This window comes from Periophthalmus magnuspinnatus, chromosome 9 (assembly GCF_009829125.3).
Source record: "Periophthalmus magnuspinnatus isolate fPerMag1 chromosome 9, fPerMag1.2.pri, whole genome shotgun sequence".
Lineage (NCBI taxonomy): Eukaryota > Metazoa > Chordata > Actinopteri > Gobiiformes > Gobiidae > Periophthalmus > Periophthalmus magnuspinnatus.
Genome location: NC_047134.1, coordinates 13,322,233 through 13,427,368, shown reverse-complemented (window position 1 = coordinate 13,427,368; position 105,136 = coordinate 13,322,233). Strand labels below are relative to the sequence as shown.

Sequence of the window (105,136 nt, the reverse complement as noted above, 5' to 3'; positions counted from 1 at the left end):
TGCAAAACGATATGTGAAATAAAGTCAAGTGGAAATATTAATGTAATTAATAATTAATAATATTAATTCATGCTCTGTTTCTCAACTCATGAGCAGTGAAGTTCAATTTTGTATTCCCATACCTGGAATGAGGCTGGGCGGCTCATTATTGTCCCATTGTGGTTTGGGCTGAGTGGACCCTCTGTTTTGGGTCTGGAGGAAGTGCTGAATGGTCCCGGGACCTTCTGCACTCAACGGCTCCGTCTCACACACCTTGGGCCAGCCACAACCCGCATGTGTGTGTGGCATTACAGGGCAAGGTCAACCCATTTCTCTGCAAACAATCACATCACACAGGGCCAAATACATTCCAACCCCCCTGCGTGCGTGCCGTGCGTAAGGTGGCCTGATGTGGGAACCTTTCTGGGAGGGGTGTTGGCACCATTCCAAACGGGGCCCCCAGGTCCTTATGAAAGAAAATCTGCTGTTAATGTGAGTTCATATTCGAAAATTATCTCTATCCGATTTTGAATGGTCAAAATCTGAATCAAAGAGCAACATCATTATGTTGGAGTAGATAGGTCAAATGTTATTCCACAGCTCAATCCACACAGTTACAAATTTGCCGAAGTATTGTACTGTTTTTCATTGATACAAATCTGTGCGGCAATACCAAAAGGAAATTGTCAAGAGTTTAGTCTAAGAATTTAACAGCTGTTTTAGTGCTGCAGCTCCCTCTAGTGGATGCTTGATGTAAACAAGAACAAAAAAAATGTCAAGTTTATTAATTATGACTGGGTAATACTTTTTTTGGTTGATAGAAATTTTCTGTTCAAACCAAATAAAAACATTCAACTTTATGGGTGAGAAACAGATCTGGAGGTCAGACGCAGTCTGCAGTCAGTCATGTGGACAGATTAACATTTAGGGAAGTGTCTGTCTGCCCTCACAGACTTTGTCACTCACAGGCGTCAAACTGAAGTGTTAAGTGACCTTTTTGTCTCTTCAAACAATAAATGTAACACTGGAGGCTTTTTATAACTGATTTTGAATGGAAGGTCACATCGAAAGAGCATAGAAACTGTCCACAAGGCCTATTCATTCAGTTCATCACCTAATGCTTGACCTGAAACCAGAAACTACCATGCAGTGGTGAAAGATATGATGAAAATGTATAATATTGCAATTGTTTTGGATATATGCAAATATCAAGTACAAGTACGTCTATTAAAAATAAGGGGAGCTACAAAAAGTTTGTAAAATTAAAAATAAAAAAACAAAAACTTTGCTCAATTATTGGGGTATAAAGTGATATTTGTGCTCCCTAAAAATATATTTTTCTGTCCGTTTATGTTTGTGGGATACTTCAACCTCAACAATAACAGTCATGTTTTAGCACAATGCTGATGGATTGCCATAATATCATCTGTAATAGTCATCAGAATAAAAAAAAAAAAAAAAATTAGACCTACATTTTCTGAACATCATCTGCCCCTAATCCAGATACAACTGTCATATGCTCACAGGGGCTTTGTACCTCCTCACATGTTATAAATGAAGACATTTTCTGCTTTGACACAAACAAAAGCACAGTGCCCTCCAGCAGCAGTGAGAGGTCATCACTTTAGGAGGCACTGCACCTAATGGACCTTTGCACTAGTTGTGTGAAACATTTTACTATAGCCGTGAGGTCTGAACTCTTATGTTTGAAAGTGTGGTGACCGCAGGTGCTTTAAGGTGACAGCGTAAAGGTCGAATGTGTCGACCTCAACTCTTTATTTGTCAAACCATAGAAACTAAAGAACTTGAAATGTCTTCTCATTTAGGACACTCAAGTACTTGCTACCACATCTTTCCACTATATAACATTAATATTTAAGTAAATATAATACAGAATAAAATAATCATAACACATCAATAATTACTAGAACAGACTGTATCATAAGGGAAAATTAGATGTTTTTATGGTCCTCTATAAAAAGGGATTTACAGTTTAGGAACAAAAACACATTAAAATAATAGCAAAGTGCACAATTCAATTTCATAACAGTGGCACAATTCCCGAATATGCTTCAACTTCAAATCACATTCTCTATTTCCAGCTGTACTTATATAAAATGTACATTCTCAAAAGTACCATTTATTGCCATTGCATTTATTAATATCACTTCAATAAAGTCTTCTATGTATTGATTATTATTTGAGTTAAAAAATATGCCTTTCAAGATATCAGTGTTTAAGCAATAAAAACTATTTCTGATAATATTAAGGCATCTGTGCCAGGGTTTTCCAACTATTGTTACAGGAAGTGGGTGTAACAAATGTATTTCTTATATAAATATATAGTAGGCCTTCAAGCACTGATCTAAAATACATGTTTTTCAACTTTTAAGTAAATTGATAGCATAAAAGCCAAGTGCAAAAGAGGAGTAAGTAAACGCATGTGCCTTCATTTCTAATTTGCAAGCAACATTTATAAAACAAGTATTCAAGTTTTGAAGAATATTGGTAAAACACTAAATCCAAGTTTCACATTTAACTAACACTGTTCATATTTTTGTCTTTAACAAAAGCCAGCAACACCAGCAGTACCCGAAACCTCCAGCAGGAGGCCATACGCCAAAGAACTGGGACTTTCTCTCAGTATTACTTTCTGAGCAGAGGACGCTTTGTCACATTCAAAGTGCCAAGCTGTTGTCTGGATCTAAACGTCTGTGGTACGAATGCTGTCGTCGTCCAGACTAAAGGGGTAACAGCTGCTGTGCGGCTGTGGATGAGAGCGGTGCCTCCGCCTCTCACTGGCCACATCTCCAGAAGCGGCCACCATCCCCAAACCTGCTGAAGATCCTGCAGCTGCACTGGGGCATATGGGTGGGACTGACAGCGAGTTAGAGGAGGAAGAGGTGGAGGAGGATGTTGATGAAGATGAGAGAGAAGGTAAAATTGGTAAAGAGCTGAAGGCACTATCATCCTCTTCTCCATCCAGGATGGAGGGTTCCCCAGGGGGCACAGGGGTCCACGGCTGCCAGCCTGGAGCCACGGAGCGGGACTTCTGCAGCACCGGTCTGCGGTCCTCTGCCTGAGCACTGGAGTCTGATGAGACTTTGTGACAACGATACAGAGAGGAGGACCGCTGGAAGAAACATCTTCAATTAGACAAACAGATCTAGAAAGACAAAACGGTAAAATGCTAAAATTCTAATGAATACCTTAGATGGGCCTCTAAAATCTTGGATTTTCATGTCAATATCTCTGATCCACCCATGCATTTCATCAGGAGAATCTGTCTAATTATACAAACAAATAAAAATTCATTTAATTTTGAAATTTACAAAGCATTGAACATGTCCACTTTGACAATTTACTCATGTCAAATGTATTTTTTTTTGTTGTATTTGTTTTAGTTAGTCATCATATGTCAATCAACCCTCTCCCCTCTATGTAAAAAGTTAGCTGCTGTCCCATGGGAAGACACCGGATGTTATTGTTGGTATAGAAACAGATGGTTTGTGTCAGTTACACAAAAACAAACATTTCACACCCTTTAGAAAAGGTTTTATGCCAAAAAAAACTCAAGCAGACGATTATAGACAAGTAACATAAAGAAAGACAGTTATTTAATATAATTTATAAAGTACTATCTACCTGAATGTAGAAAGTGCGGGAACTAGTGATGATCTCAAACAGGTTATCTCTGAGTAACAAATCCCTGCCAGACACAGACCAGTTTTACATAATGCATCACTGAAATAAGTCAATGCTAAGCACATGGGGATATTATAAAAAACTGGCCCCATTGTGACTGCAGTCAGTCTCAAATGACTCACCCTGACTTGACAAGACATTCATGGACTTTCTGAATGTCTCTCAGAGGAACAGACCGAAGAGGCTCCTTCTCCTGCACACACATTCAACTTCATAAAACAGCACAATAGAACTGAGTCAAATAGAATTTGTCCATCTCCTCACCGTCTCAGATTTGTAGTAACTAATGGCATTATCATCCAACGTGAAAAATCGTCTTTTCCAGTTTTTTCTCTATAAATATACTGAAGTGTGAATACAAACTTTGATGACAGAATGACATATATAACAGTGCTTACCACATTTCCCTGTTTCACACAGTATCCACACCTCAGAACACCAGGCCTGCTCTTCTCTCTCTGCTCTACATCTTCACCCTCGTTCTGAAACCATAACCACAACCATCAATGAAAAGCTAAATCTAGCAGTAACCAGCAATAGTCTGCAAACATTACAAGTACCACTATAGGAGTGTGAACCACGACTCCACCAATGATCTCGGTTTTGTAAGCCTGCTGTTTTCGCCCTGTATGTTTTGGCAGAGGATCAGTAATAATTGCTGTACCATCAGGTCTAGTGGGTGCTGATCCAGGCTTTGGGACCTGTAATAAAGTATATTATATAACATTAAATACACTTGCAATATTAATAATTTGTCTAAAGATAACAGGATTCATTCATGTTTAAAGATGCACGATGAAACTTTTCATGGTAGAGGGCTGCTTGTCTGCATAGAGATTGTATACCTTTGCCTGGAATGTTACACAGTATGGCATTATTCTTATCCATTTCTATGCAAACAAGCAGGTGATGCCACAAGGGCAAGTTACAGACAGGTCAGATCTGTGGAGAGGTGACTCTGCTCACAGATTCAACATATTTTTGAGCAGTAATAGTAGTAGAGCGTTCAATGCAATAATATACCCACAGTGACAGATCCCCCACAGGACAAGTGACATAATGACTTTATTATTTAAAGGCACATTAAGAAATAAAATGGGTAAAAGGCGACAAGGCCCCTCTTGTACAATGGGGAAGTGAAACCACCAGTGAGCAGCAGTGCTTCCTGTGTCACGCTGCAGGTGAAAGAAAGACAAACACTGTCTTAAACATCTGCCACAAAGAGACATCTGGCCTCACTGATGGGTGGCCTCATCAACAAAGTACTGCTGTCATGAACACACAAATTTAATGCAAATGTAACTTATAATATTTTATCTACCACACAAAGCAGACTTTTTAATTTACTGGGAAATAATTTGTTTGAGTTACATCACCCAAAAACTTTCCATCAAGTGTGAGCTCATGCGCACTTCAGGCACAAAGGGTTAAGGAAACCACAAACTGCAGCTTCCCCCATCAAGGTAGAAAGAAATCCTTTGCCATTAACCGCTTGCTAGTTCGCCAATACTTTAACTGTACCTAACTTCCTCTTAAAGCAAACCATTTTACACAGTGATCTGTGTGTGTGTGTGTGTGATGTGCTCACAGTGATCTTGCTGGCCTTATTCAGAGCAGCCACCCAGTCTCTCATGTCTGTTTCATCATTGGCTTGAAGGAAATAGCGCCTGGAAACTGCATTTATAACTGCAGAAACAGAAATGATTTCATAAATACCACAAACTCACCATATTATGTAATACATAACATGTGCAAATACTATTACTATTGTGTGCCGCTGATTTGATGTTTCTTACCAAAGCAAAACTCAGTCTTGGGTTTCTGCTTGGCTGTGGCTTCATTCACCTACAAATAAAAATGACAGTAATTTATTTTACAATGAACAGTGTTAAGGTAGTAGACAGATGTTATCTATGGTCAGATAGGAGTGTTATAACATCTGGATCCTCAGAAAGTCTTAATAGTCTCTGGGTTTCTTCTGATGCCACATGTGACTTGAGGTGTTGGCTACAGATACCCCCAGCATGTTTAAATTATTTCTTACTGTGAGTGAACTCTCCTGAGATCTGACCTGTAACTTGGCCTGGTGACCATCGAAGATTTTACATAACAGTGCATGTTAAATTGAAAAACGTTTTATATCCATAACACACAAAACTTGTATAAAGCTCATATGAAGTAGTATGACTTTAGTGCTGTAACAATTGGGGGCCAAGTGAGACTTGAAAATGTTAAATAATAGTTGAAATGTATTCACTCTTAAAAACCTTTGTCAGATTGAAAATTCAATTTTCTTAAGCTGATTTTTAAGTGCAGTAGCTATATTTCTAGCGAGCCGCATAGACACCATGCATTACATTAAATTACTGTATGCTACTATTAAAAAGCAGTGTTTACCTTGGAGATGTAGGTTAGTTTTAGGCTGCCCACAACGCTGGCTCCACGGGCTAGATTCTGCAGGCAAACACACACTAGTATTGGTCTAAAGTCCAAGGTTACTCTACACCAAAATGGACATTTCTACTTCCTGTTATTTTGTACTAGGCACCTGAGGGTTGTCCATGTACCAGAGAAGAGCATTTTCTTGTGTGTCCAAGATGAAGTATCTCCTCTGGAAGCGCCCACTGTTCTCCTTCTCCTCTATGTCCAGGAAACCACACACACGGTTGAGTCGATCCAGATACGGCATGCCTGCTGCTTCACATATCACTAAGTCAAAAATGACAATGAAGACACAAACGAGTCATTTTAATCTAGTAACTGCTGCTTGATTTAGTATGCAAATCGATCCAAACACACACATACAGTAAGATAACCAGAGCAACTCGCACTCAGCTGTTTTTCATGTGACGTGATTGAGGCTTTGCAGCAGAAAACCCTGCAGCCTGGAGCCCTTCACCACAGCCAAAAATTATAGAGTGCAGTCCATATCTGCACACACACATTTCCACTGGCCAGGCAAGGAGAAGCAGAAGGAAGGGAGCGAATAGGGTGGGAAGGTAGGACACATTCAACACGATGTTACTGCCTGTGAATCACTGTCCTGCTTATTGACTGAATGATTTGTCAGCAGCAAAACTTAGATGTCACCACATTGGCATTCTCTGGAGAATTACAGTAACAAGAGAAAATAAGGATTCTTTATTTTTGGATTCTGGTTAAGGATCCAAACCACAAACAATCATTGAGCTTTGTTTAAAACTTAACCATTTTTTTTTTTTTTTTTTTTTTTTTTTTTTCATTAGGCTACAGTTTATTGCATGGCTGTTGAGTATGAGATACGGCAATAGCTTTTTAGAGTTGGAAAACCAAGTAATAATGGTCAAATAGAACAATGTCATTACAAAGTTAATAGTGCACGTGACAGTACTAAATAAATAGACTACTTTCTCTCTCATCACCAACACACTAACTGAACAGGACCAGCAGACATGCCACACCTTCTTAAGTCTACCATCAGAGAGAGAGAGAGAGAGAGAGAGAGAGAGTTAGAGAGACAAAAAGTTTATGCATTATTGTGGACATACCCGCGGTGGAGAGTCAGCGCGCACCACTGCAGCCAGCGCCCCGCGAGCTACAAAGCTGACAGGATAGTCCCGCCTGCGGTTAAACCCATGGAACTCATCAACTGTCCCCAAAAGAGTATTGATTTGTCCATCACACAACTTCTCACTGCCTCCTGGTTGCTTGTGTGGTTGGGATAGAGTCAGTTGGCTTTTTCCGGGTTGCTGGTTTGGTTATTAGAATAAACCAGCCCCGGATGTGATCTATAAGCGCCTCTGTCAGCTCAGCACGGCCCTCCTCCTGCTCAATGTTCCTGTTGGCTGCATTGTGGAGGATGCCCGCACACTAGTGTAGGCTTATTCACCTTTGCATTTTAGGTTTCATATTTTTAAAGCTTTGGTGTCTCTTCATCATTAATTCAAACAAAAAAGTAAATTTACATGTAAAGGTGTTTGTTTTTTATGGCTCTTGCCCAACTAGGCTCTCTTTTCATGCATGTAAATAAAATAGACAAAGTTCAAACTGAAAAACTGCAGATTTAGATAGTTATGAATTTTCAAATACAAATGATTTGGTTAAAGAATAAATTGCCTTCTACTAGGCTTATTGGCCTAATGTCATGGAGAATGTTTCTTTGATGAGAGACTGTAGACCTACATCACTGGTTTGACAGATTCTACTTTTGGTTTTCTACATTTAGCCCACCACAAACTTTCCAAAAGGTCCTGAGATCGACTACTGTATCTGTAGGTGCATTTGACATTTACAACAGTTGCTTCAAATGAATCAAATTAATAAAAAATCAACACAAAATTATAAGAATTTTATTGAAATAACAACTAGGCTTAATGAAATATTTGATAACATTGTCTCTTGTGCAAAACCAAAAAAGTGTCACTCGAAGTTCCTTCTCTAATCTCAGCTATGTCATTGTAGGTCAGTAGTAGCCCCATGTTGTGAAGCGTAGGTGGTGCAACCATTCATACAGCTACACCACAATGAGGTCTTAAGCACAACCAATGCGACTAAACTTTGCACTAGTTACATCTCAGACACTTTCAATTTTACAGGTGGCTTTACGTCATTAATTCATTATTTCTTCAGTTTAAAGTACAGGACACATGACAATACAGCTACACATAACAGCTCTAATATGTTAAACTATTTAAATATGCAATACTATGCCAAACTTAAAATTTTGTTTTATTTATTTATTTATTTATTTCCAATTTTTTTTTACTAATTTCAATCCCAGGTCTGAACAATCTTTACCATTCTGAGATAGTGTAATTGCATTAGTAGTCTATCCACTTATAGAGTTCAAATTTTAATATTTGATTTAATCTGAATAAAATGTGAATGCACTTTTTAAAGGTTCAGAGGTGGGAGAAGGTGGTACATAGCAGTGCAGTGGTGATAAGCAGGGGGCTGAAGACTGTAGCCCCTGCACTGTTTCGATGGGCTCCGTGGCTGTGGCCTTTGTGGGGGCCATTACAGTTGTCTCCAAAACAGCACTCCATTTTGGCTCCAGAGCTGCTACTTTGGCCCTTGTCACAAAAGGCCTTATAAGTGCATGACTTCATCACTGTGTCTAAGGAAAGAGATGACAAGATTTAGACCAGGCTCCATTCAGTATAACATGTAGCATAAAGACAGACTTATATTATGATGAGTGACAGTTTGGAACCCTCACTTCAGTATTAAACCACTAAAATAGGCTGCATTTCTTAACCAAAGCAGATGGTAGGTTTCCCAATATAAGGCCTTTAAATATAACCCAAATAGAGCATTTTGTAAAGTTATAGTGGTTGATGTTGGAGATTTTCTTTCTAGTCTACGCTTACCCCCAAGGTCAATTTGTAAACCTGTTTCCCCCAAATATTAACATGGCATAGAGTCGAGAAACCAAATAAACACATGTTTTAGTGATTAAGTTTCTTCTAACCAAAGTAATAGGATACAAGCAGCTAGCCTATTTGCCCTGAATGCAGCTAGTATTCAGTTAAACATGTAGGCATTTGAATGCCCCATTATTGGTTTCTGGGAAGACATCCAGTAACTTTAAATAATGACAGCCTTTACTGTCACACGACTATTATTTGCTATGTTATTATCGCAAATAAACATCTTTCCAAGAAAGAATCAAACACATCTGTCAATGGAAACTGCCATGTCCCCTAATGTGACAATGCTGCCCCCTCGCGGTGACTCACTGGTGCCAGAGATGGTGAGGCAGGCATCAGCGTACTGCGGACAGGAGGAGGAGCCCAGCTTGTTGCACTCGTCTTCATTGGAGGCCACGCACGTGTGACACTTGAGGGCGTAACCTTGACAAACAGAGCAAGACAGAGCGCCTAAATTATGACTAAGCGTGTATTGGTAATAAGCCACTCATAACACAGTTATTATTATTATTATTTTTTTGTGTTAATGTGTTAATTTTCCAGTGTAATAATTTTATACAGCGATTTACATACAGCTTTTGAAAAATCATTATGGTCCTGGGCTACTTAAAATGATCATGAGAGACATCATGGCAGTAACCTAAAATTATAGGTTAATGTATTTCCATGTGTTACTTTTGGTTAAAGTTTGAAAGGAAACCTAAAGAAAATCCTAAAAACAACAAATAACAAAATGCAAAGCCACACAAGTCAGCACTAAGCCACAAAGTTACTATACCACATGATATTGGTTTTCAGATATACTCACTGTGGTAAACCAGAGAGATAACAACCATCAAAGAAAGGCCAGTCTTCATGGTAAACTTCATGGCAGCTGATCAATGTGTCGTGGAAACCTGGGACAGTGCAGAAGACAGTAATGCTGAGGTGGGACTGAGTCTTATTATAGACTTATCTCTGTAATCTACATCTATGCTGCGCTGACAAACCCTACAGACAGACAGACAGACAGACAGACAGACAGACAGACAGTTTGGACAGTCAGTCACACTTTAAGATATATAGACTTGAACTACTCAATCCATCACGCTCTATATAATAGCCTAGTCCATGTGTAAAGGAGGTACTGGGAAAGAAACCCAAACTTGTGACACTGGAAAAAGGACTGTATTTAGGACTAGTCTAGTATCCACAATCTCCCCAGGTTGTTCGGCCAGAGCAAAGTGACCAGTTCACACTCTGCCAGTCTTTATGGAAGCTGTTCAGGGTTCATGGGCTCATGTTCATGGTTTCTAAAGGCAGAAATAAATACTACGAATGTAATGAATGATATAGCAAATTAAATATCAAATATATAGTAATAATAAACATAACAACAAGAATGCAAATACAGAATATATAGAAACACAGGAAATATATTAGAAATGCGCGGTATACAATAATACAAAGCAATAATGAACTAAAAGTGAGAGCATGGCACTTTTCTCCGAATTCCGAGTGTCCTTGAATGCACCACGGCCAAAAGCAGTGAAAGGGCAAAGGTCTGCTGGTCCCTGAATGCATCACTGGCGCAAGTTGCGTAACAGCAATGAGCACAAACTAAACAGAACTAATTATTGATGGGATATGAACTACAAATACTAATAATAATACTAATAATTATCGACTTACGTTCTCAAGGACACATGAACAATTGCAGATGAAATGAGAGAAAAAGTTCAAAGTTGGGAAAAGATGGCAGGAGCGACTGTCCCAAAAACACCACTCACTACTAAAAAAAATTGGTGTCTGATGAATCTTGATAAATTGAGGAGTGAAAAGGGGTGATCACTGATTGATTAAAATGGTTGCTGGGCTGGAATGTCCGAATAATGATGAAAAACATAGTGAAAACCTAATGCCTAAACTAGGAACGTCATAAACAGATTAAAACAACCCATATAAGATGAATAAAATCACACTCTTGTTCACACCATGGTTATCATAAATATTGAAAACCAACTGTCCACTGGTAGCTGTGACAAACTTGTGCAGTTTTATTAAATCAAAATATAAAGAATTTTACGCAACATGTCAACAATAGTCAAAATCTGGATAATGTGAAGAAAAAGTGCAGCGAGCAAATTGTTATTAAATCAAGATGGCTATGGGTGTGTACAAATTAGAGTCCATAAGGGTTTGTTAGTTTGACACTCAAGACAAAGTAACACAGGTTGTTCTAACCATGATTAGTGCAATGTTTTAAATACATGTAGAAATGGAAACAAATGGCACAAAATGTAGCTACAATATTATAACCTCACTGGTAATACAACTTACAACTTTGCACGATTCAGGCTCAGACGACACTTGTTTCAGAGTAATATAAACATACTTAGCATCATAAGAAACAACTCTTGCCTAAAGCTCATTCAAACATACAATGAAGTGTTTCCATAAACTCTCCAATAGATGTCATTGTAGATTTTCTAACAGAACATTTTACATACTTTAAAAGCAGCTCACTGACTAACAATAGTGCAATATTAAAATGCATTGTACATTTGCATTACATGATTAACAAAAGAGTCTCTGAAATGCAAGGCTGGCACAGGTTAAAAAGTCTCTCCTTGATTGGCTCTGTCTTACTCAGTCTGTTTTTCCCATTTTGGCAATGAGCTCATCACAAATTTTAGTGAGTTCCTCCATCTCCTGATTCTGTATTTCAACATAATATGAAGAATAGATTAGAAAACATTATTTTAATTTGGAAAACAGATGTTATGTTACTCAAAAGATGACACTGACCTTCTGTTGTAAGGCCTGCTCCAGAGACTCTACCCTCATCTGCTCTTTTCTCAGGCCGGCAGTGAGGGCCACATTTTCCGAGCTCAACTTGGCCCGCACCTGAGCGATCTCTTCATTGGCCCTGGAAAAGAAGTAATAAAGATGCATTTAATTTTTAGGTCAGATTTGTTTTGGGTTTTTTTTGTTTTAGTTTTTATTGTATTTTATTTATTTATTTTATCACTTACTTGTCTAACTTTTCCTCTGCATGAAGTTTCAGAGTCTGATATCTCTGCTCCTCTTGTTTGATTTTGGCCAGATAGTCTTGAGCACACTTCTTCAACACTTCTTCATTCTGTTCAAATAAAATAGTTCTAATTTAATATGGTCACATATTATAGTTTTTTAGGCTTACAGCGAAAATGTGGGACGACGGAGATAATATATTGTTGTGGACAGCAATGAGAAGTGTAAAGCAAATGATTAGAATAAGTCAGGGGAAGGTGTTTGGCCTTTAAAAACAGGCAAAAAAGGAACTATTCTTGGTATATTTTTCAAAACATATATACGAGGTAATTGTTTGCGGTCGTTGTTTACTTAGGGGAAAACTGCTGATCCTCAACCTTCATTATAAAACTCTGAGACCACTGACCTTAATCACAGAATGCCTTATCATCTTATTCTAACCTAATCCTGTTCAAAGCATTTCAAGAGGTTTTACTCATGTTATGAGTCATATATTTCATCAAAATGTACATAGAGTCTTACTTTCTTGAAACCCTCCAGTGTGCTTTTCATGTTTTCATATCGTCGGAACACATCAGAGAGAGAGCGCTCCACAGAGTTCAGGTCAGCCAGAGCTGTGTCCCTTTCCATCGTCATGGCGTGCAAAGACTTCTGGGAAGTCATTTTACTCCGCTGCTCATCCTCTGAGAGATAACACCCATAGTTTAGAAGCAGCATTTGACTTAGGATCAGTGCATAATAACAGTTTTCTTATTTACTTACCTATCATTTGAGCTATTGTCTTTTCATATTCTGCTACTATTTTCCTACAAAAATAAATTAGTTAAAGAAAAGGTCAAACAGCAATATTACAAACTAAATTTACAAGCAATCCAAAGTACCTCATCTCAGAGACTTCTTGTCTGCTCTCTTCAAATTTGTGCTTCCAGCTGCTCACTTCTACCTCTTTAGTAATGATCTAGTGGAAAGTAAACAATTGTATTTTATTGATAAAATTGTGTGCACAAATTTTATTCAAATGTTACTCAATGAAGATTATTTTTTGACTGTATATGATTTTACCTCTTCCCGGATGAGAGTGAGAACAGCTTGCTTCTCCTCTTCACTGATGCAAATGGAGTCAAGCACCTGACTTCCTGTTTTCTGCATGTTACTTCCTGTTTCCCTGTTCTTCGTGTTGTCGGGGTCATCATTCTGAGGACAGAGAAACATAAAATGCAGATCAAAGGGGAATTACTCCCAAAAGGCTACACCCTGGCTCATCCTCTTGTCTGTGTAATGTTTCTACATAAAAAATAAACTGAATTGTTTGTAGTTAAATTGCTCACAAAAGGCATATTATTATTTAGACTTTTCCACCTTTAAACCTTCTTCCTTTGTCCATAGCTTTCATTGTGTCCTTTCTCGGATTATGCCACTTATAATGTAATCCTATAATATTAATCCGTCTGTTACTTGAGAGGAAGAACATGGTGGTTGATTAAGTGACTTGCAGTGTCCAGTAAAATTAGAACATAATTACAATATATAACAGACTGCTTAAAAACTTTGCCACAGAATGAATGGACCAAGGATTTTAAAATAAATTTTAAAATGCTGGGGTGGGGTGGAGGCATATGTATTGCTTTTGGTGTGAACATGACCTCACACCATAAGACTGTGTATACAGACTAACAAGTGCACCATCTAGTGGCCAATGACTAAGCAGCTACTACACACGTGGAGCAGTATGTTATATAAAAAAAAAAATAACAGGTTTTTGGCACAATTAAAAGACAGAAATAAAGAGAAGAAAAAAGCAATTACTTACCAAAGCGCAACAGTCAGACTCTAAAGATTTCACACGGCAATCTTCAACTGGAATAAAGACAATAATGCATTTATTATTGAGGCCCATCATCAGAACAGTGAATAATTTAATAATAATGTGTTTCTATTATATAAATACATGAGTTGTGTATGTATAAGCACTTGGTTAAAAGAACATTTTGTATAGTTTTGAAAATGGTTTTAAATTCTAAAATTCAAGTTGCTGCTGTGAGTTTAGTGAAGCACATGCTCATCACAAAATGTATAATATTCAGGATGAAAAATTAACTACTCACTGATCTGGTCCTGGTCTGGTTTACCACCAACTGTGACGGCCAACTTTTCTTCATCAGTGGCATGTTTCCTGTGAGGCTCCTCCTGGACTTTGAGGTTCGACTTCATTTTACAGGAGTTTCTGAGGTAAGAGATCAGAGGACAGAAGAGTTAGGGCTAAGTATATTATATTAGTGTGTCACTGTCTGGTAGCAACAATGGACTGGCCAGACCAATGTGTGCAGCAGGTACAGTGAGGAGGCCGAGCAGCAAAAGCAATCAGATTTTTGCCATGTGTGAGAAATGAGCTTATAAAAGCACACCAACTTTATATTAAAAAGTAGACGTTTTTTTTCAATCCAATTTGTATCAGTTTGATTATTTTCATTGGATATTTAAACAATAGATGCAATAATGAGAACCCACATTGCTGAAGCATGTTGAACTACTTACAACATAAGACAGAGGAAATGGACTTGCTCAGCAGTCCTGATGCCACATTTAGAGAAGGAAACACAATGACAAGTCTGAGGTGTAGATACGGTATAATAAAAATGAAGAAAATGACAAAAAAAAAAAACCAAAAAAAAATGTAGCAGGACAGCCACCAGAGGGCAGTATGTGTCACAATAAACTCTGAGGTTAAAAGTTTAACCTCTATATACTGCAACAACTACAACTTGAATATACATGTAATAATGTTTACCAAATACTCTGAAAAGAGACGAGTAATCTCAATTTAAGAAGCTTGCCACAGTTCCTCAGAATTCTACAAACCAGTTAGAAAAAGCGGTAATTGCTCAGTGATGAGTCATCCCAACTTGGTTTCAATAAATGTTTGGAAACAAAATGACTGCAGTGGGAGTCATTTAGCACCAGTAAAATCTACTCACGTGATCATTGTGGTTTTAGGTCCTTCCAGGTTACAGCTCAGTTTATCAGAGTTCATGTTGCCGTTAAGTAAGTCACTGTCCAAATAACTGTTATTGGGGGAAATGAGGTTTGAGTCTGGACTTGAATCTGAAGTTATGGGTGCTTCATCATCCACCTCTGCAGGGTCTGGTTTGGAGTGGACAGAGAGGGAGGGAGGGCGTGTGGTTGGGGAGCGAGATGAAGGACAGGGTTTGGAGCCAAGGGTTAAGTTGAGGTTTTGGTCCAACCCAAAGCTGTGCCCCAGGACAGTGCTAGGGGCGGAGCTTGTGAGGTCAGCTGTAGTGTCATCTTCAGGTGATGCTGGAGCAATGTCCTGGTTGGAGTTCTGGTCCAGAAAGTGGTTTGAGGCATCAGATGGGGCTGTGCAGAAAGAAAACACATAATTATGTAACACAAAACTATTTCCAGGACTGAGATCTGTAGTTTTTTCAGTGTGTTGTTATTGCCAGATTAACCAAAAACCCCAACTTTTACCACTACTCCACATTCTCCACCCCCATTTGACACTACTTCATTGTAATGTCAAATAAAACCTGATTGCCAAAGGAAAAAGCTAGTAATGAGCCCAAAAAGTACTAAAACTAGTATCAAAACCAGATACTTACAGGTATTGATATATAAAAAGGACAGAATCTGACCTTTACTCAATAGTTTTATGATGATCTGAAATGGAATTATAGGCCACATGGAAATTTTACAGAAAGTAACATTATTTGTGTTGAAAATGTCATTCTATTGTCTAAAAATATAAATCTGCTCATAAATATTGAAATCATGTTTGCAATGTTAGCACTGTGACCACACTACTATACATCTTATGTGAGTAATGAGTAGTTAACACTATGATTTCCCCTTAGAATACTTCACATATTCACACATCTTGAAAAGTCATGATTACAACAGCTTCCTGTGTTCAGTCTACCACTTCCAAAACAGTAGCCTTTCTGTTAGAGATAAAAATACACTCATGTACCTACACAATAAACTTCATTGGTCCAACACAGCTCTGCTAACACAACACCACTGTTCTATGAATGGTGTTACTGATGTTTTACCTTGGCCAACTACAGCTTCCCACAGACAAAAGACTAAAGTGTTACTTATTAATTCATTCCCCGGTGTAGTTACAGACTCTGAAGGAAACATGGGTACTTTCTTGAGCCCATGTTTCAGACAGAGCACCAGATGTGGAGGAACCACACCCAAAAAGTCCTTCTGATCACACACCACCACCATGCGGCCTAGCAACCAAACCAGCAGCTCAGTTTCACAATACAGTGAGAAAGAGGAAACGGAGATGAAGGGGTAAGTGACAGACAGATACAAACAAACCTTTCTCTACTGCTTTAAAGACACAGTAGACCATGTAGCATGTGGTCGTGCTCATGAACACAGGATGATCCCCGTCAGCTATGTAAGGCTAATTATAGAGGAAAAACTCCACAAAGCTTAGTGTTTATTTATGGATCCCCCAATCGAGTTTTCTACAGACTCTGCATAAATCTTAAAAAAGTACAAAGACTCCTGTTAGATGCAAAGTAGAAAGCTGTAATCATGGGAAAAATAACCCAAGTTGTATAGGCTCTATGTCTAAATTTGTTTTTATTTGTGATTTTAACATCCTTCTTATTCTGTAAAGCACTTTGAATTACTTTGTGTACGAATTGTGCTATACAAATAAACTTGCCTTGCCTTGCCTTAAATATCGATCACGACATGATACCAGTATTTCGATGATGTCACACATAGTAATAAGGCTGCACTGTTGCATAGATGTCAGTTTATTGCAATGTCAATAATGGGTCTGATTATTTGCTTGTAAATCTTTGTTGTGGTTAAACTCAAATTGTGCTTCTTATTTTTCTATTGATCCTATGGCTGTGCACTTCATCAAAACCTGGAGCAAAGCAACTCGTCTAATCTACAATGGTTTGAAGTAATTTATAGGGCTAATCATACTGTTAGTCTGTACTTTCTCTGCAGGTTTATTTTTAACTGTATAATATAGTTTCAAATAATTGCGATTTCAATTGTGACCCAAACACATTTTAATATACATTTTTAAATCCAGTTAAGCAATGCTATTCTTAAAAAGTATGTGCATATAATAAAAGAATATGAAAAGTAAACCAAAAAGTCTACCATTCCCCTTCTGCATTAATAAAACAGAGAATGTTTTTGAACTCTGTCTATTCAGGCTGTGTTGTTCCCATGGTAACAGAGCGAAACCAACGTTGCTGTGAAAGCAACAGTGTTGAAGGAGTGAAGAAAAGAGGCGCTGAGGCTGGCAGTCCTCCACACAGGCAGATTTAGAGGCTACATTCAAAGATAAACACGATCGAGTTATGTAATCACGCCCATGTGCTGACAAATGAATCGTGAAACTGTTTAACTGTCTTGTGAGCTGTATAAGTACACAAAACAAAAATGTTACTGCGGTCTTTTGTACTGTCTTACCTATGTGGTTTGTGTTGTCCAGTTGTCCCAACAGTTTAGCCACTCCTGGGGATTCTGCCTCTGGAGTGTCAAATGCCCCTTCTGAATCTGAACTGTGAAAAGCAAAGAAAATGTATTAAGGAGATAAGCGTATAAGATGTGCGTAATATTCAGGTATAAAGCTAATCTACAACAGCTATTGTTACCCAAGTCAAGTGGGATATGACATAAAACAAATGTGATAAAAAAGGATGAAAGTACTTATTCATGACACATTTTTTTGTTGTGATAATCGTCAAACAAAGATAATTGCCATTACACTACCACATTTTCTGTAACATTCATATATAAATCCTTGCTGTACTCACTCATAACAAAGAACAATTACATAATAGTTGTTTTCATCACAATGTCTTTTAAGTACATCGCAGTGATATTGGGACTGATAATCGTGACACATAATTTCACAATTGTCCCATGCCTATAACAAACGATAATATAGTTCAAAGTGTTCTGAAAATAGACAATGTGCTTTTATTGTAAAGGAAGGAGGGAGAGGAAATGTTGCTAGAGCTCTCTCCACCTGCTTCCTTTGCTGCCTAAAAAGCGCACACACATTGGTTCTGTTTTTAGGACATGGGCCACCCCTAGACCCTTAACCAATGGACAACTATCTTAAACACATTTAGTCACATGATTTAGGGGTCCGGTGTGAAACCCCCTGAAGCAGAACAAGTCTCCACAAGTGACTGTAGAATGGTTTTATGCCCCAATGTCCCACTGCAGTCTTCAGTCTGTCTGCTGCCAAGACACTGGGCTTTGACTTATTTTTTGGGAGGGGGGCCCCCACATACTAACAATAGAGGCAAACAGTCCCCCCTGAGTGAAAGTTGGTAGTCGATGTTTACTTGTTCTCAGATGTCTAAATGCTAATCAAAACATTTACTGGAGATGTAATGGAAAAACACCACACCAAAACAAGCCTTAACCAATTTTAGACAGAAATTCCCATTCACACATCAAGTTAATCCTAATTTACATATCAAGCCTCACACTGAATTGTATCCCAATGACGGCCCCAAGTCGCCTACAATCCTGTGTGGTTACTTAGATACTGGACAGTGGCAGAAAGGATTGGAAAATAAGGCTTCTTCCCTTCCCCAAATATTTCTATTCTTGAATCTCCCCTCTTCCATATTGTCACTCTTTAAAAGAAATCAGCAAAAACAGATTCAGGCCATCACATAATAATAATGTTTTGGTCAAAGAAATGGGGGATGGGGGAGTTATTATGTTTCCATATTATGTCTAAGTAGTTGTTTGCAGCAGTATGACCTTGCAGAAATTCACAGAAGATGGAAAGAATTTAAGATTAAGCCACAACATTGATCACTTTATGTCTAATACACCCCCACCTGTCAGTATGACTCAGGGGAACTACTCTCATCAAACATCACAGCCTGAACACACAGCTACTGCCATACACACAAAAATGCATTGTCCTTACTTGTCCTCTCCTTCATTTTTAGCTTCCTCTTCGCCTGTTCCTCCTGTCACTGCTGACCATGTCCATTTTGCCCACTGGACTGGAGACAACCAGGACATCCCAGCAGCACCAAAATAAAGACTTCACCACAAACGTACAGCAACAAACTTCCTTCAGAAACGATTCAACACAGAGTGCGTCAGTGTTCCTCTTCTTGCAAATGTCAGCTATTCCTATTTTTCGGTACTGCTTGTTTAATCCAATTCCTCTGTGGTTTTTCAATCCTGTTCTGTGTTGTCAAAGGAGAGGAGACGTTTTGCAACTGCTTTGCTTTGACTCTGTGGCAGATTACCAGAGCATCTGTAGTCACTCCCTCTCTCTTTCTCTTTCTCTCTCTCTCTCTCTCTCTCTCCCTGCTGCACTCTTCGTCTGGCTCTGTGATCAGCTGGTACGCAGACACACTCCCACACACACTGTCTCACAAACTGGGTTCAATTTCACAGGCTAGACTATTGCTTATCCAATGTTTATGTATTTTGTTGTAAAAAATAGAAAGGTTTTTCATGTAAACTAGGAAAAGAAACTACAAGACAGTGTCTAGAGAAACAGGAAGGGAGGTTAAAGGAGGAAATGTCAAACAATGTATTTAGAAGAATGTCAGGGGTGTGTAACCAGCACTACAATTTAGAGCTGTGCCTCGGGGTTAGCTACCTTTATCAATCTTGAATAAATATAACCTCACCAAACTGCTTTTAACTGTCTAGATATGTGAAATTGAAATCTGCACTGTAGAAGCAGGAATATGAAAGGCAAATACTGTGTGCACATTATTTGAAAGTAACACGATCCATTTAATCATTTGTTTGTTTTGTCCACTGATGGAATAAAGCTGCAAAGATTACATAGAGGCTATAAATAATAGACAGATACTGAATAGCCTACAAAATCTCTGGATAATGTGTGACAGAAGTAGAGTTGGGTGATATGACAAAAAAATATGATTATTTAAATTTTTGGCTCAAATTGATCTATCACTTTTTTATCTTATTAAAACATGAATAATACAGATTTTTAATAATTGCCATTTAACATAAAAAATAGATTTCTTCCTCCAAAGTCTAAATTCTGCTACAAACCTTTTACCGACAAAAGCCTGACCCAAGATGATCACTGACAGTTAGAAATGACACAATCATCTCCACTGAAATTCGATTAATTGCACAAACCTAGACAAAAGCTGCACAAAATTGATTATTCACCAAAATTTCCAGGTCAAATCAATCCATACAACCTAGATTCAGTGTTGTTAGTGCAGTGGTCTGCCTGACAGAAAATATATTTGTATAAAAGCTCTTGCTATCCCCTCTCCCCAATGCCTCGGAGGCAGTTCATCAGAGCTTATGTAACTCTAAGTCTACGTGTTCACATTTATTCTTCTTTTTATTTTCAGTGGGATACACATGCAGAATCTAGGCCACATGCACGGCAGAAACTATAAACCATGACTAATCCAATATAGAGGAAATATGGTTTTCCACAGTAAAAGGTGAAATGGGAAAAGAGAAGGAGCTGAGATGTTTTTCTCATTATTTGCTCTTGAAGGTTTACTGGTTAAATGTTTAACGATTACACATAAAAGACAAGTCAGAAGCCCTGTGGACATCAGACAGCTGTATCTGTGGGAAAAGTCTTAGTAAATAATGCCACACACTGGTGAACACATAAAGAGGCACAGTCCTGCATAAAACTGGGGCAATTACAACCCTAGCAAACTGAAAACAGCAATTATAATCAGGGGACAAGAAAATACCAGATAATGAGGATGGCACCATGTTGGCTGCAAAGATGAAAAGTAAAGAAGAGATATTTAGCTTTGGGGCTGAACAAGGACCTTCCGAAACCTTTCTGTCATTGCCTGCTTTGTTTGTCTTATCAGTAAAGACAACTAAGAAGTCAAACCTGTCTTCATCTTGGCTTGAGGTTGGAAAAGCCTTATGTAATTTTATGTAAATTATGGCTTGGAGAAACAGTGGCAGACCTCACAGTTGTACATGTACAGTCATGGTCTAATGCACAAATGAGCAGATATATAGATATAGAATTAGAAGTGTAGATGGGGTCCAAAAATAGAATGAATAGCAGGACTAACACGCTCGCAGTGCACACTAATTTGTGTGGTTGCTGTTTAGCCCTGAAAGAATGCCCTCCCATAATCACCAATTACACTCTGACTGATGGCAGCATGTGCATCTATGATCTAAAAATAGATCAGTTATGATAACAGCTGGGATGCATACACTTACATTGAACTGCTTCTCAAATATCATGCTTTATTTTTATTGACACGTAACCCAGACGTTCAGCATCAATGTAAAGTCAGTTCATTGAATGGGTCAATTTGTTATTTTGAAGATGTGAATGGCTTTTTGCATAAATCCATCATTGAGGGAGCTTGGCTAGGGCACTTTGTTGTTGTCTCCTTCCCTAAATAGCTGCTGAGTCACTGAACTGCTTTGTGCTAGTGCCATCTGGTGGCTGTGTCTTAAAACGGTTTAAATAAGCATGATGTTAGGCCAGCTTTACAACACAAAGAAGGAACAAAAATGTTATAAGAGAATGACATAAACTAATCGTGGAATGTGCATTTCTTTGCACATGTTAGTGCACAAAGTATGAATGACTTTGCCGTTTAGACATCAATGTAGGGTTTTGCAATATCGGCTACATTATATTTTTTTTAAATGCTTTTACATGACAATGTTATAAAATCAATGTTTGAGTTGTCCAGTTGTCTAGAAAAACACTAAATAGCCTGCCTGCATTACAGCCATAACTGATTAACAAATTGATACATGACAATGTTATAGAATCAATGCAATCTGATTATTTTCATTAAAATATAAAACTTGGAAAAAATTAGAATTATCTTTGGTTTATAACTCCCTAGCTAATTGTAAAAAGGCTGCCAAAATATGTTAGAAAAAAATACATACATCAAATACATGCATCCTTTTCATCCCCATTGTCCTTTTACTTTAGATTCAGCAGAGCAGTCTTACTTAAGAACCATGTAAGAAGAAGAGAAAGTTGAATGAGAGCTAAAAATGGAGCAGGGAGGATAAAAGCAGCCTTGGAGACTGTGAAAACCTCAGCTCTTAGTTACAAAAGATTAAGAATAAAAGTGATTAGCTACATCACTGCAATGGCAAGAAAGGTTCAATTAGCAATTTATAAAACATTGCAAATGTGCAAGGCAAAAAACATTGTTAAAATATAATATATAAGATATAAAATCAGAGATATAGTCCCTGTTAGAATAAAATTACTTTGCGTCTACAAGTTATAACAAGCACTAAATTCACAGGGTTCCCTCTCTCTGTTTATTTAATGCAAGATGTATGACCTGACCGGCTCACACTCCTTCCATTAGTCCTACTCATTTACGACTTCCACTTCAACCTCTCAAAAGTAGAACAGTAACAAAGCAAGTCTAGACACAAGCACTGGCTATCTAATCTTGTTTCAAATGTCTACCTTTCAAACTTGTCCTGTATTAATTGATGGAGGTGCAAGCTCTATGCATCTGTCTATTTTTCTTCAAGCAAAGTAACTCTGGCAACAAAATGAACATGTAGGTTGTGTTGTTTTAGTCCTTACTTGCTACTGTTCTTCCGAGGAGTGCCTTTCTCTTGCAGACTGCTGTGTGACCCACCCATGGTACACCAGCTGTGTTGAAGCCTCAGATTTATCCCAGATGCTCTTGGATTTGGTTGTTTCCTCTACTCCAAAGTGCACCCTTGTCTCTCTTCGGGAGGTCCACTCTCAGACTTCTAACCTCATTTTGCTGTTCTCCTCATGACAGACATTATCTAACCATTCTTGCATCCACTTCCTTGCCTTTCCAGCAATAGTGTTGACAGTGAGTCTTCTGGAGTACCACACTTGAATAGACTTCTCAATAGTCCCGCCTCTTCTTCTCATCCTCCATCATTTCTCATTTACTCACACAGCAGCTTACAGTCTCTTGTTAGCCCTGCCATCTCCTTCAGAAAAAGAAATAAAGAGCTGTATGCATGCCAAAGGTTTGTAGAAACACTAGGTGGGGGGTTCATTAATGCATCATGTGTGTCACTGGGGTATTGTAACAGGGGTCAGACTATTGTTCCAGAGAAAGAGTCTCTTCTATTGTTATCCACGTGAATAGAAAATCTGACACTGAAAGGGAAGAGTGTAGGGGGCAATGGAGAGGAGGCAGCAGAACACACTGCCACTTGTTGTGCCCAAGTTCCTACCTGCTGTGACCAAAAGCCAACCCCCGTGACCACATGTTTGTACAACAGAAGCGCACAGACTTTGAATGCTTTCATCAACGCATATTTGGTCAGAACATGTGAATTATATCCCATTTTCCTTTTAAAACAATAATAGACACGAGTACATACCTTCTTATTCCTTCTTCCTCTTCATGGATCAAAAATAGCGTGAGGACAGTGACAAATTCGCCTATTAGTAAAATAACTATGAAAATACACAACACATGAACTTTTCAAAACTCAAATAAATAATATACGCTTATCTTATGTTAATCTCTATTTTAATACTCATTTGTTATCCGGTGACGTCGATATTATGTGATTTCCGGAACCTGCAACAGGACAGGGTCAGTAGTCCACTAACACAAAACCCCCATTGATTGTTTTTATGACTCATGAAATTACGCATGCGCAGTCTTTTCAACACATCTGCCAAGTTTCAGTGGTTCCAACTTGCCCTCAGTGATTAATGACCCTAGACATGGATGATGAATCATTGTCATTGCTAACGTCCTTAAGTCAGTCAGTAAATAATGATATGTTGTGTGAGTGTCAAATAAATAGACACACAACGTATTATCGAGTAGATTTATTAGTATATTTTAGTACACTTTTGAAAAGATGTTTACCACTTATGTTTCCTGTAGAAAAGTTAAAAGTAAAATTAATATGATAAAGAAATTACAGACCAAAACAGTACCATTATCAGTGCAAATCCACTTTCATACATGAACGACAATTCTGACAGTAAGGATCACCTTCATTTGTCAGCTGTTCAATGTTTTCAGACTTTGGCATAAGATAAATAAGATCTAGTTTCAACATGTAATTCTTTTGAACAGTCCATGGTAAATGGGTTTTATCGGATTTGAAAATTGCACACCATAAAGATAATCTTTCAGTTAAATAAAAACAGACAATAATATATGATCATGATTTGCACTGAGGCAAGAAATGAGTTCAGTAATGTTCAACTGAAAAAATGCAGCTGCCAAGCATGTTGAAACAGATCAACAATTATTTTTCAGAGGTCAAACATATAACACAGAAACCTGATGTCTGTGGATTAAGAGATATAGTCAAATTACTTTAATTTGTTTTACAATAGTGTTAATATCTTTAAGTAAAAGCATTTTAAACTAAATTAGTTACACATACACAAGGTCTTTGTGGTTGTTACATGTGCCGTCCATGTACTTCCTACTCAACATATATTTAGAATGATAATTAGAAGGATATGTAAATAATGGAGTTAAAGTGCATAGCAAAAAATATGGAAAGTGCTGAAATAAAATTACATTTTCGGTATTCAAGCCCAGTTTTGGATAGTGCCGTATCCATACAAACTACTCCCATTTGGTAAGGCATTAAAGAAGAGCTCTAACTTCAATACTGTTGAGGCTGGTCAAAAGCCACACCAAGTTTGTCATATATTTCCCTTAAAACCAGGAGAGCAGTATCCTCCGACTCCCTAAAAAAGAACAGCAGACCACAGGGTATCAGACATATACACAACAAAACAAGATAGTTAAAAACAAATGACTCACCAGTAACACAGGTGGGACTGGATAGCAAACAGGTATTCATTGAAGCTCTCAATGGGTTTCTCTTGAAGAACATAGTCTATTCTACGCCCTCCATTCAACATGCCCATTTTGATCTGCAGCTGCTCTGGCTGCTCTGTGGAAACTGGGAACTCTGCCTCAACACATTCACCTGCAGGAACAAGAGTTGGAAAAATGAGCCCGAACACACTCCAAATGCCGCAATACAAATCAGAGCAAAGGGCAAAAAATGCCTGGAGTAGAGTATTACATAACACAACCCATTTCAGGAAATAAATTACCCTGTGCATCTTGTAGGTTTCCTTCTACTGAAGATTCTCCTGCTTCAACCGGTGGCAAAGCAGCGACAGGGAGTCGCGCAAAAGACTGCCACGCTGTCCGCAAGGAGCCCAAAACATTGTTTTTTATGTCCATGCCCATACGAGTTAGGCTGTCCTTCAATTCTGTATATATAAAAAATATATAAAAACACAACCCACTTTGCTGTTTACTAATTAAAAAGCAACTGTTTACCAAGATGCATCCTCTTGCGGCCTTTATGGTGAGGTATTAGCATGGGCTCCAAATCCACATCTGACACAATCATGGGCTCTATCCGATAAGCTACAGGATCATACTGCACAGCAAATATTAACTCTATTATTATTATTATTATTTTATTATTATTATTATTTATGAGAGCTTTTCAGACTAATAAAGGATCTTACAGGGTGATAGATGTTGTAAAAACTCTTGCAGGTTGGAAAGGTGTAGTTTGGGTCAATGCGTTTAAGCCCACGCACAGTCAAAAACATCCCAATGGGAGAGCCAAATGCAAAAAATGTCTGTGGATGGAATGCCAACTGTGGATAGTCAATGGAAACCTAAAAATGCAACAAATGTTTTTCTTTAGTTATTTTACAAAAAAACGAAACAAAAATGGATCACATATTGTTTGAGAGACATGAAAACAACACAACACAGGGCAGAATGATGTTTCACCAAAAACATTACTGGTCTCCAATCATGCAAGACGGACATCTAATGATTATGATCTTTGAGTCCTTCCACGTAAGAACTGCTTTAAGAAAGGGTTGAGCTAAAAAGTGTGCGAATTCAGGCCAGACAGACACACCTGTCCCTTCGCTATGCCTCCATTGGTCTGTCCCGGCAAGCAGGGAAGGAGAAAAGCAGTAACGTAATGTTTTTACTGAATATGATACATTTTAACAACGCTCTCCGGACCCCTAATACCTCTGTTTGTTGTAATATGATTTACCTGTCCGATGCCTACATCAAAGTGTTCATAGTCAACAGCACTGGTGACAGACTGGGCTCTGTGCAACTGGGACTGCTGTGTCACCAACCCTGAAGACTGATTATCATTGTGATCACTGGCCGACAAATCCTGAGAGGAACCATGCAATTCTGGTGCCAGAAACAATGAACTCTGCCTGCAATCCTAAGAATAATAAATAAAACAATTGATTATGTAATTTCTATCACAGTACACAGATTTAGATACTCATAACAAACCTTTGGGAATACTTTTCTTCTGGCAGCATTTAAGATCTTTTTACGAGGACCAAGAGGAATCCCTAAATCTTTCAGGTCATTGTCACGACATAGAACCTAAAATAAACAGAAAAAAAAGATCATAATCAGTGAATCGGTTTGTTTTGTTTATCTATTACAATTATTACCAAGATTCAAGATCCAAGTCCTCAGCCTGCAGAAGGGTCAGGTACTGTTGTAGGTCCATTTGGGTCAGAAACTCTTCCAAATGGTCATGTTGTGCTGGCAGTTTGACTCTTCCCTGGGAATCTTCTAAAAAGAAAAAATAGGCAAAAAAATATGTACAACTAACAGGGTTAAGTATATATAGTAAAAAATGGTGATTATAATCATACTTTCTCAGTGTTGGCCTCTGATCCAGTCCTCTGATTTGTTAACCTGTCAATAGTATCAGTGAGCCTACATGGAGAAAATATGTCAGATTTAAATGCTGCATCATTTTTGTTGTTATTATATGTAGAATTTGAAAACCTACCCAGGCTGTGGCCCACAATAGAAACAGCCCCTTTTAAACTCTGGACTGTCGCTCTTTAAATAGTGCATGTAGGCCTGTTGGATCTCTGAAGGCCACACGTGTCTACTATAGTCTGGCAATATGTGGGGCTATTATAGAAAAACAGGTCCAATAGAGTATCATTGGTGAAGTGTCTCAACCGACTAATACTGGGCAAAGTTATTCGCTGGATGTCCCTGATAAAAAAAAGAAAATAGGTTAGAGAAACTGGGTTATTGTTATGTTACCTAGATGTAGCATTTGACACATACTCATCCACCCCAGTTGCATCACCGTGTAGAGCACTGTGCCAGTTCACAGGTAGAAACTCAACTCTCCCTATTTTGTCCTCCTGCTGAGCGCGTTTGTAATGAGAGGACAGGAGGGACAGAGACGCACTCCTGAAATCATTAACTGAAAACACAAAAGTTTAAGTTGAACATATACAATGAGCTCACATGTGTATTAAAATCATATGTACTTGTCATTTGTACAACGCACCACACTGTATGATAGATCTGAAGCGGAGATCACACGCAGGACCAATGCCATGCACCATAAAAACAAGATGGTCAACATTGTCTGGTTCACCTGGAAATATATGTTTGAAATGTAATAAGCCAATTAACAATGAATACTTGTATGAATTCAAGTGAATACTCCATACCATCAGGTATATCTACAATAATGCTGTCTACACCTCTCTTCACTGTTCTGGGTCGAGTGCTCTCTGACGGGGAGGAGACCCACTCATCTTGTGCAAATATTGGCTGATATTGCATTATGAGCTAATTGTGAGAGTAAAATAACATGATTAGAATGATCAACTATTTGACAATACACCATATTAAAATCATATTAAATGAACACACTTTAGGGTTGTGTATTATTACAGTTTCTCCTGTGGGAAACTCCAGCTTTGTTTTCCACTCATCTTTGGTTATTGCTTTCTTATAAGCATCCTTAAAATTAAAAAGGATAAAAATAAATAAAGCATATACATTTAACACCTGGAGTTCATGAATGAATGATGATGTTATTCTACCTCTAAACTCTGGCTAAAGTCTTCAGAGTAGGGCATGAATTTTGTGTCTTTATCTCCTTTGTAGAACCAAGTGCAGCGGCGGACCTCAGTGGGCGCTTGTTCCCAGTACACAGCATAACGCTTTCTCTCATTAATGTGCACATCATACCGCTCTCCATCCACAGCTACTAGTATGTCCCAACTGCTCCCTAATGGAAACAAAATGTAACATTTTACTACCTAATATGTTATAAATGTCTTTGATATTATTATAAACCATATACCATAGCATAACCTTTATATAACTTTTGGGTTACATTTGGGTTGTGACTGCTAATGGCCCTTAAGGAAGGTACACACCTAGTAATATTATAGAGAATGCTGACATATTCCAACTAGAAATGTTTGTATTGATCCACAGGCTCCTTAGTGACTACTTTCTCATTGTAAACTATTGATTACAGCTGGCATGGGCGATAGAGGTGACAAAAATCTAAATGTGATTTCATGCCTGTGACAATCTGCTATTTATCTATAGGATATTTAATGCAGCTGCCTGGTTAAATAGACCCTTTTCCCATCTACCTTTCCCATGGGTTACCTGGATTTAACCAGTTTGAACTTTCAGGAGAAGCAGATGACTTTACCAACCTTGTGATGGCAAGGTTATTAAAACAAAATTGTAATCTGGCTTTAAGAAAATCGTGATTTACATTTTTTGCCATATCACCCATCGCTTCTATTTTAAACACTTATATATAATATGTTGGCACTATACAGTTTTTACTTTAAAAAAAGACTACAATGCCATTACTGGACAGTTGATGGATAAGTTTAGCACATCACTGTTGTATTGTCTAAGCTTTGCATTTGGCACAGAAGAATCTTTGACAATGGTGCTGTCGGTGAGGATTTGTACGACTGTTCTTTGAGCAGAAGGAATCCCAACCGCAGTTAGCAGCAGAATGACAAAAAGCAGAAGTATTTTAACTGGCACCAAACTGACAGCAACAGTATAAACTTTCATAACAGATATTTAAAATGAATGTTTTATTTTCCTTTTCCAGATTAAAATGCAATGTTTTACATACCAGTGCTGTAAACAGACTCTAGTTTCACAGAGTCCACTAAGCTGAAGGGTTGCCAAGATGTGCTGTCATCAGCACGTCTACAGAAGAACCAGTGAGGCTGAACCTCCTGGTAGGGAGCAGGCGCCGCCTCCATGTCGAGCATCTCAAAAGAAGAAGTGGAAGACGGTGAAGCCTCATCTATCACAGGGGTCACCTGAAACAGAGTCAAAATAATTACTTTTATGATTCTTAAAATAAAAGTTCGAAAATAGATAATAATGTATACAATACAAAACTGAAAGTACTGCAAATAATTTGTATAATAGTGTTAAACTCAATGTGTAAAACACATGCATATGCTCTCACAGACCTTGTCTTTTGCTGAAGTTTCGGTGGTCTCTGACTGTGTGTTGTTGCCCAATAAAATGGCTGTGCCTGCTGGGGCAGGTTGCACCAGACCCCCGTCTTCATCGGGACAGTCTGACATTAGCCCCAGTTCCAGGCCACAGCCCCCAGCTCAGGCTCTCAGGGACAAATCTGGCTGTACGAAGGATTGAAGAGACACAAGCAAGTGATATGACGCTGTAAACAGAACTTTGGCTGGATCTGATTTATTCGTGTTATGAGGCCTGTTTAACATAAAACATCATGGCCATTGTTCCATGCATCAATTAGGTTCATACAATTAATGATAGGAGCTTCTACAGTATCTTCATGATAATCTATTGTTGCCAAGTGTATACGTCTCATTGGTTTCGATAACAATATTTTGGTGCACTCGTTACTTAATCGTGGGTTTCTTTATATAAATGTCCTGTCTATAAAGCTACATACATTGGACTGTGCTGTGCGATGACATGACAGGGTCATGTTAGCAAGTTACACAGCTAAGATGGCAACTAAACTGCACAGTGGCCTGACCTAAATACACTTTACTGTGTATAATTAACATTTATGCAATATGCAGTACACGTACCTAGTGCTTCACTATGAACGAGGTTAAATTGTTGAAGTTGACATGGCTGTTTGTGTTTAGCTTGATCCGCGTTAGCTAACAAGGACGGGCTCCTCCCCCTCCTCAGGCCCCTCCCCCTCATCAGGGTCCTCCCCCTCATCAGGCTCCTCCCCCTCCTGTCAGGAACTGGTGCGTTCAAGTGTTACGAAAAGGAGACTATTCAGCGTGATTGACTTAATATCCTAATAAACCACGCGTCTATATTTTAGTGTATTGTACATTTCTATAGAATAATATAAACTGTAATGTTATTTTTTTTAAATGTAAAGATTATTAATAATTTAAGAACTTAACACAACATAGATGCGAGTTGCTTCATTCCGGCCTACTACCTACCTGAAGTAATAAATATGCAATTGTTAGTTTTAACGATTTAAAAATGTTTGACTTACTTTGATGCAGGATGAATTTATTTGCTGACTTGATAGTTTACACCATTACATTGGACGTAAAACTAGCTACAATAGTTTCCTGACATCTTGTGTCATAAAGTAGCATATACAGACTTCAGCTGTTAAACTCAAAATGATGCTTGCTATGGAATAGAAATATGTCAAGTTAAGAGAAATATATATGAAAGTTTAAACCTCTGAACATGGCTATGGCTAGGAAAATGTTTATAAACAAAAATCATGCAAGTAAATCGGATTAAAATGACAGATTAAATGTCCGTTTTAGGGGTGTAGGCCTTTTTAACCTTGCGTACTGTATTCCATTCCATTACAATCGTAGTCTGCATTTCTTTCTAGTGTCTAAGCTCTTGGGGGTGGGGCATGTGCAGGAGTGGAGCTTGCTCAGAGAAGGAAGACTACTGCTTTAGACACACCCAGTCCAACAAAAGTGAGACATCAACACACAGAATAATGAGCTTGTGTGGAGCAATAAGAGGGTGTGGCGTTTTACACACATAGAGCAGATAAGCTAAGTTTGCCTAGCTCAGAGGGGCAGGAGTCACAGTCCTGAGCAGGGAACAGTAACTTTCACTCTGCTAGAGACTTCTGCTCTCTTCACAGATTTCTGGCCTTCTCCGGAAGCCATAACAACTTGTACAGTTCAGGCAGAAAAGGAAACTTGGGAAATTCCAACTCGAAGACATGAAGGACAAAGTGAGGAGAGGGGGAGGCAGAAGTCAGGCCAAGAATGGTAAGAAATGCATTTTCTCTCTATCCCTGACCCTCCTATGTGCTGCAATCCTTTATCTCCTACCTCCCTCACAGCATAGAATGAAGGAGTGGGAGTTTTTACATTACAAAGCCTAGCCTATTTTCTGCTTTTTCCAACTTCATAGCAACTAGGTACTGAGCAATTGCAGTAAATAATTAACAAGTTATATCTCTTTAACTTGAAATAGCTGTTGCTACCAACTGTGCTCTTGCAGGCTAACTTCACTAGAGCCACTTGGGAAAAAAACACATCTAAAACCAACTATCTTGAGTTTCTCAGTATCATAAAAATGCCCCTAAAAGTATTTGCAGCATTGTCAGTGACGTTTGCCATTTGCGTAAAAACATAATTGGCTTAACAATGTACGTCAGGTATTTCCTAGATGCCTTTGCCAAATCAACTACTGGCTGCAGAAAACAATGCTGTATTCTTAGTAGTAGTAACTTGGTCCAATAAATGCACAGAGAATCTGCAGAGAGGAGGGATTTTTCTTTAGCCAATCACAAACATAGAAACTTTTTGGGTGTCTTCCAGAGGTTAACTAGTCCCAGAGTGACAGCAAGAATTAAGAATTTAGATTGCAAACAATACTATACTACAACAACATAGTCATGCAGGTGTCCATGCTTCACTGACAAACTATAGTTTATGCGTTTAAGAGGCTCCACATGCCAGCGCAGGGTGTGGCTGTCCCTTCACCCTGAGATGACATGAAGGCCAGTAGGCAAATTCAACACACAGCTTAAGTCACACTACAGGTTGAGAAACACGCTGAGTCCTGCTCAACCGATGAATCTTCAGAGCTTAAAGGAAGACGCACCCACTTTCACTAAACTCTGCATAATTCATAAGTCACCTTTGGGCACTCTCCCATAGAACCTCATGTCAAGATTTTTTGTGATTAGAATTATAATTAAATCAGATGACAGTATATATCACCTAACTTTTTACCAGCTTTTTAAAGAATTTTATATGTTGAGATGATTCATTGCCTAATAACAAACCAAAACATAAATGTACCACCTTACAAGCTATTGAATGTGAATGTTTGTGTTTGTCCTTGTACCAGATGACACAAGCCCTACCACTGCAAAAAACTCCATTGATCTGAAGAAAGATGAAGACACTTTCTCTGTGAAAATACAGGGGGCAGGAGTGGAGCAGTTTGAACTGCAGGTTTGACTTGTATTTCAGTTTAGGCAGATTGTGACCATGCCATGAACTATGTTGTGTGTATAATTCTTGGTAATACTTTGTAGGTGCATGGATTCTGGCTGGTTCAAGATGCCATAATGACTCTGCTTTCAAGGGACGAAGTGTTTCCACGCTCAAATCTGTCCCTGTCTCTTGCTGGAGCAACTCTTGACCCCCTCTCACAGATGCAAAGTCTTAAAGGATTCAAACCTGGATCTATTCTTCGTCTAACTGAAGGTACAATGCATTTACACATTATAACGGACCTATCTCAATTGCTGTATTGTAAAATATAAACAGAAAAACAAAAAGACAAACAAAAGTTACATAATGTTACATAAGTAGCAACATGGTTGAATGGTCCAAAACAAACTCCTCCATAGCTGAATTACATCCAGTCTCTCTTAACTCTCTCTGGGACTTCATATACAAGTGTTTTCTTACTACAACAAAATAAATATAGTAACAAAAATTTGTTTGGTGGGATTTAAGCCGTTGTATTGTTCTTGGCAAAATATCTGTACAATTTGTAAGATAAATATGAGCCTTTAGGTCCTACATTCCAAAATATGATGTCAACATATATGCAGAGGCCTATATAACTCTATGAAATGTGTACTGTTTTGCCATGAATTAAATCCAAACAGAATATAAATGTTGGACCCGATCATTGTTTGTCAGCTATATTCATAATTCCACCACTTGCCTCAATTAAAAAAAAAAAAAGTTAATATGTGCTGAGAGAGAAAATCATGTAGACATGATATAGGGAATCCCCTATGATTGCTGCGTCAGTCAACTATGTTGAAATTTTAAACTTATACATAAGAAATAATACATCTTTTTCTCTTCAGAGCCGTACACTGCTCACTCAGCTCGACTTCACCTGGCGCGTGTGCTTGAACTACTGAGAACATCAGCACCTCAGGACACACTGCGAGAAGGACGCTCACCAAGTATTTTGGACACCATCACACAAAGCCATGCACAAGGTGGGCACTCATAAACTCATTTGAGTACTGGAGGAAAACTTCACTATCAAAACAAATAATTTGATACATTTCACCTTTCTTGTACAGACACAACTTTACAAAATGGAAAAAACCTGAAACGCTCTTTAAGTAATACAAAAACTGAAGTAACAAATCAAGACAACAGTCCTGAGTATCTACTCCCTGGTTCTCATGAAAGACCTCTGATGGCTCTGCTACCAAATAGCTCACAACCAGAGGTAATTTTATGAGATTTGAATAATTGTGAAGATGCATGTGAGATTAACTTAACATTTGCCACATCAGACTCCTAGCTGTGTGAGGGACCTGAGCCTCAGTTGTTGGAACCCTCCTCCAGGACACCGAAAGATGCAGGGAGACTTCCTCTACATCACCGTGGTAACAACAGAGGGACGGCGCTGTGACATCACCTCCTGTCCAAAAGGCTTTTTCCTCAATAGGTATCAGTTTATTTGAGCATTAATTCAATAGCACTAAGTTGTTATGTGCTTGCCTCATCATATGGTTCTAATTTTTAAATCACAATGCTATTTAATATAGTCTTCAAACAGGTTTCATTTGTCTTAATTTCAGGTCTACAGAAGAAGTGTTTGATCCCCGTCCAGCACAGTCAGCTCCAGTCTCCCATTGTTTCACCGACCTTCTCTGCCACCTCAGTCCAGCATTCAAACAATCATTCATCCTTCTCAAAAACAAGTGAGACATGTTGTTTTACATCAATTGATATGAATCATTTGTGTCTTTATGACCGGTGTAATAAAGTTGCTTTCTGTCCTTCAGGTTTCACTTGCCCCCACTTGAGGCCTTGCCCACCCCTTATCACACACTGAGCTGGTTGGGGCCGCCCTGCTCCTCTCGTGTTCATAAAAACACTTTCAGCAGACTTGGAGTGGATGAACAGCCAGCACAGGTTAGTTTCAACACAAACTGACACATTGTGATAATCAATGTGTCACTGACACATCTTTCATTGTTTATAGGCTCCCGACTGGAATGAAGAGTTACAAGCAGCCAGAGACCTTCCCCAAGGAAGTCTGGAGGAGAGACTGCAAAGAGACAAAGCTCTGCTACAGGTATCCACAAACAATACAGCAAACCTTTGCTTTAGACTTCTGTCATGGCACCGGTAACTCTATTGTAATCTCACATAAGTGACAGACTTCTCTAAAGCTTATTATCTTTTCTGTTCCTTGATTCAGTGACTCAAAATAGTACAAAAAACAGATCTGTATCTAAATAATTCTTTTTACCCCTGTGTAGAACAGGATCATGTGTGCAGTAATGTTAAATAAAATGCATATCCATTCAGATCTTCTACATTTGACAGGTCAATAGTGCATTTGTCAGAGCTGTGACTCAGGGAGCAGAAAATGTCATAGATGGTTTTGTGGAACCTGTCAATGGAAATCCTGAGGACCCAGCGTTCCTGTGGGGCGGTCTGTTTATGAGTCAAGGAGCTGCAAGTGACGTGTTTGGTGGAGAAAGAGGTCGGAGGTAAAAAACAATAAAACAATTCACCTGCATATATACAAAAGTGTTGTTGTGGTGTTTCAACCTGTAGTTTTTGTCCTGTAGAGCAGCTCAGAGGCTGGAGCTGAAGGGGGTCCAGGCCTACAGTGACATAGAGGGGTCACAGGGGCTGCACACTCTGCCCACAGCGGTGGTGGACTACAGAGGGGTCCGTCTCTCCGCTCAGGGCCTGGCTCCAGGAATAGAAGGCTCAGAGCAGGACCAGGAAGCGCCTCCAGCATCAAGGTATAGTTCACCACATTATTATTTATAAGCAGGATGAATACCGTTTTACTGACATGTGTATCTTTACGTCTGGCAGAGGCCTTCTGTATGGAGTGAACGCAGGACCCCAAGAATCCCCCCAGCGCAGATGTCTACTTGAACACTTAGCACAAGCAGCCAAAGCTCTGTCCATTCAAAGACATGTCGTTGTGTCACCCAAAGGAAATGTGGTGCCACTGTTCACATCCATTGATGCACAGGGCCTTGTAGGAGCTGATCGGAGGTTCTATGTGCTCGATGTCTTTAGAAGCTTCCCCGCTGATGCCAACTTTTGTCCAGAGGCACTTAAAGAAATGGAGGGTGTTCCTGTTGAAGATGGAAACCAAGAAAATGGTCAAGATGAAGTCAAAGCTACTTTTTGGCCTGACAATTACTGTTCAGACACTGGATTTCCAAAGTCTTTTCCTCATGGGCTGTGTAGACTAAGACCAGAGTTGCTCCAGGCATTTATTCAGCACAAGTAAGTTTCATTCATGAACTGGCAAGATGATGTGGTAATATGTGTTTTTGGTCTCCCTATATACTTTATAATTCATTTCAATTTTAGACATAATCACTTCAGTCAGATTGTGAGGGAGAAGCTGGATGAAAATGGAGGCTTTGAAGAGTGTGCGACAGCAGGTAAGGGATCCTAAACATTACTGCAGTAACATATTTTGCTTAGAGATAAAAGCTTATAATTTTTTTTTTCTTATGGTAGGTGACTCTCGGTCTACAAGTGCTGTCAGAGAAGCTTGTAAAGAGGTGGGCTCCATCAGCCTTATTATTTTTGAGATGCGCTTCAACCCAAACATTTACTCCCCAGGTACAGCTAATCACAAATACATTCTTGGTTTATCTGTTGTGCTTTGACTCACCTCTTTCAATGTAGGAGTGAAATTCCCTCGTACTGAAAATGAGTCAACAAATCTGCAGAGGAGGTTACTGCAGGAGGCAGCAGCCTTCATAATCACACATCAGATCCCAGCTTTTGTAAGTCTAATATTAAACAGACACAATGATGTATTATGTTGTATTTATTGTATCTTGTTTGTTTAAATAGGTGGACTATTGTTTAGAAAATAATGAAGGTCCAGTTGATGGTGCTTCCTTGAAAAAGGCCCTACACCATAAAGGAATCAACCTCCGCTATTTAGGTCATGTGGTTAAGGCTATCAACCAATCAGAAGACAAGGAGAGACTAAGGCACATACTGGTATGCGTAGATTCTTCATTTTATGTGTGTCAATTTCAGATGTTCAACATTTCAATCAACCATTTCTCTTTTTATTTGTGTTTATCATCAGAGGATAGCAATCGGTGAAATTTTTATGCGCTCAACAAAAAGAATATTCAACAACTTTGTGCAGGTACTTAGTGAGATTTGCTTTTAACCATTTTTACTTTTTCTGTTATTACCTGGAGCAAAGTAATGAGCAGCAGGTGAAGGCTCTTGACTTGAGTTGGAATGTATAAAACCCTGGGGCCGTGTCTGTGCAGGGCGTGGACGTGTCAAGTCTCTCTGCAGCTGTCAGTCATTTCCTCTGCTGCCTATTGGTCCCACACTACATGCCCCCCTCCATTGCGGACGACATGAAAAAGAAATCACGACGAAGGGGCCGCGGGGCTGGGCCCTCTGAGAGCACACCTTGGAGCACACTGACAGCAGCGGAGCTCTGGAACATGGTGTGCCAGGATGCAGCTGAGACATATGGCATCTCTGACACACTAGGGTATGGCATATGTCTTATATGTCTCTTATATATCTATATGTCTTTCTCCAAGAACAGAATCGTTAATTAGGTTAATTTGTTATAGCACTGGCCCAAACCACCTGGTCGAGCAGTATGGCCTTCAGAAACTGTCTCTGCTTAGGGAGTTTTGTTTGAAGACTGGAATACAGGTAATAATAATTGATTTACTGTAAAATCATAAAAAATGTTCTATTGAAAATAACAATGACAATATGCACAATAACTGAATTCATATTTTGAATTCTTCTTGATCAATAGTTGAGACTCAAAGACTATTTCCTAGACAACCAAAACAAAGCTCCACTCAATCCAGAGGACATTCTTAACATCTTCCCTGTTGTAAAGCATCTCCACATGCCAATTGTAGATGCATCAAAAGCTTTTCGCACAGCCCAGATCTCATTACAAAAAGGTACAAATTCAGTTTGTCATTTTATTCCTCTGACAAATTGAATTATCAATTGAATGTTGCTACCAATCATTGCAGGTCTCTTGGATCAAGCTTATGAACAGCTGAAAGAAGCCACCTACTTATATGGTCGGGTATGTGATGACCTGCATCCAGATGCATGTTACTGTCACAGTGTTCTTGCCAGAGTGGCTTTCCTAAAGGGCAAGTCAGCAGAGGTATGTGCTTTAAGCACACAGTTAAAAGTTTTATTTTGAGGAATGGTAAAAAAATGCATTCACTGTTATGCTGCAGGCTCGTAGTATTCAACTAAAAGCAGTAGTTATCGCTGAAAGAGTGCTTGGTTTTGACCATCCAGACACTATCCAGCAATATGTGAGTATTTTTACACATGTTGTAAGATTACATTAGGTTTGTTTAACGTGTACATGCTTGTATTTTATTTGTAGGCACTTTTAGCTGTGTACATGCATGCTGGAGGAGAAACAGCACTGGCTCAGAAATGCCTGCTGAGAGCGCGTCTGCTAATGCTCACAGTCCATGGAGAGGACCACCCTTACACTGCCGCGTTAGATGTGAGTTTACATAATCTCCTGTCACAGTTTGATTAAATATGTTACAGTAAATCTGGCAATAAAACAATAAATTGTGTTACCTTGCAGAGTTGTCTGGGGCTAGTGATGACAGGGAGTCAGTCAGAGCAATACCTGAAGAATGCACTTAAGCTCAACACTTCCTTCTTTGGAGCCACTAATCTGCACACAGCTCTCAGGTATGTTTTCATCTAAATACACCTAAATATAAATATTTTCTTTAACAATATTTTAATTTTCTTTTGTAGCCAGCACCTCTTGGCCCAGCTCATGTGCAGTAAAGGTGACTACAGAAGTGCTATGGCCCATGAAAAAGAAGCTCTTTCAGCATTTAACTCTATGGTCTGTGTGTGATGTTGTATAAAAGGTTTAACGATCTACTTCTGAGCAAAGTATTAATTGTAATCCTCTCCGTGCAGTTTGGAGAAGATCATGCCCAGACTCGCTGCAGCACGGAGTTTCTGAGCACCATAACCAAACAAGCTGTGCGTGTAGAGAGATCTATGAGACAAGCTGGACCTGAATGCATTGAGCAAACAGTAGAGGTACATTTTACTATTATATGCAACTGATACAGTGGAAATTGGGTTGTCGAATTTAACATTTTAAATAAAAAGATTTAAAAGAAGATCGAGAAGATCAAAAGGGTTTAAACACACTATGCATTTAGTACCACCTTGAGTCCAATTTCTTTTTTTTCAAACATTTTGATTAAATTTGAAGGTTGTTGTTTGTTTTTTTTTTAATTTTTATAGCATTTAAGATCATTGTCAACACTGTTGACTGCAAAATATATATATTTAACAATCATGTTTACAATAATTACAAAAATTCACATTATAAGATAAGATATGCCTTTATTAGTCCCACAGTGGGGAAATTCCAGTATTGCACTGCACAGTTTAAGAACAGCAGGAAAAAACAGATCTTCAATTTGTTTCCTCAGTGTCTCACTCCAACAACTGAAACCATTTTGGAGCAGATGGTTCTGGTCACAGGAATCAGGAAGGTTGTGCAGAGGTAAACCTTATTATGCATCATGAATAACAATGGCAAATCTGGCGCAGTGATGAATTTGAAAGCCCTGAGGCAGGGTTTGTTTTTTTGAAATCTATTTATTTTTCAGTGACAGGTTCCAGGAGTATAAGCTGAAACATAAGGAAAGAAAAGCTGCAGTGGCAAAAGAAGTAATTGAAAGTTTACTTTCAAAGGCCAGCGCTTCGGAGAGAGCCAGCAAGGACGACAAACAGACCACAAATCAAGAAAAAGAAAGCACAAAGGAGGCTGCAATGAGTGAACACACAGAAGCTGAAGAAAAAGGGGGTGATAATGAGCCATCTGGGGAGGCAAATGATGTGGTTTCAGTTAGTAGTGATACAGGTGATGCAGGTGGATCCGATTCACCAACAGATGAGGAGACCAAAGATAAACAAGAGTCAGAGGGTTTAAATGGAGAAATCAATGGAGGTACTGAGACGGCAGCAAGTCCGTCGGTTCTCAAGGCTATGACTTGGGCTGATGTTGTCTCAAAGCCAGTTGTAGCAAATGGACCAGCAGGCAATGTCTCAGTGGTTAATGGGGGCTTAGAGACCACCCAAAATGGTGAGCCTGAGGAATAAAAAATGAGACCCCCGAAAGTATGACAGCTGTCCAAGATATCCAATGGTGTTTTGATTCCCAAGAGAATGAAGAAAACAAAACTACAGGTGTTAGAAGACAAGTATTACTGCTCAAAAGATGGTATTCTCATGAAAAATGGCTTTTACTTCAATAAAATTTTTACTTTTTTGAAAAGAGAGCAATTTTTATTTTCCAGCTTCACAGAAGATTCAAAACTTAACATGAATAAATTATTCATTTGTCTATATCAGGGGTGTCCAAACTATGGCCTGGGGGCCAAATGCGGCCTTCAGACCAATTTTTATTGGCCCTCAGGCCTTCAGGTGAACTGGCCCAATTGATCATAATCAGTACTTTTTACAGCAAATTTGAGTAATCCTATCTATATAACCTCAATAACACCACATTGCATTGTCATACAGACTGAACATTAATATTTAATAATAATAATAGCTTACACTTGTAATGCACTTTTTCAAAGCCTCTCAAAGCACTACACTATAGTCATTCATTTCCACACTTGGAGATGGTAAGCTACTATTGTAGCCACAACTGCCCTGGGGCAGACTGACGGAAGCGAGGCTGCCAATCTGCGCCATCAGCCCCTCCGACCACCACCTATCATTCGCACACACCACTTTCATACTAGGCAATGTGGGTGAAGTGTCTTGCCTAAGGACACAATGACAGAACTTATTATTATAGCGCATATGTATACGATGGAAGCCTGGTGTGCTGCCATGTGCACCTACAGTCCCTTCATCCTAGCAACACCCAAATTATATACCTATATGTCATATGCTAAAAATGAGCTAAAAATAAAACAAGATAAAACATATACTCAAAGTTTAAAACAGTATAAAATGTTCCCAAGTGGGGCCAACCCGCTTTTTTCAATGTAAAAATGCACCCTCCAGAACAATGTACGGGCAAAATAAGTGACAACATATTTACAATGAAAAGTAAATTTTGTCCTTGCATACAATCTCTAAATCAACACAATGTTTATATAGTGGTTCTGGTGAGTTTACCCAAGTGGAATCTGAAAGTTTGTCTAAACCACTAGCAGGGAAGGTAATGACTGCAGTGTCACTGAAGACGTCGATCATGTGGGATGGACAAGGAAGCAGGCTCTCCATACATACGGCGGCTATCTGGCTAATGTATCTGTAATCTCGGTTAAATTCTCTATCAATTGTCCTGTAAAAAAAACTACGTTTAAAAATACAATTTTGCTGTTGAATTAATCAACGTATAACAAAATAACATACCTTTCTTTCATACCACAGAAGCTGTTTCCAATAATGATAATTTCAGTCAGACATTGTTTGCTCCAGTTTTTCCACAGAAGGTTGTTGTAAAGGGCTTTCCCACAGTGCATCAAGTAAAAAAATGTTGGTTTATCAACTTGCCGCTTTCCTTCCTGTAAGAAGATTAAGTCATGATTAACTGGCAGTACACTGATTTAAAAAAAATCTATATCTATATTGCTGAAACAAAGAAAAACATCTACCTCATTTTCTGTCAACACACTCAGTCCTATTCTTTTTAATACATCTTTCTCCCCAGAAGAAAACACAGGATCAAACACCCAGCAGTCACTTAGCTCAATCTAGAGAAAATAAAATAAAATAATAATAATATGAACTTTTCAATACATTAAGTACTAATTTTACCTTCAGTGCATCTAAAAGCAGCAGTAACATGGCCAGCTGGTAGCGTGCAGATACACAAGAGGAGAAGGATCCCAGCCCATAACACACACAATGCATTTGTCCAGGTGATGAGCAATTAAGCCCATGGTCAGCTGACACCAAAGAGTCCCTGTTCTTCTCTTGAAAATGTTGAATTCCCGATGCTGCCATTAGCAACTCGTCTATGGGGAAAAAAACAATCATAACATTAATGACTTCAATGACAAATGACAAATGAATACCCATTAAGTGTCTTGGAAACCTCCCATTTTCAAATGTATTTGTCTGTTCAACTGAGACTTTTTTGGTTAAATCATTAATTACCATGACAGGGTGGACATTTATTATATTTTCCTGGTGATTAATAAAATTAGTTGGGAACACAATATGGCAAATTTTTATTGGTAGGACAAGCACAATCCAAATTACCCTACCTTTCCATCTCTCGTAAAAAGCTTCACATTTTAGATCAGAGCTAGAAGATATAAAGAGATTTTCGTGAGATTAAACAAACTTTCCATGCCAAGCATTTGATCGAACTTTTTTTCTTACGCTGTTTGCCTGAGTCGCTTTTCAGTCTTGCCAACATCCAAATGTTCTTGAATGTTTGGCTCGTTTAAAGACACTTGGATCTTTGTCTTTTTGGTTTTACCTCTATGTCGCCGAGCCACCTGCCACTCCTCACTGTCTCCTGACATCTCTACATATTACATAAGCATGAGCAAAATAGAAATCATATACATGTATTTTGGAATTGTGCACATGTGGGGCATCGATGTGGGGCGTTAGGTTCTCGTGGGATTGTTTTGACTGCAACACACAAGATTTTACTTCCGGTGTTAAATAAATTCCAAAAATATATATTACAATTAATGGCAAGGTGAATATTTGTGTAATTTAATTTATATTGTATGCTGTTGAAATATAGAAATAAATATAAAATGTGTTTCAAGCTTATGAGTTTTTTTGAAAATGTTTTTTTTCACCCGGAAACACTTTAGAAAGCGGTGCGCCATTCGGAGATGTTGATAAATGTCCCTGACATTTACAGTAAAAATATTGATATTTCTTGGTCTTTTAGAGAAGATATTCATATTGACTGAAACAGGTTTGTTATTTTTCACAACCCTTAACCCTTAGTAAAATTTTTATAATTTACGGTGACTGCTTTATTATTAATGCGGGACATAGCCACAGCGTTTACTGTACGTAGCGTTTAGTAGTTGAAGATTGCGTCGTTATAACTCATTAATAGCAAACATAAAACAACATAGTTGCGCATGAATATTTTAGTTTTGTGCGATTATTAACTAATCTTATATTTAACGTAAATTGTGTACATAGTGTTACAGATGTCCATGTCACATCTGTATGGACGGATAGGGGACGAGGAGGACGATGGGGTTGAGGTCGAGAGGTTTGAGGTTACAGAATGGGACCTGGCCAACGAATTTAACCCTGACCGCCGCAGAACGAGGCCGACAAAGGAGCAAGCTACCTATGGCATATGGGCTGACAGAGATTCTGATGAGGATGAGAGGCCCAGCTTTGGAGGGAAAAGGTAACAAATAAATAAAAGAAAATACACTTGCAAACATCCAGTATCACAGTGTGCCTATACATGTAATATGCTTTCCCAGGTCCAAAGACTATTCTGCTCCAGTAAACTTTGTGAGTGCTGGTTTGAGAAAAACTGCTGCTGAGGAGAAACAAAAGGAAAAAGAGGAAGATGGATCCGATGACTCTGAGGATGACTCACCTTCAGTCAAGCTCCCTCCTCGTGGGAGTGCACCCAAAAAACTTCAGATGGTAAAGCTTTCACAGGCACCAAATTCATTTGATATCCTACAGATTTGTGTTTAAATAAATTAGGGATGCACCGAAACAATACTGGCATCGGATATCAGTGCCAATATTGAATTTTGATGGATTAGATATTCCAAGATATCAGTTCAGTCAACATCCCATTTTGGTCTATAAACTGGTGTGATAAGACCATTTACTGGATAATGTTTGCTTGAACTACCCCGTAATATTTTCCAAAATTGTTCTATGGCTACAGAATGTTAAATAACACATCTCGATCATTTTGACCATATTCTGTTTCTATTTGAAGGAAGTAAATTATATTTTCAGAGTCTGCCCTAGTGTCTGTTGATATCAGGAATATCACATATACATCAGAATTGGAATAGGAAAAGCTGGATCGGTGCATCCCTAAATTAAGTATTATGCATTTAGGAAAATTTTCGAGGAAACACCAGTTTCCACCGGTTTGCAGGCCAATCTGGACAAGGAATTGGGAGCTGGGAAAAACACACAAAAGGGATTGGCCAAAAACTTTTGCAAAAAATGGGTTACCAACCTGGCAAAGGTCTGGGGAAAAATGCACAAGGTAAGAACACATCGAGAGACATGATGATTTGTTTGATAATAATGTTTTATGTAGGGAAAATAATATTTTTTCCTTATAGGTATTGTAAACCCTATTGAGGCCAAGGTTCGTAAAGGCAAAGGGGCAGTTGGTGCATATGGTACTGAGCGAACCCAACAGAGTCTTCAGGACTTTCCAACTGTGGATTCAGAGGAAGAGGAAGAAAAGGTATAGTATAATATCAAATTTAAACTGATTTGTAGGGAGCCAATTAAATGCCACTGAAAATCTGTGTTTTCAGGAGTTTCAGAAGGAACTGGGGCAGTGGCGCAAAGATGCAAGCAGTGCAACTAAGAAGAAACCCAAGTACTCATACCGAACAGTGGATGAGCTCAAGGCTACAGGCAAACTGGCAGGGCGAAGTACTGGCACGTCAGCGGGAGAGTTAGCACAGGTGAAGGTAAGCCTTGGGTAGTAATTTCATTTTCCTATCAATGTTTAAATCTAAATTGTTGTAAACATATTCCACTTGATCTTTTGTGTTTCTTCATAGGTAATTGATATGACTGGCAGAGAGCAGAAAGTGTATTACAGTTACAGTCAGATGTCCAACAAACACAGTGTCCCTGATGAGGAGCCACCAACTGCAGCCACACGGGATCAGAAAGGCTGTGGATTTGCACTCCCTGAGCTTGAACATAACCTTCAACTGCTCATTGACCTTACTGAACAGAACATATTGCAGGTATGAAAATGTTATTCCTAGTACTCAGTTTATATTGTCTTGGGATTTTAAAACATGTCTCTTTTTCTACAAGTCTGCAAGGCGTCTGCAGCATGAAAAAGATATGGTCACATCCTTGAATCATGAATCAAAAACCCTGCTATCCAGATTGGAAACAGAGCAAAGTGCGATACAGAGAATGGAGGCTGTCCTGACATTAGTGGAGCGTTTTCCGTCAGGAGAGACTGCACCAGGAGAGGGTCCAACTTTGCAGGTATATATATATATATATATATATATATATATATATATATATATATATATATATATATATATATATATATAATCTCAGATAACTCTGTTACTTATGAGACTTTAACAGTAAGTTATGTTTCATTTGTTGGATGTTTAAATTAGGAGTGTGCTCGAATTTTTGATACCTTGCAAAGTGACTTTTTTGAGGAATATAAGACCATGGGACTTGCCGATCTTGCCGTTGCTATTCATCCATTGCTGAAAGAGAAACTTCATTCTTGGGACCCGTTAAAAGTAAATAGTTTAATTTGTCATTTTTAATATGAAATCTGCTTTAATTGAGTTTAGAAATTGCCATGAATTTGTAATAGTCTTATTATTCATTTTAAATTATGTAAAATATGATTATTTCAGGATAGCACTTATTGCCTGGAAGACATTGGACAATGGAGAGCTATTCTTGAAACAAGAAACATTCACTCCAACACCCCAGATTCAAACATGGATCCGTACCACAGGTAAAGCAGCTAGAATTATGTAATAAACAGTCACTGACTCAGAGGACTACCTTTTTACACTGCAATGTTGATTATTTAGGTTGTTATGGGAAGTATGGATTCCTGTGATGAGGACATGTGTGTCAAAATGGCCACCTCGCAATGTTGGCCCAATGGTCGACTGTATTGAAGTATGGGCACCCCTCCTTCCCCAGTGGATCCTTGATTATGTACTAGAACAACTCATTTTACCCCACCTGCAGAGAGAGGTGAAAACTAGTAATTAAAAGCATTAAACTGTACTCATTAATATAGATGTACATTAACAAAAGTGTTAAATAAATAATTTCAGGTTGATAACTGGAATCCACTAACTGACACGGTGCCCATACATTCCTGGATCCATCCGTGGCTACCATTGCTTCAGTCACGTCTAGAGCCACTTTACCCTCCCATCAGAAGCAAACTTTCTAATGCTCTGCAGAGATGGCATCCTAGTGACGCATCGGCTCGTCTCATTCTGCAACCCTGGAAAGATGTTTTCACACCAGGAGCATGGGAGGCCTTCATGGTGAAAAACATCATTCCTAAACTGGGTAAGCAATCCGACATGTAACAATAGATAGTACAGAACATGTACAGATTATAATGATTTCACTTTTTTCAGCCTTGTGTTTAGAGGAGCTTGTCATTAACCCTCATCAACAACAAATGGAGCCATTTAATTGGGTCATAGATTGGGAGGGCATGCTTTCGCCTTCCAGTCTTGTATCTTTACTGGACAAAAACTTCTTCCCAAAGTGGTTGCAGGTCTGTGACAACTCCTCATAATGTCTAATATCTTCTTAATTTTCTCATGTTAAAGCTATTTATTTCTGTTAATAGGTACTATGTTCATGGTTGAGTAACAGCCCCAATTATGAAGAAATCACAAAGTGGTATCTTGGATGGAAAGGCATGTTCAGTGAAGCTTTACTGACACAACCACTTATCAAGGAGAAATTTAACGAAGCTTTGGATATAATGAATCGAGCCGTCTCTTCAGGTGTAGGTTAGTATTCACTCACCTAAATACGATGCAGTTGTTTATTCTACTGAGCTATCTTATCGAGGTATGATTGCATTACTGAGACATTCTAGATATGTCATTGTTCTGTTTATTCGCAGGTGTATACATGCAGCCTGGTGCAAGGGAAAATATTGCATATCTTACTCAGACAGAGAGACGGAAGGACTTTCAATATGAAGCACTGCAAGAGCGCAGAGATGCTGAGAGTGTAGCTACCAGAGGTTTCAACACCAGTGTACCAACAAACTTCAAAGACCTTGTACAGGCCAAAGCAGAGGAGAACAATATAGTGTTTATGCCCCTTGTAGCCAAGCGTCATTTGGGAAAACAATTGTACACTTTTGGACGAATTGTCATATACATAGACAGAGGAGTTGTGTTTGTGCAAGGTGAGAAAACGTGGGTGCCCACATCATTACAGAGTCTTATAGATATGGCCAAGTGATTATCAGCGATAATACAAGATGGGCAAACAGCTGAAATGTACTCAGTATCTTTTCTTTTTATTCTTTTCTTGTGTAAATGTTTTAGCATTCTGTGAACGTGAAAATAAAATTTTGAATAATCTTTATAAATAGTTGGATTGTTGGATCATATATCAAATCACAACATTTTACATTGCAAGGATTTTGTAGAGTGTAGCTTTAATTCCAATTGCAACAATCTTGAATATATGATGCTATATCTATATAGTAATTTTCACATTCCCCCCAAATATGTAAAACGATAGAAAATTAGAAATGTGCCAAACTATTTTGAAAACAAATGTCCAGTAGATGGCGCGCGCTCACGTGACGAGTGAACGAGGCTTTTGACTCTAGAACTTCCGCCCACCACGGTGCACGGCGCTAACTGACTGCTAATCTGTTTGCGATTGTCCCAGAAATGTTTTAATGAGCTTTTAAGGGGTGAGTGTTATACTTGTAGATCTTCGATTAGTAATGATATCCCTCATGTTTTTCAGCTATGGTCATTTTGGCGATAGTTACGAGTGTGTAGATGTATGGATGCTACATAGCTAGCTAGGCAATGAATTGAATTACGCCTGTTTGTATTATTATATATGCATTCCCCGAATCTGTAGAAAGCCAAGATGTCTTCAGACTTAAAGAAGAGAAAATCTAAGGTCGTCCGCAGTGAAGGGGGGACACCAGAAACGAAACGCGGACGTGCAGAAGGGGAGCAGCAGGTTTGTATTTGTAATGCACAAATGTGTCATATTAAGTGTATTTGTGCACTCTCTTACCCAGCAGTTGATCCAAACACATGGACGAAATCCTTTATCGTTGTTTAGGATGTTCGTGTTTATAATGAGGAGGTGGAGCTGGATAGTAGAGATCCTGAACAGGACTACGCTCAGTACAAAGAATCTTGTGAAAGCTTGTCTACACTCATGGCAGAGATCCAAGAGCTGAAAGCCAATGGAGCCAAAGAAGGGGTATGTAAGGCAGATGGTGATAATACTTTTGATTTGTTTCTCTACCTTGATTTTGAGGTCATAATTATAAACTTATTATCTCCTCTTATAGTCTTCTGAGGTTGAACAGAGACGCATGCAAAGCTGTATCCACTTTATGAACCTGAAGAAACTGAATCGACTTGCTCACATGCGACTTAAGCGAGGCAGAGACCAGACTCATGAGGTAATGTTTATAATGCAGCAGTAAAACGTAAACACAGACTTTGTTGTAATTCTAGATTTTGCTATTTTCTTTTTAAATGTTTCTTTCTACAGGCGAAACAGAAAGTAGATGTCCTTCACCTTCAGTTGCAGAATCTCCTTTATGAAGTTATGCATCTTCAGAAGGAGATAAGCAAGTGTTTAGAGTTCAAGTAAGAAAAGAGTTGCCTCAAATTAAAGTGTTTTCATATTTATTTCATGTACAATATATAACAATTGAAATGAATATGTTTGTATAGGTCTAAACATGAGGAGATTGATTTGGTGACTGAGGATGTGTTTTACAAAGAGGCTCCACCAGAAATTTCAAGGCCACACCTCACAAATAATGACCAGCATCAACTCACATTAGCACGCTTAGACTGGGAACTGGAGCAAAGGAAAAGGTATAGAAAAGCAACATGGATTCATACTTTGATACTTCATGGTTGGTGAAGATCTGAAAGATTTTATTTTGTCTAGACTGGCAGAGAAATACAAGGAATCACTAACCACAAAGGAGAAGATTCAAAAGAGCATTGAAGTGAAGAAGGAACATCTGGCAAGCTTACAACCAGGACTCAATGCCATTATGCAGGTCTTTTATAAAGCTATGATGCTATGCTTAACAATTTGATTTGAAAACATCCAAGTCACTATTCTAACTAACACATAATACATTGATTCTTTGATTGTTTTATAGCTTACTAATATATAGACCAATATTTGTTGAGTCCATGGATAAATTTAAGTGTTCTTTTTTTTGGTCATTTCATAGGCCTCTCTCCCAGTGCAGGAATTTCTGTCAATGCCTTTTGAGCAGACTCAGAAACAAACAGAGATTGCGCGGCACCTGCCTCCACCTCTCTATGTCCTCTTTGTCCAAGCCAATGCATATGGCCAAGCCTGTGGTGTGTTCTTCATGCATTATTATTACACTTCAGAAGAATCTAACTGCTTTAAACAGGTACTGTATTGGATTTTTTTGCTTTTCAGATAAGAGCCTTTCTGTGTCCATCAATGGGGATGTGGATGAGGCCAAAGCCCTTTCTAAGCCACCAGAAGATTCTCAAGGTATATTCTTCACAAGCTTGCTTTCAACACATTCCATCTTTAATCTCTTTTCTAAATGTACATCTGTGTGTTTTGTTAGATGATGAAAGTGATTCAGATGCAGAAGAGGAGCAGGAGAAAACTGTAAGTCTAGTTTTGTACTTGTAAACCTATTAGACCGCTTATTGTCAGACGATGTTATATTCTGGGAAAAATTGCTGGAAGGTGTTTTAGTGTGTCAATGTAGTGTTTTAGGTTCTTTATGTTCCATTTTTCTAACTTCCATTCTTATTGTTCATTCATTTTTAGAAGAGGAGAAGAGCCACTACCGGTGGTCAGCTAGAAGAGAAAAGACGCGAGATGCTGAAACGACATCCTCTCTCTGTTTGTGTCGATCTCAAGTGTAAAGGTACTACTTTGCTGGCATTGCAAAGATGCTGTAATTTCATGTTCTGTCTTTTTCCGTTTTGTTGACATTTGATCACAGGAAGCTGCGTGTGCTTGGGTTGTAGTTCCTGTCATATGAGTACAATATTGTAATGTGGTAATTGGACACTTCAGTGGATATGTAAAGGGACCATAAACATGACCTTCTAGTTACAACCATTCCATCTTAAGGGAAAAAGTGGCAGTTTACAAGAAGATCTGCAATGCAGGCGTAACTCTATCTAAAAGGGTAAAAAGAGGAGAGGGTGGGTTGTGGTCCGCAAGCAGTTAATTTGCAGACAAAGCATTTTAACCCAAGTCTTTTTATAACTTCTGCCTGTGTTTGTACTTCTTAGCCTCTGTCTTATCTTATTCCGCTTCTATTGCAGTCAGTTTAGTCCAATTGTTAAAGCAATTATTGAGCCTTGTATAGTTTCACTAACAAATTGCCTTTTGCATTCCTACTGGGAAAGGGCAATAGTTCATGTCTGATTATGTCCTGTGTGTCCAGTGAGTGTTGCTCTCAGGCAGCTGCACTCTTATTGCTGTGTAATGCTCTGCTAGCTGAAGTCTTCCCAGTGGGACATTCACTGCCTAAATCAATACAGAGCAGGCTACTATCATTTAAAGTAATGGAATGTTTTATTACTGTGTTATGTGTTTTGGTCTCCACAGATGGCAGTGTCCTTCATCTTTACTTTTTTTACCTGATGAATTTAAATATAATGACTGTAAAAACCAAGGTTACTACTCCCATAGACCTCAGCACAGCCATCAGTGCCGGGTACATGTCTATGTCTCTTTCTGTTGAAACCTTATTTTTTCAGAAATCACTGAAAGTAGTTATTTTCAACAGAGAGCTGCTGAGATCAGACACACTACTCAGCTGCCTCTATGTTGGGGACCAGGGTGGAGAAACGCCAAATCCAGCCAATCGTTACCAGTTTGACAAAGTCGGGTAAGTATCTGGATAAATAATCAAGAAGAATCAAGAGTTCTCATAACAATCTTTTGTTTTAGGATAGTTTCTTTTGTGGACTATGTTGATGAACTGGGCCATCCCTATATGTGGGTGCAAAATCTAGGTGGATTGCACTTTCCCAGTGACGGTTCAGAGGTATGGGATTTTGATCAAATTCTTAATTTAATTTATACACGTATATTAACAGTTGTACGCTTCTTGTTGACAGAGTGTGTGTGTGGGCAGCTCATTGAGTGCTAGCCACATGGAAGCCACCATGAAGCTTCTAAGGGCACGGGTCCAGTCTCGCTTGGCTTTGCAAAAACAGTTTGCATCTTTAGGTAACATCTTACAACGCACACATTTATAATTAATTGCATTTATCATAATTTTGTTTTTATCTCCCAGAACACAGTATTATTCCAGTTTCCAGTGAGTGTCAGAACCTCATTCCGGCAAAGATTATTACTCGTTTAGCTCGTTTGGACCACAATTACCTGCCAAGGACTATTTGGTATGTAGAGGGCTCATGAGATTTTAGGCTTTGACTTGAATTGGTTCTTAAATATAATTCTGATATTGTAATACAGGAACTTCCATTATATAAACATGTGACTGAAGCTGGCTTGGCAAAAGACACTGACCTGTACTTCATGGGTATAGTGAGAGGGGCACTGCTCGTCTCCATGCTGCTGTGGTGATGAGTCCTCGCTACCCAGAAACTGCCCCCACTCTTCTCTCTGTCGCTCAGCTGGAAGGGAGAGCGCACTGGACGCACTGATGATAACCTAAGAGTATGACTGGTCTTTTAAGATCACTATTACGCTTTTGTTTAGTTAACATTTTAATATGGTCCCATTCCCATTTCAGGCAATAGAAAGTGAGGTGAATATGTTCAAACATGAGCTGCAGGGCCCACGTCCGGGTTATCAGCTCTTCACCAACCAGATGGCTCGCCTATGCATGTGTCTGGATGTGTATTTGGAGACAGAGGGGCAAGATGATAGTGTGGAGGGGCCAAGAGAGTTTCCACGTGAAAAGATGTGCCTCCGGACTGTCAGGTACTAAAGGAAATGTGTGCTCCAATTGAATACTGCATTTCCTGCTTCTGAAGACTCGCTGACTTTTCATTTCAGGGGCCCCAATCGTCTGAAACCATTCAAGTACAATCATCCTCAAGGTTTCTTCAGCCATCGCTAAACTTCGCATAACTTCTATGTTTACCTTTGTTATTAATAGCATATAGAAAGTACCACTTTTAAGTCTTTGTACCTGAGAATAAATAGTTTTGACAACGCCTGTGTCATGTCCTAAGTTGTGGTTATTACATTTTTTCTATGAATATGTGCATGAGTGTGGAAGTGACAGAGGGTGTGTGCAGCTCCCCCCTCAGCCGCATTGCAGTGCACTTTAGCTCAGTGTGTGTTCTGCTGTGAGCAAATGAAATCAAAGCTTTTATATCTTTTCACTTTTATTGTTTCATATTGCATAATTCCAGCAGTTTATTGACAGTGTACTTTATCCTAGTATTGCAGATCAGAAATGTGTGGCAGCTCATCACCAGTCTGGAGAAGCTGCGTTAAAGTGCACATTAAGCAAATTCAAGTCTTTCCTGTGAGTGTTTTTAAATATAGTTTAAATATACATTTATCTTAATCTTTAGCTTACATTAGCTTGACATCTCTATGCATTAAAGCCCCAGTAAGAATGCACTTGTTCATTATTTGGGCAGTTCTCACATTGAAGTTACATTACTTTCATTCTGCATTCATTCACACATCAAAAGCTTTGGGGCTGTGCTAAGGCCATACTCTGGAGCGGGGAATTACTTGCCACATTTCTATTGCATACATAACCCTGACCATCAATTCAAGTCTATTGCTTGTCTAAACAACCATAGTCAGTCTTGTGCTATATACATTGCTTTGTCTCACCCTGTTGCACTAAATTACCACTTCTCTACATTATTACTTCTTGCTGACTGTGCTGGAGGATTTGGCTTTCTCATTCTTTGATGCTTCTTTACTCTCTTCCTTTTTTTACTTCTGTTTTCTTCTCTTCTTTCTTGGTTTCTGATTTTTCAGATTTCTGGTCTGGCATCTTCTCTGGTGTTTTCTTTGGTTCTGGCTTCTCAGGCTCTGGTTTAGCTGATTTCTGTGCATCCTCTTTGGTAGGTGCAGCGGGCTTCACAGATTCATCTTTTTTAGGCGTTGGTTCGACTTTGCCTTCTTTCTTATTGTCCCCCTTCTCTGCTTTGCTGTCAGTTTCCTTCTCTTGAGACTTCTTCTCTTCCTTGCCTGGTTGTTCGCTAGTCTTTTTGTCCTCCTTCACAGGTTTCTCATCATCTTTTTTCTCTTTATTTGGAGAGACTTTGGAGGCTACTTTCTCTGATTCAGGCTTTGGTTCATCTGCAGAAGGGGACTTCACTGCCGGAGATTTTGCCGGTGATTTGGGCAACGGGGATTTTTGTGGAGATTCAGGATTTTTTTCAGCAGGGAATTTTGTATCATCTTCTTGCTTCTCATTGTCATTTTCCTTGTCACTTTCAGCTTCCTTTTCATCCTGATCTTCCTCATCTTTGGTTTCATCTTCATCATCTTCTTCTTTGGTGTTTTCCTCATCTTCTTCATCTGCTTCTTCTGTCACCTCAGTAACCTGAGTCTCATCTGTCTGCTCTTCCACAATCACTCTATCAGAGATTTCCTCTCCTTTCACTTTGAAGAACCCTAAGAATCTACCCTCCGGATACGTATATGGCCCAGAAGAAAAGCGGGTTTCCTCTCCTTCAAGTAATTTTCTGGTGATAAAAAAAGACCATTAGACAGAGTGCAATTAATATTTTTTGTTTTTTTCTGCAGTTAAAGATTCAACCTGTAAGCAGCAATCTCAATATCCAGAGCCATCTTCACATTCAACAGTTCTTGGTAATCTTTCAGCTGGCTGGCCATCTCCCATTTTGTGCTCTGCAGCTCACGGTCCAACTGATTGATGGTCTCCTACAGCACATGAACGGGTTAGATTAGTTTGTTAGATTGTGTTGTTATTATTATGTACATAAACCTAATATAGTGTAAAGGTCTTGCCTGCAGTGAGTTGAGCTCACGTTGGTGCCTGTCTTCACTCTCCATACGCTGCCTCTCCAGGGATTCTTTGGTCCCACGTAGAGTCTCCAGCTCAATAGTGCGACTCTGTAGTTGACGCCGGTAGTCTGCTATCTCTTCCTGCGTCGCACGTATTGCACCCTGGTTAGACCGAGCAGCCTCGGACAGGTGTTCCATTCGCACTATAACAAATACAAAGCAGGTATGCATTGTGACTCACCACAATCCAGATCCAAGCATTAATATTAGGTGTGTGCACCAAAGTGGGCCCTGTCTTTCTAAATGACTTGAACCACAGACGGTCACAATGTGGTTTAACCATGGATCTATAATAAGATTTTATTATACCTTCATGGGTTTAACCTTGACACTATGTGCCAGTCTGACTCAGCGCACTCCTCTGGCAGGCACAAATGGGCCCCTCAGCTGATCATTCATAAAGGTCATTCCTCTGAGACTTATAGGCTCACTGCATACGTAACAATCACTGAAGGTATATGGCTGCCCTGTCTAGGAAACACCTTCAGTGATTTAGACACAGGTTGCTTACTATATCTATGCACATAGGGATGCAAATATTCTTGGCTCACAAGTCCTTGCCTGCCTCACGACCTTGCCCAAGCATAACGTGCTCAGTGGGTCACACAAACATCTTAAGGTGTTCTATGTTTTGTCAATCCATATAAATCAAAGTGATTGCAATTAGTAAAAAAGAGCACAACTATCTCATTGAAAGTAAATTGTGCCATTGCCAACAAATATAAAACCCTGAGAGGGGCAAGCTTTGTCGTTAAACGTTTAGCACCAAGAAGTGCAGTGGACTGAGGGATTTGGCCAAACTCATAATTCAGTGCTCACCTTTAAACCATTCTTCTGTGTGCATGGCACTGTTGGTCGCATGATTGTCCAGCTGTGCGCGGATCTCTCGCAGTGCGGTGGTAACGTCCGTCTTGAGCTCATCTGGCACGTCAAAGCTCACATGCGCGCCTTGAATCTGAGCCAGGAGTTCTTCAACTTCTTCCTCATGATTCTTCTTCAAAAAAGCCGACTCTTCTTCAAGCGCACGAAGCTTCTTGTCAAGTTCTAGGCGCGCAAGACTGCATTCCTCTGCGTACTTCTTCATGGCACGCGCGGCAGCCTCGAGCTCTTCACGGTTCCGCGCTTCATCTTCAAGCCTAGAGCGCACGTGCTGGATATCCTCCTCCAGGTGGTCCTGCTCCAGCACGGCGCGGGTATTCTCGCCGCAGAGCTGCTGTAGCAGTGCCCGGAGGTCCCCCAGCTCTCGCTCGTAGTGGTCACCCACAGTGGCGCGCCCGGTCTGGCTCTGACGCAGTGCCGCGGCCTCAGCTTCTAGATTGCGATTGTGCATCTCCAAGCTGCGCACCTTGTCTATGTATCCTGCAAAGCGGTCGTTAAGCGCCTGCAGGATTTCTTTCTCGCTTCTCCGGGTCATGTCTCCATTGAAAGCGTCCACACTGTCCACCGAGGGCGGCTGGCTGTACGTGAGGCGGCGGCGTTGCGAATGAAACCCACTAGAGGACACTGAGGTAGGGCGAGCCTTGCGGAAAGAGCTCGGGCTAAAGTAGTGATTCTCCATCGTGAAACTCATGTTGAGAGATCTGCAGAGAACTAACTGCAGAAAGAAAGGGAGCGCGCAGCTTTTATAGCAGGAGGTCAAAACTCACGAGTCAGCACCGGGAGCTGTCCACTTAAAGGCGCCGTTTACCTCAGGAAAAGTTTGGCCAGAAACGATCTACTTCTGTAAATAAACCTAAAATAAATCATTCCAAATTGTTTTTGGATATTCACATCAGATAAGCATACATGTTAGGCTAATATATATACCGTGACATTTCTTTATAGACTAAAAGACACCTATATGAAGTAAGTGATTAGTTAGTGAATAGTCTGTCTTCAACATTTCTTATTATTTATATTATTTCCTACTTTTATTAAGATACCTGAAATCAGCGCAAACAGTGTGTGGGTGTTCTTGTTCTGCTGATGCTTAGAGCCACTGCAGTGTGAGTTTGCAGATCCACACAAACTCCCCTGAGGCCACTGACAATCTCTCCCTCTCTTTCCCTTCCCCTCTTTATTCCTCAGTTCTCCATCCCTCCCTCATTCTCTCTTCCTCACCCTCCTTCCTTTTCCCACTTTTACTGTTTTGTGGTAGAAAAGAAATGTCAGAGGATGTACTGCCAAATATGTTCCAATAGACTGTATTGATGATCCGTTTGAGCCACAGTGATGACAAAGCATGTCTGAACAGGAATAGCACAGCACCTGAGGTCAATGGGTTTGTTCTGCAAACCTTACAGAAACGTCTATCCAGAGATCTGTCGAACTTCAGTCAGCTCTGCATTTCCCTGCATCAGCTCCTTCAGTGTTGTCTACTCTGTGACAGCCAGAGGACGACATGAGCCCCCAGTGTGACCTTCACTGTGACTATGATAGCTACACACATCGTACATAATACATATGACAACACAATATTGGCATTACTGCTTGTATTATTGTATCTACAGTATTAACAAGATGTAAAAGCATGACTTTACAATTGGTCAGATTTGGACGTCTTTTCCTGGGTGGTTATTGCAGATGGTAGGCTTTGTTACTTAGCCTACTTACTTTGTCTGAAATATACCAGCAATCTAAAATTATGAAATGTGTAAATTGCACATGTAAAATAGTACACTAACCTTTCTGGTGGAGGATGCTTATTGTGATTAGATGTTATTTGCAATGTAAAAACATAGTAAAATGCCCTCTCTAGAATATTCCACAGTATGGCATTTTACTTGCCTATTTCAGCAGGTGACGCCGCCACGTCAAGGGACTGGTCAGATCTGTGGAGAGGCGATGTTTTTCGATCTATTTTTAGCTATAAACACCCCTGTAATGCATTGAATGCAAGATAGATCAATTTGATCCACAGTGTTGATCACTTCAGGCAAAGCATTTACATCTCCATAGAAACAACAGATAACAGAATCTAACTGAAAACCTACCCCGTGCACCTGTAGTGCCCTGAAAGAAATTAACTGATCATTAATTGAAAAATAAAAAGTCTATACAACAGCATGTTAAACTAATAGATTAATAGCTATCTTTGTTAACTATCCTGTACAGTGAAAGTTCTTGACACTTCTTGATACTGTTTATAAGGACCCAAACAGAAAACAGCTGTGTGGCTTTAGATGAGAGATGGGGAAACATTGAGATGAAGGACTGGAAAATGGCACACGTCCTGACACATCAAAGAATGACACTGCATAAATATCAAGCCTTATCAAACACTTTATAATGACTACATTTTAAAGGCCTAAGTAAAGCATCAACACTAAAGCATGAATTAATTCCTGCTGAACATGTAGGCCTAGTTTATTGAGAATGAGAAAGAGTAACTACTTAATTAAGGGCTTAAGGTTAGGTTGAGGTGTTAATTTAGTAGTTACTAAGCCTGAATCTTATTTGCTAAACTATTTGCTCAATATGAATTAAGTCTTTGTCCATGTTGTTATTAGTAAATTTTAACGTGGTATCAATTTATTTGATAAAACATCATGTGTCCGTACGTTGTTTTAAGCCTATTGCAATTGTGAAATTAATAATTAATTTCTTTCATTTAGTTATTTGTCTTAATGTTTTGTCTCTCTCTAGAGATGCTGTGCGTAAAGGTTTGCTGTAATTGCCTGCTTTGTCCACCAGAGGACAACAGAGGCGCACAGACGGGCAGTAAAGAGAGTGAGTAAGTAGTCACTTCCTGTTGATTTTGAGGGAAAGTCAAAAGTTAACAAAAATACAATTAAATTCGTCAAAATGTACAAAGCGACGCCTTTGCTAGAGAAATGGATACAGGAAAACAACGATCTTGTAACTAAATGGAAGGTGGGCTCGGACTGAGTAAAAAAAGAAATCACTTTGGCTGTAGTAGTTGGATTCATGTAATATAATTTGTGTTGTCATTATGATTATGCAGACAGATGAAAATGTCCTGAGAAAAGACCAGAGAGAGTCAAATCTGAGATGCTTTTCTTTGGAGTTTAACAAACTTTTGAGTAAAATACAAGGTCGTTTTTTAAAATTACTAATGTTTGTTGAGCTGTTGTTTGTTGTACTATTGTTGTACAGTATTGTATTTATTAATCAGTGCCCTTAAAATGTGTACCATTTCCCCACACAGGAGCTCCACTTCTTGCAGGTGTCACTCAATTGGAGCTGACAGTGTTGTACAATGCTAGTGTATTTTGTATCGCTATGTCTGAGTTTTCTAAGGTGGAGCTGCTCATTACAAATGTCATGGATAAAGGTATGTGTATATTTCAATATACTTTCATAACTTTCCTTAACTAAAACATTTGTATTACCAGTTCTCCAGATATCAGGATGTAGACCTACCCCTGAGAGCTCTGATTATCTTTTATTTTGGAGAAAGGCTTTAGAAGAAGCCATAAAGCATACAGATTTGGAGCATGGCATTGGACAGCTGTTCTGTTTGCAGTGGGCAATATGGCTAGCCACACAGAAATACCATATTATCTGTGAAACTGAGGTATTTTAAAGTAATCCAGCCTTCTTGAATGCATCCACAGTATATACTCTATTGTCCTCTGCTTCATGTTATGCAGAAAGAGATATCATTGTTCATCTCAAACAAAAACAAAAAAGGAGAGCTGTCTGAGTCTTTGCTTTTGGTTTTGGAGCCAAAAGAGCTTATTGAGTTATTACATGTCTGCACCTTAATTGGGAAAGGTAAGCATTATTAATTCTTTTGAAGCAGGTTTTCTCATTCTTGCATCCATTTAACTTGGTTTAAGTATATTCTGTTTTAGGTGCAGAAAGATTCAAGGATGGTCAATATTTAGAGGCTTTGAGTGATATAGAGAAAGCCACCTCGTACACTGCTCCCAGAGGTGTAGTGGCCTACACACACCTTCTGTTGGGTTCTTGCTTTCTCCAAATGGTACTTAAGGCACTATATGTATTAATGTAATTGAGACCTTTTAATTAATGCTCAAATGTGTTTGTCACCAGAAACGTCCTCAGATGGCATTGACCTGTTTCCGGAGAGCACTGGAAACAGACGGTCACTGCGTCAGTGCGCTGTACCAGAGCATGCTCATCTACAGGCAACTAGGAAATAAACAAGCTGAGATCCAAGCTCTTGAGTTACTGCATTCTGTAAGTGTGTAATTTCTAATATTGTTTATATGTGCATATTGTAATTCTATGGTTTTGCTGTGCTGCAGATTTTAAACTTGACACACAGCTCAGAGTGTTTCACAGGAGATGGTCTGCTTATCTCCTCTGAGTTACTCCTCACCAACTTGTCTTTGAAGAATATCTTGGAAGTTCCCTCTCCTCTGACAGTCCTTCACAGTTTGGCTTTACAATGTGTCTGCCATGGAAGGTGAGAAGTGCAGTGTAGAATGTTGTTTTCTGTCAGAAACCTAAATATCTGCAGTCTTAATTACAAACAGATTTTTGTTGGGTACTATTATTTCAGGGTATCAGAGGGCGTGGAGCATTATCTGGACTTATTTGCTATTCTTCACACAGATGAACCTATTCCACATCATGTAAGTTGTTATGATTATGGGTCATCAAAAAGTTTCCAAGTACCGGTACTGTTTTTAATTAAAACATTAATTAATATTTTATATTTTTAAGATTAATATGGAGGTTCCTTTTCTTCCGCGTGTGACTGAGCTTTACCTTGAGGCTGGTGCTGCTATGCTTATGGTCCAGCGACTCGCCGATTGCATTGCACTGTGTGATGAAGTTGTTGGGACAACACTAGATCTGCTACCACAAAGATTGGTTTTGGAGGAGTTGAGTGTGGGGACCGAGCCCAGTGATCCTGTTGTTGACCAAGATGACAAAGGGGCTATGATCCTCTGCACTGGGGCGGCTAATCTCCTCAAGGGTCACTGCTACATATTTTTAAAGGACTGGAAACAAGCTACAACCCATTATACAAGGTTTGTTAGGTTTTTCTTTTTTTTAAATTCAATAATAGATTTTTTTATTGATTTTTTTTCTTACAGGTGTTTAGATCTGCTTTTAAGAGTGCGCTTTAAAATGAAAGGTAAGAATTTTATATCAAAAAGTTAAACCTCTTTGTCCTAGTTGATGCTTCATACATCCTCCAGTTGATTCACTATCCCTACCACAGGATGCCAGCCACAGATCCCCAGCACAGACATGGTTGACAAAGGGGGGTCAAAATTATTCACACTCCAGAGGCTAAAAGCATTTTCATTGGCTGGCCGAGGGATCTGTTTTACTCAGACTGATCGATTGAAAGAAGCTCTTAGAGACCTTCATCTCAGTTTGAATGCATTCCCAGGTACAGTTAATGCATTATGATATTGAATAGACTGATCTATTTTTGCTTTGGATATTGTATGTAGACATATGCGTGGAGAAAATAATTTTTTATGATCCAGTGTTAGTTTGAAATATTTAGCCAAATTTATTTTTACTTAAATTGTATTTGCTATTGCATGCATGCTGTCACAGAATGTCTAGGTGCTGGGTTATGGTGTGGGGAAGTACTGTGGAGACTGAAACGGAGACAGGAAGCTGCCAGCTGCTGGAAAAAGACATGGGGCTTTACCTCAGAATCTCCCAACGAGTATGAACACATTTTGCCTTCTCAGTAGAATAGCAAAAAAACCCAAAACAAAATATATTAAGAAAATAACATACTTAACCCTTGTGCCTTGTTGAAAAAATTAGTACACTGGGAGTGTTTCATACAAGTTGTGTTTTTAAACTGCCATGAAATCGTCAAATATTCTCAGAGGGGGTCTTTAAAATTACATATTGAGTTTTGTCGTAAAGACTGATGGAGGGACCAAAGATACAGACTCGGGAAACAGTTCAGTTTATTTGCATATACAGGAATGTGAATGAAGGTAGACAGAGCAGACAGTTGAGGGCGGTGTCGTAGGCAGTAGTCTTGGAGCAGGTCATGGGTCGCAGGGTCAGAGGCTGGGGTGTTCGTACTGGACATGGAGAGCTGGTTGGAGACGGAGATGCAGATAGTCTCCAAGGAGTGGGATCACGGTGGATACATGGATGAATAAACTGGAACATAACATAAAGGATGACCTGTAGAAATACTGGGAGATGACAAAAAAATACTGGATGGTAACAAGATGATCTGGCCCAGAGTGTCACGTCCTCAGTCCTTTAGTATTCGCAGGTGAAGGCTTGATTGCTTGATCAGAGGCAGGTGTGTGGAGGTGGTGCCAGAGTCTCCGCCCAGCTCCATGCTCAAACACAGAAAGGATGGGGAAAAAAGCACAGAACACACAAAAAAAGCTGATAATTCCATTGCAGAACTTTTTTTTTAACTCTCTGATCAGTGTGACTTGCCTATCAGTGTAGATGCTCAGTGGGAATATGGAAAATGTTATTTTGGTTTTGTGAAGGGGTTCGCTTCAAAATGACATATTGACTTGGTAAGCTACCAAAAAGGACCCCTTGACCGCTTTTGTTATATACATCATATAGTCATTTTGAATATTTTGAATATTTATTTTTTTTACGGTGACTGTGATCAGTGTGGATATTCAGTGTGGGGCTGGACTTTGGGGCATTTTTTGTTTTTATGCAAAGTGAATTTGAAAATTATACTTCGAGTGTTTTGTACTAATCATGTACAGTATTTCGTTTTTTAAACCTCCATAAAAGATTATTTTTTTAAATGTTTTTTTTCTCCTGAAGGGGTTCTCTGACCATTGACATATTGATTTCATACATTACCATAAATAATTAACCCTTTAGATGCAACTTTATGCCCAATACCACATACAGTAAATTCAAATTATATGTAAAAAAAAAAAAAAAAAAAAAAAAAAAGAATAAATAATTTTTAACTATATCAAAGTCACTGTGTTATGAGTGAAAATTAGTGGGAAGATTGATTTATTTTTTGTTTTTGCCTATTTTTAAAGGTGCAGTGTCTACAGAACTTCTCACGTTGCCAAAATTGGTCCGATCGGGATGAAATTCACATATGTCTAAAAACCTGTAAAACACACACCTGTGTGAATTTTCATGGCAATCAAATAACCACAGCCAAAGTCATCACCATAAATGTACTCTCAGATACACAAATTTCCCTCAACAAGGTACAAGGGTTAATGTGTTATTATGTGAGAATTATTGACTTGAACTTGACTGATCTCTTTACTGGTGATTGTGTTACTGTACTGTGCTTTTTCTTTTTTTCTGTAGAGGTGTTTGTGTATATTTAATGGAACCTCCAACCGATCATATGTTGAACCCCGTGGAGCTTCAACAAAGAATTGAAGATCTTGGATTTGAAGAAGACATAAATGGATAACATTTCTACTACTGTCCTATTAATGTGTATATTTTGTTTGCTGAACGATCAAATTCAATTAATTCTCTAGATTTGTAGAGATTGGTAATAAATCATTTTTATAACAATAATAGATAATTTCTTCAAAATCCCAACATAGTAGTCATATGTATTGATGGGTTTCACAGTATTATATACAGTCTATGCTTTTGAAGACCTCAAAATGTCTCTGATAACATTAAGATGAAAACCATGAGTACACTTGTGACTTAGTGTGTACAAAACTACAAAACTGCTTTTTACTATTAATAATAATACATCTGATTTTTATTGTGCTTTTTTGATGTTTTACAGTGCATTATTTATTCACTCCTTACTAAGCCTATTGTAGCCACAGCTGCCCTTAGGCAGACTGATGGAAGCGAGGCTGCCAACCTTGCTGCCCATCCGTGCCATTGGCCTCTCTGACCACTACCAATCTACTTGCACACACCACTTTCACACGAGGAAATGTGGGTGAAGTGCCTTGCCTGAGGACACAGTGGCAGATTTTGAAACTGGCGCCCCTCGGGGGCACCTGAAATTCCCAGCCGTCTCCCATCCAAAAACTAACCAGGCCCGGCCTCGCTTATCTTCTGAGATCTGACGAGATTATGCCTTGTCAAAGTTAACAAAAAACAGGAACGTCAACGCGGTGCACCCCAATTGGATGGTTGCAGTTTGTTGACAGGGTAAAATGGCCAATAATAATGTTTATGCAAATAGATTCTCTGCACTGCTTCGAGACTGGCTAAAAAAAATCATGACTTATCCCAGCGACGTGAGAGAGAAATGTGACTCATTGGCTGAAAAACGCAATGTGAAGACTCTGGCCAATCACAATGCAGACTGACAGAAGATTGTCCAATGAGAATCGAGTGTGACTCCAGCTCGTGCTATAACTACAGAAAAGCACGGAAACTGATGCTCTTTCGTCTGAATTCACAGACTACGAACATAACAGATTAAGCCGCTGCATCTTTTAGTTAGAACATCGTATTTATTGTCAGTAAAATCAAGTGGACGACATGGCTTCGGGAGGGGAGTAAGTATTGTTTTATTTTAATGCTATTTCCTGTAGTTAACAACAACTAAATGTTATTTAAATGGCTATCATGAGTACGTGTTACGCTATTTTAGCAATGCAGCTAATGGGGTCAGTGTCAGCCTCCGCACTTTTTCGGGTTGTTGAAAGACTCTTTTACATCTTGATGAGCGGACTCTGAGTGGTTGCAGTTGATTATTAAGTTGGCAGTTTTGCCATTGTCATCAGCTGGCTGGTCACTGGTCGGCCCTGGGGTAGCTCTGTATCTGACAGCCTTTGACAAAGCCCAGTCACTGCTATCGTGTCGATGCTAACATGAGCTTAGCAACCTAACCAAGGCCAAAGCCATCAGCATCTTAATGCTCAGGCCTAACTAATGGCAAACAATCCTCTATCACTATGTGAATGTGAACTGTAAAAAAAAAACAAAACGCAATTTGCTTCGTATAAGCTCATCGATAATATCCAGATGACTGGTTATTTTCTTATTAAAGCTAACTAGCCGGTATTGCTGGCTAACGTGTGGATACTAGGTAACGTAGCTTCAGTACAGTACAGTCCGAGGCTACCTGTACACAATTGGTTTGTAAATGCCACAAACCACCATCCATAAGTTGTATTTAATGACCCAAGTATCAATGTTTCTTTACGTTTAAATTGAGTCCCATAGCCACGTTAAACCACAAGTATTTCCATCCGACGCTACTCTAAAAGTTTTTTTCTTTTGCTGTGTCATCTGGGTCCGTTCACTTAGCCGGTACGCTAACGTTAGCATGCTAATGAAATGAAAGAGTAACTAAACGAGCAGCGTCCGTGGTATTCTAGGTACTTCTCGCACAAACGGTTTGTAGGCTTTGTATTTTATTCTCAGTAAATGTTTATTTTACATGTTTGATAACTGCGGTACACGTGACTGTAAAATGAGTTGTCTCCCCTGCTAGCATGTTACATTTTTAATAGTGTTCCTATACAGAATAAATAATGTAGGGACAAACACTGTTCATTACACACATCTCATTTCCCCTTTCAACAAATATTAAACGTTTTGTGAATTGCTATAATTAACATATTAATTTCGATCAACAAAGGATGCTTAAAATGAGTGACTGCAATATGCTTTATAAATTATAGAGCTAACTGAGCTTGTAAAATGTATCACTTGTATAATTAAAGCTTTTCCCTCTTTTTGTAGATCTAAAAGTGATGATTTAGCTACTGCTATTCTCAAACAGAAGAACAGACCCAACAGACTGATTGTTGATGAATCCATCAATGAAGACAACAGTGTAGTCTCCCTTTCTCAGGTACAAACTTTTTTTCTCCTATTTTAATATTTAGCAAAACTGATAATAATCAAAAGATTTGATCTATGATTAGACAAAAATGGATGAGCTGCAGCTTTTCCGCGGGGACACAGTACTGATGAAGGGGAAGAAGAGACGGGAGACTGTTTGCATTGTTCTTTCCGATGACACCTGCTCTGATGAAAAGGTCCGCATGAATAGGGTAGTCCGTAACAACCTGCGGGTTCGATTGGGGGATGTCATCAGGTAAAGGCACACTTTTTCCAAGATGTCAATGTTCATGGTGTGGTGTTTATAAAGCACAATACCTTTTCAGCATTCAGCCATGTCCTGATGTGAAGTATGGCAAGCGGATCCATGTTCTCCCCATTGATGACACTGTAGAAGGAATTACTGGAAACCTGTTTGAGGTTTACCTCAAGCCATACTTCCTTGAGGCTTACAGACCAATTCGCAAAGGTTTGTTAAAAAGTACCATAGCTAATTTTGAAGTTTCTGTATAATAACATCTTTTGGTACACGTGAAGGTGACATCTTCTTGGTCAGAGGGGGTATGCGTGCTGTGGAGTTCAAAGTTGTGGAAACTGACCCTTCCCCATATTGCATTGTTGCCCCTGATACTGTCATTCACTGTGAGGGAGAACCAATCAGGAGAGAGGTGTGTAGAAGTTGCATTGAGTGAATTGACAAATTAGAAAATCTTTGTTTAAAACTGTATTTATTTATTTTTTTCTTACTCAGGATGAGGAAGAGTCCCTGAATGAGGTTGGTTATGATGACATTGGAGGTGTGAGGAAGCAGTTGGCACAAATCAAAGAGATGGTAGAGCTGCCTCTTAGACACCCTGCACTGTTTAAGGCCATTGGTGTTAAGGTAATTACCATTCTAGTATAAACCTCAACATTGCTAGCAAAGAATGTATATGAAATGGGTTATATTTTCAGCCTCCTCGCGGAATCTTGCTTTATGGACCACCCGGAACAGGAAAGACTTTGATTGCCCGAGCTGTGGCCAATGAGACTGGGGCCTTCTTTTTCCTCATCAATGGTGAAATATATTTTTTTATGTTTAAACATAATTATATTTTGCTACTCTTTGTGGGTTATGGTAAGTCAGAATTGATGTCATTTCATCTTGCTAAAGTATGTCTATTTTTGTGAAGGTCCTGAGATCATGAGCAAACTTGCTGGTGAAAGTGAAAGTAACTTGAGAAAAGCCTTTGAGGAAGCAGAGAAAAATGCACCTGCCATAATCTTCATTGATGAACTGGATGCCATCGCTCCAAAGAGGGAGAAGGTCAGTGGGGAGTTGACTTTTTGCTGCTTTCTCCAAATAGACAATGTCATTGATAGTTTGCAATAATTTAATAGAACTTATTATTAGAACAATATTTATGTTCTGCTAAGATGTTACGGGGTTTTCAGAGTCAACTTGTTTGTCTCACAGCATCCAAGGCACAGTTTATTTAGATATAGGATTAAGTAATGAAACCGCAGATTCAGCAATAAATTGACTGAGCTCTAATTTATGAATGACCAGCAATCAATGAAAATGGCAGACCAAAGTGTTACTGATGAAATCATTACTAAAGAGGCAGCAACCCCCACTTCATAGTGTAACATTAATTACAACTTGTTTGCAGACTCATGGGGAGGTGGAGAGACGAATTGTTTCTCAACTGCTGACTTTAATGGATGGACTGAAACAGAGGGCTCACGTCATCGTTATGGCTGCCACAAACAGACCTAACAGCATTGACCCAGCCCTGAGAAGATTTGGTAACTTGCCTAAAATGCTTTCATGAGACTACTGTAGTTGTGTAGAGCCTTTTTTTGATAGCCTGCTTTCTCTTAGGTCGTTTTGACAGAGAAGTTGACATTGGCATCCCTGATGCTACTGGCAGGTTGGAAATCCTGCAGATTCACACAAAGAACATGAAGCTGGCTGACGATGTGGACTTGGAGCAGGTTTGCTCACTTTTTTTTTTTTTTTTTTTACAGCAGCACCTTTTGAACACATTACTACCTGTAATTTGACTTTGTGCATGGGATCTTAAGCAAAAAAAGTGGTACCATTGACTGATTTTCATTTATAGGTAGCCAATGAAACCCATGGCCATGTTGGTGCTGACCTGGCTGCTCTATGCTCTGAGGCTGCATTGCAGGCCATCCGAAAGAAAATGGACCTGATTGACCTTGAGGATGAGACGATTGACGCAGAAGTCATGAACTCTCTCGCTGTGACTATGGATGACTTCAAGGTAAAATTGTCAAACCCAACAAACCACCATAAAACCACAACCATCCTCAATTAAAATAAGTTTTTATTTTTTTTTGCTGCAGTGGGCCCTGAGCCAGAGCAATCCATCTGCGCTGAGAGAGACTGTTGTGGAGGTGCCCAACATCACCTGGGATGATATTGGTGGTCTGGAAGATGTGAAGAGGGAGTTGCAGGAGTTGGTGCAAGTAAGAATATCACTTGCATATATCTGTAAATGTTTCTGAATAAAAGGCAAACTATGGAGTTATTTATTCTGACTTAAATATTCTTTCACATTTAGTATCCAGTGGAACACCCAGATAAATTCCTCAAGTTTGGCATGACTCCATCCAAGGGTGTGCTTTTCTATGGACCTCCTGGTTGTGGTAAAACTCTTTTGGCAAAAGCCATTGCTAATGAGTGCCAGGCAAACTTTATCTCCATCAAAGGACCAGAGCTCCTCACTATGTGGTTTGGAGAGTCTGAGGCTAATGTCAGGGAGATCTTTGACAAGGCAAGTTCTACAAATGTTTATTGTATTCAAGGCTTTGCTTTCAACATTAAAACCTGGTCTAATGTTTGATCTCGATCCACAGGCTCGCCAGGCAGCACCATGTGTGCTCTTCTTTGATGAGCTGGACTCCATAGCGAAGGCTCGTGGTGGTAATGTGGGAGACGGTGGTGGAGCAGCTGACCGTGTCATCAACCAGATACTCACTGAGATGGACGGGATGTCTAGCAAAAAGAATGTCTTCATCATTGGAGCCACAAACAGACCAGACATCATTGACCCAGCCATCCTGAGACCTGGGCGTCTGGATCAGCTCATCTATATCCCACTGCCCGATGAGAAGAGCAGGATGAGCATTCTCAAGGCCAATCTTCGCAAGAGTCCCATCAGCAAGGTACCTACAGGAATGTCTCACACTTGATATGGTCAAATGTGAATTTATGTGCGTTAAATGATGTGATGCTTTTTTAAAGTTGATTTTACTCAGCGTTATAATGGTGGTCTCTTACGCAGAGCTTACCCCAGAGTTTTAGTTTGATTCATACAGGTTTGAGTAATCCTGCATTCAATGTGTGAATACTAAAAACTGTTTTCACCTACCCCCTGTCTCTACCCACAATTCTGTACTTAAAAAAGATCACAAAAAATGTGCCTTTTACAGACAGCGCACCTGGGTGATCTCTGGGTGTTTCCTGCTCTGTGCAGTACATGCATGTTTGTGCTACTGCTGTATTTTGCATTTGAACTGAAGAGTGATTTCATGTGCCATGCAGGGAGCGTAGGTTGATGGCGTATCTATGCTGGCTCTACTCGACTAACTGAGAAATGCATCAATAAAGACATTGACTTTTAATTTGATTTTCAACAAAAGGCCTCACTGTAATGCAAACAAAAGTGTGAAGTGTATGGCGCTTTATACGTGTACTCCCTTGACATATGTGGCGGCTGCACACAGAGCCGCTGGGTGGGAAAGCGAGTGTCTGTACAAACAACCTGGCACTCCGCATCTGAGCAGGCTGAAATCCGTCTGAACGTACATTTAGGGCTATTGTCACTTATGCTTTTTTTTTTTTTTTTTTTTATAGAAATGGATATGTTTACTTTAAAATGATCTAAAATGGTTAGTCATTCATTGTAACCCACAATATTAGTGTATGTTTTGTGGGTTACTATATAACCCACAATATTGGTGTATGTTTTCCTAAAGATGTGGAAAAGCATGTCTTTTAAAAACTAAAAACTTTCGGCTTCTATTTTCAGGATGTGGACTTGGACTTCTTGGCAAAGATGACCAATGGTTTTTCTGGAGCTGATCTTACAGAAATCTGCCAAAGGGCATGCAAGTTGGCGATCAGAGAAAGTATAGAAAATGAGATCCGCAGAGAAAGGGAAAGGCAGACCAATCCCTCAGCCATGGTTGGTACTTCAATATAATGCACATCTCACAGCTGTTGCATGTTCATTCAAATGTTGTGTTTTGTAGGAAGTGGAAGAGGATGATCCTGTGCCAGAAATCAGGAAGGACCACTTTGAAGAGGCGATGCGATTTGCTCGGCGCTCTGTCAGTGACAATGACATTCGCAAATATGAGATGTTTGCTCAGACACTACAGCAAAGCCGTGGCTTTGGCAGCTTCAGGTAAATGAGTCTATTCATCTTTTCTTTGTACAATGGTAAACATTGTATGCTCTTTTATAATGCTGTAACAAACATTGCTACCAACATTTGGTTTAATAAAGTCGTTTTATTTTTGTATTTTTTGTATTTTTTTATTTCAGGTTCCCATCCAGTGCTGCAGGTGGCAGTGGTCCAACCCATGGCTCAGGAGGTTCTGGCAGTGGCCCTGTGTACAATGAAGATAATGATGATGATCTTTATGGATAAATGTTCACTGCCCCTCTGTGGTCAGTCCTGGGATCGCACTTGTACAAATTCTCAACAGATTCCACATTTTTAGGACTTTGTGCTTCTTTCATGTGTTTCTTTTTGTATAATTTCCCCTGGAGAAAGCATGTAGCCACTTGGTTTGCCCTGGTTTTGTTGTGGGTGGGTTCGAGTTATTAAGACTCCAGATTTTTCAATGGGGGGTTATAAAGTGGCCTCATTCTCACCATTTCCAACCATCATGAATGGCTTTTAGTGATGGGATTCTATGCTAGACTATAAGAAAGAAAATATACATATTGCTAATGACTTCCTCTTTTTTTAAATAAACAGTAGCATTTAATGTATTACAAAATTTGTCAAGGTTATGTTGTTGAAAAATAAAAATTCATAAAATGTGTTTTTACTGTACTTTATTGTAAGAAACAAGTATCTGCACTTTATGACTTAGTAAGAATCATGAAAGGGAAAGTGGGGATGCTCTGCATCTCTCCAAACTCTCTTCCCCCCTCTCTGTAAACAAACAATAAATAACTATGATACATTCAACACTGACGCTAATTTAATAACATTTGGCTAGAAAATAAAGGCATAGTTACATCAGTTGTGGGTACAATGAATCGCTCATCGCGGTTGAAGGAGTAAATCAGTGCCATGTCTTCTTGTGACAGGGTAAAGTCAAACACCTGCAGGTTTTGTTGGATCCTTAATGGTGTCACACTTTTGGGGATACACGTCACTCCTCTTTGAATGTGCCACCTGAGGAGGAAAGATGGGTCTGTGTTATTAGATCTACTTTAACAGCTCAAGTTGGACCTCTTATTTACCTGAGAATAATTTGTGCAGAAGATTTCCCATATCTCAAAGCAATAGCCCTCAGTCTGGAATCCTCCAATAAGGTTGGTTCATCTGGAGAAGCCCAAGGCCTGTCCCCACTACCCAGAGGGCTGTAGGCGGTCACACGGACCCCCAGTGATCTATGGCAGAATTACATGGCCAAATTATTTTGGTGGCAACTAACTACCGGGCTAAGAAAAATACTGACCGACAATGAGATATAAGCGCTTGTTGAGACAGGTAAGGATGGACCTCCACCTATGGAGATTATTACACTCTTAAAATACTTTAAGATCATTATGTTTAAGATCACTGTGTATTATTTATTTAGTTTCTACCTGGTTAACTACCGGTTTATACTTGGCTATGCTGAAAATGTCATCGATCTGCCTGGCATTGAAGTTGGACAGCCCTATAGCCTTGACCAGTCCCTTATCCACTAAGCTCTCCATGGCCTTCCAGGTCTCCCTGTAGTGTGTGTCAGAATAACACACACTTCCATCGTCACGCCGTGGAATCAGCTCTTTACCTCGCCTGAAATAAACAGATATATGGATATGTGCTTAAAAACATTTCGAAACAAACTTGTTTTGTCCCGCTGTGACCAACAGGGGGGGACAAAGTCCCTGTAGAGTGGCTGCTCACTGGAAGGCCATTGGCCAGTGCATGAGGTACAAGTCCAAATAGGAGAGACCCAGGTCATTTAGAGTGATCTTGCAGGCCGCCTCCACATCCTCTGGCTCATGCTTTGTATTCCACAGTTTAGATGTCACAAAGATCTCCTCACGGTGAAGCACCTAAATAAATACAAAAGGTAAACTAACTTGTATATCCTATTAAAACAACCAGTTTGAAGTTTTGATTTTAAAGACTATATTGAGCAGTCCTACCTTATCTGGACCAATCCAGAGAGCCAGAGCCTCCCCTACCTCCTGTTCATTGCCGTATGCAGCAGCACAGTCGATATGTCTATACCCACAGTCCAAGGCTGTAAGCACTGCCTGTTTCACCTGGTGCAGAGAAAAAACAAAGCTCTCAAATGCATAATTATCAGTAAACAATGTTCTTACAGCAGGCTATTTGGTACCTCTCCTGGAGCGCTCTTCCAGGTGCCTAGTCCAACCATGGGCATCTGGTGTCCCGTAGACAGCAATACAAAGCCACTCATGGTCCAGCTTGTGTGGTGACAACATTAACTATAACATTTTGAAGCTCAGCCTCTTAAAGAGCTGGCACAGTCATCATGACTAAGTCCCCAAACTCTGTAACTGATTCACTCTTGAACATAAATTTATTAACAGGACATGGGGTCAAGAGGGCACAAAATGAAGCTCCAAGCTGCCTCCTGTAACGACAATGCAGTAAATGATGAATGTCAAGAGTGAGACAACTTTTGGAGAGCTGCCTTTGTTATAGCAAAGCACTGCACTGATTCTTTAGCCTCAGAGGAAATCTAAACCCTGTGTGAACCGAGCCTTATTGCTAGAAATAGCTGATGCAGTTATATGGCATTAGTCACAGTGAGGTGTTACTGCAGCATCTCTGAAGATCCCTTTGGTATCATGTGAAACACACAGCAAACTTGAACAAATATTTTCTCACCTGAAGTGTCCCCAGATTGTCTGCTCAACCTGCATTCAAAGTCAATAAAAAAGTACAATTGCAAGCAGTAATTTACTTTAAGAATATGGGTCAGCCCAAATGTTGAATGGCTTCAGTGCATAGACCAGTGCACAGCTGAGAGCAAATACAAGACAGGGTCAAAGGTTGTTCTCATTTGTTTATCTGTAACTTGGATTTGTAGAAAAAAATCTAATATTTGAAGTTCTCCTAATCATTCAAAACAACATTTGATTCACACATTTGGTTTATTTGATTTCATTTTGAAAACATTATTAACATGTCAAAAGCACACAAGCAGTGACAGTCAGTCAATGAGCAACAGTGCATGCGTGTTCAGATTACAGCCATAGTCTAGAGGTCTATTTGTAAAGTGGATTATAGATGTTTGAAATAATACTATTTTTGATCTGTACTGTAAGAAGTTCAATATAAGAGTAAAGAGTTTAAAAAGCCGTCAACAGCAATTATACAAAACAACTATTCAAATTCAGTTAGAATTATTGTAAAGATGTAGACAGACTCTATGAAAACATTGACTGTAAAGTGTACCCTTTTGCACAGCTGAGTGATTCTAAACACATTTGCCATTTGCCCTCCCAGAGTATATATATATATATATATATATATATGGTAAACCTCATGTGTCACATACATTTGATAAAAAGTCCCCTTTCTGTCTGTCAGAAAAATTACTAATCTCACTTGTAGCACTGTATTTTATGTATAGAATATGGCTGGTTGTACAGATGTACTGTATGTTTCCCCTGGTGGCTTATGGGACTGGACTAAGGCACCTGACAACCCCCAGGCCGAGAGCCAGGAGAAAGCACCCATTTTCTGTGTAGATTGCATTATCCACTGCTGTGTAAGTTTTGATTGTCTTTTCTACATCTGGTACATCTGGTACATGTTTACAGTTATATTCTCACTTGATTACTATACTTAATTTATTGTATTATCATGACAGATCTATTTGCTAATATTCAACAGCCTGGAGTTTGAGTTTACAGATCAAAACAACAAGACCAAATGTGTTTCATCGATTAAAAATAGCACTATGAGAGTTACGGTATTTGTCCTTACAAAAGACTGCAAAAGACCTACTGACAAGTCTGCAAAAATATGTAAGTATTTTACTTTATAAACAACTTTTCTGCCTCCTACCTCTTCAGTGTAACCTTCCCCTTGATGTGTGTAATTGGGGTAAATATAAATAAATACATCCTGTTGGTACCATCCCTGTTGGCACTTAATCACAAAAATGTATATTAAAATGGCTTAAGGGAATTGTAGCAACAATAGCATCCAGAGTGGATATAAAAGTGTATTACATAATGTGTGTTTTTACTGAGAAGTCATTATGATTGTGGCAGGTGTTGTCTGATGATTTCTTTGGATTGGTGAGGGATTCTGTCAGGAAAGTGTACAGAAAATTCCACGATGAGGTCTCCACGCTGCAAAGGGTTTTTTGGAAAGGGCAGACCCTCTCCTCGGAGCCGCTTCACTGTCCCGGGCTTGATGATGTCATGACATGGGAGTGAGATGACGCGGTTTTCCAGAGTGGGAATGCTCACGGTGCAGCCACACAAGGCCTGGAGTAAGGAAAGGAGAGATTGAGAGGGTTAAATCACATGTGTAGGAACGAATGCCAAAGTGTTGAAAACACTGGTGACTGAATGTTTCCATGAGCTCAAACTGATTATGTACTGGGAGTAAATCTTTGTAAAACATGTTTCTGTTCGTGTGAATAAGTCTTTAAACATTGTGTATATTAGCCATAGATCTGTGGGGTCTATAGAGGTATTCAGAACAAGAACATTTATAAAACAACTTGGCTACAGAAAAGTTTCAGTGTTTTCGAGGGACTTGTTTAGAAGTGTGTCAGGGTAGGAGTGTGTGATTGGGGGTAGACACATTGCACAGGAGGCTAATTTTAGCAGCAGGCTCATAGCTGAAGCTAATGAAGTGAAGCAGAAATTGGCTGAGCTCGTAAATAGTCAGGGGGCTGGGGAGAGAACAAACACATGCACACACATTTCTTATCACCATTCCTGATGAAACCACTCGGAGCAGAGAAACAGAGCTAAACTAAACCAGGGGCCAGCTGTTATCAGGACTTCACAGCTTTCCAGTGAGCATCACACATACTATACAACACTTTTGAACCCACAACTATTGGCATTAATAATAGAAGTTGGGACCTGGCAAAAATAATTGAGTAATATTGTACATTGTACAAGACGATTGTTACAACACTTACATTTCAAACTCTAAATCTATACATTTAGATAACACAGAAATAAAATGGCATAAGGTACACTGATGTAGTCCTAATCTCTTGTCTCTATCTCTGATAATTGTTTGGAATATTTTCAACAAAAACTGACTTATACAAATCTAAACTAGAACTATTCAGGAAATTTATTAAATTAATGTTTTCAGAATTGATACATGCTTAAATTAGTATCTAGTTTCAATACTAGTTTTATTGTTGATTATCTGAGCTTTTTTTCTGAAAACCCCAGCAACATGTAATGATTTGATATTACAGTTAAAGACAGTGGATAAGACACTGCCAGACCATGTTCATTACAACATGTAGTCTTACTCTGAGGATTAAATATTTCTGGCTGCTCTCTCAATAAGAGTTGGTTCATTCACAAATAGTCACAAATGCACACAGGTTGCTGTGACAGCCACATCACCAGCTGATGTGTGCCCACTCATTACACCAAACCATCACATACTGTATATACTTCATATTCAGCCCTGACCGCACTGCGCAGACACATTATTTCAAGACCATGTTAGGAATAAAAATCATTTTAAGACAAAATTATGAAAATCTGATTCAAATGTGCCACTGTTTACTTGATTTTTGATTTTATGGAGGTGGAGCGTACAAAGCTCTCCTCCCAGCTTTTAGAGCCCTGCAGCTACAGTTAGCACCTGAGTGTGTGGATACGAGCACTGCCACAGTGCAGTGTTGTGCAGTGACAGGAGCAGCTGAAGTGTACAGTCATGGTGACAGCAGCCCACTGCAGAGGCACCTTTATTATTGCTAGAAAGTCTCAGGCACAGACAGTCAAGTATGAACATGGAAATATTTAAAACAAAAATCACTGTGTTGAGATTTTTAACCCCAAGAGACTACTATTGCCACTGTGCCACTGGCAGAACCTCTCTGGATTGACTGACAGCACAAACTGGAAAAGGGCCTTTTTAGAGTAACAACTGGTTTGAGCAAGCCTATGGCACAAACAATCTGTTTTGGATGACCATATAAACAAAATAATCTGGACTAATTTATGAAGTCCATCCATTTTCTTCGACTTATCTGGGGCCAGATCACAGGGGTAGCAGTCTAGGCAGGGACTTCCAGACTTCACGCACCCCAGACACTTCCTCCAGCTCCTCCAGTGGGATCCCAAGGCGTTCTCAGGCCAGCCGAGAGACAGTCCCTGCTGTGTGCCCTAGGTCTTCCCCAGAGCCTCCTCTCGATGGGACATGCCCAGAAAACCCCCCTATGGAGGCGTCCAGGAGGCATCCGGACCAGATGCCTGAGCCACCTCAGCTGGCTCCTCCCGACATGGAGGAGCAGCGGCTCTACACCAAGCTCCTCCCATGTGACTGAGCTCCTCACCCTATCTTTAAGGGAGTGCCCAGCCACCCTGCTGAGGAAGCTCATTTCGGCCATTTTGTATCCACGATCTTGTCCTTTTGGTCATTACCCAAAGCTCATGACCCTAGGTCAGGGTAAGAACATAGACTGACCAGTAAATCGAGAGCTCCTTCTTTACCTCAACAGTTCGTAAAGAATGAGCTGAGTAATTTATGAAGTAATTACGCATTTTTTATTTAAATACAAAGCAGATATTTAACAACATACCTGCTAAATGTTTACTCAGCCCTAGTTTTGCTGTATGATATTTAGTGATCATAAACAGTTTAACGTGTAAAGTTGGGGGTCTCCTTTTTCCATCCAGATGCTTCCTAACTCAGTTCTCTTTGTTTAAATAGGTGGACAGACAGGTATAAAGCACTAGATAGTATTTGTTGTAGGTTTTCATTTCTCATAGTGAATGCACCATGACACTGTTGGTGGACTGCCTCTTTTCAGAGCACATCATTGTCTGTGCAGCAGTGAGAGATGCAGCAGTGGAATATGAGCTCTTATTTGCTTTGGATACAGACTCATCTGACCCACTTCCCTTATATTCCCCAAGTAACAACCCCCCACTCATTTATCTACTCCCCAGTAATGTGTCTTTGGCTGTATTGGACTTAAGCCTCATCTGTGGATGGCCTAACAGAGATTATTATTATTATTTTTTTTTTATCAAATTCAATTTTAACAAGCTCCTGTGTGATCTCATTTATGCAAGGTACAAGTACTAACAGTGCCCTATTACTGTCTTCAATAACGATGCTTTCATGGGCTAGAGTGAATAAAATTGACAAAAAACTGGAGTACAAGCTGCTCCCTTACCTCCCAGAGCTCACCTGCTTTTAACCAACCAAACAAAGTCAGGTCGCCCTGCCAGACAATTTATGCGATTCATAGTCAGTCGAGGACAGCGCTGGACCCGTTGCCCTCGAAAAAGCATCTAATTAAATTCCCTGCCAATCACAGTAAAACCAGCCTGCACTGGCACTCTGTCATACTGCAATATCTTCGACCAAGAAGGCTAGCAAGCCAACTGTGTATGACAATGACACTATGGGAAATTTTGTGTGTCTGCCTGGATGGAACTGTGTGAAAACTACCAAATGCAGACAATGGCTGTAGCCGGTCACACAAGGACACCACATTCCTGATGGCTCACACTGCAGCACGAACTACTCACCAAATATCCTTGAGCAACAGAAAGCATTTACTTTGAAGACAAATTTAGAAGTAAACCCAATAAGACACATTAAATGTCTTATTAGAGTGGTGAAGTATCAAGCAGAAAAGTGAATATCAACCACCAGATTGGATATTATTCAAGATTCTCTATAAATGCATCATATTTTAACCTAATTTACTCCACAAACATTTATCACATCAATTTAATATTTCTCAGACATACTGATGATGAAACAAAACATGGGAATACGCACCTCTTTTAGACTTATCTTGCAACTGTAGATGATGTTTGAGCCGTCTCTTTTAAAGTGGGCATGTCCCTTGTCTTTGAGCACAAAGGCTATGTCCGCAGGAATGTTCTCAGGGGTTTCATCCCCCTCTTTTGGAAAGGTGATCTTAGTGCCTTCCTTCCAGCCTTTCTTTATGACAATGTTGAGGATCTTGTCTTCAGTCCTCATGCTCCTCCCATCTGGATTCAGTCTGCGTCGTGTAATTTTCATCCTCTTGGTGCATCCATGGAAGATCTCTTCCAGTGAGACCTTCAGCTCATGAACCACAGGAGGATCCTGGTGTTTTTGACTAGCTCCAAGTCGCTCTGAATGTACACCCCTCCTGCGACGACCCTCTCCAGGAAAACCATTCTTCATGCCACCTGTAAAACCAAACTGTCTCCCAAAATGACTAAAAGGGTCCTCATCCTCAATGTCCATGTCCTGGTCCCCATCATTGTTGTGGTCATTGTGAAAGGAGAAGCCATTAGAGCGATTGTGGTTACGGCTAGAGCTAAAAAACATGTCAAAGGGGTTTGAGCCTCCAAAGAAAGAAGCAAATGTGGCATGGGGATCTCCATGGAACGTATAGTGATATGATGAATTGCCAGGAGCACCTGAGGAGCTGCTTCCCCCCGTCTTTAAACCTGTAAGTAAAGGGAGGTACGTATGTAAGTATCTTGATTGACACACAAATACATATGAGCAAAACCTGATGTGAAGCATTTCATATCTCTACAGAGTATTAAAAACAATTGTTTAAACAAAGCAGATAAAATAAAAAAGACAGTTGGCTTACCTTCTTCTCCCAGCTGATCATAGACAACTCTTTTCTTAGGATCACTGAGTACTTCATAGGCCTCAGCAATCTCCTTAAACTTTTCCTCTGCATTTGCATCTGTGTTCTTGTCTGGATGAAAGCGCAGGGCCATGCGCCGATATGCCTTCTTGATCTCCTCTTCATTGGCACCTTTTGGAATACCCAAAGTCTTGTAGTAGTCCTTCCCCATAGCTGGTAACAAGCTTACACTTGTATGGCTGCCAGGACGCCCTCACCAGCTCAGGCCGTGGTCAGTCTCTGGTAGGACATACATAGATTAATGTAAGGGTTTAAAATAATCGTCTGATAACTGAGACATAAACTGACCAGATTTGTCCTGGCAGCAGTGCACAGGGCATTCAAGTGCACACCTTTACACTGAACATACGGACACGTTTAGAGGATGCTGGAAGAACCCTTAGGAACAGACATTTCTCTAATGTTGCTATGGAGACACAGCTGATGAGGAGATAGAGCGGAGGGATCCCCGACATCAGCTGAAGCGCAAGGCTGTTTCTCCAATGAGAGCCAGGCAGATACAGACAATAGCACTGATTGAGAGGCCTATTCTTTGGACTTTATACTTTAAACTATATTGCTTTTGCCGACAGTGAACAGCCAGTCAGCTCAGGAAGCAAATGTTTCTCCTAACACGGACACCGGGAGCCCCTTCAACGAGTAGCCTGCTGCAGAGCGTTAAGTACCCTACCTACAGTACATTCAAGCTTTAGGCGGACACACTGACAGTACTTGTTTCAGAAGGTTAGGAATTTGCCAACAAATTAATCTCAAAACAATAAAGAAATTGGTCTTATTTCATTAACCTAACCAGTAAATGGTAGAGAGACAATTTGAACAAAAAATCTACAGTCCGAGAAATATCTAGATCCACAATACAGGAGCCAACAAAGTATTCAGATATCCTACTTACATGGCAATCAATCCAAATCCAAATAAATATCTCGGCTGGTTTTGAGCATTTCTTTCCCTCAGCTTCAGTCTGCGGCTGCCACCCGCCACCGCTGCGTCCTTATAAGTGACGTCAGGGCGCACAGCGAGGATCACACGCGCTGAAATAGCCGCTGACCAAATGCTGATGCGCATCTGACGTCCCAGTGGAAAACCTCGGACAACTGCCAAAACCTTTCTCCAAAACTAAACTAGTTACTCTGTCGATAAGAAAGTGGTAGAGAAGGCTAAGACCAAAATGACCAACTAATTCTTCCGAAGTTACAGAAAAAGCTCTTACCAAATCTTGTGGTGCAGTGTCTGGCTCTTCAACTGAAGATAATCTTCAGGTCTTCTCACAGCTAATTTATAAAGTGGGCAGTTATTTCTGTGTCTGGGAAGAGGGGAGTCAGAACATAGAACATATCGAGGCTAGTACGCTTGATGTGTGTGTGAGCGTGCGCGCACACTCACGCGTTGTCGTGCCTCGGCAGAGTTGGTATTCAAGTGTTGAGTCATGTAGTGACTCTTTGTACATCTTTTATGTACTGTGTTATGAACTTATGATTGTATAAGTCTTAAAAATTGAGATATTCAAAGGACAACATTCCTGACCATCCAAATATTATTTCATATTTTCAGTACAACTAAAAATACAAAAACATGGGATGTCTTTTTTCTTATAATGGTACCTTGCAAGTAGCCTACCTGAGCTGTCTAATGCTAATAGTCAGTATACACAATTTTATGTATGTCCTCTAAACACAAAATGTATTCACATAGGGTACTTGATTTCGCAGACAGTGGGGAATAGTAATTTTGCCTATTAAGTAGGGGTTGTCTATTATAAACAACAACAATGACAAAAAAGTACAAAATAAAAGTACAAAGATTGTTGGCTATACAATATTACACAGCAATGCACAGATAAAGTCTGTATTTGAGAGCATCCTAAAGACAATCCACAGAACAAAGATTTGATAGAAAACATGAGTATAGATACTGTGTGTAGAAATACAAGATTATTTTGATTACTGCTTCAATGCTAGATGCACTTCAGGAACAGTTGCTTCTAAAATGATGCTGCGTTTCCATGGTGATGCCGAACATGCCAGACTTTGTGTCTGCCAATGTACTGTCTGCAATAGGCCCACTGTGCCCACTGTGCCTGTCTACACGTGCGAAAGGACTATCAGTAGTTCTGTATTGGCCATTTTATCATTAAAGACAACAAATACAATAATAGAATAAATAGAGGAATAAATAATCAAACAGAGCATCATAATACAGATTTGTGTATGGTATTCGCTGTTACAACTGCCCATTGCCTCCCCTCCTCTTTCATTTTAGTTCAAATCCTTAGAACAAGCTGTTCTCGCCACCTCCTCTCTTCCTTGTACCCTTCTGGTAACCATAGAGACCACAGTTGTCTGATATTTTTAAAAATCCTGACAGCTTTGGTGTCAATTAAGGCAGCTGGATCACAAAAGGTAAAGACTTGTATACTTGTACTAGACCCAGTTGCAATATTTGCCACATGTACGTAAACAAAATGTTAAATTTGTTATATGGTCTTAACAAGTGTTGGAGATTAAATTAGTACCTGTAAGACCTCTATATCAATTAGTAGGCTATGGAGAATAAAGCACAAAACCTATGATTTTAAAGGTGATTGGACAAAAAAATCTCTTTGGTTGAAATAAAGAAATCACAGATATATTTTGGTCAAAAACAGACACATTTTCATATTTTTTGCACATAGCACAACAATGAAGGCAAGTTAGTATTAACGCTCACATCTGACTACAAACATATGTTTAACATACAGCGATCAACTTTACTCATGCCTACAGCCAAAGCCTAAAAGGCAACTAAAGTGAGAAGCTATGTCCTTCATATTTTGTTGTATCTTAATATAAACATTTGCCACACAAACTGAATAATATTAAATTCCAAGTCCTGGTCAAAATTGTGCTCACCTTTATAATAAATAGACAGATGGTTGTGAGCCGAGTGAAAATATTAAAAGGCAGTAACTTGAGAAAACATGGCAAAGTGCAAAACGGCCTACTACAGAACTGACTGATGCCTGATTAATCAACTGAGGTGACAGAATTGCCATTTTTAATATTTGCAAATATATGGAATCATTATAATAGTTTGGAACCAGTGGGTAAATACTTGGCAACATTATGATCCAATGAGAGTATACTGCCTGTGAAGGAAAAATCCTCAGATCTGTTGATGAAGTCAAAGTTTGTGGATTATGTGTAGGTATCTAATGTCCGGATACAAAAGGTTGACCAGCAGAGCCAGCAGTCGAGGTCCATCCTTAAGACAGTGTCCAGGATGACGCATAAATTGGACTGCTTTATTAACACTTTCTTCAAACTCAGAATAGTGCTTATTGCTTGGCAAAGCTTCCAGTGCAGCCAGTGCCTACAAACCCCCCCCAAAAAACACAACATGCATTATTTTCACAAACAACCACAAAGTGTGAACACAGTTTGATTTGTAATATCTTCTACCTACTTGTTGTGCTTTCACAGAAAGATGCAGTTCAGCAGTGGGTTGAAGTCGCAGCTCAGACTCTGCCTCTGATGGCACCTGAATTGAAAGAAACATCGAGAGGCATCGTACCACCACTCTGAATCTAGAAATACAAAGCATTACATTTATTTATTAATATTTAAACAATTAATTAAACAAGTGATAAAATATGAAAACATACTTTTTTGAAACAGGGGATCGCTTTCCAAGACCTATAGCTCCAAGCAAGCCAGAGTTTAAGCGCTCCTCTCCCATCTGAAGCAACCTTGTTTGCAACCTCAACAGACCCATGACAACCCCCGACACCTCAGCATTTCCTGCCTGTGGCTGCAGCTGTTCATTTGACAGACAGAGAGTCTTATGCCACCAAAGAAACAGTTTGGCCTCATCGCTGGGTCCACTGTTGGAACACAAGAACTACTTCACCATAGTGTCAATAATGGAAACCATGGATAAGATAAAGAAGGGGTCAGACCTGGGGAACACCTGATTGGTCCATGTGTTGATTAAAGCCAAAATCCTCCGCTCATTGGCTGCAGTGTATTCACTGTTAAGGCGCTGGAGGATGAAGGCATAGAGTGTCAGGAAGCTCCCACCTGATTGGCTCTCAGACAGGAAGTCATCAATTGTGAGTTCGGGCACCTGAAGGGATGCCAACACAGGACCCCATCCAACAGATTCTTCTTCATCTTAAATAGGTGAAGAACACAATGAAAGTCACAAACAATCAGACAAAACAGAGCACATTGTTCAATAGAACCAACCATGATTAAAGTAAGCAGTGATGCAGGCCTCCATAATGCGTGTCATGTGTCTGACTGATGCCAAACACCGCGAGCAAGCTGTAAGAAGAGGTAGAACAGGAAAGCTCCTTCCCTTCCGGTCAAGCCAAGAAATGACATGAGCAGCTAGAGCCTCTCCAGTTGAGACGCCCACACCATTATGCAGAGTCAGTGCATCACTAAAGAGATTGCAAAATGCCATGTGTCGCTGCTCCAAGCCTGTTTCTATAGAGTAGAAATATGAGATGAGTTTTGAGAAAAATTAAGACTACAGAGTTATGGAAAAAAGACAACCTGGTGGGTTGAAAGTGACAATGCCTTCTAACAGTGTGTCAAGCTGGGTCTCCAGACTGTTCAGAGTAATGCTGCCTCCTTGTTCTAGAGTGACTAATGACTGAACACACCAACGTATGTATACTCCTGCTTTCAGTGTCTCCTCCTACAGATGAAAAAGCATTAGGTGGGCAAATAATTGGAGATTAAAATAGTTGATGATTTAAATCTCACCACATGCGGCTCAGCACTGAGGCTATGGTGTAGCCCAGCCGCGCTACGCAGTAATTTAAGTAACAGTTGAGGCGCAGAATCAGGACTGAGAAGGAGAGAAGGAGGGTAGTGGGTGCTGACATATCCCAGAATTCCTTGGTATGATGACAAATCCAAGCGCTGCCATGGCAGCGATATGGACTGGACCAACAAACTAAGTAATGGAGAATCCTGAAGAAGTCACAAAATGGACAAATAAGGAAATATGAAGTCTGTTGTAATCATAAGTTACACAAAACCGAAAGCTTACTTGTTGAATTAGAAGTTGCTCCTCTTTTGCAAGAAAAACAAGCATGTACAGCAGATAAACCAGCATATTGTGGGATTCCTTCTGAGCCTCTGATGTCAGAGATGGATGTGTTTGTAGGTGTTCACTTAAGACACTGACCCAATTCACATCACACAGAATTTCTCCCAGAAACAAAAAGCAACTTTTGGGGCTTCCTCTTTCAACCTGTTTAAGAGAGAAAAACTGTATTGTTTAAATAAATCCTTGTACATATTGGACATTTATGGACAATAATCATAATTAAAAATAGTAAAGGCTACATAAACCAAAATAGCAGTTCTATGCAGGTTGGAAATAACCTAACTGAGTAGTGAGTTAAAATAATTGGAAAAGGGCCTAATAATAGCACCAAGAGGTCATAAGTGAAGGCTCAAGTTAAGCAGCAACCTCACATTATGTAAGTCTAAATTTGACTGTAATGTTTAAGGTCAGAGTTCATGTGTCTGGTTGTGCCTCACGTTGAAGAACTGCTCCATGAGTTGAGTGTCTGGGTAAAGGTGTCTCCAGGGGAGGCTGCGGAGGTGTGTGTGATAGAGGTAGAGCAAGTATTCAGGGGTCCGGGGGGCAGTACAACTCCTACAGTACTGCATCATACACAGCCACAGGGCACCTCTCTGCCCAGGGAGCAAACGGTCTGGAAACAAAACAACATTTACAGTAAAGAGTCTTTTTTTTTAGCCATAGCAAACATTTGACAGCTGAGGCCTCACCTCTGAACTTGTGGTGCAAAGTCTCTGTCAGTTGAGTGTAAAGTCCAAACAAAGCTCTGGCAAGATTTGCATCGGTTTCCAGCCAGGGATAACACTTAACATTACTGGGAGGAACCAAAACATAATCTTAATAGAATAGGCATATTTATAACAGAAACTTCAAACATCTCATTATTAAGGTGCATATATATTCTATTCTGACATGTAAAGTAGAATTAATGCACTGAAATAACTAAAATTATTACCTGCCATCTTCAGTGTCCAAAGGGAAGATCCATGGACTAAATAACTTTACAATCTTACTGTGTAAGTTTTGCAAAGCTGAATAAAGAATGATCTCAAATTAAATATGTCATTAAGAAAATGTCCAGGATAATGACTTAAAAAGGTGCATTTATTACATTTTAATGTTTTGCTGCTGCCCACTGATTCTCTGGCACAGTTGCTTGCTTGTATGTTGATTAAACTACCAATCAAATGTTCCCAGAAGTACACAACTTCAGTGATGTAGGGAGCCCAAGCTGAATAAAGACCAAAACTGCGAAGATCACTTTTAGTGAGGCGACTTCGTAGGAAATATTCACTGAGCCATTCAATAGTTTCATCCACCTTTGAAAACAAGGAAACAAAATGAAAAAAATATGATAAAACATCTAATTGACAACCACACAAACATTCATTACCTGCTGAGGAGAGAGGCTGATGGAGGTTCTATAAGAAGAGGTTTGAGCACGACCAGAAGAATCTAAAATGTTTTGGACCTGTTCATCTTTGGTCTTAAAGTTGTGTAATAAAGGTAGGCAGCCCAGCACACGCAAAGTCACCTTCCAACACTCTGGACTCAGTAACTGGTCAGATGAGCCTTAGAAAATGTATACACATTCAAATAAAGATAACGTATTTTGTACACTTTTCATCTTTCATCATGATGGGACTAATGATTATCATTCGGCATATTTTTAACATGTTGAGGAAACACTTACTGTTCATGAGCAGACGTAGACAGTCACTGTAGTGGTCAGGAAAATGATGGCGTAAAATCAGAGTCCAGTGTTTGGTGAACACATGGAATGGTGTAAGAAGTTCCTTTTCAGGTTCTTTGCCACACACACACAGCGCACCATGAACTAACTCCAGCAAACGCGTCCTCTCAGAAAAGATGGGATTTGTTTCAGTGAGCCACTGGATTAGGTCAAACTGCCAAGGAAGAGGAAAATGCACCCTTGATGCTTATGTTTTTTGGTAATAATTTACTGGGTGTATGATGAAGAACTAACCTTAGTGAGCAGCATAAATATGACATCAGTGGTGTCAAGGTCAAGGGATGTCACCACATCTTGGTACAAAAACACAAGCTGATCCGGTGCAGCGTTCGGTGTAAAGAATGGAGAAATGAGAGGGCACAAACGTCTTTGCCCTAGGATGGTTTTCAAAACTCGGCCACACTCTGCCGCATTGCCCTGGATAAATACCTAGGCACAAAGGGTAAATATCACAGTAAAATCATCATACCTCACAAAACAGTAGTGATAAACAGATAATAGTAGATCTGATTTGTCAAACATCTGAATAAGTGGTTCTCAACATAATGTTAAGTCCAAAGGCTAAATAGAGGAGTATGTGCTCAGTAAAGAAACCTCAACGTTGGTTATTAGCTAATTTGTTTTGAAAGTTTCACACGCAGCGTTTCCATCCCTCCTGCCTCTTGGAATATATATGTGCTGGAGTGCATTGCTTTGAACCTGTCCTAGGATCTCTGCACAGGAAGAGAAGTACTGCCGTGTCGGGGGATGCCGCAATGTATCTTCACACACAAAGGAGACCACCTGGTAGAATGTGGCCACACCAACATGCTGCACAGTGGGCAATTTCTGAGCCTTGTACAAATTCACCAGAGCCCTGAACACAATAATGCACAGTTAATTTATAATAATGGCAACTGAACTATATTTTATCTATTTGATTTTACTGACGTGATAAAATTCTCCGTGTGAACAGCTGCCTGGGCCAAACCCTGATGAGGTGGGGCCATGGCATCTGTTTGAAGCTTCTTAATATCCCGACGCAGTGAAGCTATCTGAGAATGTACTGCTTCTTGTTTTTGAAGTTTTTCACACTACATTGTTTTGCACACACAAACAGTTAAAGACATATTCAATTTCTATAATGCATCTAGTAGTAATAAATTCTGTTCTTACAGACACAGTGATATTAGCAGGTCCCTGGCAAGGTTGACCCCCTTTTCCTTTACATTCAAGGGTCATGGTGACTTGCTCAGGTCTGTTTTTATACAACAGAGGGAGACTCTCCAGTAGCTCTAGCTCCAATGCCACCTGCTGAGCTTCGCAGGCTACTGCAAGCCTGGCATCAAATATAAATACTATAAGTACTATCTCATTAACATTATTATACAGAGAGGAAAATAAATTATGTTATGAGGTTGTAAAGTACCTCGCTTGATCCTGTAGAATGCCAAGATCCTGTTTCAAAAGTTCAGCAGCAGCTCTCGAGTCTGTGAGACATTTTGTGGGAATATCAGCCACTGGCACTTTCTGCGGCTGCAGCTCTGGAGCCGGCTGAGGGACTGGATGCTTTTGTAAGTTTTCTAATATTCGTTCCCTTGCTGTAAATTACAACAGAAACATGAAGATCTTCTCTAAGATTACATTTTAACAGCAAAAATGTATTTTTTTGTTAAGTTGTTTCCTGACTGGTGTTGCCTAGGCAAATAACCTCCCTCTACTCCAACTGACCATATCCCATGCTTATCTCACACAAACTCATTCACTACATTTCTAAAACAACTCTTTTGTTTTGCCTAGACCTGATGGAAAATAAAACAATTACTATTTTGCACAATTAACATGAATTTCAATGCAGTATATTTTCCATAAATGGAACAAATTTTACAAACCATTATTGAAGCTTGTGTAGTCAGGCAAAGTGTGGCTTTGAGCTTGGAGAAAGGTCGGTTCACTCTGCACCTTTTCCCACAAAGACCGCACCTCTATTCCATCATAATGCAGACGTTCTTGGTCTATAAACTCCAGCCAGGGCACCTTAAATAAGACATACCAAAACATGAACAAAATCAGGCAATGATTACAAGGTTGAGTAAGCCAATACTGACTTGTTGTCGCTGCATAACTTGTGCAAGTCGGTGGGGTTCATATTCAGGAGGAAGAGAGGGCAGGTAAACCTCCTGTTTTTGCAACATCTCATCATCCAACCATAAACCAAAAACCCCAAACAACCTGTGAACAGTCTGGTCAGATTAGTTCTGTGTAGCAGTACACATGTTTGTAACATTCAAAGTTTTACCTGACTAGCTCTGTGTGAAGCTTTGGTGAGGTGAGGTAAGGTGGTTGAAGGTTGCCAGGACTTTCATCACCTTGACTGTCCGATGATGGCATTTGTGGAGGGGGGACCCTAAGAGCCTGACTTGCTGCATGATGAAAATCTGAGACTTCTTGAATTTTCTGTCTTAAATCTTTAAGAAGGGCTACTTGTGAAGAAGACAGGAAGAATCTCTGCCCAATGCATCCCCCTGCAGCGAGTCTGTCAAATAGAACATGCTGACTTAATTACAGACCTGACCCTTTTTTCTAGTGAGTACACATCATACCCATACTCCGGCCCGGGCTGTCGCAGGTAAAGCTGCAGGAACTTCTGCCACACCAAAGGAAGAAGAGGGTGATCTGGGGGAGTTGCCACAGCCTGACAGGCCCAACGATAAATTTGCATTCGCTGCAAAGATGGGGTCACAGGCAACTTGAGCCTCTGCTGCGCCTTCTGGCTCAGACAACATAAACCCCACAATTTAGACATTGGACAGTACTCATTTGGGAGATAACCTTTTTAAAGTATTATCTTTTCCTATTTTTCTTGATTTTTTTTTTTACCTTCCAGGCTTGTTCTGGTGAGAGGTTGAGGTCTGTGAGAAGCTCTTGTTCAACGCATCTTCTGAGTTGGGAGTCTTCCTCAAACACACCCTCCATATTCAGCACAAGCCAAGCAAACCACACCTGTATGTTCGCCTAATGTTTAGGTTCTTTTCAGATGATACACAAATCATATAATGTTGAGAATGTTACCTCTGCACTCAATGACTGGCCTTCAATAAAGGAAGGTGTTGCATTTCCAGAAAACCAGCCAACAATAGAAGAGAGCACACCCCGCTCTCCATGGAACCCTAAGGCGGTCTGTAAAATACAATTTATACAGTTAAAACACATGTAAAATTGACATGTGCATTTTTAAGTCATACATAACTTCATAATAATGCAAAATCCAACCTTGTGTTGTTGATACAGTAGTTTCTGTACACACTCCTCCTGGTGGTGAGTGAATGCAGCAGATGTGATTTGATCCATGAGGAAAAGGACGGTTTTGTCTCTGTACCACATATTCTGCTGAGTCAACAAACTGACCCAAAACTCCAGTACTGCTGCAGCACCAACACGGCCAGGCCGAGAACTTTCTATAACATGGCTCTGCGTCAATAAATAATTAATAAAAAAATGTCAATTAATATAAAACCAACAGCCCATTTAACTTGCATCCTGTGACAAACCTGTATGACACTGTTTAACAGTCGGACATTGTCTCCATAAGTGTTTCCTGTGAACAGAGGCGCCACTCTGTGCGTGACCTGCTGCGTGACGCCTTGAGGACAAACACTGTCGCACTGCAAGAATGTTTGTATGCAACTTACAAACCTGGAATAAATAAATGGGAAAAATACCTCATCTGTGAATAATATTTATTCATTTATTTATCAAAATCCTTTAAAATATGCAAAATATTTTACTGTGAGTTGTTCAGCAGGTAGAAGCTGAGGTGGTACGTTGGGGGTAAAATGTTGTCGAGTAGATGCACAGCAGCTCTCAAATGACGAGATTGGATCAGATTTTTTAGTAAAACGACACCATCAGTGCAAAAACTTTCCAAACTGATGATAAAAAAGTATTACTTAATAAATTGTTATAAAAAGTTATCTGATATATTACAGATATCCTACAAACCTATGTCCCACTGCTGTCATGGCAAGAGAAATATAACTTCCAATGGGGAGGCCTGATTTTACCGCTCTGAGAACAGGGTGCATGCTGGGAGTGTGTGTCAGTTCTGGAGGTGGATTTGAGGCTAAAGCTGGGACTGACCAAGCTCCTTTAGGCGTTTGGGCATTTCCATGAAGTTTCAGCCTAAGCAGTAGTTGCCATGCCCACTGACTGAATGATGCCTCAGGAGACACGCCTAAACGAAGGACACTTGCAAGATAAGATACCTGAAAAAGTAACATAGAACACAACAATTTATATTACATAGTATATTTGCATTTGACACTTTCAAATATCACAAGGTTTTACCTGTTTGATTCCCTCTGATATGAGGCCAGTGTATGCTTTATCAGTAAGGTACTTCTGATAGGCCTCAGCCACCAACAGAGCAACCTCACTATGAAGAGAAGATGGTAAGGCCAATCTTCCATCCTGTGAAACAAAAAGGCCTTGTCTTCAGTTGTAACTGAGAAATTAGAAACATATTCTCAAGGCAAAAAATACCTGCGTGTACCCCCAGTTGAGACCTTCAAGTATTACACACGCTAGACGGTTTTCTACAGCAGAAAGTGGATGTTGGAGCAACCAACTACCAATGACACAAATCTCCTCTGGACAAGGCTGCCATAGGCTTAAAGGCAGTTCTTTAAATAAGTACAGGGCCACCTTAAGCACAAAATAAGAACATAGAAAGCTTTATAAATTAGGTACCGGTATATACATTTTATAAGAATACATGTCAATACCAACCATTCCCACGGTTTGTATGGTGTCTCTCAGCCTCTCCAGCAGCATAGAGATAATGAAGGGGTGTGCTGTGGCAATGGCAGCAAGAAGCTCTCGTCCAACTTTAGAGTACATTTCTCGGGTAATCATGCTTACATAAGACACCTAAAATAAGAGCATTGCCAACTAAAAACCTCCAGAAGTACATTTCAAATACAAATTACTTATATTTTTAAATGACAATATTATACCTGGTATATGAGCAAAGTCACTGTTTTAATGAAGGCACGATCAACATGCTGCATGGGTGTGGCCATATGTGCAAGTGCAGTGAGAAGGGAGATGCCATCGGAGCTGTTGACTTCACAAAGCCACTGCTCAAACTGCTCCTGGTGTTGAGGATCTGAAAAAGAGACATTGTGAGATCACAAACTTGCAGAGCATTTGATTACCCTCTGCATTAAGTGTACTGGACACATGCGTTCATTAATCAGCTCGAAATAAATAAATAAATAAATAAAATTAAATACTTTTTTTTTTGTATTTATGGCTAACAATGAAGTGTAGTACCTTGGAGAGCCTGGATGCAGAGATTTGTATCTTTTGCACAGGCCATGGTTTCTTGCCCTGTTGTTTCTGCACACTGCATGACATACAGGACCTTCCATAGCATTGAGCTGGACAGAGTCCCATAGGGCATCGCTGACATAAACAACCAAATACCTAATCTGTGGGAAGAGCAAACAATATTAAAGGGCAAGTTTAACAAAGAAATAATAATAACATAATCATATGTACTAATATAAGAAAACTACCTCTTGTTTCTGAGAACATGCAATACAGCTCTGAGGAAGACATGATCATATTCCAGCTGTAACTTCTCCAATGACAATGAATGCACTTGGGAGTTAGACCCCTCTTCACCAGTAATACTCACATACTGGGCCCAATGGTCACTTACATAGCACACTGTCGTTCTGTAGAAGATACATTTCATTATTAATATTGATTACTGAGGTGTATTTGCACAATATACTTACCTTATAATGTGACCAATTCGTTTGACCAACTGTCTGTACCGTGCTCTGTTGTAAGTTTGCAAACCAACAGCTAGTATTTCAATGAGGGAAGAAGCAAATGCAAACATGCGCATCATTTTCTGACTGGAGCAGGCTTGTGGCTCATAAACACCTGGAATGGATGCACCATATGCTTCAGTATGAATTTGAAGTCAAACATTTGGTCCAGAGAATGTGAATACAGAGAGAATGTGAATACAGTACATGCATACCCTGTTTACTCATTCCCAACATGTGAGAGTAGAGCTGCTGGAAAGGAAACTGGTTGAGCAAAGCTATTAGATCTTCTTCACATAACAGCAACCAACTAGTCTCTGGATTTTCATCCTAAAAAACAAAAGATTGAGAAAAAAAATGTGTGAGTGAAAAAACAAAGGTGTTTATCCTTCATAACTACCTCTTCTCCTCCTTCATCAACTAATGTCCAGTTCCCAGATTCTGGACCAGAAGATGAGGCGCTCTGACTTTCACATGGCTTCAGATGGCTGAGAAATTCTTCTCGATGTCTACAATATAATGAGGCGATTATATAAAAAGAAAGAAATACACTGATCTGAGGCAAGAAATGATTATTTACCGAGCAGGGGACATAAAAATGGACAACGCTTGCATGAAATCTTGTACTCCAGAAGTATTTTTCCAAACTTGAATCTGATGTTTGGAATCAGAAATTAATATGCTTAATTATATAATTAATATGCGGGTTGATTCTTACTCAAATAACCACTGCCAAACAAACCTGCAGAAAATGCGCAGCCCACTTTGCCACTCCTGCAGGGCAACATAACAAATGGCACAGTAGGTAAAGATGTTCTCCTGACCCTCCATTGAGGAGGACTCCAACCTGAATGACAAGCAAATAGGATCAGTACTATTACAGATGATTTAGGACATGGCCAACAATAATGGTGTTTACCAGTCTTTCCAACCAATGATGAATATCTGTCTGAAACTGCGAATCATCCAGGACTCTACGTAGAAAACTGAACAAAACACTTATGGCCTCTTTTAAAGGTCGAAGAGATGAAGGCTGGTTCTGTGAGCATGAACAATCTAACAAAAGACATATTTTAACAGATGTGTGATGAAAAGGTATTTTATGTATCTTTTTGAAACTAAACTAAATTGTTTCAAACCTTTTAAAAGGCGATACAAATAGGACTCCACTTGGAGACGGGACAGTAGAGCAGTGTAAGCATGCAATGCCACCTTTTGATGAAGCAGCTCTCTGCGTGTTTCTAACTGTCTTTTTAGTTCAATAAGAACATTTTCATTAAAGTCTGCCTGTTGGAATCGGTGGTATCCACATACTTTAGTCTGGTCTGCACATACTCCCTGAGAAAAAGAAATGTTCAGGTCACTTATCTATAAATATATTATGCAGTATTATATTGCATTATATTACAAACCTGAAGTGTAAGCTGTTCGTCTCTGAAACTCCAGAGTCGGTTCTGTGTGCTTTTGCAATCAGAGGACAGTGTATGCAGCTGGGCATGTGACTGTGTTAGTTGTCTTCGACAGCGCCAGTAGTTCTGTAACAGTTCAGTCAATTCATGGTTTTCTTGCCTAGCGAGAGTACAGAATTGGGTCGCACACACTTCAACACCCTCTAGCCACGAACGCAGGCCTCCACCAGGCTCCCAGACACTTAGCTGCTCAAGTGAGAAAGGCTGTGAAGATATTCCATATGATTTGTTACATAATGTTTAAGTACAAATCTCAATTTTTATGTAAAATGTACCTGAACTTCTGGAGCTGTTTTGGGTAATTCTGGATAAAGTTTACTTCTTGAGATCTCTGCGACGATTTCAATGGGCTGTAGACTTGGTGGGGAGGACTCTTGTTCTGCAAGGGCCAAAACCGCAGGCCCCCGACCAGAGATTTTAGATGCTTCTTCACAGAAAGGTACTACATGGTGCTCCTGCAGAGTGGGTAGAGACGGGTACAAAGCAGAAGCACATGGGGCGGTTGGGGTTTCAAATAGTGAGGAGGTACAAGTTTTGCTCCACGATTGTTCATCTGATTTCAGCTCAAGTGTCTTTGGTGTAAGTTCTCCCACATCATTATTTAGCTCTTCTTTGGAACTATAAACAAAGACATTAATTTCTGAGCATTTGTCAGATAATTCATCCTCGGACTTGGAAATAATCGCAAATGATGCTTGTGACTGCTGGTCAGATGACTCATCTTGAAGCTTGACTTTCTGTGACAAAGTCTGTTCCTCTTGCTTATCCTCTGGCTCTTGTGGAGGGTTAAGGGTCTCTGGGTCCTGATAAGGCAGACTAAGGGGGATATCAGTAAAATCTGATGTGCAGGCTTCATCTGCTACACTTATGGGAATAGCCTCTCTTTTTTCTTCGTCACTTTGCTTTGGCTTCCTGGCCAGCTGGGATTGAACACATTCACATCAATGATATATTTAGATTTAAAGTGAACATCAACAATAAATATTCTTTATTTTACCTGAGATTTGCCACTGTTTTTTGTCTTGGTCTTCTTTGGCCGGACGGCCTCCATACTAACCAACTGTCTTTAGCGTTGTAATAACATTGATATAATTGCTTGTAAGGCTAGTTATAACTAAGAGTAACTCTACCACAGGTAATGGAACATAAACGAGTACAAAACATAAACGATACGAGTTGATGTAGAGTTAAATCAAGCTACGTTTGTCTGTGGTATCAAGATAAACCTGTCAGCACCAGTAAGTACAAGAAAACAGAAACATCGTGGCCATGTCACGGACAGCGACAAGAAATACCATAACATTTGTATGCAGCGTTACTTCCCGGAATGGAGCCAACCTGTGTCACTGCAGATAAACACCATTTACACAACAAACACGCTCCGTTACAGCGCGGCTCTGCCGACTGCAGGTTAGGCGGAACTTTCACTTTTCAATTGAATGTTCCTCCGTCCATAATTTCGTGTTCTTAGTCAAAATACATTACATTACGCGGATTTATGAAACGAGAAAGAATCTCTTGGCTGGTCAGCTGTCATTTGTTTTGTTTTTCTCTAAGAACTCCTATCGCAATCAGATCACGTGACCTCTCCGCCGAGATGGAAGCCGTGTAGGTTCAAATACATTGGCGTTTGGAAAAGAGGCACAGGGCTACTAGGCTGTTTCCTGTGTGTGCTGTTCTGTAATCAGTTTTACACATTTTATTGTTAATGATCAAACTATATTATATTGAAGCACATGAATGACGATAAATATTTCTGGAATAAAAAGGCATCTCCATAGACTGCCTAGATCTATATCAGTTTATGGACAACTTGTTTGACAACACAAATATAAACAGAGTACATTTTTATTCTTAGACAACAGAAACTAAAAGCAATTCTCTTTTTAATGCTACAACAGTTTTTTCTTAAGTTTGTTCTAAGGCTCATATACAGTATAGCCTCATCCTGCGTAATTATTGTGAAGAACTGTCCAGACAAAGGCTTGAGGATGTTTGACTGACTGTTTGCTTTGTGTTTTCATGTAGAGTTGATGTTGGGCTGCAGGGTGGAGTTATATTGCCTTCTGTGCCCTGGCTGCAGAGCCTGTATAAAGGAAGGTATTCTTGTTTGTATTTGTGACTTGGTGCTTCTTCCGCCCTGAGTGTAGGATGTATATATGCTTGGCTCAGAGCCAAAGTTAGTATTTCTGTCTTTTCTTTGTAAAAGCGCAGTTCTTGCCCCCTCCGTCGAGCTAAAACCAGTTCTCTTTGTGCCAAATGGGACTCTTCTCCAATTCGTCCAGGTGATCTCTGTTCTCGACTGAGCCAGTCCAGAGCCATGTTACTGCGCATGTACTCATCCAGGCCTCTTTGAGAATAATACGAAATCACACTCTGAAAATTATGAGAAAATAGATGATACAAATGAAATTACACCAAATGAGCTGTAATCATATTTTTTACCTGTCGAGAGTACTTTCTTTCTCTCAGTGCTTTGAGAGTTCCATTCCAATGCAACAACTGGAAAATTGTCATCATTTCCTTAAAAAAAGAAATTATTTTCACAATCTGCTGCAAATGTAGTTTTCTGTCAACAGTCTCTTACCTGGAACTGCAGCATAGACTTCCCAATGTACGAGTGAAGCAAGAAACTGTAGGTACCTAGACTGGTGTCTGAATTTCTGGCATCCTCAATGGACATCTGGAAAAAATACATTTGTGCAAAATACATGCGAATTGTTAAAATTCTCCACAGATCTCATCTAGCCTAAATAATGAGGTATAATACAGCATTTTATGCAATGCTATAATGATTCAAATGTTTATAATTATATATAAATTGCATTTAATTTTTACACAATGCGTACTCACAATACTGTCAGATGCTGCTTGTTGCAAACTTTGAGTAATAAACTGTGAGGTGATTTGTCGACATGGCAGCTCATTCACCAGTGAGTTCATTAAGGCAACGCGAGCGGCATCCCTCCGGGCCTCTGCCTGAGTGTTGCACGCCTGCAAAAAGAAAAAAATGTAATTATTTTAACAGGGCAACACAGGAAATTTCACAGAACAGATTTTAATGGGATAAATCCATAGTTCCATTCCCCCAAAAATGTATAGTTTTAGTGCCGATATCATGTTTGCATTACATTATATAGTTCTCTTTTTAATCCAAAGATTTTAGACCATAGTGATTAGATAAACACCTTGTAGTTACCGAAGCAGCTTCCTCCAGGCAGTGTAACATAGCAGACACAGGAGGACCCGGGTGCAGACTCATACAATAGCAAGTTCTCGCTCCTGCTGCCAGTCTCTCCAGATAAAGCCTCTGATTCAGTGGATGAACTCTTGGTAGGATTAATCTGCTTTTGCTCCCAGAAGTCGTGGAGCATTGCCACCACATTCACTGCACACAATAAAATACTAATAAGCCATTATGTAAAACACCACAACACAAAAGCAAGTAAAATATGAAGAAAATGTTACTTTTCTTAAGAAAAATATTCTAATTTATTTAGTTAATGTACACAAGAATAAATTGTCAATCACATCATAAAATATACTATAATACTCACAATCATTGAGTCTGAGGTCTGTCTCCCAAAGTGGAAGATGGGAGTTGATGTCTTCAACTTTTTCTTCACTCATCCTTCTTACACTTTGTCATCCATGTAACTTTTAATCCACGTTTTTCTAGTTAAACTTTCTTAACATCTGATATTTTTAAACCAAATTCTTCATTCAAACAGAAATAGTGAAAGCCCTCTGGCACAGCTTTCTCTGCCCGTTCCCACCTCCTTCTGCAGTGTGAATGTCTCTGGGGTTTCTTTTTTGAAGCAGACCACCTTTGTCACTCTCTGCCAATTAGCTTAGAGGGCCCCCTCACTCTTTCTACTCACACACACTAAAGGTGCAGCAGTGGAATGCCGCACCCCTCCCCACGAGCTATACAACTGGCTAATCCATGAACAGCCAAATTATTCAAGACCAGCAAAGACGTCTCCGAGTGGAACCACACACTTGTTAGGTATTGTTCAGTGTTATATATGAGCATGTTTTTCTCAAGCCTAAATGGAAGACATATTTTATTTCATCCAAAGCGTTAAGCAAAATGAGCCCTGATTTCTACATAATAATTGTTCCCCTGGCACTATTATGAATAAATGTTATTGATAAATGAATTACTGGCAATTTCCTCTGCATGGTAATAATAAAAAAGTTAGTACCGTAATTGATATGAAAGGATCTGCATTTAATTGTAATTGTGTATCTTCTCTACACAGGGTATCAGTTATTAAATGTATGTAAACGTATTCTTTCTTGTTGACTGAGAAAAATACTTTAAAGTATTTGATTGCTATAATAACCTATTGACCACCGGGTGTCCATATTTTTTCACCAAAGTTCAAATATTAAAACATTTAAAGTGGAGGGCCGGAGGGCCAAAGACAGTGGATCATTCAGATGAGTGCATTTTATACACCACCTCGATTTAACTAAGCAAATAGGTACGAGCCTCCTGCAGTTGGTCAGGTCTAGGTTCAGCAACCGTATGTGCTCAAAGAGCATACTGAGTGGCCAAATCCATTAATGGATTTTTTTCTTCTCTGATGGCACAGGCATGTTCCAAGATGACAATGCCAGGATTCATCGGGCTCAAATTGTGAAAGAGTGGTTCAGGGAGCATGAGACATCATTTTCACACATGGATTGGTCACCACAGAGTTCAGACCTTAACCCCATTGAGAATCTTTGGGATGTGCTGGAGAAGGCTTTGTGCAGCGGTCAGACTCGACCATCATCAATGCAAGATTTTGTTGGAAAATTAATGCAACACTGGATGGAAATAAATCTTGTGACATTGCTGAAGCTTATTGAAACAACGCCATAGCGAATGCATGCCGTAATCAAAGCTTAAGGTGGTAAAACAAAATATTAGTGTATAAAATATTTTAGGTCTGTATCACAATGCAATGCAGCATAATAGCAAATATAGTAGTAGAATTTGTTACATTTGCTGTAAAAATGCCTATGATGCCAATATAGCAGAAGGCCTGAGAGCGAATAAAAATTGGTCTGAGGGCTGCATTTGGCCTCCAGGCCATAGTTTGGACACCCCTGCTTTAGGCACTCATAAACATAACAGCATAATAGTGTTAGCTCCATTTTAATTTTACTTTGTTTAACAGTACATCAAGAACTGATCTTTTTCATCTCATGTAATAAATACTATAAAATTACTTATCATAATGTACTGTGTAAATGACAGAATGACAGTCTGGTAGATATGAATAGTATGTCCATCTTGAAGAAAAACCCTTAAATCTTGATAAATCATTTGTTCCAGAAAAAAAAAATCCACAAAGAGAACATTCATTTCCGCAGAATTATCCCCAAAATTCAGCACCTTCCATACTGGACTTGATTGTATTTTGTGTGTCCCTCCTTGATTTTGTCACCAGGTTTGCCTCTCCTTTTTGCAGCCGTCTTCTCTGTGCTGCTTTTTGCTGTTTGGTGAGTTGTCTCCGCACTTTCTGCCGCACGACATCCTGAAGCACACATAACAGTCACATCTTTAGTAGGGTCACATATTACACACTTAAATATGTAATGTTATTTTAAAGACTTAAGTGTAAAATATTGCTGTACTACATAATATCATTTCACATACAGGTGGTATGGTGGAGCAGCTTCCTACACTGCCCATTGTATTTTCACTGTCTGTCCTTTGCCTCCTGTGTTCTGAAATGTGTAGAAGACTCTCTGGGTCTCTGTATGGGATAGAAACACAGTTAGGCCAGTGTTCTTGTATCTTTGCAACCAAACCACCCAGACAACTGGTCAACAGAAATTTTTCTATCATTTTTGTATTTTAAGTTAGTTTCATATTCTGTGAGAAGGCCTACCTAAAAGGTCTGAAGTCTCCGTTGGAGGCAGAAAGATGTGTTAATTCTGGACATTCATCATCTGCTTCATTTAGCTCTTCTTCAGCCCCTTCAGTCTCATCCTCATTTTTTACTCTTGGTTCAATCTCAGTGTCACGTTTTTCTAATGTTTTTGCTTCGTCCTCTTTAACATTTGAGTCCCCACATTTGAGACCTTCAAGTTCCAACATCGCATGCTTAAATTCCTCTAAATCTATTGTGTCATTTGGTTCTTGTTCACAGATTTCTTCCTCTTCAATTTCCTCTTCGTCGTCATCTTCACACTCAGGTCCAGCAGGATACAGCAAATCACTATCTTTTTCCATTTCCTTTGTAAAGCCACTTGCTGAAACCTCAACGTCAAGAGAATGTGACCGCCTGGAACCACAACACAAAAAAGATATCCATTAAATATACAATTGTTATTAAGTAAAACTAAATGTCTATGTTACCTTATGTCTTTGAAGGTAGGGAAGAGCTCACTCTCATAATTAAATCGTTTGGCAAAGAAGTCCCTGATGCACTTGACATCACGGTCAAAATACCTTGAAAAATAAAGCATCAAGAATTAATATGAAATGGCACATATTGCGCTGTTTTCTGATCCATGTTATAATATTTTTTTCCTCATCATAAACACACCTGGAGTTGTGTTTTGTTTCATCCACACATGTTTAACACACAAACCTTGAATATGGAGTTCTTCTCTCAAACTGAAAACACTTGCTTTGTTGGAACACTGTTCCGCATTGTGATGTCATGTGGTAATACATGGAAGTGCTCCACTGTGTTTTTAAACTTCATACGCCTTCACTACAGTTTTTTGGATAATTTCAGCCCAGGAATGGTTAATCTCTAATAAACAAAATGTAAAAGGTAGCTGTTAGGTTGAAAATTACCACTTCATGAGATCACAACGTGGAACAGAGCATTTTGAACTTTGGAGATGTAGACAGACTAATAAGAGTTACTCAAACATGTGTGAATAAAACAAAAGACAACTCCAGGTTTTAACGAGGTAACAACACTTTAACATGGCTGAGTCCTTTTTGCACAACATAGGACCTTTAACATAATTAAACTCAATGTTTAGTTGGCAAGAAAAGCAAACAAACCATTCAGCATTAGGATGAGATGTGGACACCATCTGGGGAAAGTCAATCATAGTTATGTGGTCCTGATCATCCAAAATCAGATTGAACTCGTTGAAGTCACCGTGTATTAAGCCATAATTTGCCAGTTTCACTATAAGTTCCATGAATTCATTATAAAGAGCTGGAGGATCTTGCAACTCATGAACTTGGCACCTGAAAGACAATTGGACAGTTAATATGCATCATAAGGACTACAGAAAGCGTAGCAGTTATCTATAGATCAATTCCAAAAACAACATTTTACATACAGGGGATACCCATTGATCAGCTCCATGACCACAGCATGCCTGTTGTAGTCGATTGGTTTGGGAACTGGAAAACCTCTATCATACAGCGCCTGCAAAAGAAGTGTTGAAACATTTACTGTAGTTTGATTGTATTTGATTTGATTTTGCTTATAAACTTTACTTGCCTTCATATATGCATATTCCTTCATGGCAGAGAGCCTAGATAAGTAGAGCCAGGACATATTCCTTCTGTGTTTGTGGTAATCTCTTTTGTTTTTTAAATTTCTGAAAGATGTGCGACCCAATCTATGAAGTTTCAAAGCGTATTGCTCCCCGTTTGGACTGGCCACAATGAAAATATCTATGGATAAAAGAAAAAATTCCATTATCACTTTCTTTATGACATATTGCAGCGGTTGGTAAATTAACCAATTTAAACCCACCAGTCACAATTGTGATCACTTTGTTACTGTGTATATTTTCAATGTATTTTCTATATTTCTGAAAGAATAAAGTGTTAGGTTGAAATGTGTGCAGTGTCACATGTTTACTGTAATTTTTTACATGGTCAGAGATGGTTATGTAAAATTTACACCTTGAGGAGAAGATGATGGCCAGAATTCTCTCAAATAAAAAGTAAAAGTTATTTAAATGTAACCCAAGGCAATGATTTTTTGGTACATTATTATTACTAGAGACCTTAAAGTTGCTGAGTGAAGGATGTAAAACATGTCGGTGGAAACAATTGTGACCAGTGCGATAGAATACTGTACCATAGTATAGGGCAGTATATAGGAGCACACATCTTTTTTAACATATAAAAATGTATTGAATTGGTTTATATCCACCCTAAGGGAAATTCATGATATGTCGGATGAAGGTGATGGCTCTACCAAGACCTGGAAGTAATTGTCCCTAAAAATTTGAACTTTGGTGCAGCAGGTGGTTCAACACACCATACTGACCTGGTGGAATCAGGTTAATGTCCACCACTAGCCCCACCCCTTCTCCATTCTCCCAGTTAGAAAAGTTTAAAAGCTAAAGTAACCTAGCTGATATAGAGACATGTCTGAAAAACACACAAAAAATAATGTAGCTGCATGACAGATAAGTCTGAGGAACATGGGAAAAGTCGGAAGACTATCCAAGGTCCTCTAGCTACACGATGGACATGTCTTAAGCACATCCAAGATCCTTTAGCTGCTATTGGGACAAGTCTGAACAACATCTAAATAACTCTAAAAGCAATAAAGTGAAATCTGAAGAACATCCAAGATCCTCAAGCTGGACGATGGACATGTCTGAGAAACAACCAAGGTCCTCTACCTGCTATTGGGACAAGTCTGAGGAACATCCAAAGTCCTCTATAACCTCTAGAGAGAAATCTGAATAACATCTAGGGTCCTTTAGCTACTATTGAGACATGTGTGTAAACACCCAAGGTCTTTCAGCTGCAATTGGAACAAGTCTATAGAACATCCAAGGTTCTCTCAGTAATTATTATACCCCATCTGCACTGTTAAATAGAAATCCATAGTTTTTTATGTTCAGTTGTCATAAAAAATAAATGTGTCTACAATCTCAGTAGCAAAATGGAGAATATTTCTTACATTGAATTTGTCAAAACATCTTATAGCACCTTTAATTCACAATATAAGGTATCATCCCACTAGTCTCAATTGTGACAAACCATAAAACACACTTTTTGACAATTTTCATTAAAAAGTAATACTTGATCATATCAAAGTACTACAGGTACATTACATAATTTCATTTTTGGGAACAATGTGGGCATGAATGGGTTAAGAAATCAACATTATTTGAATAAGCAACCACATTACCTGATTCTTTACCCACTCCCATCTGGTTGCCAACAGAGATAATAATATCTCTTGCGCACAGGGTTTTTAGGGCAAGATAATCATACCCTCCATAGTTCAATCTGTATCCCTGGACCGCTAAAAGTGAAAAAACACATTATTTTAGTACAGACATATTGCAGAGCTCTACAGCTTGTTTTTTTTACACATTCTTACTCTTGGTACGTTCATAGACCACCAACTTGTGTTTGACGAGCTCTCGGAGAATCTTGTTACAGCCTCCGTGTTTCAGACTGGCGATGGAGGACAGCAGACTGACGGGGACTATTTCGTGGTTTTTCATCCCCATTTCCACCTGTTATAACAGTTTACTGTAAGCTGCACCATCAGCACAAGCTAACACAGAGAGGAACATTGTAAAACCTACCGCTGTGAGAACACGGAAGTCATCACGAGATAAGTATCTTAAAATCACCACGTTCAGCTTTCCCATCTTTGTACCTTTGGATAAACACCTGCAGTTTGTAAAACTGTCACAACCGCAATCACAAAGATAGTATAATATCCCAATTTGATGTAAACACACGTGCGAGGCCGAAGACCGGAAGTGCTGTTCTTGTTCTACGGTTTTCGCCTTAAGGCGAGCTTCACGTGGTCGCTTTACTGCCATCTAGAGCCATGTCTAGGCCATGGTCTAGGCTTACCCCAGGGCTTATTCCAGTCTATCATTTCGTCTTTTGAGTTTAATTTAAAATACATTTAATTCATGATACAAAATGTTTTACTTCATACCGAATTTAGGATTTCACTAAGTTTACCGAGGTTACTGTATAAAGAAAAGATTGATTGATAACAAATAAGTAAAAAAAAAATATTGTTCAAGCGTAATAGGCCCCATAGAGTTGCTTTTCACACAATGCACGCTAGATGGCACTGCGACACAAAAAGCTCAGTGAGCGTCATAGACTTGTTCGGTGAGCTCATTCAGGAAGGTCCGAAGATCAATTCCCCCTCTGACCATTGCATACTGGTGTTGTGCCCTTAGGCAAGACACTTCACCCACCTTGCTTCCCTAGTATGAATGTGTTGTGTGGTTGTTCGGGGAACAGATGGTGCAGATTGGCAGCCTTGCTTCAACCTCCTCCAGGGCAGCTGTGGCTGGCTGCAGAAGCTTACCATCGCCAGGTGTGGAGTGAGTGAGTAATATAAAGCGTCTTTGGGACCCTCAAAGATGCTTTACATTACATTACATTACATTACATTACTCATTCAAATAACCAAGTGGTTTATTTATTTAAAAAAAATAAAAATAAATAAATCTCTTCTCATCCTTCCAGCCTTGGGTCCTCTAATAGACGCATGGGGGTTTGAGGGTTCTGTGCTGTATCTTTGCTGTTCCTAAAACTGAACTTTTCTGAAATGAGAAACCTGATGATTTTCTAAGGATTTGTGCTGTTTCCTGCTAAATTTGATATGAGTGTAAAACAGATTGCTTTATAACAATTCATAATAAATGATTACAGAAACACAAAGTATTCCTAATAAATTATAATTAGTAAATCCAAAGTATATCCAAAATAAATTTTGCGATGTATTAACCTGTGTAATATTTAGAGATGAGCCTAAACCTTAAATGACACCTAAAGTCTGCAGACATGTGATTGAACAAGGCTGTGTAATAAAACCCAACTAGACTGAGTCTCTATTATCTATGTCAGACAGCTGCAGTGGCTTTTTCACGAACACATAGACACTCTCTGGACTGACCCATGTGGGCTGCCGGAATCGGGCTGGTGTGTGGAGGGAGTGTGTGGGATTATCTGGAACGAGGCATAACGGCCGGTCCAGCATGTGTCGGCAGAGCACAGTCTGAGTATTTTTCTGCAGATGTTAGTGAGGGAACTTTCTACCACATTAAGCAGTATTATTTCTGCTTCTGATTCCATTAGCTGTAAGGAGAACACATTAGTCGCACCAGAGTTGCACTAGAGATCTCAAAATGCTGAAAATGAGCCTGATTACAAACAAATATGAAAGAAACCTATGTTGCAGTCTTTCAAACAACTGTTTAAAGCTACCATCTTCAAGTTTGTTTTTTTCACCAGTAGATGGCAGGATCTTCCGTCAGGCCAAAGCTGACACAGTATCAGACAGCACTAACGTAGATAGCATCTAGTGGTGATATGTGAGTCCACAACAGTGGGGGGTCGGCCAATTTAGTTACAGATGGTAGCTTTAAAGCACCACATTCACATGTGTCTAATACATTTAAAGAGATGTTGTACATTTCTATAAAATATTGGTTTTTTTTATATTAAAAAATCTATTGTGTGTATTCTAATGTGATAGATTTTTGTGGCAGACCTGTAGTAAATCCAAGTTCTTTGATTACAAATTGATGAACCCAGAGATAAAAGTGAGTCCTGATAGGTCAAAGTGATGAAAGGACCTTCCAGTGCAGACCCAGAGCAGTTTGATGTAAAGTGCATGAAAGCTAGAATCCCCTCCCCCTCTAATACCACTCACAGGACGAAACACATGGATCTATGAGGCGTTAATTATGCATGCAACCAGCAAAATAAAATTATCTTCTCAAATAGCACATGTGAATAATTGAATATAGCCCATAATGTCTCAATATTATCATTCAAATGTGTTAGTTTTATTCCATGTACATCCACCCTTTCATATTGGAACTGCACACTAAATATTTATTTATTTAACTGCACCTGCAGAATAGAAAATATTGGGCCATTACTTATTTCTGATGTGAGTGCTGCATTTTATGGAAGTTTATTTATGAAAGTAGTTTATAGTTATTTTATAGTAATTCTGAGTAATATGTCATTAGGCCATCAATTTCTTTTAGGCAGCACTAAAATAAAAATTTATGGAGAAGACAGTTTTGTAGTATCTTAGTGACGACCTCAAAAAACAGATACTTGTAGCATTGTTAATGCTTTGTTAAAATGTAATTCATATGATTTAAACTGCAACAATGCATGTGTTTGTTACATTGCACTAGCAGCGTTTTTGTAATGATATGTTGCTAGTAGATCTCATATTGACTTATGGCAATGCGCTGAGACACGGTTTTATCATTTCTGAGAGTGAGAGATTGCATTAATCAATATATTATGTGACCAAACACCTTTAGTTTCTAAATTAGTATGCATAGCAGGTCTAAGGTTTTTAAAGTACATTCTCACTACAGGAAGGGCATCCTGACAAGAAAGGGAAAACCTGATTGAAAATTCTATATATTGCTCAATATAGTGTTTCAAATCTTTGCAATATGTCTATAATAAATCTTGTGCTGCCCTTTTTTGCAGTTTTTTTTTTTAAATATATGTTTTATTTTAGTGAGCTGTCAGATTTTCAGGATCACATTTTCATGCTCCTGTCCTGTGCCTCTGTGGGTGTTTGTGTTAGCAGTGCAGCATTGGCCCTGTTCAGATAATGACCCGCCACAGTGATGATGGAGAACGTTGCTAACTAACAGCAGTCCTGAGATGATCCTCTTTTGTCAGACTAGGTGACGGGGGGTGGTCCGGCAGCATCAGTCACAGCTCCCACACCCATCCAGAGGATAACAGGACGTGTTTGACTGAAAGGGAAGTGCTGCACTTTTAGCTTTTTTGTAGGGCAGATAGCAGCAATATGTCTTATCTCAGTGTGTGTGTGTGTGTGTGCGTGTGTGTGTGTGTGTGTGTGTGTGGGGGGTGTATGTGTGTGTGAATATGGGTTTTTTAGTGCTTATGTGTCTGTGGCATCTACTCCTGCAAGCGTGAAATGAGACAGACTCCCACTATCTGTTATAAGAGTGGTTAAAATGAACTGATGGCTTATGCTTGTCAAATAAGTCCGATGGGGTTGTAAAATCTAATGGAAATTGTGCTGGGCCCTGATCAAGCCTTCTTTAATATGACTTATTTGGTAAACAGCACTGTGTGTATAGCCACCTCTGTATATGTGAAGAAGAATGTTCCACAGTATGGCATTCAACTTGTCTTTCCCCATGGATACAAGCTGGTAGTACTGTCAGGCTAAGTCAGGTCTGTGGAGAGGGACCTCACTCACAGTAAGATATTTTTAGCAATAAAAACAAGTGCAACTCATGACATGCAGGATAGCTAAGTGTAATTCTATACTGTGGAACATTCCAATCAAATCAGTAACAAAAAGTTACACGGTGCACCTTTAATGTTACTGAAAGTTCTACGACTACTGCTCTTATACTGTTATTCATATTACAGTCTATTACTAGATACTGCCCCATTGTAGATACCATTTGGAAATATATACTCAATTGCTTAAACTGTTTAAAATGGCTTAAGTGATTTAAATTTTGTATGAAGTCTTGCCTCAGTAAGATTCCTTCTAAGCCCTGAACATGTTGTCTAAGCTGCCCCACAGGACTCTGACAACTGCCACAGACTCCAGAATGTGGCATAAATCTGACCAACAGATGCTTCTTGTCTGAGACTTTCTGAATGTTTTTCATCTGCCAGTTCTGCTTGAGCTGTTGCTGCAGGAGAAGTGAGCGCACACGCTTCACTCACAAGACAGCTTTTACCAATAACAGCACTGCAAAGGATGCTGGGTAATTTGGTTAAAGATGTCAGGAACGTAAATCACCTCCAATCAGCCCTGCTTTGCTATTGGTCCTCTTCTCTGGCTCCAGTT

General features: G+C 39.4%; 16 protein-coding genes across 21 annotated transcripts; 5 read left to right on the top strand and 11 right to left on the bottom strand.

Moving 5' to 3' along the window:
* Positions 1-1,926: 1,926 nt before the first annotated feature.
* Positions 1,927-7,429, bottom strand: plekha2 (pleckstrin homology domain containing A2). 2 transcript variants are annotated; one of them, XM_033973131.2, is made up of 12 exons: positions 7,212-7,429; positions 6,233-6,393; positions 6,082-6,138; positions 5,481-5,529; positions 5,273-5,370; positions 4,245-4,385; positions 4,083-4,166; positions 3,949-4,017; positions 3,807-3,877; positions 3,625-3,688; positions 3,189-3,266; positions 1,927-3,112 (listed from the first exon to the last, which is right to left on the bottom strand). In XM_033973131.2, the coding sequence occupies exons 2-12, from the start codon at positions 6,371-6,373 to the stop codon at positions 2,684-2,686; spliced, it is 1,281 nt and encodes a 426-aa protein (XP_033829022.1). In that variant the 5' UTR covers positions 6,374-6,393; positions 7,212-7,429; the 3' UTR covers positions 1,927-2,683. The 2 variants fall into 2 exon arrangements, with proteins under 2 accessions (XP_033829022.1, XP_055080270.1); XM_055224295.1 differs by lacking the exon at positions 7,212-7,429 and adding an exon at positions 6,516-6,722.
* A 1,124-nt stretch (positions 7,430-8,553) lies between these two features.
* si:ch211-113d22.2 (uncharacterized) lies at positions 8,554-9,970 on the bottom strand. The gene is made up of 3 exons (XM_055224265.1): positions 9,901-9,970; positions 9,402-9,515; positions 8,554-8,779 (listed from the first exon to the last, which is right to left on the bottom strand). The coding sequence occupies exons 1-3, from the start codon at positions 9,959-9,961 to the stop codon at positions 8,565-8,567; spliced, it is 390 nt and encodes a 129-aa protein (XP_055080240.1). The 5' UTR covers positions 9,962-9,970; the 3' UTR covers positions 8,554-8,564.
* Positions 9,971-11,136: 1,166 nt separating this feature from the next.
* On the bottom strand, positions 11,137-22,944 carry tacc1 (transforming, acidic coiled-coil containing protein 1). 2 transcript variants are annotated; one of them, XM_055224317.1, is made up of 12 exons: positions 22,699-22,944; positions 17,577-17,668; positions 15,080-15,479; positions 14,210-14,328; positions 13,915-13,961; positions 13,167-13,298; positions 12,986-13,062; positions 12,867-12,910; positions 12,627-12,787; positions 12,107-12,213; positions 11,880-12,000; positions 11,137-11,789 (listed from the first exon to the last, which is right to left on the bottom strand). In XM_055224317.1, the coding sequence occupies exons 1-12, from the start codon at positions 22,755-22,757 to the stop codon at positions 11,721-11,723; spliced, it is 1,428 nt and encodes a 475-aa protein (XP_055080292.1). In that variant the 5' UTR covers positions 22,758-22,944; the 3' UTR covers positions 11,137-11,720. The 2 variants fall into 2 exon arrangements, with proteins under 2 accessions (XP_055080292.1, XP_033828111.1); XM_033972220.2 differs by lacking the exon at positions 22,699-22,944 and adding an exon at positions 19,063-19,441.
* Positions 22,945-24,055: 1,111 nt separating this feature from the next.
* Positions 24,056-30,107, bottom strand: ddhd2 (DDHD domain containing 2). The gene is given in 18 exon segments (XM_055224315.1): positions 24,056-24,825; positions 24,902-25,070; positions 25,201-25,362; positions 25,433-25,535; positions 25,627-25,782; positions 26,178-26,360; positions 26,435-26,531; positions 26,602-26,722; positions 26,852-26,872; positions 26,949-27,163; positions 27,239-27,380; positions 27,468-27,557; positions 27,634-27,754; positions 27,839-27,928; positions 28,012-28,199; positions 29,082-29,274; positions 29,431-29,601; positions 30,037-30,107. Coding segments are annotated over 17 exon segments (2,253 nt in total). The 5' UTR covers positions 29,548-29,601; positions 30,037-30,107; the 3' UTR covers positions 24,056-24,740.
* A 790-nt stretch (positions 30,108-30,897) lies between these two features.
* si:ch211-166a6.5 (clustered mitochondria protein homolog) lies at positions 30,898-39,769 on the top strand. The gene is made up of 28 exons (XM_033972161.2): positions 30,898-31,218; positions 32,309-32,415; positions 32,499-32,670; positions 33,288-33,425; positions 33,513-33,664; positions 33,732-33,886; positions 34,020-34,142; positions 34,227-34,356; positions 34,427-34,519; positions 34,774-34,940; positions 35,022-35,201; positions 35,278-35,700; positions 35,788-35,861; positions 35,941-36,045; positions 36,112-36,212; positions 36,283-36,435; positions 36,527-36,589; positions 36,720-36,952; positions 37,038-37,122; positions 37,232-37,385; positions 37,461-37,600; positions 37,677-37,757; positions 37,832-37,957; positions 38,045-38,154; positions 38,224-38,317; positions 38,395-38,520; positions 38,922-38,995; positions 39,102-39,769. The coding sequence occupies exons 1-28, from the start codon at positions 31,170-31,172 to the stop codon at positions 39,592-39,594; spliced, it is 4,101 nt and encodes a 1,366-aa protein (XP_033828052.1). The 5' UTR covers positions 30,898-31,169; the 3' UTR covers positions 39,595-39,769.
* Positions 39,770-40,492: 723 nt separating this feature from the next.
* On the bottom strand, positions 40,493-42,051 carry srrd (SRR1 domain containing). Its single transcript, XM_033972163.2, has 6 exons — positions 41,842-42,051; positions 41,724-41,764; positions 41,272-41,471; positions 41,109-41,207; positions 40,867-41,018; positions 40,493-40,795 (listed from the first exon to the last, which is right to left on the bottom strand). The coding sequence occupies exons 1-6, from the start codon at positions 41,985-41,987 to the stop codon at positions 40,546-40,548; spliced, it is 888 nt and encodes a 295-aa protein (XP_033828054.1). The 5' UTR covers positions 41,988-42,051; the 3' UTR covers positions 40,493-40,545.
* A 232-nt stretch (positions 42,052-42,283) lies between these two features.
* On the top strand, positions 42,284-46,780 carry tfip11 (tuftelin interacting protein 11). Of its 3 annotated transcripts, none has more exons than XM_055224210.1 (15): positions 42,284-42,397; positions 42,634-42,850; positions 42,930-43,098; positions 43,531-43,684; positions 43,764-43,891; positions 43,965-44,123; positions 44,217-44,408; positions 44,482-44,661; positions 44,805-44,936; positions 45,057-45,160; positions 45,240-45,408; positions 45,492-45,735; positions 45,807-45,949; positions 46,025-46,190; positions 46,307-46,780. In XM_055224210.1, exons 1-15 carry the CDS (start codon positions 42,322-42,324, stop codon positions 46,651-46,653), a joined length of 2,580 nt encoding a protein of 859 aa, XP_055080185.1. In that variant the 5' UTR covers positions 42,284-42,321; the 3' UTR covers positions 46,654-46,780. The 3 variants fall into 3 exon arrangements, with proteins under 3 accessions (XP_055080185.1, XP_033828532.2, XP_033828533.1); XM_033972641.2 differs by having other exon boundaries at positions 42,312-42,397; positions 46,025-46,184; positions 46,307-46,668; XM_033972642.2 differs by having other exon boundaries at positions 42,363-42,397; positions 42,642-42,850; positions 46,307-46,668.
* Positions 46,781-47,061: 281 nt separating this feature from the next.
* thoc5 (THO complex 5) lies at positions 47,062-51,605 on the top strand. Its single transcript, XM_033972666.2, is given in 20 exon segments — positions 47,062-47,116; positions 47,293-47,397; positions 47,503-47,646; positions 47,738-47,851; positions 47,944-48,041; positions 48,129-48,275; positions 48,352-48,466; positions 48,647-48,779; positions 48,865-48,942; positions 49,022-49,065; positions 49,231-49,330; positions 50,023-50,131; positions 50,204-50,305; positions 50,368-50,464; positions 50,538-50,649; positions 50,717-50,968; positions 50,971-51,023; positions 51,025-51,102; positions 51,179-51,369; positions 51,445-51,605. Coding segments are annotated over 19 exon segments (2,127 nt in total). The 5' UTR covers positions 47,062-47,116; positions 47,293-47,301; the 3' UTR covers positions 51,509-51,605.
* A 179-nt stretch (positions 51,606-51,784) lies between these two features.
* Positions 51,785-55,099, bottom strand: LOC117376254 (neurofilament medium polypeptide-like). Its single transcript, XM_033972667.2, has 4 exons — positions 54,268-55,099; positions 53,392-53,591; positions 53,180-53,304; positions 51,785-53,105 (listed from the first exon to the last, which is right to left on the bottom strand). Exons 1-4 carry the CDS (start codon positions 55,016-55,018, stop codon positions 52,331-52,333), a joined length of 1,851 nt encoding a protein of 616 aa, XP_033828558.1. The 5' UTR covers positions 55,019-55,099; the 3' UTR covers positions 51,785-52,330.
* Positions 55,100-57,152: 2,053 nt separating this feature from the next.
* Positions 57,153-61,889, top strand: fancg (FA complementation group G). The gene is made up of 14 exons (XM_033972852.2): positions 57,153-57,300; positions 57,392-57,482; positions 57,596-57,721; positions 57,783-57,964; positions 58,041-58,164; positions 58,245-58,375; positions 58,447-58,593; positions 58,662-58,822; positions 58,919-58,991; positions 59,083-59,393; positions 59,460-59,500; positions 59,588-59,761; positions 59,935-60,049; positions 61,660-61,889. The coding sequence occupies exons 1-14, from the start codon at positions 57,232-57,234 to the stop codon at positions 61,766-61,768; spliced, it is 1,854 nt and encodes a 617-aa protein (XP_033828743.1). The 5' UTR covers positions 57,153-57,231; the 3' UTR covers positions 61,769-61,889.
* A 791-nt stretch (positions 61,890-62,680) lies between these two features.
* On the top strand, positions 62,681-69,086 carry vcp (valosin containing protein). The gene is made up of 17 exons (XM_033973302.2): positions 62,681-62,831; positions 64,024-64,135; positions 64,209-64,381; positions 64,452-64,594; positions 64,663-64,793; positions 64,877-65,008; positions 65,080-65,182; positions 65,298-65,431; positions 65,778-65,913; positions 65,990-66,102; positions 66,231-66,395; positions 66,478-66,600; positions 66,696-66,908; positions 66,991-67,299; positions 68,166-68,321; positions 68,389-68,543; positions 68,684-69,086. Exons 1-17 carry the CDS (start codon positions 62,815-62,817, stop codon positions 68,787-68,789), a joined length of 2,421 nt encoding a protein of 806 aa, XP_033829193.1. The 5' UTR covers positions 62,681-62,814; the 3' UTR covers positions 68,790-69,086.
* A 99-nt stretch (positions 69,087-69,185) lies between these two features.
* Positions 69,186-71,364, bottom strand: akr1a1a (aldo-keto reductase family 1, member A1a (aldehyde reductase)). The gene is made up of 9 exons (XM_055224140.1): positions 71,305-71,364; positions 70,714-71,257; positions 70,517-70,636; positions 70,272-70,423; positions 69,965-70,160; positions 69,835-69,884; positions 69,617-69,766; positions 69,389-69,548; positions 69,186-69,302 (listed from the first exon to the last, which is right to left on the bottom strand). Exons 2-9 carry the CDS (start codon positions 70,792-70,794, stop codon positions 69,237-69,239), a joined length of 975 nt encoding a protein of 324 aa, XP_055080115.1. The 5' UTR covers positions 70,795-71,257; positions 71,305-71,364; the 3' UTR covers positions 69,186-69,236.
* Positions 71,365-71,477: 113 nt separating this feature from the next.
* dnajb5 (DnaJ heat shock protein family (Hsp40) member B5) lies at positions 71,478-78,577 on the bottom strand. 2 transcript variants are annotated; one of them, XM_055224139.1, is made up of 4 exons: positions 78,437-78,577; positions 77,167-77,445; positions 76,353-77,014; positions 71,478-72,841 (listed from the first exon to the last, which is right to left on the bottom strand). In XM_055224139.1, the coding sequence occupies exons 2-4, from the start codon at positions 77,375-77,377 to the stop codon at positions 72,608-72,610; spliced, it is 1,107 nt and encodes a 368-aa protein (XP_055080114.1). In that variant the 5' UTR covers positions 77,378-77,445; positions 78,437-78,577; the 3' UTR covers positions 71,478-72,607. The 2 variants fall into 2 exon arrangements, with proteins under 2 accessions (XP_055080114.1, XP_033829230.1); XM_033973339.2 differs by lacking the exon at positions 78,437-78,577 and adding an exon at positions 78,119-78,320.
* A 1,243-nt stretch (positions 78,578-79,820) lies between these two features.
* Positions 79,821-92,911, bottom strand: epg5 (ectopic P-granules autophagy protein 5 homolog (C. elegans)). The gene is made up of 45 exons (XM_033971915.2): positions 92,341-92,911; positions 91,619-92,263; positions 91,287-91,547; positions 91,014-91,212; positions 90,794-90,930; positions 90,617-90,721; positions 90,455-90,528; positions 90,275-90,383; positions 90,090-90,204; positions 89,839-89,989; positions 89,614-89,775; positions 89,369-89,526; positions 89,050-89,201; positions 88,823-88,963; positions 88,577-88,738; positions 88,382-88,504; positions 88,037-88,299; positions 87,823-87,963; positions 87,586-87,730; positions 87,308-87,505; positions 87,107-87,214; positions 86,915-87,037; positions 86,638-86,804; positions 86,334-86,570; positions 86,143-86,266; positions 85,927-86,071; positions 85,464-85,635; positions 85,211-85,373; positions 84,986-85,128; positions 84,755-84,911; positions 84,290-84,484; positions 83,996-84,209; positions 83,696-83,874; positions 83,414-83,621; positions 83,258-83,333; positions 83,013-83,116; positions 82,761-82,936; positions 82,264-82,467; positions 81,975-82,184; positions 81,762-81,906; positions 81,450-81,692; positions 81,161-81,374; positions 80,867-81,085; positions 80,668-80,788; positions 79,821-80,574 (listed from the first exon to the last, which is right to left on the bottom strand). Exons 1-45 carry the CDS (start codon positions 92,392-92,394, stop codon positions 80,386-80,388), a joined length of 7,731 nt encoding a protein of 2,576 aa, XP_033827806.1. The 5' UTR covers positions 92,395-92,911; the 3' UTR covers positions 79,821-80,385.
* A 218-nt stretch (positions 92,912-93,129) lies between these two features.
* LOC117376091 (protein limb expression 1-like) lies at positions 93,130-95,387 on the bottom strand. The gene is made up of 6 exons (XM_033972495.2): positions 94,901-95,387; positions 94,532-94,731; positions 94,197-94,337; positions 93,931-94,026; positions 93,789-93,866; positions 93,130-93,719 (listed from the first exon to the last, which is right to left on the bottom strand). Exons 1-6 carry the CDS (start codon positions 94,971-94,973, stop codon positions 93,300-93,302), a joined length of 1,008 nt encoding a protein of 335 aa, XP_033828386.1. The 5' UTR covers positions 94,974-95,387; the 3' UTR covers positions 93,130-93,299.
* A 1,090-nt stretch (positions 95,388-96,477) lies between these two features.
* riok2 (RIO kinase 2 (yeast)) lies at positions 96,478-101,081 on the bottom strand. The gene is made up of 10 exons (XM_033973155.2): positions 100,878-101,081; positions 100,667-100,805; positions 100,472-100,588; positions 98,816-98,991; positions 98,652-98,740; positions 98,365-98,556; positions 97,702-97,794; positions 97,232-97,627; positions 96,997-97,096; positions 96,478-96,874 (listed from the first exon to the last, which is right to left on the bottom strand). The coding sequence occupies exons 1-10, from the start codon at positions 100,941-100,943 to the stop codon at positions 96,713-96,715; spliced, it is 1,530 nt and encodes a 509-aa protein (XP_033829046.1). The 5' UTR covers positions 100,944-101,081; the 3' UTR covers positions 96,478-96,712.
* Between the last annotated feature and the right edge of the window lie 4,055 nt (positions 101,082-105,136).

Coding starts and splice junctions, on each gene's coding strand:
- si:ch211-166a6.5 (XM_033972161.2), top strand. CDS start 31,170: ATGAAGGACAAAGTGAGGAGAGGGGGAGGCAGAAGTCAGGCCAAGAAT. Junction 33,665..33,731: donor CAAATAGCTCACAACCAGAG/GTAATTTTATGA, acceptor TTGCCACATCAG/ACTCCTAGCTGTGTGAGGGA. Junction 34,520..34,773: donor GAGACAAAGCTCTGCTACAG/GTATCCACAAAC, acceptor TACATTTGACAG/GTCAATAGTGCATTTGTCAG.
- akr1a1a (XM_055224140.1), bottom strand. CDS start 70,794: ATGAGTGGCTTTGTATTGCTGTCTACGGGACACCAGATGCCCATGGTT. Junction 69,549..69,616: donor TCTGCACAAATTATTCTCAG/GTAAATAAGAGG, acceptor TTTCCTCCTCAG/GTGGCACATTCAAAGAGGAG. Junction 69,303..69,388: donor TCATTGTACCCACAACTGAT/GTAACTATGCCT, acceptor GTTTGTTTACAG/AGAGGGGGGAAGAGAGTTTG.
- tfip11 (XM_055224210.1), top strand. CDS start 42,322: ATGTCCCTGACATTTACAGTAAAAATATTGATATTTCTTGGTCTTTTA. Junction 43,892..43,964: donor CAGAGGAAGAGGAAGAAAAG/GTATAGTATAAT, acceptor CTGTGTTTTCAG/GAGTTTCAGAAGGAACTGGG. Junction 46,191..46,306: donor AGCCGTCTCTTCAGGTGTAG/GTTAGTATTCAC, acceptor GTTTATTCGCAG/GTGTATACATGCAGCCTGGT.
- LOC117376254 (XM_033972667.2), bottom strand. CDS start 55,018: ATGAGTTTCACGATGGAGAATCACTACTTTAGCCCGAGCTCTTTCCGC. Junction 53,592..54,267: donor CACAGAAGAATGGTTTAAAG/GTGAGCACTGAA, acceptor TATTTGTTATAG/TGCGAATGGAACACCTGTCC. Junction 53,106..53,179: donor ATTGAGATTGCTGCTTACAG/GTTGAATCTTTA, acceptor TTTTATCACCAG/AAAATTACTTGAAGGAGAGG.
- si:ch211-113d22.2 (XM_055224265.1), bottom strand. CDS start 9,961: ATGAAGTTTACCATGAAGACTGGCCTTTCTTTGATGGTTGTTATCTCT. Junction 9,516..9,900: donor TATCTCTCTGGTTTACCACA/GTGAGTATATCT, acceptor CTGTTTGTCAAG/GTTACGCCCTCAAGTGTCAC. Junction 8,780..9,401: donor CCTCACCATCTCTGGCACCA/GTGAGTCACCGC, acceptor CTCTTTCCTTAG/ACACAGTGATGAAGTCATGC.
- riok2 (XM_033973155.2), bottom strand. CDS start 100,943: ATGGGAAAGCTGAACGTGGTGATTTTAAGATACTTATCTCGTGATGAC. Junction 98,992..100,471: donor GGGAGTGGGTAAAGAATCAG/GTAATGTGGTTG, acceptor TTTTATCCATAG/ATATTTTCATTGTGGCCAGT. Junction 97,795..98,364: donor TCTCATCCTAATGCTGAATG/GTTTGTTTGCTT, acceptor TTATTTTTCAAG/GTATTTTGACCGTGATGTCA.
- fancg (XM_033972852.2), top strand. CDS start 57,232: ATGTACAAAGCGACGCCTTTGCTAGAGAAATGGATACAGGAAAACAAC. Junction 57,722..57,782: donor TACAAATGTCATGGATAAAG/GTATGTGTATAT, acceptor TTGTATTACCAG/TTCTCCAGATATCAGGATGT. Junction 57,965..58,040: donor ATATTATCTGTGAAACTGAG/GTATTTTAAAGT, acceptor CATGTTATGCAG/AAAGAGATATCATTGTTCAT.
- srrd (XM_033972163.2), bottom strand. CDS start 41,987: ATGTCAGGAGACAGTGAGGAGTGGCAGGTGGCTCGGCGACATAGAGGT. Junction 41,765..41,841: donor AAGCGACTCAGGCAAACAGC/GTAAGAAAAAAA, acceptor TATATCTTCTAG/CTCTGATCTAAAATGTGAAG. Junction 41,472..41,723: donor TTTTTACGAGAGATGGAAAG/GTAGGGTAATTT, acceptor TTTTCCCCATAG/ACGAGTTGCTAATGGCAGCA.
- epg5 (XM_033971915.2), bottom strand. CDS start 92,394: ATGGAGGCCGTCCGGCCAAAGAAGACCAAGACAAAAAACAGTGGCAAA. Junction 84,210..84,289: donor TATTTATGCTGCTCACTAAG/GTTAGTTCTTCA, acceptor CTTCCTTGGCAG/TTTGACCTAATCCAGTGGCT. Junction 81,693..81,761: donor TGTCACTTTCAACCCACCAG/GTTGTCTTTTTT, acceptor TCTACTCTATAG/AAACAGGCTTGGAGCAGCGA.
- dnajb5 (XM_055224139.1), bottom strand. CDS start 77,377: ATGGGGAAGGACTACTACAAGACTTTGGGTATTCCAAAAGGTGCCAAT. Junction 77,015..77,166: donor TGATCAGCTGGGAGAAGAAG/GTAAGCCAACTG, acceptor CTTTACTTACAG/GTTTAAAGACGGGGGGAAGC. Junction 72,842..76,352: donor GCAAGATAAGTCTAAAAGAG/GTGCGTATTCCC, acceptor TCCTTACTCCAG/GCCTTGTGTGGCTGCACCGT.
- plekha2 (XM_055224295.1), bottom strand. Junction 4,018..4,082: donor GTGTGAAACAGGGAAATGTG/GTAAGCACTGTT, acceptor GTATATTTATAG/AGAAAAAACTGGAAAAGACG. Junction 3,267..3,624: donor CCCGCACTTTCTACATTCAG/GTAGATAGTACT, acceptor TTGTATAATTAG/ACAGATTCTCCTGATGAAAT.
- tacc1 (XM_033972220.2), bottom strand. CDS start 19,160: ATGTCCTGGTTGTCTCCAGTCCAGTGGGCAAAATGGACATGGTCAGCA. Junction 15,480..17,576: donor GGACAACACAAACCACATAG/GTAAGACAGTAC, acceptor CTTTCTGCACAG/CCCCATCTGATGCCTCAAAC. Junction 12,788..12,866: donor GACAATAGCTCAAATGATAG/GTAAGTAAATAA, acceptor GTTATCTCTCAG/AGGATGAGCAGCGGAGTAAA.
- vcp (XM_033973302.2), top strand. Junction 66,909..66,990: donor TCAGGGAGATCTTTGACAAG/GCAAGTTCTACA, acceptor CTCGATCCACAG/GCTCGCCAGGCAGCACCATG. Junction 68,322..68,388: donor AGACCAATCCCTCAGCCATG/GTTGGTACTTCA, acceptor TGTGTTTTGTAG/GAAGTGGAAGAGGATGATCC.
- LOC117376091 (XM_033972495.2), bottom strand. CDS start 94,973: ATGAGTGAAGAAAAAGTTGAAGACATCAACTCCCATCTTCCACTTTGG. Junction 94,732..94,900: donor AGACCTCAGACTCAATGATT/GTGAGTATTATA, acceptor TATTGTGTGCAG/TGAATGTGGTGGCAATGCTC. Junction 94,338..94,531: donor GCTGCTTCGGTAACTACAAG/GTGTTTATCTAA, acceptor TTCTTTTTGCAG/GCGTGCAACACTCAGGCAGA.